This window comes from Cetorhinus maximus, chromosome 4 (assembly GCF_964194155.1).
Source record: "Cetorhinus maximus chromosome 4, sCetMax3.hap1.1, whole genome shotgun sequence".
Classification (NCBI taxonomy): domain Eukaryota; kingdom Metazoa; phylum Chordata; class Chondrichthyes; order Lamniformes; family Cetorhinidae; genus Cetorhinus; species Cetorhinus maximus.
The window spans coordinates 62,236,991-62,381,169 of NC_135882.1; the positions used below are offsets into that span (position 1 = coordinate 62,236,991).

General features: G+C 44.4%; 1 long non-coding RNA gene across 1 annotated transcript; it reads right to left on the reverse strand.

Moving 5' to 3' along the window:
* Positions 1 to 108,451: 108,451 nt before the first annotated feature.
* LOC144679321 (uncharacterized) lies at positions 108,452 to 111,117 on the reverse strand. Its single transcript, XR_013576317.1, has 2 exons — positions 110,960 to 111,117; positions 108,452 to 109,097 (listed from the first exon to the last, which is right to left on the reverse strand). It is a non-coding gene; the product is annotated as an uncharacterized LOC144679321 (long non-coding RNA).
* Between the last annotated feature and the right edge of the window lie 33,062 nt (positions 111,118 to 144,179).

The following is a 144,179-nucleotide window of genomic DNA, read 5'->3' on the forward strand; positions in this document are numbered from 1 at the left end:
AGGAGGGGAGGAACAAATGTGTCAGGGGGTTGTGGTTGGGAGGGGGGAACGAAGGTGTCAGAGGGGTCAGGTTGGGAGCAGGAAGGTGCAGGGAGTAAGGAGGGAAGGAGTCTGGGTGGGAAGGAGTCCGGGAGGGGAAGGAGTACGGGGGGAAGCAATTCCTAGGGGGGAAGGGATTCCAAGCAGGGAAGGAGTTCCGAGGGGGGAAGGAGCCGGTGGGGTGAAGGGGTCTGTGGAGTCGATGACTGCCTCCTGAGGGTCAGGTGTTAGGAAGGAATGGTGAGAATGAGGAAGGGCAGAGCGAGGTGGTAGGATGGGAGGGTGAGGGCACAACAGTAGCGGTAGAAGGGACGGTGCGGGTGGTTGGTGGGGACTCGGAGACAGACATGGACCCTGGGAGTGGGAAGGAGGAGATCAAGGAGGTTAATGTGGATGGGGCTGGGATTGTCAGGAAGGTAGGGAACGTGCACGTTTACCTGGACGTCCCCAAAAAAAAAGGGTTGTGGCTGGTAGGTGATGGTGGGGAGGTGGAAGATGGTGGCGGGGAGGTCGACAGTGACAGGTGAAAGGACATGGGCAACTGGGGAATGGGAAAGGATGGGGGAGCTAAAGAAGAATGTTACACACGCTATGCTTCTAAATCCAAAAATGAAAGGAGACTCCTGGTGAGCGGGAACAGATGCTGCATGGGAGTGTGATCATACAAAACATAGGCCTGAAATTTTAGTTCGCCGGGTGGGCACGATCGGTGGGCCTGGGTTCGGCTGGGAAACAGACCACCGGCCGCAATTGGCCCCTGACCGCGATTTCATGTTGGCTGGCCAGTTAACGGCCAGCCAGCATGAAACGCATGCTGAAAAGCTCAGCACTGGCGGGTTGGGGGCGGGAAGAGGGCGGGTGATGACGTCAACACAGGCACGGGTGAGCGCTGAGAGAAATCTCCCTGAAGGCAGAGAGCTGCCTCAGGGAGTTGCAGACCTGAAAACCATCAAATAAAGTTTCAAATAACCGGGAAAAATGTGCAAGCTTCAGAATCAGGCACCTGAAAAGAATGGATGATAAAAATGCTGCTCACAGATTTTTATTTTTATTTTATTTCATAACGGAAACCTCATCCTGCCCTTGGACGTGATTTAATTAAAAATGGCCGATTCAGCCGTCCGCCAACCGTAAAGTTGGACGGACCAGGAAAAATTGGAGTCAATTACTCTGTTATAGGCTTAATTGCCCTCTTAATTGTCGGCGGGTGAGCGCATAAGTTGGAATTGCGCCCGCTGACCGAAATATTGTGCGAGCGTGGGATGACGTCGGGATGCTCGCCCGGCGTCATCTCACACAATTTCATGTCTGATGGGGTTGGGCATGACCCTGCCTGATCAGCGTAAAATTCTGCCCATAGAAACATAGAAAAATAGAAGCAAGAGTAGGTCATTTGGCCCCTCGAGCCTGCTCTGTCATTCAATATGATCATGGCTGATCCTCTATCTCAATGCCATACTCCCACTCTCTCCCCATACCCCTTGATGCCTTTAGAGTCTAGAAATCTATCTCTTTCCTTCTTAAATATATTCAGTGGCTTGGCCTCCACAGCCTTCTGTGGTAGAGAATTCCACAGATTCACCACCCTCTGAGTGAAGAAGTTTCTACTCATCTCAGTCCTAAATGGCCTACCCCATATCCTGAGATTGTGACCCCTTGTTCTAGACCCTGCCAGCCAGAGGAAACATTATCCCTGCATCCAGTCTGTCCAGCCCTGTCAAATTTATGTACATTTCAAAGAGATCCCCTCTCATTCTTCTAAACTCCAGTGAACACAGGCCTAGTCAGTCCACTCTCTCCTCATATGACAATCCTGCCATCCCAGGAATCAGTCTGGTGAACCTTCGCTGCACTCTCTCTATGGCAAGTATATCCTTTCTTAGGTAAGGAGACTAAATCTGCACACAATACTCCAGGTGTGGCCTCACCAAGGCCCTGTACAGCTGCAGTAAGACATCCTTGCTCCTGCACTCAAGTCTTCTCGCAATGAAGGCCAACATACCATTTTCCTTCTTAACCTCTTGCTACACCTGCATGCTTGCTTTCAGTGATTGTTGTACAAGGACACCCAGGTCCCTTTGTGCATCAACATTTCCCAATCTATCACCAGTTAAATAATACTCTGCCATTCAGTTTTTCCTACCTAAGTGGATAACTTCACACTTAACCACGTTATACTGCATCTGCCATGTATTTGCCCACTCACTCAACCGGTCTAAATCGTCTTGAAGCCTCCTCACTACTCACATTTTATGTTGTCAGCAAACTTAGAAATATTACATTTGGTTTCCTCATCCAAATCATTGATAGATATTGTGAATAGCTGGGGCCCAAGCACTGATCCCTGCGGTACCCCACTAGTCACCGCCTGCCATTCTGAAAAAGACCCATTCATTCCTACTTTCTGTTTCCTGTCTGTTAACCAATTCTCAATCCATGCCAATATATTACCCCCAATCTCTTGTGCTTTAATTTTGCATGGGATTTTATCAAAAATTTTCTGAAAATCCAAATACACCACATCCACTGGTTCTCCCTTATCTATTCTGCTAGTTACACCCTCATAAAACTCCAGGAGGTTTGTCAGACATGATTTCCTTTTCACAAATCCATGCTGACTTTATCCATTTCTGTTGATATTTTCTAAGTGTCCTGTTATCACATCTTTTATAATAGACTTGAGCATTTTTCCTACCATTGATGTTAGGCTAACTGGTCTGTAATTCCCTGTTTTCTCCCTCCTCCCTTTTTAAATAATGGGGTTACATTTGCCACATTCCAATCTGCTGGGACTGTTCCAGAATCTACAGAATTTTGGAAGATGACAACCAACACATGCACTATTTCCATGGCCACCTCCTTTAGTAACCAGGGATGTAGATTATCAGGCCCTGTGGGCAGGTGGAGATGTAGGTCAGCTCAGATGGACAAAGGAAAGAGAACCTCAGCAGGCAGCATTGAAAATGCTCAGAACATTGAGATGAGTGTGATGGAGGAAGGATTAGCGTGCGAGGGAGAATGCTTGCATGAGGCTCCAAAAGGCCCTGTCATACACACACTTCTACCTCCAGTATCACTTGTGGGCTGGCTGTGTGCAGCTGAACTGCAAGTGGAGGTGAGGGGGTGATGGTGGGGGAATGCAGTGGGAGGACTTGCGAAGCCTGTAAATGAAGCTGAAAGATACCATTACATATTATTCAGTGAAAGTGAATATATTTTCAGTTGATAAAGTGGCAAAATGTGTTCACGCTTGCAACCAATTGTGATCAGAATTTCTTAACTTTTCTAGGCCTAACACCTCTAGCTGCTGCACTGACATCCGCAGCAGGAGTGGAGACAGCCAATGCAATGATTAGCTTTGTTGTCTCTGATAACTTTGACATGGATCCTCAGGAAAGCTGAGGCCTTAGGGGCCCAGACTTGCTTTAGCTGTACTCCTGTGGGCCAACTGCTCCCCCTGCAGTGACAGAGGGTGAGGTTGAGGGGGGTCAAAGGCAAAGGGGACTCGGAGGGAATGGACTCTGGGATTCCTGAGTGGATGACCCAGGGGTATCCAACTGCCGCTCCTCCTATCTTCAGGTGCCTGAGTGCCCCGGCCTGACTCCTTACGGAGAAGGAGCTCCTGGAGGGACGTCGAGGTGCCCCGTTTCCCTCTCGTGTTGCCACCGCAGGAACCTCACCCGAGGCTACCGTGATGGAGTGCAGGTCTGCACGCATCTCCGCATTCTGCTGGACCAGGGTCTCCATAGTGTCCGCAATCCTTCCCATGGAGACCTCCATACACGCATGTGTGGGCACCACTTCATCGGACAGCAGGTGAATGCATTCTTCCGACTTGCGTGCCACTCTGTTGAGGGTTTCCATCAGCTCTGATGTTCCCCACCTTCTGCTGACTCTCCACAATGAGTTGGAAGGCCGAATCCAGAGGCCCACCATCTGATTCGGACCTCACAGATGCCTTTTCCCCAGCAGTCCTCCAAGTGCCAGGGAGCTCGGCTGAACCTGCCTCCTCCTGCTGCCATGTCCGTGCGGTGACCACCAGTTTGTGAACCCAAGCCTGCTCTATATGTAGATCCCACTGATATGTGTGTCTCTGCGCTGGTGGAGGGTTTAGGTGAGCACTGTGACAGTCTTCCAGGCTGCTTATTTCCAGCTCTTCAACAGAGGGGGTGTCCTCTTGGCTTGAGGTGAGGACCTGGATGGAGCTGAGGGACTGGCTGGCTAAGGGTGTCAGTCACTTGGCAGAGCTCCCTGTGAAACAAAGTATAGATAATTAGTGCATGGCAGCAGAGTCAAAAGCAGGAGAGAGAGCACTCAGTTACGCTGAAAGAGGGATGATGTGGTGCAGGATCCTCATGTGGGTGTTCACCATCGGACTTATCATCGGTGCAGGCACGGTCCATGTCCTCACCAGCCAGCACGATGGCACGCTCCTCAAAGTGAGTGAGGAGCCTAATGTCGGCCACTCCATCCCTGCTCTGGGACCCATCCCTCCTCTTGTGAGGAAGCTTCTCTTGCTTGAAAACAGAAAGAGTGTGAGCTAGATGCATGCCATTGCGTGGAATGTTTCTGTGGTGAGCAGAGACATGGATGGATGAAGATGCGAGCTCCAGAGGATATGAGTCTGATGGAGATGTGAGGGTGTGTGTGAGAGTTAGTGAATTAGTGATGTTGCCCCTTGAGGTGTGAGATCCCTGTGGATGTGTGATGAGTTTGGGAGTGTGTGAGTTGAGAGTGATGAGAAGAGTGACTTACCCTGGCTGAACAAATGCGACCATTCATCCTCTTGTGGCACTGGGTGGCTGTCCTCCTTTGCAAGGCATTGGCACTGACCACCACTGCCATTGCCTCCCCTGCTGGAATGGTGACCTTGCTTGCTGACCTTTGCCTAGAGCGGGGGTAGAGGACATTGTGGCAGGCTTCCACTGTGTCCAGAAGCATTCCAGGGATGCGTCACTCTGATGGCTCGCTCTGTACAGGGCATGCAAAGGACACTTGACCTCTTCAACACCTCGTATAAGAGGCTTGGCCTTTCCTTAAACATGTCCAAAACGAAAGTCCTTCACCAACCTTCCCGGGGCCAGTTGAGCATTCCCCACCCAATTCACATAGATGGGGTGGCTCTGGAGTATGTGCAGCATTTCCCTTATCTCAACAACCACCTCTCCTAAGGGGCTACCATCGATGAGGAATCCAACACCGAGTCAACTGTGCCAATGCTGCCTTCTTCAAGCTGCACCAACGTGTCTTTGAAAACAGGGACCTTTGGAAGTCAACAAATGTTCTGGTTTTTAGGTCTGTTTTGTTGACCAACCTCCTCTACTGCAGCGAAACATGGACGGTCTACCGACACCACATTAAGATCCTTGAGAGCTTCCATCAGCGGTGCTTGCATCGAATCCTGGGGATCAAATGGGAAGACTGCAAACATCATCCATAAAGCTGCATCTACCAGCACTGAAGCCCTGCTCCTGCAGAACCAACTCTGTTGGATAGGCCATTGCGTCCGGATGCCCGAAAACCACCTCCCTCAACAGGTTCCCATCTCACAGCTCTCCATTGGCCAACACTCAAAGAACGGCCAAAGGATAAGGTATGACGGAATATTTAAGGTTGCCCAAAGACACAGAGGTATTAACACCACTAACTGGGAGGAGAATGCAGCTGACCGCTCGGCAAGGAACCACCTGGTCCATCAAGGTGCAAGCCACTTCGAGGCTCAGCGGCTCGACAGTGAGGTGGAACATCGGCGGCAGAGGAAGGAGAAAGAAGCTAACCTGGGGCTGCGATTTCCACTCCCCTGTGCAACGACGTGCCCTCACTGCAGAAGAACATGTGGATCTTGAATTGGGCTCCTCAGCCAGCTGAAATCTCACCAAGCCTGACGGACGTCATCCTCAATTCCAAGAGACCGCCACCACTGCCGACAACTGAGTGGTGTCCTCTTTTGCAGGACATTGTTGCTGACCACCACTGCCACTGTCCCCCCCTTCCCCATGCTGGATTGTTGACCTTGCTCGCTACTCTTCGCCCAGAGCAGGGTGGACAGGCCTCCATCCTAAAGACGTTCCAGGGATGCGTCACTGAATTGGGGGGCTGCAGCCTCCTTGCCTTTCGGGTCTATGCCTTCTGTCCAGCAGTCCTGGGCTGGAAGCACTGAGGGGTTGTGCGCGGCTACACTTTAAATATGGCACCCAACAAGAGGAAGCGGCAAGGTGATGGGATTGCAGGTGAATTGGAGGCCACCCGCCATCAAAACGGCGTGATTCCCCAGGAATGCCTGATTAATGAGGCGGATTGAAACGATACGACATGAAAAGCTGCCATTGTGGCTAATGGGCAAAACGTTCTTTTTCCTACCCACTACCGCACTTAGTGCAAATCTGGGACGATTCTGCCCTCTGTTAAAAATAATGGCCCAGAACTTCCAAACTCTGGGGTTTCATACCTGGGAGGTACCCCAGAAGATGCTCCGGGGCATCCCCCAGAAGTCCCCATGCAAGGGTTGCATGGGAATTGCCCAGGAAGTTAGAACTTCTGATGGGCAATTACCCAGCACTGGATAATTTAAATCAGAGACTTCGGATGTTTCTAACTTTTTAGCAGAATAGTTACCCAGGACACATTTGAAGAAATAAAACCACTTCTAACTTGTGGGTAACTATAGTACTAACCCCCACCCCCGACCCCCTACTGGACACCTGACTATTCCCCCCACCGACTACCCCCTCCACCCCCTCGACTCGCCCCTCCAGCACCCCCCTGACTACCCTCCCGACCCCCTGACTCCACAGAAGTTCTTTCTTTATCCCTTGAATAATTTTTGCTGGCCTGCTGTGAAGAGCTTGAGCCACCAGGGGCACAGAATTGATTTCCTGTTTATGATCTGTTCTAGCCAGGGTTTCTCCACTGTGGACAGGATGTGCTGAATAACTTTCCACAGAGCCATGACTCAGAAAACCAACATGTCTGGACATTAATGACCTTGCCATTAAAGGCATTGCTCATTGTGAAACTGAGTCACGCAGATCAGGAAAATGCAAGGTTTGATCCCTGATCTGCACTGAATGAACTAATCTCAACCAGGGTGGGATTAGAAGTTTTACAATTACCTCAGTGCTCCCGACTGGGTATGGGCAAAATCAATGAGGGTCTCTACTCCTGGTCACTATTCAGTTACCTGTAGTATAAAATATATGTGTGAACATCAAACCTGGCTGTGCTGCCACTCTCACTACCAACCCTGAGACCCCCTCCCCTGCCATTGCTCCCATCATTCCCATGGCTAACACTTTAGCACTAAATTTCTATCGGTGTTGTCTCTCTGGAATCTTACACAATGGAGACAACAGTGATAGCGCTATAATAAAATAATGGGTGCTCCTAGAATAATCTGCATGATTACATTGCTGTGATCAGAAATCATCTGAACATTTAAGAAGCGGTATCTCTTTGTGTTCATGTATGTATTTGGGTTGACATGTGGAGGCTTGTTGGCCCCCTCTATAATGCTTTGTCCTCTTGTGAAGCCTGCCAGGCAATAAATGTTATGTGCCCTCTCCACTTGTGTCTTTTTTCACTGGGATAAAGGTGTTTCCTCTGGCAAGTAAGCTGGCAGTAACTTGCTCTATACAGATATGATCTGCAGATTGCTTTGTTTGGCAGAGGCAGCCTGGAAAGAGTGTTACACAGAGACTTAAAGCTATAGTATTCTTTACAGCTACTGGGAGAACTGTTCCAGTCATTGAGATTATTTACAATTCAACCTGCAAGAGGTGACTTTGGTCACACTTTGACAGTGAAGCAGAGACAAAAAGATAGGACTCCTCTCACATAACAAGGTATTTCTGATATAGGTTCTAAATGCGTTTGGACAGGAATGTACATCTGGCCTGAGGTGTCATTGGATCTGAAGATAATGCCCCCCTTCCAATTCATACAGTAGAATAAAAACTGTCAAAGGAACTCCCATTCTCCCAACTTTAGTTGCTGGAACTTCTAACACAGCACCAATGACTTTTTTGTTACTGTTTCTTCACACACACATTTTTCCCCTTTGGGGAATGGTGAGGAGATGGTGGAAAGATTCCCAGGCTGATTAGCAGCCCATTGAACAACATCATTCCATGGCAAACAAATCCTGGCATGGGAGTTAAACCCAGAGCTTCCGGCCCAGAAATAGGGATGCTACTACTACACCACAACACCTCCTATCACCAATGGCTGAGGCTGCTGGAATGTTTTTACTTAGGAAACTGAATGAGCAAAAAATATAAATCCAATACAAGGGAGTTAAAAAAAAAACTGCAATTGAACAATCCAGGACCACACAACTTATATGTGGCCATTTTACATGAACAAGCTGTGCACTGAGGACGGTCTCTCATTTGACCGTGTGCAATTTAGCATGTGACCTTATTAATAGGCGTACTCCGTTCACTTGAGGCTCACATATAACTATAGTGCAATGTTCATCAGCCCCCATGAATCACATATCACAAAATGCAGAACACAAGGGGCAGAATTTTATGCTGATCAGGCGGGCGCATGCCCAACCTGATTGGATGTGAAATCGCACGACATCTGTTGGTGGGTGCGTGGAAAAGTCGGAAGCGCGCCCACTGACAACTAAGAGGTCAATTAAGGTTATTAAAGGTGCAATTTTCTCTGATTTTTCATGGTCTGTCCAACCTTACAGTTGGAGGACAGGCAAATCGGCCAGGCAGACTTTGCGTTTTTCATGAAACCTCATCCATAGGTGGGATGAGATTTCCGTTAGTAAATGAACGAAAAGTAAAAATCTATGGACAGCATTTCTATCATGTATATGTTGAAGTGACTGATTGTGATGCTTGGACACTTTTTTCTCCTGATTTTAAAGACTTTATTTAATGCTTTTCAGATCTTCAGCTCCCTGAGGCAGCTCTCTGCCTTCAGGGAGACTTCTGTCAGCACTCGCCCCCGCCTGCAATGACGTCAGTGCCCACCCTCCTCCCACCCCTACCCCGGCAGCGCTGAGCTTCTCAGCGGGTGCTTCACGCTGGCTGGCCGTTAATTGGCCAGCAAATGTGAAATCATAGTTGGGGGGGGGCCAGTTGCTTTCAGCGGTCTGTTCCCCGGCCGATCCCAGCCCACCCGCCAACCTAGAAATTCTGCCCAAGGTTTTTTTGGCATCACAAAGTGGTGCTTTTCTTCGGCAACATTTATAAAATTTACATCCACCAGGAGGCACTGTAACACTGCTATCAAAGGAACCAAAAGTTCACAATACATGAGAGTACAAATCAATAAACCATCTGGCGAATTTCTTCATACATCAAACACACACAGCCGTGCACACAAATGGTTCAATCAAGGGATTGTTCTTAAAAGTGCAAATGTTTGAATTAATATCTGAGGAGTTCTGGGCTTTTATACCTAAAAATGGATTTCAAAGAAAGCATGGCTTGCATTGTTTTATCAAGGCACCTGAACTGTAGTCAGTGTAAACCAGCTGAATAGCTCTTTGTTATTTTGTTGCACAGTCAGGACAAAAGGGGAAAAAGCTTAAAAAATATACAGACTGAAACATTTCCGTTGGATGGATATCACTATTGTAAATAGTTACCTATTGTTTTTGAAATTTGTCACATGTAACTATGTTGATTTAGGGTGGAAGGTGAAGGGCTGAACAAGTTTGATAAAGTGCGTAGAAATCCTGAGACAATGTTCTTAGCTAAGCAATAAACAAGAAAGCACAGAACAATTAATACTGGGCGAGTCCTAGGTGTGAGGCTTTTGGTTTTGAGTTGGCTATATACCTGAGGCATTGTCTTGCACCAGAAGCATAAAAACAAATGAAATATTCCCAGAAGGAGTGGCATGTCTGCTTTAATCAGGATTTGCTGTCCAGTTACTACTAATGCAGTCACTCAAAATGACTGATTTTCTTCAGTTATTAGAGCAACCAAATCATATCTGGTAACTAGGGAAAGAAGCAGGCTGGCAGTGGGAGGCTGGTAAGCGGGGCTAAATGTATGCTTGTAAGTATGCATGGATTTCTGCTTTACGCAACTTATAAACCATGAAAGCCAGTCATGAAAATGTAATTTGGGTTTGCAATGCTGAGAAAATAGTCCAAGTTCACTTCAATTAAAAGGAGTATTGTGTAGAGTGTAAAACAGGTTGCTATTACCAAAGAAGGTGACGGTAGTGTAGTGATTGTGTTACTGGCTTGGCCAGCCGGAGGCCTGGACTAACATGCTAGAGACATGATTTAAAATCCTACTATAGCATAAGAACATAAGAACATAAGAAATAGGAACAGGAGTAGACCATTTGGCTCCTCGAGCAGATCATGGCTGATCTTCTTGTTTTTCGATTTCCACATTCCCATCTAACCCCAATAACCTTTGATTCCCTTGCCTAACAAGAATCTATCTACCTCTGCCATAAAAATATTCAGTGACCCCCACCTCCACCACCTTCTGAGGCAGAGAGCTCCAAAGTCGCACAACCCTCTGAGAGAAAAAAATTCTCCTCATCTCTGTCTTAAAAGGGTGACCCCAAATTTTAATACAGTGACTCTTAGTTCTGGGCTACAAGAGGAAACATCCTTTCGACGTCCACCTTGTCAAGGCTTTTCAGGATCTTGTATACTTCAATCAAATCACCCTTCACTCTTCTAAACTCCAGTGGAAACAAGCCCAGTCTGTCCAACCTGAGTAATCTAAATTAAATTAATTAAATAAATCTGGAATAAAAAACTAGTAATAGTGGCCATGAAACTACCAGATAGATGTAAAAACCCACCTGGTTCACTATTGTCCTTTAAAAAAAACTTGCATTTATATAGTGCTTTTCACAACCACTCGATGTCTCAAAGTGCTTTGCAGCCAATAGTGGCATGACAATACTGGATTTCTCAAACGCCTTTGAAAAATTCCTCATGAAAAGCTCTTCTTCAAGCTTCGTTACTATGGAATCAGGGAGACATTATTAAATTGGATCTGGCACTTCCTAACCAACAGAAGACAAAGAGTGGTGTGTGGTGAGTACTCACCCTCTGCTAGAGAAGTCCTCTCAGAGTGCCCCAGGGAACTGTGTTGGAATCTTTACTCTCCTTGACATACATAAATTAACTTCCCAACAAATTTAAAAAAAGGGTGCGACCATTTGCAGATAACTGCGTGGTCCAAGCACTGGGGAAAATTTGAGATCATATCAGTTCATTGCAAGATGATCTTCTGGAATTGCAAAAATGGCATGACCAATGGGAGATGACATTCAACGCCAAAAACTGCCAAATCATGTGCATTATCAACAAAAAGGATCCCCCCAACAGATAGCTTTAATCAAAGCTGTAATCAAATTCTCCAACAGCTAGATACACAACCATCCTGGGTGTTCCTCTTAAAATAATCTTCAACGAGGATTCCACATTCAACAGATCACATCCAAAGCAAACAGGGTTCTTGGACTTTTGAGGAGGAATCTTTGGCATCACAACAAAAATATTAGAGTTACAGTTTATAAAGCACTTATTCATCCAATCTTGGTGAATGCAAGTTGTGTGTGGGATCCTTATATGGTGAGAGATATAAATAAGATTGAAGTGATCTAAAGGCATGCTGTACAATTCTGCCTGAATCAATGTGCAAAATGCAATAGTGTTACATCCTTGATCAAAGATTTGGAATGAGAATCACTGCAGCAAAGGAGGGAGAAAAGTAGACTGACCATGTTTTATAAAATATGGAATGGACTGATGGAAATTGACAAATACGAGTACCTGGTGCCCTCTGGCAATGGCAAAACATGAGGTAGCCATCCACACAAACTACATAGACCATTTGTTTCCAAGGCCATGTATCAACAATCTTTCTTTCCAAGAGCATCCCACAGTGGAACAAGATTTCAAAGGAAATAGTCACAGTCCCATCAATTTAAATCAAGACCCATCTTTCGATCATCATTTATACATTTTTCATTATCATGAATATCATATCAGCAGGTCATCTCTGGTTCAGCTAGCGCTAACCACATTCATAAATGTTGGTGGAATATGGCTGTTAATCTATGATGCTGACGCAACCAAAGCAGAAGCAACGAGCTATCTTTGAATTGTACTCACTGTTGTAATGTTGGAAATGTGACACCAACATGCGCAAAACAAACTCCCACAAACAGCAATGTGATAATGATCAGATAATCTGTTTTTTTGTGTGTTGTTGATGGGGGGATAAATATTGGTCAGGACAGCAGGGGTAATTCCCATGTTCTTCATCAAAATAATGCCATGAAATCTTTTACGTCCACCCAAAAAACCAGATGGGGCCAAAAGACAGAATCTCTGACATCACAGCACTTCCTTAATACTACACTGGGGCATCAACCTTGATTTTTATGCATAAGTGGGATTTGAACCCCAAACCTTGTGAGCTGCAGCTGACATTTCAGGGAAGAAAATCTGCAGCCCCTACTCAGTCTGACCTACATGTGACCCAAGCCCACAGCAATATAGTTGGCTCTGAACTGCTCTCTGAAATGATCAGGCAAGGCTCTCAGTTGTAACAAACTGCTATGACAACGTCTACTAAGGTTTAGTTTAGCTGGACCACCCAGCATCATCCCATGCACCCAATACAACAAAGGCAGACCCTTCCCAGTCGACCCTGCAAAATGTCATCATGACCATCTGAGGACTTGTGCCAAAATTTGGAGATCTGTCCCAAAGATTAGTCAAGCAACAGTTCAGTTCTGAGGTCACCCTGTAAATCTTTCTTGCATCTTCTCCAGTGCCTCTATGGTTTTTTATAATGCGCCAACCAGAACTGCACACAATGAGGGATATTTAATGGAGGTGATGGGGGTCTCGCCCCCCAGCTAGAGAGCCGGCCCGAGGCCTCCGTCTCCTCCTTTCAGGAAAGCCCGCCAAATGAAATGCCAATTAGGCACGTAAGTGGTCAGTGGCGGGCCTTTCCTGGGATCAAGGACCCAGGGTCAGAAATCCCATCCCTGGAGAGATGTCATGGCAGGCCAAGCCAATGGGGGAATGGTGGTAGCTGCCGACAATGCATCCACCCTAGGCCCAGCATCGCTGAGGGACCCAGGCCACAGGTGAGTGATACAAGGATGGGGGTCATGGGGAAGGGAAGGGAGGGATGCAGCAAGGACAGGGGGTAGATCTCAGCAGTGCCCACTTCCCAATACTGGGTCTCTGGAACAGGAGGGACCCCCCTCACCCCAAGAAGTCTGTGAGCAACCCGAACAGGGTTTGCTTTCAGGCTTCCCGCAAGGTGAGTCCCCCACCCATGATGGGTAAATACCAGCAGCAGTGGAATGAGGCCCTTAGGTGGACTTACAGGCCTCAGTTGGTGGTGGGGTGGAAAGGCTGTCCATGATCCTTCCCCTCCACTCGACCCCAGACATAATTGGGGCAGAAGCAGGAGGGCGGAGGGGTCCTCACCTGTCACCTGCCCAATTAAATGCTCCGGCCATCAAACTCGCCTTAGGGGAAATCATTAAATTCCACCCAATAATTCAAGTGTGGTCTAATTGAGTGTCAATACAAGTTTAGCATAACTTTGCTCATTTTCAATTCTTTCCCTCTAGAAACAACACCTGCCCCTTTACTTTCCCTCTCCTCACCGTCCAAGGGCCAAAACACTCCTTTCAAGTGAAGCAGCATTTCACTTGCACTTCCCTCAATTTAGTCTACTGCATTCGTTGCTCCCAATGCAGTTTCCTCTACATTGGAGAGATCAAACGCAGACTGGGTGACCGCTTTGCAGAACACCTTCGGTCTGTCCACAAGCATGACCCAGACCTCCCTGTCGCTTGCCATTTCAACACTCCACCCTGCTCTCATGCCCACATGTCCATCCTTGGCTGCTGCAATGTTCCAGTGAAGCTCAACGCAAACTGGAGGAACAGCATCTCATCTTCCAACTAGGCACTTTACAGCCTTCCGGACTGAATATTGAGTTCAACAATTTTAGATCTTGAACTCTCTCCTCCATCCCCACCCCCTTTCCGATCCCCCCCTTTTTTTCCCAATAATTTATATGGATTTTTCTTTTCCCACCTATTTCCATTATTTTTAAATGTATTTCCATCCATTGTTTTATCTCTACCTTTTAGCCTATTTCAATCCCTTCCCTTCACCCCACCCCACCCCCACTAGGGCTATCTGTACCTGTTCTGTTGAAGGGTCATGAGGACTCGAAACGTCAGCTCTTTTCTTCTCCACCGATGCTGCCAGACCTGCTGAGTTTTTCCAGGTAATTCTGTTTTTGTTTTGGATTTCCAGCATCCGCAGTAGCTTTTAGCTTTTTGTTTCTACCTGTACCTTGCTTGTCCTGCTTTCTACCCTTAATTAGCACATTCCTTAGATAATATCACCACCTTCAACACCTCTTTGTCCTTTTGTCTATGACATCTTTTGGCTATCAACACCTATCACTGGCCCTCTATCTCCCCCTCCACCCCCTTAAACCAGCTTATATTTCACCTCTTTTCTATTTTTCCTTAGTTCTGTTGAAGAGTCATACGGACTCGAAATGTTAACTGTGTTCCTCGCTGCAGATGCTGCCAGACCTGCTGAGTTTTTCCAGGTATTTTTATTTTTGTTTTGGATTTCCAGCATCCGCAGTTTTTTGTTTTTATCTTAGTAGTAGGTTTGCTTTTGTCATGGTCTTTTGGTTAACCTGCTTCACAACTTTTAGTGATTTGTATATTTTTACTCCCAGGTCCCTCTGCTCCTCCACCCCAGTTGATCTTTATTTTTCAAGTAATATGTGACCTTCCTTATTATTTTCTTATCAAAGTGCAATACTTTACACTTATCTATATTGAAATTCATTTACCAATTATATGCCCATTCAAAAAAGCTATGTCATAAATTTGGCAGTGGCATTAATGCCTGTGGAGATTGGACACAGGCATCGCACTGCTAAATTGGTATGTTTTGTGACCATTGTACATCTGAAAAGCAGAAATGCATGTTAATTTCTACCCCTAAAACTCTCAAATATTTTAACTTCATTTTTGGCTATCTCAACAACATCATGGAATATGTATGTCATCCATTTTCCTGTTCTACATGTTTTAATTTAAAATAAAATCCCCAATTCTAAAAAGGCAGGTAAGATTTAGGAGGAGTGCAGAAGTATATATTTCTCATTCAAGTGTTAATTGAACACAAATGCAATTTACCACAAGCCAATCCTGCTCTGTGCTTAGAGAATGATAAAAGCAAAGTTGAAAACAATAGTGCAAATGAAAATTAATGTAATCTATATTAGCTCCTCCATTAAAGGGGCAATTTTAAACCAACAAAATTGGTGGTTTTGAGTCAGATGGGATGTCAAACTGTTAAAAGAAATTAAATCCCGGCCCCCATTTGCCCCCAATCCACCCACTTCCCATTTTAATGGAGTTGGGACGAGGGGTGGGCAACCAACTTGTTCTCAGTAGTGGGTTGTTTATTTGAATATTCTGATGATACTGCGTGACTCATATTTAACCACCATTTTAAAGTTTAACTTGTCTGACTTAGTTTTCTGGGCCCCAGGAAATCCAATAGCGAAAGCCTTTTCACTCACCTACTGGATCCAGTTTAGCTGCTTCATCCAGCCCCCAACATTCGAACACCCCCATCCTCCCCACTCACCATTCTGATTTCCACAGCTTTTCAAATCTCTTGCCGACTCTCCCAATCACAACCCCACCCCCTCCCCCCAAACTGTTTTGATTTCCTCCAAAAGGCCTCTGATCCCCTGACCCTGGCCTCTGCTCCAGCTGCACCAATTTTCCCTCTGGTTTACAGTCACACCCTGCTGCAGCCCCCAGTCTTGCCTCTGGCCCCCTGCCTGCCCTCTGACCTCAGAGCTGCCTTTAGGCTGCTAATCTTCCCATCACCGCCTCCACCACCTCCCCCCGACCCCACCCCCGTTTCCCCACTCTACCCTCCCCTCGCCATGCCACGCCACTCCAGGCCCTGATCTTTCCTTCAGCCTCCAATCCCCAGGTAATAAAGGTATACTCACCCGACAGCCAGCCTACCTCTCAATCTGGCTGCCTGGGACCGGGAAATAGATACAATTGCAAACCAGGCCCTGCCATTAAATTGGGCAGAACCTAATGGAAGTCTGGTCTCAAAGCAGCCCTCCCGCTCCCTCCCCACTTCTCAGTTAATATCCAGCCTTAAGAGACTGAGCTAAATCAAAATGCATTCTGAATATATTGCTCTAGTTTTATTTAAATAACAGTGGGTTAAAATAATATGAGTGGGAAGACAACAGTCACTGGTAAGGGGCAAATCTCCCTCGAAGAAAAGAACTTTCAGTGAAAAATTCACAGATAAATACCTATCATACTCGTGCTACATGCCTGTAATTAAAGGACCTTTAGATATTTTACCGTAATACCAGTGAACCCATTGATTTAATGTTCAAATTCTAAAGGGTGGGAAATGATGCAGTCGTACAATGCAGTTATGAGAAAAATCTGAATTTTTATTTACCCATTTCTGATTATTATTAAAGCACGACTTCAAGTGTAAACAGGCTAAATAAACAACAAAATACAAAAAAAGCTTTAGAGTGACAAAGTTCCAATACCTCTATTATTGCATATTGTATTAATTTTAACATCAAAAATCAGACCGGGCATAATTTTATATTTTATTATGCCGCATTTTACCTGATGCACCTTGTTTGCTCAGATTCACAATCTCTAGTCAAGGTTTCAATGACCAACGAAAGATGGATCTATCTCAAACTCCCTTTCAGGGAACGGCTGTGGTTAAATAAATGAACTGTGCAGGTTTTAATATAAGAAGCAACATGGTGATAACCTTGACATTACATACAATACACATTTCCTTTCTTTTATAAAGAAGGGGAAATTTGTATTCATATCGACTCTTTTGGGCGGAATTTTCTGTGCCCGCTGGCTGTGCTTGGTGTTGTGAGCGGGCAATATGAAGGCCAGAAATCGGTTTCACGACATTGCGAAACCAGTTTGCGATTGTCCACTCAGCCCGTCGATGGCAGACCCTGTTTCCCACCATCGAACATCGGGAACCTCTTGTAATACACCTGCATATCATTATTAGGCCAGTCCGCCGGAATCGTCCCCCTGGCTGGATCATCTGCCCAAGGCGTGATTGCACGCCAATGTGTTTCACAACAGCATGTATAAGGCATGTACTTGGCGGGCTGCACTTTCAGGGGAACCTGAAGGTGAGTGCACAGTAAGGCTGCGTAGCGCTCGCTTGGGTCACCTGTTGGACTTCAAGGTTGAGGTGCGTTGGAGGGGGGGGAGTCGACAAGGGCTGCCTTTGGTTGAGGCAACTTGGGGATGGGGGAAAGGGCTACACTGCATTTAAAGGTAGTGCACAAGCACATGCGGGCTGGGGGCAAGGAAAGCGGCCACGCATTAGGGAAACCTTGTATAAAGTGATCATTCCTCTGCAACTGAGAAAGTTCAAATGCAGCCACATTGACATGCGTGGAGTCAGGCCTCTAGCTTATCTGCCCACTCAAGCAACGGAGAGGCATGAAAGTGCCACCAAGTGCTCCAGAGCTTTTCACCCCTCGGGCACAGACTGCAAACTAATGAGCATTTTAGTGGACTGCAGAACAGTTGGACGACTGGGCACATTGTACAATCTCCTTGCTAAAGCTGGCCACGGAGCAGTCACTGGTGGAGGCGCTCACAGCCCCTTGCAATGTCATCATCCCAGTCTGGACCAGTCTGCCATGGTTCAAGCTAACAGTGCTGCCTAGCAGTGTGGGTTAGGATAATGCCTGCACCTAAGCTGAGAGCACAACGTGCACTCCAATGGGCAAAGCAGCTGCCAATTGGTGAGGTGCAGTGGGGCGGAGGTGGTTGGGGTTTCGGGCAGCCATGTGGCGCACTAATCTCTGGCCATCCAAGTGCTGGCCAGGACTCACCATGATGCATTAAAGCCTTCAGGCTTAGCCAAGAGAGGTGCTTAATATACCCAAGCTAACCCACGGCTGTCTCTCTTTCATCCTACAGGAGGAGTACATCAGGAGCATGTAGCCTGGTGAACTTGCTGTATGCCTCGTGGCATACAGATAACAGAGATAACAGAAAATAGAGCGATGAAGGTGCCTGTTTGCTCAGATGGAGGAGCAGCAACCTCAGGAAGAAGGGATGGCTGAGACTCCCGCACACATCGCCGAAGAGCCACAGTGAGCTGTCATTGGTCAGTGCCTAGCTAAACCCAGGATCCATAGGCGCCGCCTTTCATTCCTGCAGATGACCGAAAACCAGTGTCACTGGTGACCATGCGTGTCTAGAAAACTGGTCTGCCAGCTACTGCAGGATTTGGCGCTATGTGGACATGGAGGGCATCCACTGCCAGTGGCCATGAAAGTGAGCATGGCATTCAATTTTTACGCCAATGGCTCCTTTTAGGGCTCCATAGTTGACCTCTGTGGGATATCACAAACCTCCACCCACAAATGCATCAATGAGGTCACGGATGCTATCTTTGCGAGGGCACACAACTTTGTGCATTTTGCCCTGGACCAAGGGAGCCAGGATGCAATAGCAATTGGATTTGCCCAGATCTCGGGTTTCCCACAGGTGCAGGATGTGACTGACTGCACTCACATGGCGCTCAGGTCTCCGTCTCAACAAGGGGACCAACCATGTTAATCGCAAGGGCTTCCATTCGCTGAATGTGCAGCTGATGTGCGACTACCACAAAAGCACGGTCTCCAGGGAGTGTCCACGACTCCTACGTTCTCAGATGGTCAAAGATCTCTGGTGCCTTCCAGGATCCACAGAGGCTGCAGGATTGGCTTCTGGGGGACAAGGGCTACCCACAGAGGACGCGGCTAATGATACCCATGCAGTGGCCTCAGACTGCAGCAGAGCGACGGTACAACGAGGCTCATGCTGCAACTCGCACCTTGGTGGAGCAAACCATCGGGATGCTGAAAATGAGGTTCCAGTGCCAGGGCCAGTCTGGTGTAGCCCTGCAATATAGTCCACAGAGTGTTCATGCATTGTTGTTGCCTGCTGCGCCCTTTACAAATGCTGCAACAGGGATACGAGCTGGCTGAAGAGGAGATGGAGGAGCTGGAGGTTTTCTTTGATGAGGAGGAATCGATGGTGATGAGGGTGAGGAGGTCCTCAAAGATGATGATGACAGCAATGAGGCCCTCGCACTGGCCATTGGAGCCACATGCGCTCGGGAGGTCCTCATAGCTGCTAGATTTGTGGTGGATGATGACGACATGCAGTGAGGAGACACCATAGTTCCTCACATTGCATCTGTGAATGTTTGACTCCAGTCTGGCTTATGGCAGCGAACATACCTTCTGTGAGAATGCTCCTGTCATGGAGACGCAGTGGAGGCTCTAATAGTTGCTAGATTCCAGGAGGATGATGGCGACATGCAGTGAAGACACTCCATAGATCTTCACATAGCCTCTGAGAATGTCTGACTCCTGTTTGGCTGAGGGCAGCTCACTTGCGCTCTGTGATCAGGGTCATAGAGATGTAGCCGTGAAAATTTCAAAGCACCTGATCCTTTGTGCACCATCAGCACCCGACCCCATTAGGAGCACAGCGTCACTGGTCACAGATGCTGACGAGATGGGGGCCAACTCCAGTTTCTCTTTAAGGGGCTGCCTTTTACTTTGTCCCTTGATTTGTTAATTTAGTTTATTTGTTTTGTAACAAAAGAGTTACATCTTCTGCCCTGAACCCTCCCTCAGGAGCCGGTGCCCTGCAACCTGAGTCGCCTGGCGGAAATGCCCTCCCTGCCCTTTAGCACGGTGTGGAGGGGTTTCCTGTATGGGCTGCTGCTGCACAGCCTTCACTTCCTTGCCTTTGCCCACTGCCCGGGCACGCCCTGGCGTGCCTTGTTGCTACCCAGCAACGGAGTTCCCCAGTGGGGGGCCCTCTACGTGGGTGCCCTCCCACTTTCCATTGGAGGCCTGGGGTGGAGGGTGTACAATCGTAAGCTGTGTCGGTTCACGGACTCCCAAGATGCCTTCATCTTTTGCGGCCTTGTGGAGTCCATGGACCATGTTTATATAAGCCATGTTGTTGGCTGCACCCCCTTTTCAGTTATTTTAAAAACCTTTTACTGTTGTCTTGTTTGCACTTCAGCCCCATGCTCCTGATCTATGGGCACCCGGTGCGGAGGGGGGTCAGGAAGGAGGAGGACCTCCTCGTGAACCTGCTCCTGGGCCTGGCCAAGTTGGCCATTAACAGGTCCAGGCAGCGGGTGATCAACAGGGTCGTCCAACCCAACTGTCTGCCCCTTTTCCTCAGCGATGTTCGTGGTCGGGTGTCCCTGGAGACGTAGCATGTGGTGCCTGCTGGCACTGTCGAGGCCTTCCATGCTCGATGGGCACCGCGGGGACTGGGATGTTTTATTGACTCTCTTAATCAGATTTTGGTTAAATGTTTGTAAGTTTCTTTTAAATTTTGTATTTGTCTTTGCAGTTTCCCTTTAAGGAGCTGCATTTTAATTTGTCCCCAGTTTTGTTAATTTAATTTATTTGGTTGACTCGAAAGAGCTACATCTTCTACCCGAACCCACACTCGGGAGCCAGTGCCCCGCAACCTGAGTCGCCTCGCGGAAATGCCCTCCGCGCCCTTTACCACAGCACGGAGGGATTTCCTGCATGGGCTGATGCTGCACACCCTTCACTTCCTTGCCCTCGCCCACTGCTCAGGCACGCCCTGGTGTGCCTTGTTGCCATCCGGCAATCTGAGGAGTGCAGCGGACATCCCTTTCTGATCCTTAAGGCTGCCTTTACAGCTCCAGCAACTGTGACATGACCGAGTCTAAAGGCTCATCTACTGATTCAGACTCAGCAAATTACTGGCCTCCAGCAGTCCTCCGGGTGCCAGGGACCCGGGAAGTCCCTGCCACCGCCTGCTGTGGAGCAGACTGTGCGATGTGTTCACCAGACTGTGATCCCAAGGCTACTCTAAAGCTAGGGCCCACTGAGGTGTGTGTCCCTGCACTGGTGGAGGGTATGAGTGAGCCCTGTGCCAGGTCTACAGGGAGGGTTTCAGCGGATTCCTCTTCTCAGCTTCCCTCGGAGCTTGCTTGGAGGCCCTAGGTCATGGACTCCCTTGGCTCTTTCCCAGGTGTGCCTGTGATAGCAAGGAGAGATAATTAGTGCATGGCAGTGGCCTGTGAAACAGGACACATCACTCACATGACAGTTGTCTGATGGATCTCACACTACTGGATCCTTCCTTGGTAGAGCACCGCCGACCTCCCCGTCAGCAAAGGAATGGTTCAGATCCTCGCCGGCAAGCTGAATGGCTCTGTTTTCAAAATCCGTGAAGACCTTGATTTCAGGCATTCCTCCACTCGTAAGCGGCCTCTCCTTGTTGTTGTGTGCCAGCTTGTCCTACAAGAATAGAGATGGAGAGAGTATAAGTGGGATGCCTGCCAGGCCAGATGATAAGTATGCCTGGCCTGTGTGGATGGTGAGTGGTCCCATGGATGGGATGAGGACAATGATCATGTGTGTGAAAGAGTGAATGGTGATGTCCCTTGAACTGGCAGTGAGTGAGGGCGCTGTGGATGTGTGATGGGTTTGTGAGTGTGTGAGTTGAGGGTGATGAGAAGAGTGACTTACCCTGGTGGAATGGAGGAGATCATTCATCGTCTTTCTGCACTGGGTGACTTTTGCAGGGCATTGGCACTGACCACCTTTGCCACCACATCCCAAGCCGGATTGGTGATGCCACTGCCCTCCCTGCGGTCAGCGCGGGGGTAGAGGACATCATGGTGGGTCTCTACAATGCCCAAAGGGGACTCAAGAGACGCGTCACTAAACCCGGAAGGCCACAGCTCTTTTACCTTTCAGGGCCATCCTGTCTTCTGTGGGGCCATCTTGGGCTGGAAGCACTGAGAGCTGTGCGCGTGGCTGCACTTTAAATGTGGCGCTCAGTGTGATGAAGCGGCGAGGTGATGGTGTGGCAGGCGAAGGAGAGCCATGGAAATGCCATGTTTCCCAGGAATGCATAATGAATGCGGCAGGTTTGGGAGTGAGAAGCCACCATTGTGGCCAATGGGTAAGACGTCGTTTTTGCCACCCACTACCACACTTAGTGAAAATCTAGGACAATCCCACCCTTTGTGTCTGCGAGATCTTCCAAAGCATGGCACAGTCAATGAATGACTCCTGAAGTGCAGTTCGTGTTGATTAATAGGCTGATGCATCAGCTAGTTTGTGCACAGCAATTAAATGAATAACCGTTAATCTATTTCAGTGGTTAATTGAGGGAGGGCTGTTCGCCTCAACAACTGGGGGAATTTCCACCTTGTCCTGAATAGCACCACAGAATGTTTTGTGTCCATCTGAACAGGCAAGTTGGGACCTTGATTGAAAGTCTCCTGTGAGAGACAGTGGGCAGAATTTTAACTGCTAAGGGGTAGTCAGTAGCGCGTTCAGTTGTGGGCGCTGGATTAAAGTGCCAAAACATGTCGGCGAGCTGGAAGACAAGCACCCATTTCCAGGTTTTACTGGGGTACATGGAGCTGTCAGGTCAGTCATTTAAATATTTAAATAATCAAATGATTTAAGTCTTTAACCATGAATTCTGGCTTTGGCAACCAACTCACGGAGTTGTGTGGAACTTGCCAGGGTCAAGAAGACGAGAGCACAGCTGGAAGTCATTGTTCAAAGAAACTGGCAGGCTTGAAAGCCTTTAAACAGTAAAACTTCATAGTTCCTGCCCTGTCTCTGGGAAAGGGCTTGTGCCCACAGCACTTGCTCTGAAAGCCAGATTTCACTGCTTTGAAAGTGATTTTCAATTTTTTGGAAGCCATTTCACCTACCTTGGACTTTACTCACCTTGATCTAATCTCCCTTTCTGTTAGTCTTCACTGCAGCAAGGGAGCAACTTTTGCAATTTCAAACCCCACTTAGGACTTGAGCACAAAAGTCAAGGCTGACACTCCATTGCAGTACTGAGGGAATGCTGCACTGTCAGAGGTGCAGTCTTGCAGATGAGTTGTTAAACTGAGGCCCTATCTGCCCTTTCAGTTGGGGGTAAAAGATCCCATGGCACTGTTTCAAAGAAGAGCAGGAGAGTTATGCACAGTGTCCTCTCCAATATTTATTCCTCAATCACCATCACATTATCACATTGCTGTTTGTGGGATCTTGCTTTGGGCAAATTGGCTGCTGTGTTTCCTACTAAGCAATGGCGACTATAATTCAAAGTATTTCATTGGCTGCAAAGTGCTTTGAGAGGTCTGGCGGTTGGGAAAAGCACTATATAAATGCCAGTTTTTTAACGCCAACAGTACCAGCAGCACCAGGAGCAGCAGCAACAACAATAGCAGCTGCTTTCTCTGTAGCCACATGCTGCTCCACAGGACAAAGGGGATGGGTACAGATCTCCAGCCCAAGTACAGGGTATCAGCTTCCTTAACGTGACAGAAGAACAGTATCTTCTGGTGGCAGATCATTGCTGACATCTGCAGCCGCAGGAACCAGACCTCCTTCCAAGAGGGCCAGATGGGCACGCATTGCCAGTGGCCATCAAGGTCACCACAGACCTGAATTTCTTCATCTCCGGCTCCATCCAGGGACCTGCTGGTGTCATCTGCAGGATTTTACAAACAGCTGCCCACAAGTGTTTCTCTAAGATGATGCGTTTGCCAAGGCCGCCACTCATGTCCGCTTTAATGTTGCTGATGCCAGTCAGAATTAGAGGGGTCTCACATTTGCTGCAGTGCCTGTAAGTACAGGGAGTCATAGACTGCATACATCTTGCAACCAAGGCATCAACAGGTCATCCTGTGATTCATCAGAAGGGATTCCACTCGCTTATTGTTCAGCTTACATGTAACCACTGGAAAATTTTCTTGTATATCTGTGCAAGATAACCCGGCAGCTGCCGTGATTCCTTCATTCTGCAATATTCACATCTTTCACAGGTTTTTGCACTGCCATGCAGAGTAAGTGGGTGGCTCCTTGGAGATAAGGGCTCCCTCTGAGGACCTGGACCTGTCTCATGACAGCTGTTTGGAGTCCCACCACTGAATCAGAGGGGGGGCACAAGCATCACATGACCACAAGAGCACTCATTTAAGCCAAGGGTTTGCTGAAGATGTGATTCAGATGTCTGAACAGCCTTGGGGGCACCCATCAGTATGTACCAGCAAGAGTCTCCAGAATGATTGCAGCCTGCTATGCCCTTCACAACACTGTGTTGCAGAAAGGAGAGGAGCTGCAGGAAGAAGAAGCTGCAGAACCCTTGGCAATCTCTGAGGAGGTGGAGGAGGAAGAGGTAAAGCCAGACATGGCCATAGTGTCTGCAGCCACTCACCTAGCTGCCAGAAAAATTCACAACAGCCTCATACAAGCATGCTTCAGCTAATTTGATGGTGTGAGGCCATATGGCATTGCAATCAAAAATCTTCTGGCACTCCACCCACCCATCTATCCCTCACATCCCCAGACTTCCTACCCCCACAACCACCCCATCCCTCCCCCATTATCCCAAAACAAATCATCCACATTGTCAAAAATCCAACCATCACATTCAAACCCTTCTCTCTCATCTCCCAACCTGGGCATACCATTCGCCTGAAGGCTATTGTCCATCTGGAATTCAGGTTGCAACAATGTAAAGGCAGGAGAATGAAGAGTTCAAATAAAGGGTTTGACGCATTGCAATAAAAAATATACATAATGACATTAACATCATTATACACACTGAATTTCTTTGTATAGCTAATAAGTCTTTCTCATCCACTTCCTATTACTCCACGTGGTTCAACCTGTGTGACTTCAGCAGAGCTGGGGGCAAGCTGTTTGTTCCCTGCTCTGACAGATGAGATGCCCGTTGCAGATGGCTCTGCTGAGCTGTGTTTGGAGTGTCCTGCACCCACTCCACTGCTGCCCCTGTCTTCATCACTTGTTCCTGCTCACATGTGATGCGAACCTCACCACGTACCAACCTAGCTATCTCTATTCCAGTCCACTGAGGTGTTTATATCTGTGCTGGTGGATGGGGTACATGAGTCATGTAACAGTGGATCGTCAGAGTGCTTGCCCTCCTCTGAGGACTCCTCAACTTCCTACCGCTGCTGCTCCTCTGTCACCCATGAAAGATCCATGGGAGATAAAAGACATCAATTATTGCTGACATGGGAAAATGTTCAAAATCTACGTTGTGCGTACTGTGACATTTCAGTTAGAGGTGACATCAATTCAGCCTGAGTGACTGTTATGTGCCAAGTGATAGTGTGATATCTACTGCTGTCACTAGGTATGTGAGAGACACACATCTCTCTCCATTGCCAGTGCCCATGGACTGTGCCATCCTGCCAATGTCTAAAGCTTGTTCCTTTGCAGTGGTCAATGTGGCTATGACCACAGGTCCAGCCCTGGTTCTATGCCACTTCCTGAAGTTGTTTTCTCTCTTCTCCTGTGAGGGGAGAAAGCAGAGAGTTAAGAGTGTGAGAAATGGAATGTGTGGAGAGAAGGAAATAACATCAACTGTGGTGGCTGTGAGGCAGGAGTGTGAGATGGAAATAAAGTGAGGATGAGTGTGAATGTTGGCTGTTCAGTTGGGGATTTGAGGAGGTGCCTCAGGAGACGAATGAGTGGAGCTGCAAGGTGTGTTGACCTGAGGAGTGTTGTCCAGGAGAATGCTTGAGAATTAGAGCGTGGTCGTTGGTACCTGAAAGTGTTATGCCACTCACCTTTCCTGCCCCATTAGGTCATTGAACCTCTTTGGCATTGTATCCTGGCTGGAACTCTTGCTGCTCAATCCTCAGTCACTTGCATCCATGCCTGCTTAGTTTGAGAGGCTGCCCTCTTCCCCCTGTCTGCAGCAGACAGCACTTCACTATAGTCCCTCAGATACTACAGCAGGATCTCCAGGAAAGAGTCAGAGACCTGAGAGCAACCTTTCTGTGTCTCCTTTCTAATTCTGCAGTTGCTGAAGTCCCAGGAAGTAATGTAGAATTCAGCTCCTGTGACCCTGTCAGGATCTTTTTAACTAGAAACTCTTCCTTTGACAGATGCAGATCATCTTTGTGTCTGCACAGGGTGATTGACAAGGAAATCTGGAAGCAGGATGCTAAAGTCGTGGCTGGGTTAAGGAGCCACGGCAACGCTCGATTCTCTTACCAAGGGGTTCCAGAGCAGCAGCTGGCCCCGCCTCAATCAGACAGGCTGTTTTAATAAAATTTTGACCAATGGCAATGCTGCATTTCCTCAGTACCTGCTGCAGTTGTGTGCTCTGTCCTGGAATGGGGCTTCAATCTATGATCCTCTAACCTGACTCATTAATGTGGCAGTATGAGAGTGACAGGACAAACCTTATTCTTTCCAAAATGAGCAGAGACTGTCCCTGTCAGATGTTCAGGAGTTGGTTGATCTAAATAAAACGAGAAGTTCAAGAGTGAAAGTTCCATCATCAGATGGAGGCAGATGCCCCAAGGGCTGGAGTATTCAAGAAGGGCTGCATGCAATTAAAGGATTGAGTTGGATTTTGGAAGCAGGACTAGAAATGGTTCACAGGTCAGAAAAGGTGAGCATCTAACCCCTCTGAGGCTGACATAAAAGTGGTACTGTTTCAAGTTAAGGAAAGGAGGAATGTAATTGAGAATCAGGGAAGAAGCCATGCAGTAGCTCTCCTACATGCTAGTGCACTAAAGCCTTGAAAGCTCCCTTCCACCTACTGTTACTGCCACCCGTTCCATGAATCCTGACTGATTGTGGCTGCAGGATCTGGAGACAGCAGCAACCAATTAACTTCCTCCAGTAGGAGAAGACAGCACAAAATGCCAGGAAACGACAAACCTCTTGAAACGGACGTGTCAACATCCGGCATTTAACAACTCATGAAGGGGAAACAATGGCCATAATTGGCTTTAACTCTGGCCTGGCAGTTGGAAAATGTATGTGCCTTCATTGTGTTCTTGAATATGTTTCTATGCATTCAACCTTTTCACCAGCTACCACTATCCTCATGATAGTTCACAAAGTAGCTGATTAAAATAGGATACTGATGTAACACGCCAAATTATTAATACTGTTTTCTCCACCAAAGGCTCCAAGTCAGGGTATAGAGAAGGTTGTTGAAGAGCAAAATCTTGCAGTCCCCTCTTCTGACGCCTAGCATCAGACCTTTCCTGATTTCAAAGTTGTGAAGCGCATAACATCCTGCCACAATTAAATAACGCAGTGTTGGGCACAAACCATGGATTGTTTTTGGATCATCATAATCCATAATTCTCAGTGTCACAACAAGTGTTGCGTACACTTCTTGAAGCATCAGGGGACCTCTGCTGCAAAATTTTCAACCTTAATGTGATGCCCCTTATGTGTGTTATAGCATTTGCAGTGAGTTTGAAAAGCTGAAGTATTTCAATAAGAGAAAGTAGATTCTAAAATGTCAGCTGTTCAGAAACAAACAGCTATCTATAAAATATATATATTTTTAAAATTCAACCCTACCCCAAATCTGGATCCAGCAGCGAATTTAGTTTATTATGTTTCACAGCCAATATCTTGATCTTTGGATAATGGATTGCAGGGATTGATAAGTAGCTGATAAGTATAGAGCTTGTAAGTATTATCCACTTGACTTTTCAGATAAAAGCATTGATCTTTCCAGTTTTCTAGATACTGTAAATAATATACTTTAAATTGAATGCAAAAATATGTGCAGCTGCATGTATTTTGATTATCACTGTCATTGATGGCTTGTGAATAAAATTTGATTTAGATTAACCAAATAAAATAAGTTAAGTTAAATTAGTATATTTTTAATACATCAATTCCTTTCATATGCAGCAAATGCAAAAAACATTGCAAGTACCCAGCATGTTAATCAATATTTGAAAGAGAAAGTTGTAATTTTATGGAAGTACTGGGTGGAGCAGCAGCACGTCCACAGGTAAACTTTACCCTATTTTTGTTCAGCCACAAGTTTTGGTGATTTCCTAATCTTCCTCCTCTTCATCCTCCCGTTACTGCCCGGATGTTGTTGAAGGTTAACCAACCTCTTGGTTGCTGCAAGGGCATTACACCAGCCAGCATGATAGAGAACTTCTGGATCTCTTCCACCAAAATGTGAAGGTCCTGGTCAGAAAAGCGTGGGGCAGCTGGACCCATCCCTTTCCTGTGTCTCATCTTTGTGACATTCTATGAATAAAGATGTAAGGCGAAAAGGGTTGTGAGCTAGATTACAATACTCTCAATCACTTTTGTGTGTTTATACACGCTAACCATTTTCAATATATCATTAATGATTGCTGATAAGGTTTGGTGGAGAAACTGGCTCTGTGCAAATGTTTGGTGTCATGTATGTTGCGGCTGTGGCTCCAAGGTAGCATGCTGTGCTCTGCGACCACTGACCCTGCTGAATTCCTTCCTCTTAGTCACACTGTTATGCCCCAATAGTGTGCAGTTGTGAGGCACCTGGTCAAGGGTCAACAGTGCAGGCGCATCCTGATAGATGGGTGGCAAAAGGACAAGTGGGTGGGATAATGCCATGGCAATGTTCATCATTCATCGATCCACTGAGTCTTGGCAGCTGACTGCATAATATCTGTACCAGGTAGTGGTGGCAAAACTATGCCATCCCACTGGCTGTGTCTTGAGAATTTAATCCATGCTTTCAGCGGTTCAGTAGAGTAAGCTTTGATTAGGCAGCAACAATGAAAATTCTCTCATAGGGAAAGCCCATGATGGGGCATCCATTCCAGGATCAGCTAACGGTTGGACAACATTTACAGCTTGGACACTCAACTGACAAGGCAAAGACATCCCCTTTAAGGCACAAGGACTTCACCATTGATGACCTTTTTATTTGCGTCCGAGTTGGCCGACTCATGCCGGGCCAGCCCTGACCGCTACTAATTTCTGTTGAGTAAAAGGTTAACATCAGGAGCACCTGATACGAATGTAACTACCGATGTAACTATGATGTAATGTCACATGATTAAGTAACTGAGATCTGGTGGGAAGCAGAAGTGCAACCTGGTGTAGAGCTACTGAGAAGCACATAGATCTGTAAATGGACAAGAATAGTTTTTATGAATAACAGTCTGTGGTAGCATTCTTAGAGTAACAGACAAACCCTAAAGAAACCCCAGCTAGACCCAGAACTCAAGTCAAAACACTGCTGGTGCTGCCCATGCCAATTCCTATTCTAGCCTGTCCCTACTGGACTGAAAATCGGAAATTTGTGCAAATGTTTTTAGAGGTTGGGTTTGCGGAGCCAGGAATTCTCTCATTTTTGTTCACTTGATCCGGAAGTGAAAACCTGGGCCATGGTTTTGTGAATGGAAATCGGGTTTGACAAATTCATTAGATTTCTTTGAGCACTCTGGGTGTACCTACACCACATGAACTGCAGCGGTTCAAGAAGACAGCTCACCACCACCTTCTCAAGGCAACTCCCACATCCAGTAAACAAATAAATTTTAAAAAAGATGTAACGAGCAGGCTGGATAAAGGGGAGCCAGTAGATGCAGTGCATTTGGATTTTCAATTGGCATTCAACAAGATAAGAGCTTGTAGTGTTGTGGGGTAACATATTAGAATGCGTAGAGGACTGGCTAACTAACAGGAAACAGAAACTTGGGATAAATGGGTCATTTTCAGGATAGCAAACTGTAACTTGGGAGACTTATAGAGAAGGCAAATGCACGTGGGATAAAGCGTAATTTGATAAGGTGGATTCAAAATTGGCTTAGTTGTAGGAGACAGAGGGTGATGACAGAAGGCTGCTATAGTGACTGGAAGCCAGTGTCCAGTGGCATACCACAGGGGTCTGTGCTGGGTCCCCTATTATTCAGCATTTATATAAACAAAATAGATGACTATGTGGGGGGTAGGATTAGTAAGTTTGTGGATGACACAAAGATTGGCCAGGCGGTTAACAGTGATGTTGAGTGTCTTGGGCTACAGGAAGAAAGAGACGGGATGGTCAGATGGGCAGATAAGTGGCCGATGGAATTTAACCCTGAAAATTGTGAGGTGATACACATTGGAAGGAGTAATTTGACAAGGAAGTATTTAATGAACGGCATGACACTAGGAAGTTCTGAGGAACAAAGGGACCTTGGCGTGTGTGTCCATAGATCTCTGAAGGCAGAGGGGCATGTTAGTTGGGTGGTGAAAAGGCATATGGGACTTGCCTTTATCAATCGAGGCATAGATTACAAAAATAGGGAGATCATGTTGGAGTTGTATAGAACCTTGGTGAGGCCACAGCTGGAGTACTGTGTGCAGTTCTGGTTGCCACATTATAGGAAGGATGTGATTGCACCGGAAGGGGTGCAGAGGAGATTCACCAGGATGTTGCCTGGGATGAAAACTTAATGTTATGAAGAGAGGTTGGATAGACTTGGGTTGTTTTCGTTAGAGCAGAGAAGACTGAGGGGCGACCTGACCGAGGTGTACAAGATTATGAGGGGCATGGACAGGGTGGATAGGGAACAGCTGTTCCCCTTAGTTGAAGGGTCAGTCACGAGGGGACACAAGTTCAAGGTGAGGGGCAGGAGGTTTAGGGGGGATGTGAGGAAAAACTTTTTTACCCAGAGGGTGGTGATGGTCTGGAATGCGTTGCCTGGGAGGTGGAGGAGGCGGGTTGCCTCACATCCTTTAAAAAGTACCTGGATGAGCACTTGGCACGTCATAACATTCAAGGCTATGGGCCAAGTGCTGGTAAATGGGATTAGATAGGTAGGTCAGGTGTTTCTCACGTGTCGGTGCAGACTCGATGGGCTGAAGGGCCTCTTCTGGATTCTGTGATTCTGTGAGTGCCACAGGGATTATTTTTGGGGCATCAACAATCTATATTAATGACTTGGATGAAGACACCGACTATATTATAGCCAACTTTGCTGATGATATGAAGATAGGTAGGAAAGCAAGTTGTGAGAAGGATGTAAAGAGCCTGTAAAGGGATATAAACAGATTAGATGAATGGGCTAAAATTTGGCAGATGGAGTATAATGTGTCCAGTTTGGCAGGAAGAATAGGAAGGCAGAATATTATTAAATGGAGAGAGATTGTAGAATGCTGTGGTATAGAGGGACCTAGATGTCTTTGTACAAGAATCACAAAATGTCAGCATGCAGGTACAGCAAGTAAGTAGGAAGGCAAATAGAATGTTTTTGGTCTTTGTTGCAAGAGGGATGGAATATAAAAGTAGGGAAATCTTGCTACAACTGTCCAGGGATTTGGTGGGACCACACCTGGAGTACTGTGTACAGTTTTGGTCACCTTACTTAAGGAGGAACATAATTGCATTAGAAGCAGTGCAGAGAAGGTTCACTAGGCTGATTCCTGGGATGAAGGGGTTGTCTTATCAGGAAAGATTGAGCAGGTCGGGCCTATACTCATCAGAGTTTAGAAGAATGAGAGGTGATACTATTGAAACATATGAGATTTTGAGAGGGCGTGACAGGTTAAATGCTGTGAGGATAGTTCCCCTCATAGGGAACCTAGAACTAGGGGCATGGTTTCAAAATAAGGAGGAATTACTTCTCTCAGAGGGTCATTAGTGTTTGGAATTCTCTTCCACAGAGAGCAGTGGAGGCTAGGTCATTGAATACATTCAAGTTTGAGTTGGACAGATTTTTGATTCTCAAGGGAATCAAGAGTTCTGAGGGAAGGCAGGAAGGTGGAGTTAAGGCCACAATCAGATCAGCCATCATCCTCCCATTACTGCCCGGATGTTGTTGAAGGTTAACCAACCTCTTGGTTGCTGCAAGGGCATTACACCAGCCAGCATGATAGAGGACTTCTGGACCTCTTCCACCAAAATGTGAAGGTCCTGTTCAGAAAAGCATGGGGCAGCTGGACCCATCCCTTTCCCGTGTCTCGTCTGGGTGACATTCTATGAATAAAGATGTAAGGTGAAAAGGTTGTGAGCCAGATTACAATACTCTCAATCACTTTTGTGTGTTTACACACACTAACCATTTTCAATATATCATTAATGATTGCTGATAAGGTTTGGTGCAGAAACTGGCTCTGTGCAAATGTTTGGTTTCATGTATGTTGCAGCTGTGACTCCAAGGTAGCATGCTGTGCTCTCCGCCCAATGACCCTACTGAATTCCTTCCTCTTAGTCACACTGTTATGCCCTGATAGTGTGCAGTTGTGAGGCACCTGGTCAAGGGTCAACAGTGCACCGTGGTAGATGGGTGGAATGATCTTATTGAATAGCAGGCCAGACTTGAAAGGCTGAATGGCCTACACATACTCCTAACTTCTTATGTCCTTATAACATTTCCTCCAGTGTTGTCACTTGCCATGGCCTCCCTTTTTATACAAGAGGAGAGAAGGTGTGTGTGGGTTCAGCCTCCAGTGGGAAATTCCTATTTGGAGTTTGTTTTCAACATTGCCCTGCAAGAAAGAAGGCAGGAGAAGGATGCAGAATAAAGTGTGCTGTAGTAAATGTAGGAGAGTGAGATGAATTAAGGGGGGGAGGTATTAAAAATACTGAGATTGGAGGTAGCAGAGGGATGCACAGTGAGCAAGAGAGCAGAATTGTTCCCTTGGCACCTCTGGTAAGGTCAGTCAATGTCTTGTGGCATTGAGGCAGGGTGACCAAATCTGGGCCAAGAAAATAAGGGACACTTCACCATGGGATTGTTGGCAAGACCATGGGAGTAGGGGGTGAAGTGCTGGCAATATTGTGGGAGAGCAGGTGGCGGAGGGAATGGAGGGAAATGCTGGTGAGACCCTGGCAGCTCAGACCACACCCCCAGGACACCCATTGGATAGCCCCAAACACAAGCCACCAGCCTGCTGTGGCTAATGCATGCACAGAGATACAAAGCCTACACAGATGGAAGAAAACCGGGACAAAACACATCCTGGGAAGGCCCGACCCAGGGTGCGGGACAAAAAGCAAAATTACGGGATAGTCCCAGAAAATCCAGGATGGGTGGTCACCCATGATTCATGATTGAAGCCATGTTCTTGGAGCTAAGCTCCCTGACATTGACCTCCTCAATGACATCCTCCCAATTGTAAAGCAGTTGTTGCTTGGAAAGCTTTCTGGCCCCTGCGAAGAAAAGGATCTCCTTCCTCCTGTCCACTATCAGCACCAGGGCCTCCAAAGTAGCATCAGAGAACCATCGTGCCCTCTCAATATTTACTGCAGGCATTCCTCTGGTCAGAAGTTTGGATGCAGAGTGCGCCTTCTCTTTAAGAGCTTCTGACTGCTTTGAAGTGACATTAGAGATATCTGGTCCCCATAACAGGTGTGCAGCTAATGAAAACCATGGACTCTTCATGGATGGCTGAGACATGATAATTGGCAGCTTGAATACTATGTGCTGCCTGGGACAACACTAACAGTTGAGCTGTGCTCCATTTTTGGGTGCAATCAAAGCTCTAGGCATGCTATATATTCTCCCTGAGGCAAAGCGCTGCCTCAGGGAGATTAACTGATTTGGAAAAAAAAACTAAAGATTTGATAAATGTTATGTCCATGTCACATGAGCAGGGGCATGTTATTTGTGAAAAATTAAAGTCTTTATTTAATTTTTATTTGCTTTTGGAAACCTCATCCCGCCCGTGGATGAGGTTTCAAAAAAGTGCAAAGGCCACTTGGTCTTTTTGCCTGCCCACCAAACGTAAAGTTGGATGGGTGGCGAAAATTTTACTTAATTACCTTATAAATGGCCTTAATAGGCCTTTTAATTGTTGGCGGTTGCGCTGCCAACTATGGCGTGTGCCTGCCGACTGAAATATCGCCAGACTGCGCAATGACGTTCGGATGCACACCCGACATCATCGTGCATCATTTTACGCTCGGTCAGGTCGGGTGTGCGCCCACCTGCCAATCTAAAAATCCTGCCCCAAGTCTCCATTTGCCTGCTCAGGTGTTCTGTAAAAGATTCCATGGCATGATTTGGAGAAAAAAAAGGAGGTAATTGGAGCTGAGGTACAGGTCAGTGAAGATCTAATATAAGGTGAACAGGCATGAGGGGCTGAATGGTCTGCCTCTATTCCTGTCTTCTTTCATGGTGTCATGACAAACACTTAACTCTCCATCAACACCATTTAAAACAGGTCACCTTGTTGCTTTTTGAGGGACCTCGCTGTGCAAAATGTCTGTTGCGTTTGCCTACAAACAAAGTTAATTTTTAAAAATTCATTCATGGGATGTGGGCATCGCTGGTTAGGCCATCATTTATTGCCCATTCCTAATTGCCCTTGAGAAGGTGGTGGTGAGTTGCCTTCTTGAACCGCTGCAGTCCATGTTGCATAGGTACACCCACTGTGCTGTTAGGGAGGGGTTCCAGGATTTTGACCCAACAACAGTGAAGGAATGGTGACATAGTCAGGATGGAGTGTGGCTTGGAGGGGAACTTAGTGGTGGTGTTCCTATGTTTCTGCTGCCCTTGTTCTTCTAGATGGTAGCAGTCCTGGGTTTGGAAGGTGTTGTCTAAGGAGCCTTGGTGAGTTCATGTATTGCATCTTGTAGATGTACACACTGCTGCCGCTGTGCATCAGTGATGGAGGGAGTGAATGTTTGTGTATGGGGTGCCAATCAAGCAGACTGCTTTGTCCTGGGTGGTGTCAAGCTTCTTGAGTGTTGTTGCAGCTGCACTCATCCAAACAAGTGGACAGTATTCCATCATACTACTGACTTGTGACTTGTAGATGGTGGACAGGCTTTGGGGAGTCAGGAGGTGAGTTACTCACCGCAGAATTCCTAGCCTCTGACCTGCTCTAGTAACCACAGTGCTTATATGGCTAGTCCAGCTCAGCTTCTGGTCAATGGTAACCCCCAGGATTTTGATAGTGGGGGAATTAAGTGATGGCAATGCCATTGAATGTCAAGGGGCGATGATTAGATTCTCCCTTGTTGGAGATGGCCATTGTCTGGCACTTGTGTGGCATGAATATCACTTGCCACTTGTCAGGCCAAATCTGGATATTGTCCAGATCTTGCTGAATTTGGACATGGACTGCTTCAGTATCTGAGGATTCATGAATGGTGCTGAATGTTGTGCAATCATCATCCCCACTTCTGATCTTATGATGCAGGGAAGGTCATTGATGAAGCAGCTGAAGATGGTTGGGCCGAGGACACTACCCTGAGGAACTCCTGCAGTGACGTCCTGGAATTGAGGTGATTGACCTCCAACAACCACAACCATCTTCCTTTGTGCTAGGTATGACTCCAACCAGTGGAGAATTTTCCCCCAATTCCCATTGACTCCAGTTTTGCTGGGGCTCCTTGATGCCACACTCAGTCAAATGCTGTCTTGACGTCAAGGGCAGTCGCTCTCACCTCACTTCGGGAGTTCAGCTCTTTGGTTCATGTTTGAACCCAGGCTGCAATGAAGCCAGGAGCTGAGTGATCCTGACGGAACAGGTTATTGCTCAGCAAGTGCCATTTGATAGCACTGTTGATGACCCCTTCCATCATTTTACTGATAATCGAGGGTAGACTGATGGAGCGGTAATTGGCCAGGTTGGATTTGTCTGTGAGTACATCTGGGATATGAAAGGTGCTGTATAAATCTTTTTCACTGCATTCACTGTGATTTCCTCAAATACTTCAATTAGTCAAGCTGGGCCAACCTTTCATAAATCCATGTTGATTGCCCATGATTAGCTCATGCCTTTCTAAGTGTCTGCTAATTTCACCCATATTATTGGCTTGACGATACTTTAAAAAAAAATCAATTTGTGTTGAATATTAGGAATTCAGGTGCTCAACCTTCCTGATTGCTTGCCTGTAGAATGAATTGATCACCAATCATGAGACACGTGTCCCTGAGTTCGTGGTCTATGCTTTCATTTGGACTGTAATATATTCAATCATTAAGCACCAGAAGTAAACAATCATTTGACTCCAGATAGTGGGAAGTATCAAATTACACCATTTATGCCCAATTTGTTTTCATTCAGGAATTTTTAAGGATGTAATATTCATTAGTATATAATTATCCAAACAAATGAAATTGACGAGGATGGTGGCTGAGCCGCACAAGTCTTACTTTGAAGAAGCAAACTGAATAACCTTGTGGGGTATATTGTATTCGATTCATACTAAGGCTTTGAATTTGCTTTATTTGGGGTTTTTTTAAAAAGCCTACCACTTGTAGAACCTGTTGAAAGACTGCTGTGTAATAGCCATCCAATGTTCAGTAATCCTCCAACCATTAATTATTTGGCAAGTTGAGAATTTCCTGCTTAAAGAATTAGGGAAAATAAATTCAAAAGGAAATTTAGTACACTATGGTTTGAAATTACAATGACTTAAAGGCAGTTTAATTTATGATTTGGTGTATGCTTGTTTCCCTTTCTGTTTTTATTTTCACAGTGACTGATTGATGTAACAGACTGAGCATAATAATAATCAGCTCTCTTTCACAGCTTCCTTCTCATTACATATTCAACGGACAGAACACAGAAGGTTCAAATATGCCAATGTAAAAAAAATTGTAAAATCCCCAAACACATCATAACATTTTCTATTGTAAACATTTATGAACGTGTTTGTATTTTAATCTCTTCTGTTGCATTGACAGAGCCAGTGCTGGAACTGTGAGCAGCAACTGAGGGTGAGGGCAAACCACAAAGAACAACAATGTAGAAGAGGAACTGGAGGTCTTTTCTCATGTTTTATCTCTCCTGGGCATCAGTGCCGAGAGTGAAGTAGCTTAAACATTCATTTCTCCCAAGAAAGAGTACTATTTCCTCTCTTTGTGAAGAATTTCCTATGAGTATAGGTACTGGGCATAACTGTGTATGGAACGTAGCAATGTGCAGCATTCTGTGCACTCAGCTGGGGATTGTGGCAGTTGTGTAGTTTAACAAATGGCACTTTCATTTAATATTTTATCTTATTTTTAATATAAAACTTACTTGTCCCTAGCTATCAAGTTTTTAAAAATCAAAACATTTGACCTTTGCTGTGATATTTAACTTAAAAGTTATAACCCTGAAATTACTTTTCATAGGATCAGCAGATAACAAACACTGAAAGTACATATATAAAATTAAACTGGAACTATTTTAGCAGGAGTGTTCCCATCCCCACCATCCCCCACCTCCCATGTTTCTCGTGACACTTCTGTTCCCAAGCAATCCGCTCCCACCAACATTCACGATTAACTAGTTAGTGGAATAATTTCTTTAAAATCAACGTTGAACAGATCCAGCGCAGCAGGTGAGTTAATTCCTCCTTTGTCATTTCAATCTCCCCCAGCTTAAAGCTGATGCATCTTTCTCTAAAAACAAACTAAGGGGTCTCAATAAGCGACCGCAGACTCGTCAAACAAATATTTTATTCTTAATTCCATTCCGTTTTTTAGTAGGAAGAAAACATTTTACCGACTCTACCTTCTGAACTCTAGGGAATACAATTGAAGTTTATGTAAATTGACCTCATAACTTAACCTTTTCATTAGGATTAAATCAGCACTGTACTCCCTCTAATGCCAATATATTTTTCCTGAGTTTTGGTGCCTTAAACTGAACACAGGAATCCAGATGAGGTTCTTGTGATATTGTGAATATTCATATTTCAGAATTCAGTATCACTGGTGTCCTGTAAGCCTAGTAGAAAAACAAGGTAAATATTCTACATTATCCACACAGCCACCTTGAGGGTAAGATTATTGTTAATATATTGCAAATATATGTGCCAAAATGTAAACGACTTGTGGGCCCATATTAGAAATAGATTGGCACACACAAAATCGAGTTCATAGAAGAAATTTATGCTTGGTACCGAGAGGTGATTTTCATCCCACCATTCTGACCCAGATTTGAACTCAGAAACCAGCCAGTTCTCCGGAATATCCCACTAACAAACATTTGCAGCAAGTTTCAGCAAAAATTAAGAAATGTTTTTTCAAAAGTCTTAGGGCAGAATTTTGCCCTTGGTGGGCGTGCGGGCCCCACCGGCTCGGCGGCGGGCGGACAGCCAACCCCCGCCGCTGAAATGGGGCCCGCCGCCATTTTGAGTGGGTGGGCCAATTAAGGCCCGTCCAGCGGCCTGCCCGACAGGAAGCGCTGTGCGGTGGGGTGGGGGGAGGGAATCCCCAGCTGTCAAAGTGCGCTCTTCCGCGCATGCGTACAAAAGAGCGCACTGCTCCCTGAGATTAAGTGCTGTCTCAGCGAGATTAGTGACAGTGTACAAAACTTAAAATATAGAAAAATAAAAATATTATTAACATGTCCCCCTCATGTGACAATGTCACACGAGATGGGACATGTTAATAAATATAACATTACATTTATTAAAGTTTTTAAAAAGGAGCATGAAACCTCATCCCGCCAGTGAATGAGGTTTCATGTATTATCAGAAGCCTGCTGGGGCTCCTGGCCTGCCTACCAGCCTAAAGGTTGGATGTGCAGGGCCTTTAATTACTTTGATTACCCTGTCAATGGCCTTAATTGGCCATAAACAGGTCAGCGGGCGGACAGCTGATTTCGCTGTCTGCCCACCTTCCTGAAAATTTAAAGGGACCGGGATGATGTCAGGGGTTCCTCCCGACGTCATCCCGCGTCATTTTCCCGTCGGCGAGCGGCCCCGCCCTAAATCGTCGACGGGAAAATTCTGGCCTTCGTTGTATAATGCTTTGTACAGAATAATGAAGCTTTTATAACAGAACTGTCACAACTTATTAAAATTATGGTTTGATACATTGCCTTATTGACGGTGAGCAATATAGCTGGAGAATCTAGTATAGTGGCTGGAATATTTTTCGCTTGTTTATTTGGCTTTGTAACAAACAAACGTACTATTGAACCATAAGTTAGTGACACAAAGTTTATTCCCCTATCTTAATTTCCCTCTTACATTTTTGCTATTTAAGTAAACACTTGGCCTGATATACAGATACCAATTTTTTTTGAGTTTTATATTAGTTAGGATAACATCAATGTAGTCGCAGACAACTGTAACAAGGATTTGAAATAGTCTAGAAGGTACAAAGAGGAGAACCCCAGATATCTGTGCATTTTACCTCACAGTTTATGTCATGACAAGGCAATTCCAGAACAACAAGCTAATTGGACAAACCCCTGCTTCCAATGAATAAGAAAGACGAAAGACAAAAGAAAATACTTTATATATATTACACCTCCATTTACCTCATAATATTTGTTGGCTTTACAGTCAATTGGGTACTTTTGAATGTAATAACTTTGTATTGTGAGGAAATGTGGCAGCTTATTTTACACAAGCTTCCTCAGATAGCAATGCAATAATGACCAGATAATCTGTTTTCCTGCTGTTGGTTGAAGAATAAATATTGTTCAGGTCACGCAGGAAAACTGCCCTGATATTTCAAGGATCTTTTATGTTCATCAGAAGGGAGGGCAGGACCTGGGTTTAGCATCTCACCAAAAGGATGGCAGCAACACTCTTCACTACCACACTGAAGTGTCAGCCTAGATAGCATGCTAAAGTTTCTGAACTGAAGCTTGAAGCCACAATCTTCTGACTCAGAGGCAAGGATGCCAATGCTGACACTTAATGATATATGCCCAGAGCCTATTCCACAACTGCAACTGACTGGATTTCATTCTAATGGTATATTTGCACTGATTCTCAGATCTTATTCCAGGACAGTGATTTTAATGGGCCGAAGCCTTGCTTTTTGGAAGTAGGGAGTCAGTCTTGACCACTATTGGACTCCACAATGTAATATGGAGATCTAAAGTGCTAGCATGGAAACTGTCTTCCTGCTTTTCCATTAATCTGCCAAACATTCACAAAGTCAGATTTTAGCGGATCTATGATCTCAACAACTGTTATACAATGCAGTTAAATAAATGAAGGGGTACTTTACATTTGAAATTGAGTATTACAAATATATTTGAAACATATATATCAAGAAAAGCCATCCAGTGCCATTTTCTTCTTTTTAATTCTTTTTCATTATCTTATTATTTTTACTTTCCACTTGTTCATTTACTATCACCCAATGAGATAATGAATGAGAGGTTTGCTTCCATTCTTATACTCCTGTCACCCTTGACAGGAGTAAGGGTGAGATAGGTGAGATAGGTTTTAGTCCTCGCTTCCACTAGGAAGCACCTAGCTTCTACTCATTATTTCTCATTATACTCCAACAATATGATAGGATGGCCAATTGTGGGCACAAAATCTTCTTGTATCATTCTGTGGCAAAGTGTGATGCCTCGATGCATTTTTAAAAAGTAAACTTTAGCAGGTAGCTAGCTAAATGATAAAAAACATTTTTTGGATAAGTATTAAATCCCTTTATCAGATGTTTGAGCATTATCAGCTGTCATTTCAATAATTGCCTTTTTGTTGTCAACTACAAACCCATAGTAGTACATAGAACAAGAAAGCGTTGTGAACTTTCACCACATTTACATTAGTTACAACTTGAAGCAAATCAATGCAAATCCTTCTGGATGGAAGTAAAATCAATGACACAGAACCCTTCTGACTAGTGCTATTGTATATAGACACAGACTTTTCAAATAAAGAAGAAAAGGAGGCACTGTGATTATAGTACTTTTCACATAGTCGTTACAATGTTTTGACATAATTTACTTGATGGTAAACAATCATCACTTTCGCTTAGACATGAGCCAGTCTGTTCAGAGAACTTGCAAATGTTAACTCCAATTAATCTGCTGAAGATGTTTACATTTAAAAAGATGAAGTACCCAAGATGCACTTATCTGAAGTGCTCATTAAAACACTTATCTCACAGATCTGAAGAGCTGGCTCTATTCTGTCCATTTTCACTTTACAATATCACAGAGGACCATGTTCTGTATATGTATGCAACAGGGTGGCTGAATTAATGCAAAAAAAGCATTTGGTGGGAAGATAAAGTATTTTTCCCTTTAGTGGGGCAATGTCATCTCAATGGCAAATAAACACATGTTTTTACTGCATAACTAATGTGCATAAATTTATTCATACAACTTTATGTGATCATTTGGCACTATTTTTCAATTTATCTAATCTCCTACATTTCCCAATCTTGCTGGTGTCCTGGATGTTGGACTTTGGTTCATCACCTTAATTTTTAAAAACTAGTAAAATCAAGTCTTGGAATTGATGCAGGACTTAATTCTTCCATTTATTTGCCAAACACTGAAGTTTAAAAGGAACACATATTATTAACATTTTACTTTGTGTTATAATGCACAATAGCTGAATCAGAATTCTGACTGCAGAAACCTACAACGTCCATTCAGGAGTATTGGCTTGATGTAGATGAATGGTCTGATTACATGATGAAGTAGATTCACTCAAGCCAAAAAAATCAGGCTGCAACCGCATTTGGGCAAACACCGGGGTGGGGGGAATTTTTGCCCCCTGGCCATGACATCATGGCGACCTGATGTTCTTCAGATATTCATCCTTAGGAATTTCAATATTTCTAGCAAAACATGAAGAGCCTGATGGTGAAGGAAACTCCAAATTTGAGCTGTTTCTAATGTCGCAGATAAGCGTTGTAAGGATTGCAGCCTGGCTTTGGCTTGGTCTCAGGGCCTATGTCAAATGGATTGGGCCTGGGGTTGAAATATGAATCTGGGGGCATGGACACTGGGGCTCTGGAGTGGCAGAAATTGAGAAGGTGGTTAAATATGTGTTTGGGAGGAGTAAGAGTGCTTACATTAGTGTATGTTACTTATCTTTGTTGCAGGTAATCGCTTGTGGATGTTTCCCTGAGTGCACCCCACAAACACTGATTGCCCCAGAGCAAACTAATCTTGGATAAGCCATAATCAGGCCTTAGGCCCCCCCATTTTCAAAGGACTTAAAGCCTACACCAAGTAGTGGTAAAGGATGCAACTTGTTTGCCTTTACCTAATACGGCAGGAGGTGTAATTCCAGCTGGAAACATGCACATGCACACCAAGGGGCCTTAGTAGTCTGAGTAGTGCCTGAAAATGAGTGCTGTACAGCAACTCCTAGATCTTAATCTTTGCCTCAAAATACACCCTAAGAATTTTGTGGTGAATGTTGCTAATAGGAGGTTAGCAGTCATCATGCACATTAAAGTGTGTCGCAGTGTTCATGTTTTCTTTTCTACAGAAAGAAAAACTACATTTTGTGATCTCAGGACATCAGTCATTACAATGTTCCTAGCATTGTGTATGTCTGATAGAGTTTCTAGTGTTTGCAGAAGAGCCGGCCAAACCCTTCCCGTGGTGAACCACACAACACTCCCTTTCTATTCATAATCAAACTAAAGTGAATCACTCTGTTGTTAGAGCCAAGCACAGGCTGACACAAAGCTTGATACATGTTCCAAAACCTGCCAAATGTTTATGAGAAGTTAGCTTTCAAAAAGGTATCTTGACAGCAACTGCACTGCCTCATATTTTTAATGGGATCTCACAAAGGAACTTATACCGTGCCCCAAGTGCCTCTGTGTTAGATGGACAAGTTATGTTTGTATTTACAATTTACAATTTTTGAAAGAGTGTTAAATGTATAGTTGTTTTATTTTATGTTGCTGAGAAAATAATGTAGTTAGGCTTCTTTTATAAAACTGACTTAAGTACTGTGTGGCGGTGTGACAGTGGAACACCTTGACATGGTAGCGCACTGTACAATTGTGACTGTTTATTAATGCTGTCTGTCCAAGTTGCTCAGTAGAAGTGGGGTGTTTTCCCCACTGAGAGTAAGGGGGGACTTAGTGAATCAACCACTGCCATGTGTCCAGGCAGTGACTCAAGAGGGCGGGGAGGGGGGAACCTGAACAAATTTAGGACACACATAAAAGGAGAATAAAAAGTAAAATAAAAAGGACAGAAAGTGAATAAAATGCTATAGCAGGTAATTCAATTTTAAGTCACAGATATGTGTAATTTTATATAATTATGCTCAAATCTGAAGTGTTACTAGGTTATATTCATGTGATTATAAGCAGTTTATTTTCCAACGTTATGGATCAGGTTTACTTAGAGAGGGAATAAGTGAATTACTTTTGCCTAAAACTATATACAGCTAGACTAACATCCTCTGAAGTGCTCTCGAGAGCCATTCATTTAACTTGTGTTAATACAGGTAAATAGATCAGTGATATAAGCCTATAAAAAACACCTCCATTTACATAGCGCTTTTCACGCCCACCAGGTGTCTCAAAGCACTTTACTGTCAATGAAGTACTTTTAGAAGTGTAGTCTCTGTTGTCCCAAAATTTGCACTCAGCAAACTCCCACAAACATCAAAGTGACAATAACCCATTGATCCGTTTATTGTGATGTTGAGGGATAAATATTGGCCAGGATACGGGGCATAACTCCCCTGCTCTTCTACGAAATAATACCATGGGCAGGATTTTTCAGTTGACGTGCGGGGGCGGGCCTGACATGCTGACATGTAAAATGATACGCTATGACGTGGGGTGTGCGTCCCGACGTCATCACGCTGTCTCCTGATGTTTCAATCGGCGCACGCGCGTCGGAGTCAGCTGCGCGCCCGCCGATATGTAAACGGCCTATTAAAGCCATTAAGGAACTGATTACAGTAATTGTCAACGCTGCCTGTCCAACCTTAAGGTTGGCGGGCAGGCGAAAAGGCCAAGCAGCCTTCACGTTTTTTAGAAAACCTCATCCACAAGCGGGATGAGGTTTCCTAAAGCTTTTATTAATTAAATTTTAAAAATTTCATACATATAAAAGCATGTCCCTTCTCATGTGACACAGTCACATGAGAGGGGACATGTTTAAATAAATCTGTAAACCTTTTATTCATTATTTACAATAGCGATTCAATCTCCCTGAGGCAGCTCCGTGCCTCAGGGAGATTGAAGCACTCTTTCACACGCATGCACAAAAGATTGCTGGCCCCGACTCTCTCTCCTCCCCCTGCCCACACAGAAGTGCTACTGCTCGCGTATTAAGCTGGACCGGCCTTAATTGGCCCACTTGCTTAAAATGGCAGCGCGGAGCCAATCACAGGCAGCGATCGGCTCCACAACTGCCCCCGCCCACTCCCACCGAGCCTGCCCGCTGCCTGAAAAATTCAGGCCCATGAGATCTTTGGTTTAAGGTCTCATCCAAAAGACGACACTTTCAACAGTGCAGCGCTCCTGAGTGCTGCATTGTTGTGTCAGCCTTGATTTTTGAGCTCAAGACCTGAAGCAAGACTTGAACCCAGAGCTTTGTGATTCAGAAGTGAATGTATCACCAAGTGAACTATGGCTGGCACTCTAAAAGCACACTAGAGGCAAAATTGGCAAAATGTTTATCATTGGTTTTCAAGAGAATTTAATATGATGCCTGAGAAACATATTTTAGGCAGTTTTTTTAATAATTTGATTTTCCATTCATCATTTCTTTTGTGAATATTTCTAAGCATCATAATTACTTTTCTATACTGTTTGAACATATGAATCTAAGCATAATATTGAATAACAAAGTCCCATCAATTTTCCCAACAAATCTTCCTTAGGTCTTTTTGACTGTTGTTAGTTAAACTTAAAGAATGAAGCACGTTAAATGGAAAAACAGCACTACAAATGACAAATGCTTATCTGCAGAACAGCTCCATGGTTTTATTTTTACCAAAAGCTATACTTTTTGAATGCTGGTATTTTACTAAATGCCCAATGAAACAAAAAAGGCTTAAGATAGAATAGTACAGCGGTAGTGAAGGAATCTTGGGAAGGAGGTAGCACATCTCAGGGGAGTTTTCCACACAGGGACCAGAGATTACCAGTGAAATCAAGGCTTACTGAGTTTGCACCAGATTCTCACTTCATCCTAAATTCCAATGGGACAGGGAGGCAGACAAGTTTTCTGCCTGCTCCACTTATGTCTGGCAGAGTCTTTGCTTGTGTAATTGGGATTATTCTTGGACTACTCAAAAAATTTCACCCAATATGCCATCTGCTAGGCCCAGTGGAACTGAGCCTTGAGTCCTGTACAGGCCCAATGAATATTGGCAAGGAAGGCAGTCAATTCATTTTACGACTGATTACCTTTCAGGAGCTACTCCCTTTGGAACATTAAAAAATACTCCCTTTGGCTCTTTCCAGGCTTCAGTGTTAGACTGATAAAATGCTATCCTGGTTAGGGCCTGCTTATGCTACCACTTATTCACTATCACACTGTTTTGTGTGACTGTCCAAGATGAATTTCACCTCCGTTGACATCAAAAGTAGAGCTGATCAATTATAGAAACACTTCCCCTTCTTCATCATTTACAGTATTTTTACCCATGCCAAACTTTAGATAACTAAAGTTATCTATCATCATAGCCCTGTTATTTGTACATTTCTTTAATATATCCAGATACTTCATCCTCTGTCTCATTTCTACTATTTGATGGTTTGCATTAAACTCCCCATAGAGTAACAATTCCCTTCTCATTCTTCACTCCGACCAAATTAATGGAGCTTTGCACCATTCCATACATTCCAGTGTTGTAAAGCAACATTTTATTCCTCATTTTATTCCTACTATTACATACCCATTGAGACCCATAACTTTTTAAAATAAAGGAATCCACATAACACAAATGGAAAGAAAACCGATGGAGAAGATTTCACGTTTTAAAACCTTTATTGTAACAAGCCAACTAAAGTCAACATAATTCAAACTTAAATGCTGGGATTTACAGCCCCTCCCGCCCGACGGGATATTACAGTCCTGTGCTCCTGAATGGAGATTTAAATGGCTCGCCGCATCCGCCGGGAGGATACACGCTGCGGCAGGGCCAACTCAACCTCCGCTATGTAGGATTTCTCACTACCTACTCAATTGTTTTGACTCTTCAGTCGCAGACGTATTTCAACCGAAGTCCCTGGACAAGGTTAACATTAACAAGACACACATCTATAAACCCTCTCTCACTTGGACCATTACTGTCCTGATGGCGTAGCTACACAGAATTCCTCTTTAGCAGAACAACCATCACACATCAGTTCATGGTCCAGTTCTCTGCTACAAACACTCAGCTTGCTCACACATTGCCTTACCAAGAGATGCTCCGAGTTGTAATTCATTATTATTGCCAAATGGAAAACTGGTTTATTCATAGGGACCTTGACTTGCACCCCTCACACCAATTCTGTATTCTAAACTGCCTGCCATATAGAGGCTGAAACTTGACACCACTACAATTAGCTTCCTATTTACAGCTTGCTTCAACTTTCATCCATATTGCAACCTCAGGTCACATGGATATTTCTTAGAACCTAATGGTGTCATAACCAGGAAACCAATTAACCCCCTCTCAGAATACCCCTCCTCCACAGTTTTACTTTGGTCTTTAAGGGGGCATCACACAAAAAATTGCCCATAAAATTTCCTGGGTGGTCCCACTGCCCTCCTGCCCCTGATCTGTCCACAATTTTAGGGGTGGGGTGGGGAGGTGGAGGCAAGGCTTAGAATAAACAAATTAACTGCAACTCTTAAGCTTCATTGTGCCCAAAGGAAATTCAAAAATGTTAAAAAACCTTAATGTATTAAGTTATTACTCTGAAAAGCATCCCGTAATTAAATAGTAAAAGGCGTCTGTGGAGATACACAAGAATGCAGGTCCGTGAAAGTGCAATTTAAAAATCTGCAGCTGTTCCAACATACTCCTGCTGTAAGTTTGTTGTGAGTGCAGTAGATGGATCAGAAATTAGACCAACAGCTGGCTGTGCTGGGCTGCACTCTTTCTCATCAGTTTTCATACAGCCTGGAAAAGGTATTTCTGAGCTAGGCCAGGGCTTTTCTTGTCTTCAGTTTGGTAATCTGTTGGCAAGCTGGTGTGCCTCATCTGAGGAGGTGTCCCAGCAGACATGTAACTCACCTAGAATCTAAGCCTGGCATCCATAAGCTTTGTAAAAATCTTCAAGATGTTTTTCAGTCACACATGAATCATCCTCCTCCCCAAATGGCAGCTGTCCATGATGTACCAGCTTTGTTTTGATGAGGGAATTTTCTACCGACTCCAGAAAGTCTCATCGAGTCAAGGACCTCGGCAAACCAATCCCAGCACTCAGGTCAAGATAAAAGGCTGGAAATTTTCATGGTTATTATCCCCATACTTTTTTTCTGTGGTTTAAACAGTACTAAAGCAGATGAGTAGGGTCAGCCAAATTTGTAATTTTAACAATTTTCCCTGCATTGACACTTTTCTTGATGGTGTCACTAACAGTAATTTGGATTGACACTATTGTATTCTTCCTCAAAACAGAATGATTTACTTCTTATCACTGCTCACCTACAAACCTATGAGAAGACAAGTAAAGAATTTTGGGGGAGAATTTTCCCCCCACTGGGGGGGTTGTGCAGGGGCGGGCAGGGGCGGGCGCGAACCCGATCAGGCCATTTTACGTGGGTGGGCCAATTAAGGCCCACGCGTGTCACATGAGCTGGGACATGTCAATTTACTTTAATGAAAAACTTAATTTAATTTATAAACCCTTCATGAAACCTGATCCCACCCGTGGATGGGGTACCATAAAAAATGCAAAGATCGCCTGCGCTCTTCGCCTGCCCGCCAACCTTAAGGTTGGATGGGCAGCTTTCTCAATAGGTTTAATTATTTAATTAAAGGCCTTAACAGGCCTTTGACAGTTCGGTGGGCGCACAGCAAACTCGGCTGCGCACCCGCCGAACTGATAATCTAAATGACGCGCAGGACGTACGCCCGACGTCACCCTGTGTCATTTTACGCCTCAGCAAGCGGGAACGGGCCGCGCTCGCCGTGCCAAAAATTCTCCCCTTGGAGTTTGTAATATTCAGTACTAGTTAGCACTGACAATCCTTGCTGTAAAATCATCCTCATGTTTCTCTCCGCCATCAGCCTTCAGTGCATAATCTAAACTGATACCTCAGTGTCCTGATTGCCTGTTCACGTAGATAGAAAAGACCCCATGGAAGAAGAGCAGGGAGCTTCCCTTCGTGTCCTAACCAATTATTCACTCCTCAACCATTATCAGCAAAATAAATTAACTGGTCATTTATCTTATTTCACGGATTGTGGACCTTGCTGGTTATAAACCGGCTGCTGCATTTACACAAAAAAAGGTTCTTCAAAAATTCATTAATTTGCCATTAAAGACTTTAGGTCATTCTAAGGGTAGAAGATACTGTGTAAAAGCAAGAACTTTTCTTTGTTTGGCCCACTTTCTATCCAGGAAGTTTTCTATTTGGTTCATCAAGTACATTCACTTTCTTAACAACAGACCCAAAATTTCCTACAAAGTTTTTAGTGCTAAGCACAGTGGGTGGTCTTAAATCTATATAGGCCTGCACATGACTACTTAATCTTGTCCTGCTCCTGTTTCAGATACCTGTAGTTTCACTCAGTTCGCATCAATTTTTGCCTTTTTAGGGAATTGGTTGTAACATCTCAGGCATATATGGTAACTATCAGGTGCCTAACCTAATATTTGATAATTGCCAATCACAATCTTTCTGGTTAAAGCCTATTTTCTGCTGAGGGGGTGAAAAATGTTTTACTAATGTTTACCCCTTTCAATGTCATAGGAGACATTAGTCACCAAAGTGAGTTACCAACACAGAAAGACTTAAAATATAAATTATCCTCTTAAAGTTTGCATCCTAACATAAATAGATTAGGTACAACTTCTGTCATTTCTTAATATTTGTATTCTTGCCCTTGGTAAGCTAGATATCTTACTATTTAAGATTGCATGAGCCAGGCAATAATTAAATTGCTCGTATTTTTACCCCCTCAATTGTTCCTTTTTTTTCTGAGGGATCAGTCTGACCTATTTTCTAAGCTGCTTCAATATAATCAGCTGCTCCTAATATTTTTTACAGGTCGTGAGGAAAAGAAGCAACCACTGCTATGTGTGTCTGCTTGGCTCATCTCTACGGGTGTCAGGAAGCAAAGAAGCCATTTTGTGCACAATTAGATTCCACAAACAGTTGTGAGATGAATGAGCATTTCAGCAGTGAACTCTCACTTCTGAAGGTTGCACAATAGTCAAGGCAGACATTTCAGTGCAATATTGAGGGAGGAATGCATTGTTGGAGATACCATCATGAAATTCGGTTCTGTAGCTCCCTGTTTCTCAGCACTACGAATGCCACTTTTCTTCCAAAATGGCTTTGTCATGCGCGTGCACCCTTTTGGTGCTAGTCGCATCAGCGGAAGTATAGCTGAGGGCACTGTCGCACATGCAGGGAGTATTTGCTGGAAATATGTAGAGCATGCAGATTTTGACATTAGTTGCATGTAATACTGATTTGAAACCAGTGGTGCTATTTTGGAGCTCAATGCGCTAGCTAATCCCTTTCCCTTACCTTGCACGGACGAAGGTGCATTCGGGAGCAGGGAGGACCTGTCAAAGGTGCGATTTAAAGGAATATCAGCGTTCATCCAATTCTGACCTCTTGAGCATCCCTAATTTTAATTGCTCCTCTATTGGTGGCCATGCCTTCAGCTTGCCTGGGCCTTAGGATCTGGAATTCCCTCCCGAAACTCCTCTGCTTCTCGACTTCATTTCCTCCTTTAAGACACTCCTTAAAACCTGCCTCTTTGAGCAATCTTTCGGCACCTTCCCATTATATTGCCTTATATGACTCAGTGACAAAAGTTCCTTTATAACACTCCTGTGAAGCCCTTTAGGATGTTTTATTATGTTATAAGTTCTATAGAAACACAAGTTGCTGTTGAATCATCAAATGCTTTCAGTTTTGTTACTGATTGATTTCTATTGGTTCTTGCTGTGGTTGGAAAAGTACTTGGTAGCTTCCAGCATTGTTTGAAGTTGCTGAAATCACCAGGGACATGGTGTGGACTTGCTGAAGGGCTTTGTCCTGACTTCTAGGATTCTATGCAAATTACTTGACCCCTGATATGGGCACAATAGTTAACATCCCTTTTGGTCTGCAGCATGACAGGGAGAATTGAGCAAAGGTGACAGAGAACAGGACAAGCTGCTGGAAGATGGAGGAGGAAGGGGAGAAGGGATCTCAGCAGGAGGCCATATCTGCCCAGGGTGTTTAGGGAGCAAACCGCCTATCTGACCCAAGGAACAATATGTTTCCACTTCACTAAAGAAGTTCTCACTGAAATCTGCCACTTGTTGCAGCCGCAATTGCAACTGCAGAGCACAGAGAGAGCACAGCATTGCCAGTGGATGTGAAAGTGACCATGGTCATAGAGTTTTATGCATCTGGCTCCCTTCAGCTGGAGCTGGCAATATTTGAAGCACGCTCAGTTTGCCTTTCACTGTTGCATGAGAGAGGTTTGGAAGATCAGAATTTCAAGAGTGCTTTCTTTTGCCAGAAAGAAGGAGGCATAGTAAGCACACAGCTTTGTGAGGATTGCAGGCTTCCCCATGGTGCAGGATTCCATTGTCTGCATCACTCTGCGATCACTGCATGTCCACACTGTGATGTATCACAACTGAAAGGGATTCCACACCCTAAATGTCCAATTGGCGTACAACCACCTTCAGCGTCTCATGCAGGCCAATGCTTAAAATCCTGGCAGCAGTCATGAAGACTTCAGTCGGTGGCAGTCCAATGTGCCATCTGCTTTTGAGCCACCACAGCAAACCAGGGGATGGTTACTGGATGACGAGGGCAATCCACTGACCACCTAGAGCATGCATCCCATGCTCAACCCATGTGTATGTGGGCAGTGTGAAAATATTGAAATCCATGCTGCCATACTAAATGTGATAGAGAAGACCATTGAGTACTTAAACAATGATTCCACGTACTGGAGGAGACATGCAGTACTTGTTAAGTTTGTGGTGGTCTGTTGCAATCTCACTGTCATGAGGGAATAGCCCTTTCAACAACCAAATGACCATCTCCACCTCCTGCATCAAGGCTTCCAATGTGGTGTTGGTAAATCTTGTTGCAGACTGTCTGTCATGTTGAGCTACTCTTATGCCTTTCTCAGATCTCAATCACTTTTAGAATGACTTCTAGCATTTACTCCTGCCAAAATGCACCTCCCCTTTAAGACATACATACTGCCTTTAAGTAGTACAGGCCAGCTCGAACTCAGACTAGCCTCCCACAATTTTCCCCTGCCTACTGGCTGCACACTATAATCATCTGAATTGGCAGGCAGCACAAAGTTTGCTTGCCAAGAATCACCTGCAATGGCTTCTCTTCCTGTACCCAAACTGTAACATTTGCAGTTCCCCAAGGATCTATGCTTGGCTCTTCCCATTTCTCCTGTTTCTTTCATTCGTTCAGTCGATGTGAGCATCGCTGATAAAGCCAGCATTGTTACCCATCCTTAATTGCTCTTGCTGCCACTCAAAAATATCATCCAAAAATATATCAGAATCCATAGATACCGATGACACCCAGTTCTACTTCACCACCGTCTCTCTCAAGCCGTCCACTGGCCCAGATTTTCATCCCCGGATCGGGTGCACAGAGTTGGGAATTTCTCAGCTCGGCGAACACGACCTTTAAAAATGTCCACCATAGCTCAGATTTTCGGGTCGGGAGAGGGGGAGGGGCTGAAATAGGAGTCGGGGTGGGCAACCGTGCAATGAGTGTGGAAGATGCTGAGTGCAGAGGCAGGTAGAGCACACGGCCTGCTTCTGTGCTCCAGAACTGTGTTTAAATACATTTTTTAAAAAGAAAAGAAAAAACATCACTCCAGTCCTCACACCACAACCCCCCCCAACAACACAATCCCTAAGCCCCATCTTTGCCAGCCTGTGACAATCCATTCCCCCACCTGCCCCACATGGCCCTGGACATTCCCATGCCACCCATAACCCCCAATCACATCCCATGCTCCCTCACAGCCCGTGCCAACCCGTACCCCCCATCCACCACCCCTACCCTCTCCATGCCAACTCACCCTGTATCCTTGGACACTTCCTAGACAGCTTTGACAGTTCCTTGATAGCTGACAGTTTCATCACAGCTGGACAGTCCCGTGACAGCTTGACAGTTCCAATGAATTGTACATAAAATGGACATAATTGTGTTTAATTCTAACAATCCCAAAGGGTGCCTTATCTCTCCCAAAGGTGTCCCAGGAACCTATGCAAAGGGGTGCCTTACCTCCAAAGTAGTACCCTGGCATTCCAAAGCATCCACTAGTTTCAGATGTCCTTTCACCTGGTCTGCGCTATGCGCCCCGGGATTCATGCAGCTACAGTTAAAAAGTGGAAATCAGTGGAGGCAGCTGGTGATTTAAATGGCCAACTGCCCACATAGTTCATGCGTGCCTCAGTCCCGCCTCCACAAAGATGGGAAATGTCAGGTTTGGGGACAGGGCTTAGAAATTTTGGCCATTTCTGGGATTTTTGCCAAGATGGAGAGCCTCTCCATCGTGGGGAAAACCTGGGCCACTGTCTCTGATTGGGCCACTGTCTCTGATTGTCACACTGCTTGCCCAACATGCAGTACTGGATAAGGAGAAGCTTCCTCCAATACCTTCTTACTTGCCACTAACTCTGTTCCCTAGCCACTGATTCCATCCCTCTCTCTGCCTGAGATTGAACCAGACTTTGCAACTTTGGTGATGAATTTTGACTATGAAATTAGCTTCCAAACACATATCCGTGCTATCACCAATGCTGCTCACTTCCACCAACATAACATCACCTGTCTCTGCCCCAACTACAGCTGATCTGCTGCTGAAACCCTCAACCATGCCTTTGTTACCTGTAGACTTCACAGGCAATGTTTCATGAGGCCTGTAAGAGTGGGAAATGAGGCGGTTAGGGGGACACCATTAGGCGGGAGCCTAAATCTCAGTTTCGTGATGCCAGGTTGAGTGTGAAAAAATCAGTTGGTGGTGCATCAGTTGGCGGCAGAGCAACCATCACGCCACCTAGTGAAATAGGTAGGAACCTATTTACCAGGCATTTGCATACCGTGAATGCTCGTTAAATGGGTATTTCACCAAATTAAGCCCTACCTTCAACATTAGGTCAGTGACGCACAGGAAACTTGTGCCTCCTGTTTCCTGACAGCTTAAGTGTGGCATGGACGAGGTATGGATTGATCAATCTTTGGATCTGAGGTGAGGTTTTGTCTTTGTCTAGCTCCACAGCACAGGGGAGGGGAACAGGAGAAGCTGGGTAGTCCAGTAGAGGCAAGGAAGACGGGGAGAGGATGGTAGTGGTCAGGTCCTCAAACAGCAGTACAGTAAGGCACTGGCGTGTGTGGGGGCATGGAGGGGGAAGGAGGTGTCAGGAGGGAGGCAGTCTCCAGCCTATAGAGTGGGGTCCTTTGTTGCAGAAGCATGGTCATGTATGTCCAAGGGAGGCAGCTGTACCACACATGACAGGTCAACAGAAAATGGATATCGAACTTGAAGCAGGGCAGGTCCAGCTGGTGGGAGGGAAGGTCAATGGTCTCCGAGGGAGGGTCAAGGGATACAGAGGGCAAGTCAAAAATAATGGAAGGAGGCTCCAGGATGACACAGGGGTCAGGGTTGAGGGGGAGAAGGTCGATGGTGAGAGATGGAAGCTCGAGGGTTACTGGTTCTGGGTGAAGGCCTATGGTTGGAGGTTCCAGGATGATTGAGGGAAGGAGCAAGGTGATGTTGTGAGGGTAACGGAGATGGGAGGAAGCTCGAGGGTGACAGAGGAGGGTGGAGGTGGAAGGTCTGTAGTTGCAACTTCACAGTGAATGTGTCCATCAACATGACTGCTAAGAAAGTTTGAGCTGGCAGGAGATCAGGTTATTGTGGGAGGAGGTCACCGTGGGATGGGAGGAGTTCTGGGTGTGACTCATGGGAAGGCCATGCATTCGCATTGGTCAAGTGCAGCTGCTCTACGAATGAAGGCAATGTAAACAGAGGTGTTCATATCTTTGCCTGCATTCTTCACATAGTTCAATTTGTGGATTCACAGTGGATCTCATACACCCAATATTTTTGCAACCTCGGGCAGTGGAGGAGATGATTCTCTAGAAAAGGGCCTTGGTCACACAATAACATTGGCCTCAAGGCCATCAGCGGACGCCGGCCGAGGGGGAGGGAGGTCAGGAGGAAGGAAACCAGGGCAGTCATCGTTTCCAAAGAGAGTTGGCGCGCATCAGTGTATGTTCAGAATGCAAATCAACTCCCTTCAGATGGCTGAGAGGCAATGCCAGAGGTGACTAAGGCATTCCCAGGAGGCAGTTATTGAGCTGTGCATGTTCCTTCAACAAGATCTGCAGGCCTGTGACTTTGGAAGGAACCCTATGCCAGTTGCCATCAAAGGGACAGCAACTCTAAATTTCTACTCCAACAGCTCATTCCAGGGTTCCATAGGGGTCATGTATGGCATTTCCCAGGCTGCATTCGGGAGGTGACCAATGCCCTGTTCAGAAGGGCCAACAAATTCATTCAATTCACAACAGATGCTGATGGCCAGGCTGCAAGAGCAGTTGGCCTTGGGGGCATCGCGCAGTTCCTACAAGTACTGGGTGTAACTGACTTCACTCACATGGCCTGGAAACGGTCAGCTGCATTTGTCAATTGGAAGGAATTTCACTCCCTTGTTGTTCAAGTAGTCTGAGACTACTGGAAGAGATTTATACAGGTGTGTGCTCATTTCCAAGGGCGCTCTCATGACTCCAACATTTTTTGGATCTCCCTGCTGCCACAGCTATTTAAGGGCCCTGCCCAAGTGTAGGTTTGGATCCTAGGTGACAAGGGCTATTCCCTGAGGATTTGACTCATGGCACCAGTGCATCATCCCCATAACCCCGCCGAGGAGTGTTACAATTCAGCACACAGATCAACAAGGGCAATCATAGCGCAAACAACTGGCTTGCTGAAAATGCACTTCCAATGTCTTGACCACTCTGGTGGAGCATTGCAATACGCGCAGATGGTGCCCAGGATTTTCATAGCCTGCTGTCTATTGTACAATATTGCAATGCAAAGCAGAGAGGAATTGCCATTTGATGACATGGTGGAGCTACTAACCTTCTGAGGTGACAATGACAGAGAGGAATCTGAGGAAGAGGACAGAGATCCAAGGTGCTAGGGCCATGGAGAGATGTGCTAGGGCTGTCAGACAGAATTTCAACACCAATCATTTTTCCCAGGAATGAGGCACCTACATGGCCATCAGTAACTCATGTGCAAACCCTTGTCTTCTCTGAATGTGTGCCACCCTCTGCCAGCTTCCATCTGGAGCTACCTCACTACCCATGTCCTCTACCCCCTAGAATGCCAAGGGAAGGAGATCTTAATCACACAGGATGAAAAGAGATGACTGCCCCTGAGGATATACGCTTCACACTGATAGATAAGACACCGAAGCTACTATTAGTCACCTTGCCCACATTGACAGGGCCATGAGTGCACGAGCAGGACACCACTTCTCACATTCTAGGCCGATCTCCTTGGCATTTATTGGAAGGCACTTATTGTTGTATATTCAGCCATGATGCATTGCCTTGAGAATACAAATCATGCCTAAAGGCATTAACGCTTTGAGGTTGGCCACTCCTCCTCTGGTCTTGGCCATCTCCCTGGCATTGAAGGTCTACTTCTCTTGCATGACAAAGTGGTTCAGGGTTGGATTTTGGCTCTCCAGGCGGATAGCTTGAGTTGGGAAATATCCCGGCTTGCCGAACCTACCTTAGTAAAAAGGACTCTGAATCACGAGATTTTCACTGCTGGTGGGTGGATGCGGGATGGAGTCGGGCCTGCTGATCCTGGAGGAAGAGCATGAGAGGCATGGGGGTGGGTGAGTGCCAAGGCAGACTGGTTAGAAGGCCCACTTTGATTCTCTAGGACATCCAGCTCCCATGACACTTCATATCCATCATGCCAACTCAATGCCAACTCACCTAGTATCCACCATGGGCAGGCCTCAGGAGCCATGTGGAGATGAAAAAATAAGCTTCTAAAAATCTAATACAGCTCTCCTAATTTAGACTTGATAGTGAAAAAGCTCCCATTCGTAAAAGCTTTTAAAACTCCTCAAATAGTTAACCTCTTATAAAAACAAACTTCTGTTCACACCCCTATCCCTTTGATAGCTTCTTTAAGCTGTCAGTCAAAATGTAAACTCAGAACCTGATAATTGTAATTTTTGAAGTTCAGCCAAGCATTCATAATGATTTTAAAAATTATTTTGTGGGCATTGCTGGCAAGGCCAACATTTATTACCCATCCCTAATTGCCTTTGCTAGGCTATTTCAGAGGGCAATTAATAGTCAACAACTTTTCTGTGGGTCTGGAGTCACGTCCCGGTCAGACCACGTAAGGGTAACAAGTTTCCTTCCCTAAAGGGCATCAGTGAACCAGATGGGTTTTTATGACAATTGATGATAGTTTCATGGTGACCATTGCTAAGACTAGCTTTCAATTCCAGATTTTATTAGCTGAATTTAAATTCCACCAGCTACCATGGTGGAAATTGAACCCATGTCCCAAGGACATTAGCCTACTAAAGTACTAATTCAGTGACATTACCACTACACCACCATCTCTCCTAACTAGCCCTTAGTGAAATGTCAACAAGTAACTCTACTGTAACTGCCTGAAAAGATGCTACACCCAGCTGGTGTGCCAATCAAAGCAGTCCAGCAGAGCTTTTTTTAAAAATCACTGACAAATGCAACCATTTATTTTTACAGATTAAAGAGCAGGGTATTAAAAAATCCTTCATATCATGACAGTTAAACAGACCTTATCGGTCCTTCAAAAGTGTTATGTCTGCTCCATGAATTTGGACTCACGCCCTGCAGGTTAAGGCCCTTGGAACAGTCAAAATGCTGTCTGTTTGAACTCAGCACTAAGTTCAAATAGCCCTGCTGAGTTCAGGTTTCCCTCCTGTGTGATTCATATCCCACCCCCTTTCAACTACGGGTAAAAACAGGGGCAGGAGTGAGGTGCGATGTCAACTGCCGTTGACATCAAGGCAGCATTTGACTGAATGTGGCATCAAGGCACTGTAGCAAAATGAGTCAATTGGAATCAAGGGGAAAACTCTGCTGGTTGGAGTCAAACCTGGCTCAAAAGAAAATGGTTGTGGTTGTTGGAGATCAATCATCTCGGCTCCAGCACATCACTGCAGGAGTTCCTCAGGGTAGTGTCCTCGGCCCAACCATCTTCAGCTGCTTCATCAATGACCTTCCTTCCATCATAAGGTCAGAAGTGAGGATGTACGCTGATGATTGCACAATGTTCAGCACCATTCACGACTCCTCAGATACTGAAGCAGTCCATGTGCAAATGCAGCAAGATGTGGATGATATGCAGACTTGGGCTGACAAGTGGCAAGTAACATTCGTGCCACACAAGTGCCAGGCAATGACCATCTCCAACAAGAGAGAATCTAACCATCGACCCTTGACATTCAATAGCATTATCATCGCTGAATCTCCCACTATCAACATCCTAGGTATTTCCATTGACCAGAAACTGAACTGGACTAGCCATATAAATACGGTGGCTACAAGAGCAGGTAAGAGGCTGGGAACCCTGCGGTGAGTAACTCACCTCCTGACTCCACAAAGTCTGTCCACCATCTACAAGGCACAAGTCAGGAGTGTGATGGAATACTCCCCACTTGCCTGGATGAGTGCAGCTCCCACAACACTCAAGAAGCTTGACACCATCCAGGACAAAGCAGCTCACATCCACAAACATTCACTCCCTCCACCACCGACGCACAATGGCAACAGTGTGTAACATCTACAAGATGCACTGCAGGAACTCACCAAGGCTCCTTAGGCAGCACCTTCCAAACCCAGGACCACTACCATCTAAAAGGCCAAGGGCAGCACACGGGAACACCACCACGTAGAAGTTCCCCTCCAAGTCACTCACCATCCTGACTTGGAAATACATCGTCGTTCCTTCACTGTTGCTGGGTCAAAATCCTGGAACACCCTTCCTAACAGCACTGTGGATGTACCTACACCACATTGACTGCAGTGGTTCAAGAAGGCAGCTCACCACCACCTTCTCAAGAGCAATTAGGGATGGGCAATAATTGCTGGCCTAGCCAGTGATGCCCACATCCCATGAATGAATATTAAAAAATGAATCTCCACAGCCAGGTCCTGCCTGCCATTTTTAAGCATCTGTGGAGTCTTCCTGAATTGGCAAAAATCCAACCCTTAGCAGTATGTCAAGAGACAACTAGTTCCCTTGTCCCCCTGCCACATATTGGTCACACATTCTAACTTGTACCCAATCGCCATATCCAATACAAATGGAAAATGGTCTGACTTCTTTTGCCACGTGTTACTGATGATGATCATATCCCAGCCTGGCCTCTCTGCCCATTTGCAAAGTTCCATTGCTTGATACCCTCATGAGAGGCCCTTTGATGCAATGCCACATTGCCACTTACTCTGGCTGATCGGAGGAGGTCGTTCATCCTTTTGTCACACTACACCCAAGTTCGTTGCTGGACCACACGACTGCTCACCTCCTCTGTGATCTCCGTTCAGGCTGCTTTGGTCAAGCGGGAGGTTCTTCTATTGCCATGCCTGGGGAAAAGCACCTCCTGCTGTGCCCAGACGGCCTGGAGGAGAACCTGCAGGGAGCAATCACTGAGCAGTGGAGCCATGCCATATATCCTTATGCAGACATGTTGCTGAATGAGGGGGCAAGTGATGGCAGTCCAAGAGAGTGATTTGCCATATGAAAGGAGAAGGTGGAGTGATGGGGAATAATTGATGGAAGGCATCAAGGGGGAATGGAGGCTGTGAGTCACTACAAAAAAAAATGAAATAGCCCTGCAGAAGCAGGATCCGTGTTGAAACTTGGCACTGGTTCTCCGTGCCTGCAAAAACTAAATGCCTTCAGAGGTGAACATTTCACAGTCCACCCTGATCTGAAATCGGGTCAGCTGATGGCAGAGTGGACACTTCCTGCTGGCCCCCAGCATGTAATTGCGAGTGAGTCATGTTCCCACCACATGCACTTACGATTTACATTGTAACCGTGTGCATTGAAGCTACTGATGCATGGGGCTGAATTTTTAGCTCGGCGGGCAGGTGCGCGACCAACCTGACCGAGTGTAAAATGACGCACGATGATGTAAGGCGAGTGTCCCGATGTCATCGCGCACTTGCGCAATATTTCGGTCAGCGGGCGCACACCAGAGTTGCAGGGTGCCCACCGACAATTAAAAGGTCTGTTAAGGCCATTAAAGAGGTAATTAAAAGAAATTTTTCGCTGCCTGTCCAACCTGGTGAGCAGGCGAAAAGGCCAAGCGGCCTTTGCATTTTTTTGGAAACGTCATCCACGGGCGGGATGAGGTTCCCAGCATCAAATAAAAATAAAATTAAAATTTTAAAATTTATTTAATCACGTGTCCTATGACGGGGACATGTTTTATTACATTTTGAAGATCTTTATTTTTTATTTTGGAAACTGTTCATCCCCCTGAGGCAGCTCTGTGCCTCAGGGAGATTTTCAAACGCACACCCGCTCGCATGCGCAAAGTTCACGCTCGCCCTCCTCCCCCCTCCCCCACACAGGCAGCGCTGAGCGCTGCTGCTCGTGTTTCACACTGGGTGGGTCTTAATTGGCCCGCCTGCGTGAGATCACGGTGCGGCCCCAATTGCGGCGGTGGTCAGCTTCCCGACCGTCCCCGCCCACCCCCGCCAAGCCCACCTGACAAGGGCAAAATTCTGCCCCTGAGCAGAAGTGGCACTTACTTGTCGTCCCGCCATCAGAAGTCATTGATAAGATTCCACCCGACTTTTCTAATGTCCTCATGGCCAAGCTGCCATATTCTAACCCACATAAGCTAGCTCATCTAAAACTTTGGCGCCTTTATCCTAACTCATACTAAGTCCTGTTCACCTATCCCTCCTGTGTTTGCTGACCTACATTGGCTCCTAGTATGACAATACCTCAGTTTTAAAATTTTCATCCTTGTTTAGAAATGAGATCATGGCCTTGCCCCTCCCCGCCTCTGTAATCTCTGCCAAATGTCCTCACTCTTCCAGCTATACATACGCTGAGATCTCTGCACTCCTCCAATTCTGGTCCCTTGCACATCCTCGGTGGTATTCATTGGGGGCTGTGCCTCCAGCTCCCTAGGCTCTAAGCCCCAGAATTCCTTCCCTAAATCCTTCCACCCTTCTCCTTCTTGAAGATGCTTCTTAAACCTTTCTCCTATGATCAAGGTTTTGGTCAGCTGTGTTAATGTACACTATTAACTGTGGCTCAGTTGGTAGCACTCTCATTTTACAGTAAGAAAATTGTATATTCAAGTCTTCTTCCAGAGAGTTGAGCATTAAAATTTTGACTGACATTCCAGTGCTGCAGTGTCAGAGGTGTTGTCTTTCAGATGAGATATTAAACCGAGGTCCTGTCGCCTCTTTCAGGTGAATATGAAATGTCCCTTGACACAAGTTTGAAGAAGGGCAGGGGAGTTACCCCCAATGTTCTGGCCAATATTTTTCATCCATCAACATGACAAAAACAGATTATCTGGTCATTATGAAATTGCTGTTTATGGGAGCTTGCAGTGTGCAAATTGACTGAAGTAATCCCCATATTTCAACAGTGACTACACTTCAAAAGTGCTCCATTGGCTGTAAAGCATTTTGGGACATTCTGAGGTGATGAAAGGAATATAAACGCAATCTTTTTTTTCTCGTTTTTTTGTTTCTCTGTCAAATTTTTACTAGGTTAAAGGTGCTTTATAAATGCAAGTTATTGTTGTTCTATACAGCATTCTCTGAATTTCAAGAGTTCAATACCAGGCACAGTAGCCTAGTGGTTGTGGCACTGGACAAGCATCTCCAGAGGTCATGAGTTTAAATTGATCATAGAAGTAATGAAATTGAATTAGGTAAATCCACAATGTTTCTGTATTGTTGCAAAAACTCAAGTGCTTCAAAGAGGAGAATAACATCCCTATCCAATTGGGTGAGCTTGAGAGGCCTCATGAAGTATCCTGCCTTTAGGTCACACAAGGTCAAAGGAAAGGGTAGCCTAGTGATTATGGCACTGGACTCACAGTGCAGGAACTGTGTTCAAATCCCACAATAGCAAACTAAGAATTTAAATGTGGATGGGAACAGGAAGTCACAAAGGGACATAGATAGATTGTGCAAAGGAAAAGCTACAGCAAATAGAGTTCATGGTGAGGTCATCCACTGTGGATCTGAGAAAGACAAATTAGAATATATTCATTATGGTGAAAGACTGAAAGCAGTGGAGGAGCAAAGAAATTTAGGTGTCCATAAACACAAATTCCTTAATGTTTAATGCACAGGCACAAAAAATTTAAAAGCTAATGGAATGTTGACATTTATTTCAAGGGAGTTGGAATACAAAAGGGAGGAAGCTGTATAGAACCTTGGTCAAACCCTGGCTGGAGCAATATCGTCAGTTTTCAGCACTGAATCTGAGGAAAGATATATTGGCCTTGGAAGGGGTACAGTGTAGATTTACCAGAATGAGACCGTGGCACAGGATTAAGCTAAGAAGACAAGTTGCACAAACTTGGCTTGTATTCATTGGAATTGAGAAGGTTGAGGGTTGACTTAATCAAAACATTACAAATGATAAAGCACAGCATCCTTGGCAAAACTATCTTCAGTTACCGCAACAATAACCTTCCCTCTGTCATAAGGTCAGAAGTGAGGCTGCTCACTGAAGCTTCTACAGCTCTATTCACAGTTCCTCAAATACTGAAACAGTGCATAGCAGCCAGCAACAGGACTGGGACAATATACATGGCTGGGTTGACAACTAGCAGGTAACATGCAAACCACATATGTGCCAGGCATTGACCATCTCCTCATCACCGTCCACAACTTGCATTTATATAGCTAATTCATTAACTTTGGGCAGAATCTTACGGGACTCCCAGAAGGCAGGCTGAGAGGAAAGAGGGCCTGTATAATAGTGGGGAGCCAGTTCGGGATGGATCCCTGACACAGTCCCATCACTGGGGCATTTCCCCAGTGGCAACAGGACAGGATGTGAAGCAGCTGCCTGGTCCAAGGAGTTGAGTTGCCGATTTGCATACTTAAAGGCCCTATTAAGGACCATTTTACATAGCTGCCAGCTTAATGGCTCCCTCTGGCAACCTGGGGGTTGGGGGGGCGGGGGAGGGAGGCATTGGAGTCAGAGGGTCCATGAACCAAAGAGGGGACCGCAGACAGAAACAGCAGTCCCTCTGCTTCCAACCATCTCTCTGGAGGTGTTTCCCCTCCTTTCCTTGGCTTCTGAATTTTTTTTTTAACTTACCTGTCAGAGGCTCGAGGTCTCCTGTCTGCCTCAGGTAGTGCTGATTTCTCCAGGTGGCGCTGCAGAGACTTCAAAGCTTCCAGCCTTTGATTGGGCCAGCACCATCTGGAGCCTGCCCATTATCTCTAATTGGACGGTGGGTCCCTAAGCAATCCATGGAGGCTGACCATGCTAAAATTGCAGAGCCAATCCTGCTGCCAGCAAGTGTGGGCTCAGAATCTGCTTTTCACCTGATGTTGGGGTCCCAAAGCCCATGGTCAAATTTAGGTCTTTGTTTCTTCTCTCCATAGGTGATGACTGAACTGCTGTGTGTTGCCTCTTTTTTGGTTTACAATCCTTCAAACACATGCAGAAAGGAAAGCAAGTAAGGTGCCTGTCACTCATAGTCATTTGTTATGAACAGTTTCCTTCACTGTGTCCTCCTTCTTAAAGGCAAATTCTTCCCTCTAATAGTGTGCCCCTATTAGCAGCAAAATAACTTGCAGTACTTTCACCAATTCAGACCTATTAACCAATGGCAAAGTACAAACCTGGTGACACTGTCAATCATCCCCTTTTCTCAATATGGTACTTAATAACCAATGAAAATAGCTTTTCATAAATATTCATTGCAAATTGCCTATTATTGCCTAAAATCAAATCTTATTGTGCTCAAGATTAAAGTGCTTCAGGATCAGGATGGGCATGGCTGGGGGAAGAAGCAGCGCAGCTGGATAAAGGTGCACATGACCTATCCTACCCTGTTTGGGTTTTTACGAGGTTGGGGCATTGTTTCTGTATGGTTGTTAACCAACAGTGATATTCTGTCATAGTATAACAGAATTCACCCTCTTCAGAGGTCCATTGTGGGTATTGTGAGGTGGGTGGGGGCTTGATTTGTGAGTATTTGAAAAGGAGGCCCAGGTTGCTTGATATTTTCTCAACACTGGGCAGAGGCTATGCATCATATACATTCACTGGTATGTGTCCAAATGTTGTTCAGTCCTCAATGTTTGTATCTGGTGGGGTGGAGTTACCTACCACTGCGAGCAGCTGATCCATGTGTCTGAGGTGGACCTGGGAACAGAGCCAACAAGCAGAGACCATGGGATATTCAATCCTGACATGTTTTTGTGGCATCCCTGATTGTTTCCTAAAATGTTGATTTGGGAGCAGAATCGGGAGGTGGAGTCAGAACATGTCAATCTAAGCACATCCTCTCCAGCATATGCCTGGCAAGGTGGGTCTGTGCAGTTTATGTGGATTTTGGTACTTCTGCTATGATAGTTTGAGTTGAGCTTTTTGCACTTTTTTAATTCATTCATGGGATGTGGGCATCACTGGCTAGGCCAGCATTTATTGCTCATCCCTAATTGCCCTTGAGAAGGTGGTGGTGAGCCACCTCCTTAAACCGCTGTAGTCCATGTGGTGTAAGTACACCCACAGTGCTGTTAGGAAGGGAGTTCCAGGAATTTGACCCAGCAACAGTGAACAACGATGATATATTTCCAAGTCAGGATAGTGAGTGACTTGGAGGGGAACTTCCAGGTGGTGGTGTTCCCTTCTGTCTGCTGCCCTTGTCCTTCTAGGTGGTGGAGGTTGCGGAATTGGATGGTGCTGTCGAAGGAACCTTGGTGAGTTGCTGCAGTGCATCTTGTAGATGGTACACACTGCTGCCACAGTGTGTCAGTAGTGGAGGGAGTGAATGTTTAGGATGGTGGATGGGATGCCAATCAAGCGGGTTGCTTTGTCCTGGACGGCGTCAAGCTTCTTGAGGGTTGTTGGAGCTGCACTCATCCAGGCAAGTGGAGAGTATTCCATCACACTCCTGACTTATGCATTGTTGATGGTGGACAGGCTTCGGGGAGTCAGAAGGTGAGTTACTTGCTGCAGAATTTCCAGCCTGTGACCTGCTCGTGCAGCCACAGCATTTATATGGCTAGTCCAGTTCAGATTCTGGTCGATTGTGACCCCAGGATATTGATAGTGAACATAAGAAATGAAGACAGAAATAAAAATACCTGGAAAATCTCAGCAGGTCTGGCAGCATCTGCGGAGAGGTACACAGTTAACGTTTCGAGTCCGTATGACTCTTCAACAGAACTAAGTAAAAATAGAAAAGAGGTGAAATATAAGCTGGTTTAAGGGTGGGGGGGTGGGGGGCGGTAGAGCTGGATAGAGGGCCAGTGATAGGTGGGATAACTAAAAGATGTCATAGACAAAAGGACAAAGAGGTGTTGAAGGTGGTGATATTATCTAAGGAATGTGCTAATTAAGGGTAGAAAGCAGGACAAGCAAGGTACAGATAGCTCTAGTGGGGGTGGGGTGGGGTGAAGGAATCGAAATGGGCTAAAAGGTAGAGATAAAACAATGGATGGAAATACATTTAAAAATAATGGAAATAGGTGGGAAAAGAAAAATCAAATTATTGGGGAAAAAAAGCGGGGGGAATCGGAAAGGGGGTGGGGATGGAGGAGAGAGTTCATGATCTAAAATTGTTGAACTCAATATTCAGTCCGGAAGGCTGTAAAGTGCCTAGTCAGAAGATGAGGTGCTGTTCCTCCAGTTTTTTTTTCCAATAATTTGATTATTCTTTTCCCACCTATTTCCATTATTTTTAAATGTATTTCCATCCATTGTTTTCTCTCAACTTTTAGCCTATTTCGATCCCTTCCCTTCACCCCACCCCACCCCCACTAGGGCTATCTGTACCTTGCTTGTCCTGCTTTCTACCCTTAATTAGCACATTCCTTAGATAATATCATCACCTTCAACACCTCTTTGTCCTTTTGTCTATGACATCTTTTGGCTATCTCCACCTATCACTGGCCCTCTATCCAGCTCTACCTCCCCCCCTCCCCCCCACCCCACTTAAACCAGCTTATATTTCACCTCCTTTCTATTTTAACTTAGTTCTGTTGAAGAGTCATACGGACTCGAAGCGTTAACTGTGTTCCTCTCCGCAGATGCTGCCACACCTGCTGAGTTTGTCCAGGTATTTTTATTTTTGTTTTGGATTTCCAGCATCCGCAGTTTTTTGCTTTTATAAGAAAACAAGAAATAGGAGTAGGAGTAGACCACACAAGCCTTTGAGCTTGGTCCACCATTCAATACAATATAATAAAAGTGGGGGATTCAGCAATGGCAATGCCATTGAATGTCAAGGCCAGATGGTTAGATTTTCTCTTGTTGAAGATGGCCTGGCACTTGTGTGGCACGAATGCAACTTGCCACTTATCAACCCAAGCCTGAATGTTGTCCAGGTCTTGCTGCATATGGACACAGACTGTTTCTGTATCTGAGGAATCAGAATGGTGCTGAACATTTTACTGTAATTGATCAACGTGTGGATCTGTAACATGATTTTCTTTTACTTTTTTCCTGCTATGTGGTGATGTAGATCTCCCTGCCAAGCTCCTTTCTACTTCCTGTGGTTTCTGCCTACATGGAGGTGAGTACTGTACAGATGTTACAGTGCTGCACAGCCATGTTCAACATTAGGCCTCTTTTGAATAGAATGGCACAGGTGCCAAATGAATCATTCAAATGCCACTCCTTCCTTTCTGGCTCCACAGAAATATAACTTCAAAAAAATTTTGAGGTTAATTTTTGAGCAGCCTGCTGTGGCCCTTTTAAGGACTATTGGTTAGGCCACTCAAGAACCTGGTACCACTGTACCTAAAATTTGCATTTGTGTTGGACTCCAATTTGCATCATGTGGCAGTTTGTTAGTTGGCTCTGCAAGCATTTATTGACTTGTTTGAATATGACATCAGGTGCAAAAATGGATGCCCCTGAGTCGAATTTCTCCTCATTGCCCACTCTGTCCCTAATTTCTGCAAACTCATACATTTTACTGCCCTAGAGAGCAGAGAACCAGAGTTCTGACCTCTTAATACTGTGCTGACATTCAACAGAGTACTTACACCCCTTACGATTGGAGTGACAACCCTTCCTGCCCCCACCAATCACATCTAGCTAGTTCTCCTTGTAGGGAATTGTGCATCAGGCTAATGACTTGTCCACCTAAAAGGGGACTTTGTAACAGAAACAACCCAGAGGACAAACTGCTTGATGTAAAGCAGTAGAAGAATTTGGTTACTTTATGGCACAGAGGAGAAGAATGTATTTACATTGTTGTTAAATCACAATGTATACCATTTTTTTAATGCAGTGCTGATGCTTTTTTTTGGAAAGAGTACTTCTCTCAAAAACTTTATCTGATTTTCTGTCAAAAAGATTGTTCACTTTGTGGCCCTTTGCAGAGTATACTTTGAAACGATCAGCATAAAAGACCTTAGAAATAACTATAAAACTGCTGAGCATCTGAAATCCTGTATGATAAAACTTATTAAAGCTCTTTCTGAGTGTTATCATGCATCACAAGACATGGACAATTGTACTACTGGAAACATGAAATAGAATTTCTACTTAACTAGTACACATCAATATTTAAACTGTTTATTTTAATAAGATAATTTTGAATACCTGATTATTAAAGCAATATCTTTAAAAGTAGCATGTTTAAACTACAAATACTTGTATAAAATTAACTAAGGCATAATGGAGGTGGCAAGTCTTAGCCTCTATAGTTTAATTTAGTTTGTGAGCATGTTTTTGTAAATAACGTAATATTCTATAGCGCAACGTTTTATTGAGCTTGTTTGTCTAAAGATGAATTTCAGTTTCATGACATTTGCAAACCTTATTTTGGTTCACCTGTTTTCCTAAAGATTTTGGGATAGTCAGTAAAGTAACTGCCAAATGAAACAGGCCCTTCCCAGCCCACCCACATGCCTGGCTTGCCACATCAAACAGTATGTCAACTATATGATCAACGATTTCAGTCAAATTACTGTTTAAACTGCCATTTACACCATAGTAGCATAGGGTCAAAGATGAATTCACTTTGCTCTGGGAAGAGTGTGCAGACCTGCAGCAGATTAAATCTATTTTTTTTTCGAATAGACTCCTTGTGACTTTGGTGTTGTATACACTGCAGATGTAAGGTCAGAACTCAGGGCAGATGTTCCAACTATAGCTATACATACCTGTAAGAATAACCTATTGCTGTTCTAGGAGGGGGGGAAATTCATCAGGTTTGATGACAAGCCACATTGATGTAGACATTTCAATATAAACTGCACTAAACATACACCACTTCTGGATATAGTTTTGTACAAGGTTGTCCCCATTAACTGCAAATCAGATTCATTGTATAGAGAGAAAAATTTAAAAAATCAACTTAATGAAAGTTATTTACATTTATCTCTGAACAGAAATTAAAATTATGTCCATTAAGTTCAGTCGAAAAGAAAGCCAGGCCAGGCATAAAACAGAGCATAGATTCACTATCACCCATTCTTTTTACCAGCAATCAAAGTTAAAATAACCCACTTGCTTATAATTTGTTAAGTCCCTGAGCATGACAACATAGGAATAAGAGGAGACAAAATGAGCCAATGAGCCTGCTGCACTATTCTGTTACCCATGGCTGCTTTGTGCCTCGTGCAGTTAGTCATGATTCATGAATGATGTCCCTTTGCTTATTCTAATTTCATCATACCCCAAAGACAGTTCTAATATCGATAAATTTAATTTGAGAATGAAAGAAAACTAAACAAAATACAGAATAGAAGGGAGGGTAAGTATCATATCGGCATATATTCAAGCATTAACAACATGTCATGCAGAGAATTGCTATGTGAACACTGTTTGAAGGGTGGAGGGGCTTGTCAGCTTCATTCACGCTCCAAGTTCTGAACCCTGCTGACTTACTTTTCATACTGGAAAAACCTTTCTGCAGGTCAGAACTAGTACCACTTAAGAAGCATTACTATTTAAAATGCCATTTTTGCCATGGTGGCACAGACTCAGAGAGGAATTCACTGTGCTCTGTGACAATAGTATAGGCCAACAAAGGATGAAATCCAATTTATAAAGTAGGGCTGTCCAAGCTTTTGTCTCCTGGGTTATATAGGTATGTACCATGGAGCTTTTGGGCCACACAGAAATTGAAATCAGGTATGCATTAATTTGATATATATATCAAGTTTCTGTCGTTACAGGTCTTGTTGTTCTGATTCAGGAGTGTGGCAACAGAGCTTAGAACAGCCCTTTCCAAATGCCATGCCCACAAAATGCAAGATGAACCAACAAAGTGAAATTTAATAGCAAATAGAAATGATTTGCTTGGCCTTGCGTGGGCCAGATTACCAGGGTTTGGAAATCACACATGACTATGGGGAGGATTTTCCCCTTGTCGGGCGGACGTGGCGGACGGACCTGGGAGCGGCCGTGCAACAGTCCACCGCCCGCAATCGGGCCCCGACCGTGATTTCACGCTGGATGGCCAGCCAGCATGAAACGCTTGGTAAGAGCCTCAGCGCTGCCGGGGTGGGGGCGGGAGGAGTGGGAGCTGCCTCAGGGAGCTGAAGGATTTAAAAATTAAAAATAAAGATTAGAAAAATAAGGGAAACATGGCCCCACATGTGACTCTGTCACATGAACAGGAACATGTTAAAAATTAGTTTAAAACATTTTTACTGCTTTTTTATTCACAGTTGGAAACCTCATCCCGCCCATGGATGAAGTTTCGCAAAAAACGCAAAGGTCGCCTGGCCTATTCACCCGCCCACCAACCAATAAGGTTGGACGGGCAGCGAAAAATTCAAATTAATCAATTGATTAATGGGCTTAATAGCCCTCTTAATTGTCGGTGGGCACGCTGCTGACTCTTGTGCACGCCCGCCAACTGAAATATTGCGCGAGTGCGCAATGACGTCAGGACGCTCGCCTGATGTCATCGTATGCTATTTCATGCTCAGGCATGCCGAGCTGAAAATCCTGCCCTATAAGGACACCCCCACTTTAACCTAATAGCAGAAACTAGAATTTATTTTTATAAATCTTACTGTCTCATTACCTTGATCCTTACAAAATTACATTGTACATGAAACTGCATTGAAGTTCCAACATGGAACCAGGCCATTCAGCCCAACAAGTACATGTTGGTGTGTATCCTCTAAATGAGCAGTAGTCCTAATCCCATGTGCTTGTCCTGCTCCCTATCCATTCATTCCCTTTTCCTTCAACCGCCTATCTAACCTATTCTTAAAGGTTTGCATGGTCTCCGGTTTACAAGAGCTCAAGATATTGAACATTTAACTCTCAGCCAGAAGTCTGAACTCTCTCTCAGCCTTACTCCCCCACCTAAACTAGTTGAATGTAATCAGTTTTTGTCTGGGTTCTTATATGTAGCACCCCACAAGATGATTCAGGCTTCCATTGAAAAGAAGGTAAGAATTAATATTACCTAGCTACTCTACAGAATTCTGTGTCCTGCTAACTGACCATGTAATTTTATTCATGCAGTCTATGGAATAGTCCATAATCAGCAAGGCAGGATGATCATTTGTTTTGGTTAGAAGCAAATGTACAATACAGCCCATCTTCCCTTACCATGTAGCCTTCAACCGACTTGCTGCTCCATGTTTTGCTGGGCCTCCATTCAGGACTTAGTGATGGACTGTTGCTCTATCTGACAATTTGTCAGTGTTTTTTCCACTAATTTTCAGCCAAAGAAGGCAAGACAATGCTATTGGAAAGAGGGCTGACCCAGCCGCCAGCCAGGGCCCTTATAAAGTGACACTATTGGTTCAGGTTTTTTTTATTCATTCATGGGATGTGGGTTTTGCTGGCTGGGCCAGCATTTATTGCCCATCCCTAGTTGTCCTTGAGAAAGTGGTGGCCATTTACATCTTCTTGTGGGGAAATGTTTGATCTCCAGCAGGTTATTGTGGCATGTTTGAAATCAGGAGCTGATGGTCAGGGAATCATAAGAGCAGAATCACATTCCAACACATGGGAATTATTGGGCTTAAATTAGATAGGCCTGAAAATGGGCATGGAGATCACAATGTGCAACTACCCAGCATCATTGGGCAGAATTTTGTTTTTGCGGTGGGGAACCCGATGAGGAGCCAAACAACCAGGGCATTGCTGCCTTGGCAGGTTGCAGAGGCCCTGGTCACATTTTACCTCTGTCAGACAAATAAATTAGTTATTGTCAGGGCTGGTGTCCATTTAAAGGTTGGTCACTCACCCTCAGGAGCTGTTGACCAATTGGAAGGCCAGTAACCCAGTAGTCTCAGCTATGTCACCAGGACTACCCAGAAGAAGAGGAGGCCATGGAAGCAGGCCCCCCCCCACCCCTCCTAATCAGGTAAGTGGGGTCTTGAAGCAGTGGGGCCGGTCAGGCAGACCCTGGCAGAGGGATAGGAATTGGTGTGGGCAGAGGGGGTGGTTGCTGCGAGGGGGTGGGGGGGCACGCTGCTGTCCAGGATCTCTCCATGAGCCACAGAGTATCCAAATAGGAAGGTGTTCCTCCTACCGACGCAAGATGGCTGGCAAAACCAATTTGCGTGTCCGCACCTGCCCACGCATAAACCAGTGGCGTAATTTCCAACTGAAATCTGTCCTGAACTGAAACTCAGCAACAGCTGCGCCCAATCCAGGGAGCCCGATTTAGGAGTGACCGCCTCCCTACCACCCCACCCCCACCACCCACCGCCTCCGCTACAAGGCCCACAGAGAGGCCGTCAGTTTTCACCAGGCAGCCTCCCACATGGCAGAGGCCCACCTGCTGCTGGTAAAATGCCTGTGTCATTGGGAACAGGCCCTTAATTGGCCCATGAAGTGACTCGGTTGATTTCTGGGCAGAAGAGCTGTTCTCCACCTCCCCTGCTGCTGATAAAATGCTATGGCAGCAGGAAGAGGACAGATACTCTACCTTCCCCCCCCAACCCGCCGCCCATCTTTGTTCACCATTTTATGGGCCCTCCCAGCTTCTAGCCCATCCCCAGGAGCTGGTAAAATCCAGCCTATCCTCAGTAATACAGGCAGCATGCTAACTTCATGTCGCCTGCTCATTATAATCATTTTGGACGCAATCAGTGGTAATCATGCTAATTCATTGCTGCATGCACCAGCAGGGGGCCAACATTGTTATTTCCTAACACAACATAGTGCAGCTTTCAGTGTTTAAAACTAGCCTGCACCTCTTAAGTAAAGGTGCATTCTGGCTGTTAAGCTATTGATAATAATGTGCTTCCCTGTCTCCTTTCCACCTTCCCCTCTAAATTCAGCATTATTAAGCTCAATCTCATCCTGAGACAGCGTTTCAACAATAACTCTGCAGGTCTGATGCCTGTTGTTGTATGAGGAGTAGTCCTTTCATGGAAAAGAAAGCATGCTAGTTTCGTTGCCAAGGAATTGCCAGTTAGCTTTCTCATGCCTGCCTTGAATGTTTGAACCGCCCTTTTGGCCAGTCCGTTTGGGGAAGGGTGGTACGGTGCAGTTTTCACATGAGTGATACCGTTGAGGCTGATAAACTATTGAAACTCAGCACTTGTAAATGTCGTGCTGTTATCAGAAATGACTACTTCTGGTAGTCCATGAATGGCAAAACTCTGATGTAATTTCTCAATTGTAGTGGCTGATGTTGGTGACTTCATCTCATATACGTCCAACCATTTTGAATGGGGATTGACAATGAGCCCATTGTTCCCAGGAAACGTCCAACTTAGTCAATGTGTAACCGCACCCAGGATCTACCTGACTATTCCCATGGGTGTAATGGAGCTGTCACTGGCAACTTTTGCAGTTGCTGACATTGCACACAGCGCTTTAATAAACTCTCAATTTCGTCATCCATCCCAGGCCACCATAAATAGCTGGTCTTCATTTGGGAAATTCCTGGATGGGTACTGTATATTTCAATTAAAAGTGGCTCCCTTCCCTTTGGAGGAACTATCACTCATGGTCCCCACAATAAGATGCCATCCTGGCTGGTTATTTCATGTCTTCTGTTGATGTACAGTTTCATTTAATCAGATACAGGCTCCTGTGACCAACCAGCTGTTGTCATACTTGATATAGGACTGGGTCCCGACTTCTCCACCCTGATCTGTCGAGCATATACCGGCGAGGAATCTAAGAAATTTAATAGTAAAACAAGTCCCTGTGTTCATCATTTTCTCGTAAAGGCAAACGACTAAGGGCGTCGGCGTTTGCGATTTGATTGCCAGGCCTACGTACGAAAGTGTATTTGTATGCTGCCAGCATTAAGGCCCTTCGCTGTATCCTTGCTGAGGCTATGGGTGGTATAGCCTTGTCCTCACTAAACAATCCTAGCAATGGTTTGTGGTCTGGAATGATTGTAAAATGGTGGCTGTGTACGTACTGGTGAAATTTCTTGACACTAAAGATGATGGACAGGCCTTCTTTTTCTATCTGCGAGTATCCCTTTTCCGCTGTGGTGAGCGTTCTTGATACATAACCTATTGGCCATTTTGTGCCATCGTCCATTCGATGAGAGAGCACTGCTCCCACTCCGTAGGGAGATGCATTACATGTCAGCACCAATTCTTTCTTTTGGTTATAATGCACTAATGGATTGGGCGAGTGCAACAATTGCTTCACCTTTATGAAAGCTTCTTTCTGGGGTGCCTCCCAAGACCAATTTGGTTCTTTTTGAGTAGAGAATGCAGGGGGGCCAGCACTGTAGACAAATTGGGTAAGAACCACCCATAATAGTTGATCATTCCTAGGAATGATTTGAGCTCTGAGACGTTCTTTGGCGCAGGTGCCTCTCTTAAGGCTCTAACTTTCTCCTCAACCGGGTGGAGGTCCTGTGAATCTACCCAGTTACCCAAATAGATTACCTCCCTCATTTGGAACGTGCACTTTTCTTTATTTAAACGTGCTCCAGCTTGCAAGAAACATTTTAAGAATTCTTCTAAGTTTTCCAAATGCTCTTTTTCAGTGAATCCTGTCACCAATACATCATCTAAATAGACTACAACCTGGCCAGCCTTGCAGTAAACTTTCCAATGTTCTCTGAAAGATGGCACTAGCTGAGGAGACACTGATGGCAATTGTGTATATTGGTACAACCCTTTGTGGGTGTTAATCGTGACAAATTCCCTGGAGGCAATATCCAACTCTAGTTGTTGATAAGCATGACTCATTGTGTACATTGCCCCTCCTGCCAGCTTGGCATACAGGTCTTATGCCTGATTTTTGGAATAGGCTGCCTGTCTAGCTTGGGTACTTTATTAACCATCAGTTTGTTGTCTCCATAAATGTGGACGCTTTGGTCGGGTTTAAGGATGGGGACTATGGGTGCCGCCCATTCTGAGAACTGAACAGGTTGTATAATGCCCAGTTTCTCTAGCCTGTTCAGTTCAATGTCAACTTTTCCTCGCAGTGCGTATGGCACCAGTCTCACTGTCATGAAGCGAGGGGTTGTTTCTGGATCTACATGAATCTCGGCCTGCAGGCCCTGGATTTTCCCCAGTTCGTCCTTGAAGACGGTGGTGTACTTTCTAAGTAGCTCTTATAGCCCACTGGCTCTCAACTGGAAAATTTCAACCCGTTCTAACTTAACCTCCTTTAACCAATTTCACCACAGGAGGCTTAGCCCTCCACCTGCTACCACCATCAAGGGTAGCTTTGTCGATTTGCTTCCATAATGGACAATTACTCTGTTTATGCCTTTTACTTAAATGTCTTCACCTGTATATGTTTTTAACTTGGCAGCTGTTTCTTCTAAACTTCAACAAATGTTTGAATGCAAACCTTTGCATTTGACATAGTTGACCACATGTTGCGATGGAGATCTGGGCGCCACGTGAGTGCAGTCGATGACACCTGTAGCTGTGGGAAACCTTAAATCTGGGCAAGACCAATCTCTCTTGCATCCTGGCTTTCTTGGTCCCAGGCGAAATGCACAAAGTTGTATGCCCTCACGAAGATGGCATCCGTGACCTCATAGATGCATTTGTGGGTGGAGGCTTGCGGTATCCCACAGAAGTCACCTGTGGAGTCCTGAAAGGAGCCACTGGCTCAGAAATTGAGCGCCGTGGTCACTTTCACATGCCCATGTCCCCGTCGTGCCAAATCCTGCAGCTGCTGGCAGATGTGACCAACCAGTTCCCTAGACATACATACACTGGTTCTCGATAAACCACAGGAATAAAAGGGGGCATACAAAGACCCTGGGTCTAGCTAGGTGCCGACCAGTGACAACTCACTGTGGCACTTCAGCAGCATGTGCAGGAGCCCCAGCTGCTCCTTCTTCCTGAGGGTGCTGCTCCTCCCTCTGGGCAGCCAGGAGCCTCCGTCACCCTCTTCTCCTTCATCTCGACTCTCCGTATGCCACGAGGCATACAGCTAGTTCACCAGGCTCCATGTTCCTGATGTACACCTCCTGCAGGATGAAAGAGAGAGATGCATAGGTTAGCATGGGTGTACTAAGGAGCTCTCTTGGTTAAGTCTGAAGACCCCTTAACACATTCCAGAGAGTGCTGGCCAACACTTGGATGGCAAGAGTTTAGTGCGCTGCATGGCTGCCCGAAACCCCATCCACCTCCGCCCCACTCCACCTGACCCATTGGCAGTAGGTTTGCCCATTGGACTGCATGCTGCGCTCTCAGCTCAGCACACTACAAGGCTGCACTGTTAGCTTGAATTGTGGGGGAGACTGGCCCAAACCAGAATGATGACATTACAAGGGGCTGTGAGCGCCTCCACCAGTGACTGCTCCATGGCCAGCTTTCGCAAGGAGATTGTACAACGTGTGCAGTCATCCAACTGTTCTGCATTCCACTAAAATGCTCATTAGTTTGCAGCCTGTGCCCAAGGGGTGAAAAGGTCAGGAGCGTTTGGTGGCACTTTCATGCCTCTGAGTTGCTTGAGTGGGCAGATAAGCTAGAGGCCGACTCCACGCATGTCACTGTGGCTGTGCCTGAACTGTCTCAGCTGTGGAGGAATGGTCACTTTATACAAAGTTTCCCTAATGTGTGGTCGATTCCCCCCGCCAACCCTGCATGTGCTTGTGCACTACCATCAACCATAGGGCAGCCCTTGCCCCTGCCCCCACCAACAAGTCACCTCAGCCACAGTACAGCCCTTGCCCCGACACCGCACTGTCAGCCAGCTGGGAAAAAGCGACTTGCCTGTGCCCTCACCTGAATATGTGGTGCCTCAACCTTGAAGACGACCCTCGCGAGTGCTGTGCAATGTTACTGTGCACTCACCTCCAAGTTCCCCTTGAAGTGCAGCCCGCCAAGTGCACTCCTCATATGTGCTGTTGTGGGACACATCGGCGTGCAATCAGACCAATGTGCTTGGGTGATCCAGCGTGGGGGAATGATTCTGGCGGGCTGGGCTTAAAATGATATGCAGATGTATTACAGTGAGGTTCCTGACGTCTTACGGTGGGAAACGTGGCCCGTCATTGATGGGCAGAGCGGACGATTGTAAACTGGTTTCACGGCATTGTGAAACTAATTTTTGGCCTTCTCGCCATATTGTCCACTCACTCCACCAAACACGCCCGATGCCAGCGGGCACAGAAAATTCCACCCATTGTCTGTTTTAGACCATTGCCAAAAGTTACATCCCCAAAGAAACCAATGTAATCTTTTGTAATTTACAGACAGAAATGAATTGCAACCTTCATCCATTTTCCCACCATAAAGTTTGACCTATCTTTGCATGTTGACGGGTATTTCTTTTACATTCAAACAGTGGATAAAATATTTGCTTCAATGTCAGTTACAGTGATCCCATGTTTGTAACTGAATGTACAGATTTGGGTCATTTTGTTTACACTTTAACTGCTGCTCCAGAGCAAGCTGATTTCACAATTCGGCAAAATTGTATTTGGAAGGGATTCACTCCCCATTTACAAAGAAGAGAGAAAGAATTTCCATTTCTTTTCTAAGGAATAACTGATTTGTCTGTTGAATGTACTAATTTGGAGATTGCCATCAACAGACAATATAATGCACATTTGATTTATGGAAGTGATTTCACTGCAGCATCCACTTCCAGAAGATCAAAAAAGGAGTGTTTTAAACTGTCCTTTCAGGAAGGAAGTGTGCTGTCCATACCTGGTCTGACCTATATGTAACTCCAGACACACAGAAATGTGGTTGACTCTTAAATGCCCTCTGATATGGCCTTACAAGCCACTCACTTATGCCAAGCTACCACAGAAAAATCAAAAAGGAATGAAACCAGACAGACCATGTGGCATCGACCTGGGCACCAGAAATGACAACAGCACATCCAGTCTTGTTGACCCATCAAAGTCGCTAGGTCAAAATCTTGGAACTCCCTTCCTAACAGCACTGTGGGTGTACCTATACCACAAGGACTGCAACGGCTCAAGAAGGCAGCTCACCACCACCTTCTCAAGGGCAGCTAGGGATGGGCAATAAATGCTGGCCCAGCCAGCGAAGCCCACATCCCGTGAATGAATAAAAAAAAGTCCTTATTACTGACATCTGGAGGCTTGTACCAAATTTGAGAGAGCTGTCCCATGGACTAGTCAAGCAACAGCTTGACATAGTCATACTCACTGATTCATACCTTACAATATCCCAAATGCCACCATCACCACCCCTGGGTATGTCCTGTCCCATTGGCAGGTCAGACCCACCAGAGGTGGTGGCACAGTGGTATACAGGCAGGTGGGAGTTGCCCTGGGAGTCCTCACCATCAACTCTGGACCCCATGAAGTCACATAGCATCAAGTTAAACATGAGCAAGAAAACATATTGCTGATTGGCACCTACTGATCTCCACCCCCAAACCTAGTTGATGAATCAATACTCCTCCATGTTGAACACCAATTGAAATAAGTGATGAGGGTGGCAAGGACAGGGGATATACTCTGGGTGGGGAACTACAATTTTAACCACCAAGAGTGGCTCAGTAGCACTACTACTGACCAAGCTGGCCAAGTCCTAAGGGATATAGCTGTTAGACTGGGTCTGCGGCAGGTGGTGAGGGATCCAACAAGAGGGAAAAACCTACTTGACCTCATCCTCACCAATGTACCTGTCGCAGATGCATCTGTCCATGACAGTATTGGTAGGAGTGACCAATGCACAGTCTTTGTGTAAATGAAATCCCATCTTCACATTGAGGATACTCTCCATTGAGTGGTGTGGCACCACCACCATGATAAATGGAATAGATTTAGAACAGGTCTGGCAAATCAAAACTGGGCATCCATGGGGTGCTGTTGGACAACAGCAGCAGCAGAATTGTATTCTGTAACTTCATGGCCTGGCATATCTCTGCTCTACCATTGTCATCGAGCCAGGGGATCAACCCTGGTTTGATGAAGAGTGCAGGAGGGCATGTCAGGAACAGGACCTGGCATATCTAAAAATGAGGTGTCACCCTACAATGTAGGACCACTTGTATACCAAATAGCAGAAATAGCAAGCAATAGACAGAGCCAAGTGATCCCACGACCAATGGATTTAAGCTCTGCAATCCTGCCCCGTCCAGTTGTGAATGATGGTGGGCAGTCAAACAACTAATCGGAGGAGGATGCTCCACAAACATCCCTGATGATGTGGGAGCCCAGCACATCAGTGCAAAAGATAAGGCTGAAGCATTAGCAACCATTGTCAGCAATAAATGTTGAGCGAATGATCCATCTTGTCTTCCTCCAGAGGTCAGCAGAATCACAGATGCCAGTCTTCAGCCAATTCAGTTCGCCTCATGTGATATCAAGCAACAGTTGAAGGCACTGGATACTGCAAAGGCTATGGGCCCTAACAACATTCCAGCAGTAGTACTGAAGACTTGTGTTCCAGAACAGGCTGCATCCCTAGCCAAGTTGTTCAGTATAGCTACAACACTGGCATCTACCCAGCAATGTGGAGAGTTGCCCAGGTATGTCCTCTTCACAAAAAGCAGGACAATTTCAATTACTGTCCCGTACGTCTAATCATGATCATTAGCAAAGTGATGGAAGGTGTCATCAACAGTATTATCAAGTGGCATTTACACAGCAGTAACCTGCTCACTGACGCTCAGTTTGGGTTCCACGAGAGCTACTCAAGCTCCTGACCTCATTACAGCTTTGGTCCAAACGTGGACAAATGAGTTGAATTCCAAAGGTTAGATGAGAGTAACTGCCTTGAGATCAAGGCAGCATTTGGCCGAGTGTGGCAGCCCAGCAAAATTTAAGTCAATGGGAAACAGAGGGAAAAATCTTTAATGGTTGGAGTCATACCTAGCAAAGGAAGGATGGTTGTGGTTGTTGGAGGCTAATCATTTTAGTCCCAGGACATGACTGCAGGAATTCGTCAGGGTAGTGTCATAAGCCCAACATTTGTGCCAGACAAGTGCCAGGCAATGACCATCTCAATCAAGAGAAAATCTAACCATCTCCCCTTGATGTCCAATGGCATTACCTTCACTGAAACCCCCACCATCAACATCTTGGGAGTTAACATTGATCAGAAACTGAACTGGACTAGCCATATAAATACTATGACTACAAGAGCAAGTCAGAGGATGGGAATTCTGCGACAAGTAACTCACCTCCTGACTCCCCAAAGCCTATCCACCATCAACAAGGCCCAAATCTAGAGTGTGAGGGAATACTCTCCACCTTGCCTGGATGAGTGCAGCTCCAACAACACACAAGAAGTTTGACACCATCCAGGAAAAAGTAGTCCACTTGCTTGGCACCCCGTCCACCCCCACCTTAAACATTCACTCCTTCCACTGCCAATGCACAGTGACAGCAATGTGTACCATCTACAAGATGCACTGCAGCAACTCATCCAGACTCTTTCAACAGTACCTTCCAGAATTGAGACCTCTACCATCTAGAAGGACAAGGGCAGCAGATGCCTGGGAACACAGCCACCTGCAAGCTCCCCTCCCAGCCACACAACATCCTGACTTGGAACCAAATCGCCTCACTGTTCCTTCACTGTCGCTGGGTCAAAATCCTGGAACTCCCTCCCTAACAGCACTGTGGGTGTACCTACACCACATGGACTGTAGCAATTCAAGAAGGCGGCTCACCACCACTTTCTCAAGGGCAATTAGGGATGAGTAATAAACGCTGGCCTAGCCAGCAACACCCAAATTCTGTGAAAGAATAAACAAAACAAAAATCACCTGCTGTCCCACAGCTGTTCTGACAGTATAATATTTAACTTGTTTTCTTCATATTTAGTTCAGTTCTTTTCTCATTTGTTTCTACCAGTTTTTGCTTACTGTCACTCCACAGTTTGGCACTACACCCACACCAAGAAATCTCCTTGATACAGGCAAAATATAAAATCGAAGTTACCTTAAAATTAGCTTCTTCAAAAACATATATATTTTCAAATTTGAATTATAACAGAACACGCATTTTGAGAGTAGGGTTTAAAACAAAACATTAATTATTCATATGACCGTGTGGCCTTCCCGAGTTATGTAGCTTTGGCATTTCCTTCCTTTTTTATATAAATTATTGGCCCTTGAGCTCTATAATATTCTCATACAATGAAAATAGAATACCTTTGGAGCAACCTAATATCTTATTGGAACAATGGCCATTGCTGCCTTTATATTGTTCTATAGCCCTAGATAGTGATGTGAGATCCTAACATATGGGTCTTTTGCAGAGAGCCTAAGCAAACGGCAACATGTTTACTGTCAGGTTTGCTATAGACCTGTATATTGGAAACAAACACTGTGCACAGGCCTTGGCACAATATGAAAACAGCAATTGTAGCTATATATTAGGTTCAACCCTGTAGAAGTGGATATCCAAATTGTAAGCTAACATTTAAGAAAAAAACAGTAATTTGCATCGCCTGAAAGGGTGGTGGAAGCAGATTACATGGTAACTTTCAAAATGGAATCAGATGTCTACTTGCAGGGAACAAAATTGCAGGACTATGTGTAAAGAGCAGGAGACTGGGACTTATTGAGTCGTTCTTTCTAAGGCCCAAAAAGGCACAAGGAATCGAATGGCCCTCGTGCTCTATGATTCTATGAAATTTTTAAAAATGCTATTTTATCCTTTTCTTATTTCTTCCTCCTATCCCCTACCCTCCACCCCCATCCCTGAACATGCTGACTCTTTGCTAGGATACAGGTCCACAGGCTCTACATATACAATGGTACTGCTGCATGCTATTCAGCCTTGGGGGTTTCACAGTTGAGCCAAAACCTGTCTCAACTGACCGCAGTGTGCAAGCTTTCAAACCGAGGTCACTGCCGGGTGATGAGCAATGAGAATCTTGATTGTTTTCTGCTCTCTCTAGCTCAGGGATGTTGAGACCGGCTGTAACATTTCTAACATTATCCCAGCTCACTCAGCACAAAGTAACTGTGAATTCAATTGGGGCTTTCATGGTTTACATGGCTTAATGTTACAATGAGCAGTGAACTAAACCACCACCAGGGGAGACAGAATGCCATTTTTGATCATTCTTAAAACTTTTATTTGACAAAGTGGAAGGCTGAAGGAGATCAAAAGGATTTTTTCCCCACTGCTAGTTATTCTGACTGCACATAACATTTTTGCAACGTCACCTCACCTTTGTTCTACTGAATTGTATCAAACAAGTATCAAACCTCCTCCTCTCCCCATCCTTTCCCCCTCCTCCACTCCACGCTAGTGTTTGCATAATGTTTAGAGATTTTCGACGTGTCATTATTTGCTTTAAACGGACATTGTCTACTAATTATATTTCCAAACCTATATTTTAGAAAAGGGCATTTATATGTTGTTATTTTCAACTGAACAGAACATTCGGTTTATTTTCAAGGTTGCATGACATTTTTAATTTTTTTTGAACATTTCAGAAACATTTGTTTGCCAATGTCCAAGGTTTACAGAGAATATGAGAAGCACATTCCCAAAACTGGGCACACAGCCAATTCATTCCTTTAATAAATAGACTGCATGGTGGGTTTGCAAATTGAGTTTCATTTGCCAGCAGTGATCGAATTCACAATGCTAAGTCTAATACAACTAAATAAACCTTCAAGCTATTAGCAGTGAGGGGAGGATAAGAACGAATCTGAAGGTAACATATAGTTATAAACTTTTATTGTCAGCACAACCTGGGTGCAAAGGGAAGCGGTAGTCGCCAGTACATGTAAACAGAATCCATCATTGCTTGTGCACATATCACAGGGTCAATGTTTTACAGGAGCGTAGCTCAGTGTACCTGGCACCTGTTGGTGTAGGGAGCTTGGCCAGCACCAATAACCTCCACATCAACCCACAATCAACCTTGATGACTACCTCTAAGTACAGACTGCAAATAATAAAAGTATTTCTTCAGGCTCCTGAGACTGGGAAAGGTGGGTGAGGGCAAACAGAATGAATTACGACAGACGTGTATCACAAACAGGTGGTGACATGCTCTTGTACAATTATTTTGTTTAGCATATGCAAATGATGAGTTAAAGCATTTGCGCTTAAGGTAATCTCACAGTTCACCCACCTGCATGGTCATATCAGTCTACAGGGATAGGCTGCAGATATGGGCTGAGGAAAATGAGGTGATAATAATGTCAAATAGTAGTCATTTTTGAATAAGGATTCGCAGAGTTTTCAGCTGCTTTGTAACATTATAGAAATCTTTTTTTTGCTCATTTTGCAAGCTTGATGCAGAAAAAATAAGCTATCCTGCACGACAATGATTATCCTGATCAGATCACTGTTCGCCGTGTATCACGCAAAATTGCAAATGGGCCAAAGACCACCACTTTTGTACCTGAAAAATGCGTGGCCTATTTCAAATTATCCTGGAAAGGAGAAACATTTCAAAAACTTGAACAAGTTAAGAAAGCCTTTTCACACTGCTACTATGCTATGCAGTGACAACATGAGTATTATTTTCCAATAATGCCATGCTGCCATCAGTCCAAAAAGACATTCTGCCTACCATGCAATTGAGCAACATTGTGTTTAAGTCTCAGTGACAGTGCGATGCCAGGTATGTAGGCCGTAAGTCCCAACGATTGACTGACTGAATCAAACAACATGCTCTTCCAGTTGTTTGTAATAGGCAGAGTGCAGACCGTATTCAACCAGCCCACATTTACAAAGCCCAAAACAAAATGTCCACTGTTAGATGTGATTCTGCAACTGGGCAGCACTTGCTGAACAATCCTGATTGTGCTAATAGTTACACTAACAACCAATTTAAGATAATCAGTCAAGCTCATAACATGGCTCGTTTATGCTTGTTAGAAGTGACATATGTTCATGCGTAGGGACCTGTTCTCTGCCAAAAAAAAGAAATATGTTTAAATCTTGTGCTGTTTTTGAATTACCCAGAAGCTTGCAGAACCTATAGTTTCCTTTGCTTTCTTCATGCCAATGCCCCAGGCCAATCAGAGTCAAATTGCCAACCAATCAGCACCCCTTTTCTCCTGTGGTATAAATTGTTGTGATTGCTTGAAATTTGACATTCTTTAATTTGTCTTGATGACAAGACCAAAGACTTTGGCAACACATCTCTCTTTTCAGCAATATTCTTTTATTTTTTTCCCTTGAGTTTTCTCTCCTCCTTTCTGAAACTGCAAACTCACCTTGGCCTCCTTCAGTTGTGGCAGACTAGTGGTAATTGACCTTTTCTCATGTAAGCCTAGATAATGAGTTTCAGTAGGCTATTCAACTGTCGGAAGCATCCCAGCAGAAATCTAATCTGGCCTAAACCATTTCCACACTTGCGTATGAGATAACTGGACAGCAATCAGGAGTGGGAAACATAGTTGCTTTGCAGGAGCACATGGATGCTGAGGCCAGTTATAGCATCCCTCCCATCATCCATACTGAATTCAACTATCTTAACAAAGCTCAGTTTCAAACTGAACAGGGCCTTAATCAACTGAACCATTGCCAGGATCATGGATTTTAAGTAATGATACACAAAACAGAAGTTTGTATTATATTAGAAAGCTGCAGCATCTCTTCTCAACTGGAGCTGTGTCCATAAAAAAGCTTTGTATCTTGTGAAATATCACAATAATTTGAGCTGCGCATGGTTGGCCAACAGGACTGTTCTTGAGACTTCAAAAAGCCTTTCCTCACTCAATTCCATCCAATATTCTCATGCCTTAATTTGTGAAGTATTGCAGTTACAGTTGAGAAGTGATTCTGCAGCTTTTATTATTCTACAAAACTTAATGCACTGCTCAGTTATATGGAAAAGTTTTGCATCCAGCACGTGTTCATCATTCTCAACAGGTCACATTCTGGCAGTGTCTGCAGCACATGCAAAGTATCCATTGGGTTAAAGAATCTTGACTGGATCAAACAAATAAAGCAATAAAATACTGTTTAGTGACTATCTGCAATATGGTTACACAGGTAGAAAAACTATCAATGAACAACCACGTAGCAAGCAATGAAAAGGGACCAAGTTACATAGAATTATGTAGAACTTACAGCACAGAAACAGGCCAATCATTCCATCTGGTCTGTGCCAATTTTGAAGCTCCACATAAGCCTGTAGCCACTTTACATCATCTAACCCTATCAGCTTATCTTTTAAAAGTAGAATGCAATGAAAGCGACTAATTAAATAGTTGAAAAGATTTTTTCAAACTGTTGTGTCGACCTTTGACCTGGAAGCTGTACTGTAAGGAAAACTTGTAATTTCTTTAAAATGTCTTTGGAATCTGTAACTTTTAAAAAATGTTTGGAAAGAGTTTTAAGAGTTTGCATCAATTGTAAAGGGATCAATTGCAATTTTCTTATACAATAATAAATACTGGTCCATGTGCCCTAGAGACCTTTGACCTGGAAGCAGTTTCAACGGGAAAGGAGTTAAGAGGGTAGCTGTGTAAAGAGACCTGTTGATAATGGAGAGCTGCGTCAGAGGGCAGAACAGAAAAAGCACATTTACAAGGAGCTATGTGTGTGTAATACCGTTAAACAGGACAGAAAGCTGAGGGCAGGGATTGTGAATTGGACAGTTTTACTGCTGCTGCTTCAGTTTTGCTAGAGCTGGCTAGACTGTTTAATGGGGTACAAGAGGATAGATAAAGTAGTATCTGAGGAATCCGTGCCATCAAGACTCTAATGAAGCTAGCTAAGGAGGTTCTGCAGGAGTATGCCCTTTGGGTTATGACTGTCTTTGGGGACCTAGGATGGAATTTGGCTGCTGGTGAGAGCCTACATACCAGAGGCCAACTTAGAGAACTTTGGAACTGCATGTGGTGCCACATGAATGAGTGGAGTGATGCAGGTGTTTGAGGTTTTGTAAGATGCATCTTTGTTTCAAATGTACCCTTTTATTTGAAGTATCAATTGCCTGTTTAATTTATGTTGATTCTGATGTCCAGGTAAAAATTACAAAAAGTGAAATCTTGTTGATAATTCCTTCATTTGGCAGGTCATTTGGTAAGTTTGGTTATTTTGGTTTATGGTTCCCCCATTGGGATTGTAACACTTTTCAATAATTATTTTGGCTTCTCACTGAGTATAGGGTATATAGCTAAAAATTAAATTCATATGACAACAGGTACATGAAGAATGACATCCTGCACCAACAAGTGCTGTCTTGAGCCAACTTCTCACAATAACATGAGATGTTTGAGATTGTATATAATGGATTTTGTACTGTACAATTAATTGATACTCCAGTTCAGTTCCATTCTATTGTCTTATTGTTGAGAAAAATGCAGTTTGCAGCCTTTGGAATGAACCCTCAGAAATATAGAAATATTTTTTAATTATGAAATTCAACACAAGCAAAATCCAATTTACCATGAGTTGAAGTGAGAGATAAATACTGAGTAGGCCTCATTGGTGGGAAAGGATCCCTCGAAGATCACAGATGAAAGCTTGTCCATCGCTTTCCTTAATCACTTCCAATCCAAGTAAACAATTTGTACACAAATTACCAATAAAAGTTATATTAAACAAGATTGCTGTCTATCAGCTCCAATTGGTTAAGTGGATGTTAAAGATCCCTTAGAAATATTCAGTCTCCTCATTTACAGCCTTGTCTGTTCCAGTATCTCCCCCTCTTCCTCTACTTTAAAAAATAAAATGGCGTGCTAATAAGTAATGAAATGCTTTCAACATCACCAATGGGATTTCTCCCTAAATGGATGTTTAGAACCTATTAAACATCTTCAAAGTTTAAGCTTGAATCTTGCTCCAACATGATTGTGATGCTGCTGTTTATTCACTGTGCCCTGCGCCTTCTGATTTGGCAGGCTGTAGCACAGACGTAGTTAGGGGCAGGATGCTGGGAAATGTGAAGGGTGATGTCATTCCATTATCATTGCCCCCTTTGTATGGTCTGCACCACGTGTCTGGCAAACCCATGCTGTGCTTCTGTCAGGATGGGGAACAGAAATGCCAACAGAACAGAGCACAAGCCCCCCACCTCAGCTTCTGACCATGCTTGTGACACTCAATATTTTTTTCTGACAGACAAGGATCGGAATTTAAATTGAATAACTACAAGAAATTCCATGTTGAAATTACACTATGGTGTATTTGCAACAAACATGTTCAAATCTATCTGTCCACTCTTTTGATGAATATATTAAATAGGTAAATACCTTCATGAAAATAACTGGCACAGGAATTTCATGTGTGTTACTGTGTTCAATGTCACTATTGCACAGTGTGATTTAGCCCTTACCTGGGTGAAACACAGGCTGAGAATCAACCTTGGCGTCTCTGCTCTGTTTGGCTTTAATGCTACAAATGCTGGATCTTCGGGGAAGATAATTTTTTTCTCTTAATGCAATTGAGAGTGAATGTGAAACTTCAAGCATAAGGTGTGTGTGTGGCACGTTGGCACTGATTTTCCATGGGTTCTACCAGTCTCTCAGCCTACCTCTAGCAAGAAATGGCATAAATGGCTGAAAGCAACTGTTGGTGTCATTTCCCTCAGGGTTGTGCGAGTCAGCTTTTGGAATTATTGACACAACCAAAGGTATTTATTAGATTGATGCAGCAGGCTGCTGTTTTGTTTCAATGCTTGAACTATCTTAGAAATGCGATTTCACCAGATCAAATCTTAAGTTCTGAAGTTTAGTCGCACTCTGCTATACGGTGTAGTAATTACAGTCTGGCACTCTTAACCATGTGAATAGATTATACCTCATAACAATGTTCTCTTTTTATATATAATTCTGTCTTGTGGTAATTATTGTTATTTATATAAGTGAACAAAATTGCTATTTAGTACCAATTATTGTTGAAAGATGATCAGGTTTGTGCTGTGGACCTGCAACCAATATGAACTGGATTAAAACTGCCCCGGCTTAATTTCACTTAGAACTTCTAATGCTATAAGAAAGGAAATCTTTATCCAAATAGTTTGGGCTGGATTCAATTGGAGTATATTTTTCCAAGCATATTTCAAAACATCCTTTCGATGAATCATTAATCCAGGGTCTCATCTGCCTGTTCTAATGACTCAGATCAACATTAAAGATTCAGTGATACTATTTGAAGAATAGCAGAGAGTTCTCTGGTGTTCTGGTTAGTATTATACCCCCAATACCACCAAAAATAGATTAATTGGTCATTCATCTCATTGTTGTTGTGCAGTTGCAGCCACATTTACCTGATCTTCAATGCATGTGTAACACGTTAAGATGTCACTGAACTAAGTGACAAGGCTCCATATACATGCAAACCTTTGAAGGCTAATTTCGATAACCGCCGCAGTTAGACACAGGAGTCACAATGCCTGATTACCTTGCAGGCATTCAAAGTAATGCATGCAGAAATGCAAACTTCCTCCTGCCTGCTAATTATAATGATTGTGACGTGCAGCCCAGCACTGCAGTGTTCAATTGGTCAATTGTTCATTGTTTGATTGTGTGTCTCTGGTATCTGCTCTCTGTTGTCTGTGTGTGATACTTAAACCTGGGTGTGGTGCCTGATAAAGGGAACGAAACTGTAGGCAAGCAACTGTAAGCATGAGAGGATGTAGAAAGTCAAATTTGTAAGAAAATTGCAAAAATTTTTAGAGTAGTTATAATGAAGTTATATTAATTATCTGAATATAGACTTGGATAGTAGTGTAAAGGGAAGAGAGGGCTAAGAGATCCTAGAGTGTGTTCAGGAGAATTTTCTACAGCAGTGTGTTTGCAGTCCAACATGAAAGGAGGCAATGCTAGACCTGGAGCGGGATTTTTCAGTCGGTGTGCGGGGGCGGGCCCGACACGGCGACGCGATGACATCGGGCGTGCATCCCAATGTCATTGCGCAGTCCTGTGATGTTTTGTTCGGCGGGCACGCGCTGGAGCCAGCTGTACACCTGCCGATATGTAAACGGCCTATTATGACCATTAAGGAGCTGATTACAGTCATTGTTAACGCTGCCCGTCCAACCTTAAGGTTGACGGGCAGGCGAAAAGGTCAAGCGGCCTTCGCGTTTTTTAGAAAACCTCATCCATGAGCGGGATGTGGTTTCCTAAAGCTTTTATTAATTAAATTTTAAAATTTGCATAAATATAACAACATGTCACATGAGGGGACATGTTTGCATAAATTTTTAAGTGTTTTATTCGCTATTTACAATAGCGATTCAACCTCCCTGAGGCAGCTCCGTGCCTCAGGGAGATTGAAGCGCTCTCGCGCACATGCGCGAAAAAGTGCTGGCCCCCACTCTCCCTCTTCCCTCTGCCCACACAGGTAACACTGAGCGCTACAGCTCGCATATTATGCTGGGCGGGTCTTAATTGGCCCGCCCACATAAAATGGTGGTGCGGAGCTGATTGTGGGCAGCGATCAGCTCCCCAACCGCCCCTGCCCACTCTCGCCGAGCCTGCCCGCCGCCTAAAAAATTCAGGCCTTGGTTCTTGGGAATGAAGTGGGCCAAGTGGCTCAAGTGTCAGCAGGAGAACAATTAGGGGACAGTGATCATTTATCATAAGGGTTGGGCTGACTATGGAAAAGAACAAAAAACATTCCGGATTAAGAATAATTAACTGGGCGAAAGTCAACTTCAATGGAATAAGAACTGATTTGCCAAATAAATTGGAAACAAAGGTTGGCAGGAAAAATGGTACCTGAATATTGGGCTGCCTTTAAAGAAGAGAGTTCGGGCACAGTCAAGCTATATTTCCTCGAAAGGGAAAGCAAAGGCAAACAAATCCAGATCTCCCAGGATGATAAAAGAGATAGAGCTTAAGATAAAGAAGAAAATATGTGCTTATGACAGATGTCAAGTGGATAATACAACTGAGAACCAGGCTGAATAGAGAAGGCTCAGAGACGTGGTGAAAAAGCAAATAAGAGAAGCAAAAAAGGGTATATGAATGGAGACCGACAACTAACATAAAAGGGAATTCTAAAGCCTTCTCTCGTCATATAAATAGTAAGAGGGTGGTAAATTAGAGGAGCATGTTCAATTAGGGACCAAAAAGGGGATTTACACATAGAGACAGAGGGCATAGCTGAGGTATTAAATTAATATTTTGCATTTATTTTTACCAAGGAAGGAGATGCTACCCAGGTCATGGCGTAAAAGGAGGTAATCCAGACACTATCCTTTAAAATATTTAAAATTAGTATGGAGGAGGTACTGAATAGGCTGCCTGCACTTAAAGTTGATAAGGCACCAGGACCGGATGAGGTGCATTCAAGGATACTGAGGGAAGTGAGAGTGGAAATTGCGGAGGCACTTGCCAAAATCTTTAAGACTTCCTTAGACTCAGGTTGTGTCAGAGGACTAGAAAATTGCAAATGTTACACCATTGTTCAAAAAAGGGTGTAAATATAAGCACAGCAACTACAGGCCCATCAACCTAACTTCGGTGGTGGGGAAACTTCTAGAATCAGTAATCTGGTACAAAATTAATAGTCACATGGGCAAATGCAGGTTAGTTAAGGAAAGCCAGCATGGATTTCTTAAGGGAGAATCATGTTTAGCAAACATGCTAGAGGTTTTTGAATAGATAACAAAGAGAGCAGTGCCTTTGATATGGTGCTCATGGACTTCCAAAAGGCATTTGATACAGTGCCATGCAACAGACCTGTAAGCAAAGTTATAGCTCATGAATAAAAGGGACAGAGGGATACAAAATTGGCTGAGTGACAGGAAACAGAAGAGTGGTTAATGGATGTTTATCGTGCTAGAGGAAGGCTTGCAGTGGAGTTCCCCGGGGGTTAGTGTTGGGACCCTTGCCCTTCCTGATATATATTAATGACCTAGTTCTTGGTGTACAGGGCACAACTTCAAAATTTGCTGATGACACAAAACTTGGAAGTATTGTGAACTGTGAGGAGGATAGTGATAAAATTCAAAAGGATATAGACAGGTTGGTGGAATGGGTGGACAAGTGGCAAATGAAATTTAATGCAGAGAAGCGTGAAGTGATTCATTTTGGTAGAAAGAAGGAAGAGGGGCAATGTAAAGAACAAAGACAAAGAACAAAGAAAAGTACAGTACAGGAACAAGTCCTTCGGCCCTCCAAGCCTGCGCCGATCATATTGCCCGTCAACTAAAACATTTTGCACTTCCGGGGTCCGTATCCCTCTATTCCCACCCTATTCATGTATTTGTCAAGCTGCCTCTTAAACACCACTATCGTACCTGCTTCCACCACCTCCTCTGGCAGCGAATTCCAGACACTCACTACCCTCTGTGTAAAAAACTTGCCCCGCACATCTCCTCTATAGTTTTCTCCTCTCACCTTAAATCTATGTCCCCTAGTAATTGACTCTTCCACCCTGGGAAAAAGCTTCTGACTATCTACTCTGTCCATGCCACTCATAATTTTGTAAACTTCTATCAAGTCGCCCCTCAATCTCCGTCGCTCTAGTGAGAACAATCCAAGTTTCTCCAACCTCTCCTCATAGCTAATAACCTCCAGACCAGGCAGCATCCTGGTAAACCTCCTTTGCACCCTCTCCAATGCCTCCATATTCTTCTGGTAATGTGGTGACCAGAATTGCACGCAATATTCCAAGTGTGGCCTAACCAAGGTTCTATACAGCTGCAGCATGACTTCCCAGCTTTTATACTCAATGCCCCTGCTGATGAAGGCAAGCATGCCATATGCCTTCCTGACTACCTTATCGATCTGCGTTGCCACTTTCAGTGACCTGTGGACCTGTACACCCAGATCCCTCTGCCCGTCAATGCACTTAAGGGTTCTGCCATTTACTGTATAATTCCTGCCTGTATTAGACCTTCCAAAATGCATTACCTTGCATTTGTCCGGATTAAACTCCATCTGCCATTTCTCCACCCAAGTCTCCAACCGACCTATATCCCACTGTATCCTTTGACAATCCTCTTCATTATCTGGAACTCCTCCAACCTTAGTGTCATCTGCAAACTTACTAATTAGCCCAGTTACATTTTCCTCCAAATCATTTACGTACACTACAAACAGCAAAGGTCCCAGCACTGATCCCTGCGGAACTCCATTAGTCACAGCTCTCCATTCAGATAAGCACCCTTCCACTGCTACCCTCTGTCTTCTATGACCAAGCCAATTCTGTATCCATCTTGCCAGCTCACCTCTGATCCTGTGCAACTTTACCTTCTGTACCAGTCTGCCATGAGGGACCTTGTCAAAGGCCTTACTGAAATCCATGTATATAACATTCACTGCCCTTCCATCATCGATCATCTTTGTCACTTCCTCGAAAAACTCGATCAAGTTAGTGAGACACGACCTCCCCTTCACAAAACTATGCTGCCTGTCACTAATACGCCCATTTGCTTCCAAATGGTAGTAAATCCTGTCACGAAGAATCTTCTCCAATGATTTCCCTACCACTGACATAAGGATCACCGGCCTGTAATTTCCTGGATTATCCCTGCTACCCTTCTTAAACAATGGAACAACATTGGCCATTCTCCAGTCCTCTGGGACCTCACCCGTAGCCAGTGAGGATACAAAGATTTCTGTCAAGGCCCCAGCAATCTCCTCCCTTGCCTGCCTCAGTACTCTGGGGTAGATCCCATCTGGCCCTGGGGACTTATCCACCTTAATATTCTTCAAGACGCCTAACACCTCATCTTTTTTGATCTCAACATGATCCAGGCTATCTACACACTCTTCCCTAGACAAATTGACTGTTAAGACCTTCTCTTTGGTGAATACTGATGAGAAGTATTCATTTAGTATCTCTCCCATTTCTTCTGGCTCCACACACAGATTCCCACCTCTGTCCCTGAGTGGGCCTACCTTTTCCCTGGCTACCCTCTTGCTTTTAACATATGTATAAAAGGCCTTGGGATTTTCCTTAATCCTGGTTGCCAGTGACTTTTCATGACCCCTTTTAGCCCTCCGGACTCCTTGCTTAAGTTTCTTCCTACTTTCTTTATATTCTCCATGGGGTTCATCTGTTCCCAGCCTTCTAGCCCTTACGAATGCTTCCCTTTTCTTTTTGACTAATCTTACAATATCCTTCGTTATCCAAGGTTCCTGAAACTTGCCATACTTATCCTTCATCCTAGCAGGAACATGCTGGTCCTGAATTTTTATCAACTGACGTTTGAAAGCCCCCCACATTTCAGTTGTTGATTTGCCCTCAAACATCCGCCTCCAGTATAGATTCCTCAGTTCCTGTAAAATAAAGGTTTTAATTCTAAAGTGGGCAGAAGTGGGAATTAGGGGAATATGTATGCAAATCATTGAAGGTGGCAGGGCAGGTCGAGGTTCTCTCTGTTTAAGAAGATAACGGAGTCCCCTCTCCTGGCGTACAAAGCCTCTGTCATCTCCCAGAGGCAGCAATAGATGGAACTGTGAGACGTTTGCCCACCGATTCCATCCTGGAAAGATTCGCTCACAAAAACATTCAGGGTCATGGTCGCCTTCACAGCCACTGGCAGCACCATCCTCACCCTGCTCTGTTGCTACAGGTCTAATTCCAATAGGTGGCACAGTTCTGTGACCAACACCTTGGTGAACTGCAGCCTCCGAACACACTGCCTCTGGCTTAGGTGCAGATCAGAGAAGTGTCCCCTGGAGACCCTAGATGGATAAGGCCTCCGGCTGAGGACTCTTTCTCTACCCTCCCTTTCCGAGCATCTTGTCCTTTGTTGCCTCTGCTCCATCTCCCTCTGAGGCTGCAGTACAAAGGGGTCTGCTACAAACGCTCCCAGGACTGGGAGCAAGTGGTGTACTCTGAAACCTTGCAGTAGCAACCAACACCTTCCTAATATCCAGCACCACTTCCTGCAGAATTTGCCAATGTTTCTGAGCTCCTTCAAACACCCGGCACCTAAAAAAAATCAGCCAGGTGTCAGTAGAAAATAATAAACAATTAAGTTGAAAGTTGGATGATAATGCCTTTAAATAGTACTGGTGAGGTCTCTTGTGTTGCTGAATGCCTGTTTAGATATATGTGTTTAAGAAAGGGAATTACGGCAAGATTGAAACAGTAGATTGGTTGTCAAATCAGCATTAGATGCTGACTGACGTCACACTCTGCCTACACTGCGTACTTCCACACATGCACATAACACTTGCTCTGACGTTCTCTTATGCCCACGTTAACGCCCTCAAAAATATGGCGTTTAGCATGGGCTGTGCTGGAAGTCGGCGGGAGCGGTGCAGACATCATTTTTCACCTAAACTGGCACCTGAAGTATCAAAACCCGTGGCGCTAAGGAGCCAAATTTTCTTGTCCTGCTTTCTGACTCATATGGGCATTAACATTTTAATGATGTTTTGTTGCCATTTGTTACCATGTTAAATAGTTTATAAATGAATAAGGGAGTATCTCCATCACGCCTTTAGTTTTGCTGTTAAAGTGTTTTATTTGTGTTTGAGATATGAAAGCATGTTAGGTCATTTCATTCACCCAGTTGTTTAAATCCTGAAATTATTGCTTGAATCAATAAAAGTGTAATATTGATATGAGACATTGTTGTCCATGACCTTTTTATGAATGCCAGTTTCCACAATCTTTAGTCCTTAAAACACTGAGGAGGTCAGTTGTGTCATGGCCAAGTCCGAGAGCTGTACCAGCAATAATCAGTCCGGCAAGCGGCATGGAAGGGGAATCAAAAAGCTGAAATCTTAGCAACTTGAACCCCTGAAAGAGGTTGATCCCAAGTTCCTGAGGAACATACTGTTTGCCAAGAAGCACAATGGAAAATGGAGCTGGGAAGGTTGAAGGCAAAATATAAAGTGGCAATTACTTAGAAAAGAACCAGCAGTCTTGACGAGCGAACATCTACTGTCCTTGAGGATTCCAATTATATGATATATTGCATTCCAAATTATTTATTTTGAATAAAACCCAAATAATTGGGGCTTCAAAAAATACAAGACATTAGCATGGAAACAACTTGGTAATGCATTACTGAGGATAAATTATCCAAAGGCTGCTGTGTATTGCATCAGTCTGTCGAATGACCTACATACATGTCAATCATGTATTTTACCATCATTATGGTAAAGTACAACCCTCTGTCTAAACTTTTGTTTTCAATGATTTACTAAAATACGAGAACCAGTATCCTTCTACATAGTCAAATGTGCACCACGCTCTCGATTTTGAAAGGAAAAATACACTGCAATGTAAAAACATAATAGAGCAATATTGGGCCCTGACATGCCCAGTTTTGGCTGCAATTTTTGCTTAGAAGGGGACCAATTTCTGATTGCATTTAATCCCATTCTGGAAGTGCCCAGGGCACCAAGCAAAACAGACATTAGGTCTGTTGAGCATGTAGATCTGGAGTCAAGCACCAGTTTTAGGACCAAAAATTTAACAGAAACTGTGCTCCACTCAGCTTTTTCAGGTTACCAGCTCTTAACGGGACAGCTGGAAGCCACTGAAGAAAAGGGAAGTTTTCTTTTGCATTGTCCTTAATGTGAAGCCAGGAGGAGCAAGAGTGTTTCTATTGGCTTCACAAGAACTAGTGTGATATGTTGCTGACCTGCTCACCCCTGTTCCTTTGCCTCTCCTACCCCTCATTGGACTTACTGGGGCCAGTTTGGCATCTGAACCAGTCATTTTTGAGAAGATCTTGATTAGCAAGCTTCACTGGGAAACCCAATTGACATCCACAGATCGTTGGGCATTTAGAATACCGATGCCCAATTTCAGTGAGCCTCAGGCCTCCCTCTTTGGGTGCACATCCTAGACACGCTACCCACTTCACAGAATCACAGAATCACAGTGCAGAAGAAGCCCTTCGGCCCATCGAGTCTGCACCGACACGTGAGAAACACCTGACCTACCTACCTAATCCCATTTACCAGCACTTGGCCCATAGCCTTGAATGTTATGACATGCCAAGTGCTCATCCAGGTACTTTTTAAAGGATGTGAGGCAACCCGCCTCCACCACCCTCCCAGGCAGTGCATTCCAGACCGTCACCACCCTCTGGGTAAAAAAGCTTTTCCTCACATCTCCCCTAAACCTCCTGCCCCTCACCTTGAACTTATGCCCCCTTGTGACTGACCCTTCAACTAAGGGGAACAGTTGCTCCCTATCCATCCTGTCCATGCCCCTCATAATCTTGTACACCTCGATCAGGTCGCCCCTCAGTCTTCTCTGCTCCAACAAAACAACCCAAGTCTATCCAACCTCTCTTCATAACTTAAATGTTTCATCCCAGGCAACATCCTGGTGAATCTTCATACTAGTTTTCAGCACAAGACCAACTTCCTGGCTGCTGTTTCACTTGACTGAGGAATATGAACCAAAGCAGGTAATTGGGTTTAAGATACTGAACAGCCATGGTCTAATTGAATGGCAGAACATGTTTGATGGACTGAATGGGCCTAATCCTGTTCTATATTTTTATGTTCCTTCCTGTGTTCCTATTTTGTGACTGTTGTTAAAGTTTATTGGAAAAATAAACTTTTAAGTAGCAGTCTATAATTGAATAAAACAAAAAAGATGTCCAGCACTTGATCACAATATGTTTTAACTTTATTCTTTAAAAATGGTCTTGATAGGTTCCCTTAGATTGTTGTGACTGAGATTGTTGTTTATTCTCTGCCAACTTTTCTAAAAAGTGAAGGGAATATTTTATGTGCAAAATTCTTTTTGCTGACCACAGTGCCTTTAGTGTACACACAATAAATAGGATTCTGGTTTTCTTCCTCCCTGTCAGCCCCTAGACTAAAGAATCATCTGTCAGTCTGGAATATATCTCACAAGGAGAAGTGCTGCATTCGTGATTTTTAAAAAACTTATTTTAAAGCAACAGTTGAAAAACTGCAATGCATTTAAGTGTTAAAAATTCAGCTCTTATACCATCACTGGTGCTGGTAACATAGAAGCTCAAACTCAAAGTGTCAGCTGGAATGTTTCGGTCCATTGTGGTGAAGCCTATGCTGTGCTTCCTGACTAATGAGGTGTAACTTCAGGCACCGTGCATGTGCTGGAAATATGCAGAGTGAGTGGATTGCGATGTCAAACAGCCTCTAATGCTGATTTGGTGCACAATCTGCCAATTTGGACTGCACAGGTCCAGTTAACAGCCTCTCTTAAACACTCCCAGCTGAATGTGTGTCCGGCTGCACAAGGGAACCAGCCACGAGTATTATTTAAAGGGGTAACCTTCCATCTTCCAGGTGAGGTGCTTTTGAGTTATTTTTCTGGTGCAGAGTTAGTGTCAGTCCTATGTTTAGTGTTATTGGAGGAGTTTTGTAAACATTTTGCATTTTCAAGGGAGCGGTGCTGGACCTTGACAAGGAGGCCAGAGGAACTTTCTGCTTCAGTTATGGGGCTATCATTGCAATTCCTCTTGGGCTGCAGGAAGATTGGGAAATGAAGCACAGGCAGCAGAGAAGGGAAGCTGTGTACAGTGTTAGGAGGAGGGGGTCTCCCAATAGAAGGCCTTGTCCACCAAGCATATTTGGGAAGCACCCCTCCTACCTTCACCTCAGCCAGGATTAGTGTGTGAGGCGCCTGTATTTCACTAAGGAAGTCATCATAAAACCTCCCCTACAACCCAACTTGCAATCGCACAGCAGGTCGAGGACGGTCTGCCAGTGGCCATCAAGGTCAGCGTCTCCCTAAAGTGATATCAGCAACATCTCACAGTTCACTATCCATCGTTACATCAGGGAGGTGACAGAGGCCCAATATAGAAGGGGAGAGGACTTCAACATCTTTTTACTGACCAGAGAAAAGCAGCAGGAGAGAGCATGTAGGTTTTCCAGGCTGACAGGATTTCCAATGGTGCCGGGTCCAATTGACTGCATGCGTGTGGCTCTGCGGGGCCCACATGCTAATGGAGAGATGTCCCATAACCGCAAGGTCTACCACTCTATCAATGCCCAGATGGTGTGCGACCATGACCAGAAGATCCTGTCCGTGAATAGCCATTGTCCTGGCAGCTGCCACAATTCATTCATCATGTGCCAATCAGTTGTACCCGCTTTCTTTGGTTCACCACACAGAACCAGGCTGGCTGCTGGGTGACAAGGAATACCATCTCCACACCTGGCTAATGACTCCTCTCCATCATCTGGCCATGTGAGGACAGTGCACCTATAATGAGAGCCATGCAATAACCAGCAGCACTGTGTTGCAAACCACTGGTGGCCTGAAGCAATAGATCAACTGCCAAGACTGCTCAGGGGCAGCCATCCAGTACTCAGCAGAGCATGTATCCAAGTTCATCATGGTCTCCGTAAACTTGCTATCATGAGGGAACGCCCAATACCAACAGAGGCCCCCTCAGGAGGGGAGGGAAGCAGAAAGAGAAGAAGAGGAAAAAAAAGAGGAAGGGAGGAGGCATCAGGACCCCTCACTCTGCACAGGACATCTGTGAGCGACGCTCAGAATCTGGTGGCCCTAAAATATCATCCCCACATCACAGTTGTTGTACTATTTCCCATTGGTTCGATCCATCTGCTACATATCATCCTCTTCACCAAAATTCTGAAATAAAAGCTACCAATAAAAAAAAAACATTCTATTACAGCCTTATTCAACCAAACTTCCAGTAGAACATACAAAAATTCATGCATTTCCATTGTGCCTCGATTACAAGTGCCTTTGCCTGACCTAGTACCCTGCACAGTTCTACCCTAGTGGCTGCAGAAGGCTGTAGAAGGCTGCTGACTTTCAGTTTTGGATACTGTAAATAATGTTGCAGGATGACCGTGAGCGACTCTGGACCTTGAGGGCCTGACTTCAGACTGCCTCATCTCGGAATGGGTGGCAGCAGTCTAGGCTGGATGGGTGAGAGGCAATAGGAAGGCCACTGGCAGGTTGGCAGTGCTGGGAGCACGAATTCTGTCATCCTGAGAAGGAACAGAAGATTCATGCTCTACAGAGCTTCTGGCAACTCCCTCGGGGCAGTGCCTCAGCAATCCTAGTCTTCTATTGGAGGGCAGGTTGCTGAACCTGCTGTGAGGTCCTGCGTGCTCTTTTGAACACTCCTAATTGCAGCCATGGTAGCAGCAGTCTGAGCCTGAATGACACCAAGATGGATTCGTGACTTCAGTCTGAGCTTATACTGCAGCTCTCAGATGTCCTGTGGCTTCTGCCTGTGAAGCAATGAACTCACACATCGGCCGTCAGATGTTGCATCATAGTTGAGCCTGCAAGTGTTCTCGTGGAGTTAGCCACCACTTCCACACTGGAAAGGATGGGCTCAAAGCTCTGTGCTAAGCCTAGTGCAAAGTTGGAGCTGCATTCTTCCCTGACAGTGACAAGAGGCTCTGTGACCGGTTAGCATCTTCCAGTGCATGCCCAACAGATTCTCTTATAAGTCCCCTATCAAAGTCCTCATTTGAGGCCATTTGCAGTCGACCTTGTCTGCAACTCCACTTTCTGATGTGGTCTGTTCTTTCCCCCTGGACAGATGACTCACCACTTTCAGATCACAGCTCTCTAAAGCTCATGCAGGGTCAATACCTGATCGCGTGGCTGCGAGTGTGAGATCAAGTGATGGTGTTTCTTCATCTGAGATCTGGTGTAGCTCTCGCTCTTCATGCAGCATTCCTTGGGTATCTGAAAGTAAAAATTTAGAAGGGAAGGATTTGGGTGAGGGAAGGATCGCAAGAGCCTATGGTCGTACTACATGCTAGCTAGCAGAATGAGGGCGAGGTGGAAATTGAGAATAGGCTTAATGCGGAAAGACACCACTATCCTGAATGTTCGGAGCGACACGAGATGCATGGGCTTTAGTAGCAGCCAGTTCCATGATGCAGAACACCTTCTCCTTGAAGGGTTTCATTGATGTAGGAGGCTTTTTCCCTTAACGGATCTTTGCTGCTCCGTGCAGTTACAGGCAACCTTGCCCTGCGTGAATGAGGCAAGAACATCCGTGAGTGCATGGAAGTGCATTTGGGTGATGCACCTCTCACAGCTGAAAGGTTGGAGGAATGTGAAAGCAATGAGAGGTGGGTGTTAGGCTGGCAGCATGATACATGTGTGAGGATGAGGTGGAGGATCTGAATGTTAGGTATGTTCACTGATTTGCAGAAGAGTGAGTCATGGGGGCTGTGGTATTGAGCAGAACAAGATGTTAGTGGTGCAGTGTATAGGGGATGCCATGTGAAGATGCATTCATTGACCTTGACCACGCCCTTGTGAGGTCATTGAACTTTTGTTGGCAGTGCAGACAGGTCTCAGGGTCAGACTCTGGGAATTGCCCTTCCTGATCACCTGCTCCCATTTCCTCATTGGTTCAGTCTCGAGTGCCTCCTGAACCCCTATGGGAACATGGCATATTTCCACCTTTCCACCTCCATCACTATTGCCTGCAGTGCTGCATCAGAAAACCAGAGAGTCCTCTTTTTTTTTTTGCTTGTTGCTCCATTTGCTGTGTTTTTTCTGCCAGCAAAGCCTTGCAGAAATAGTTATAGAAACTCCTGTTGCACAAGTGCAATTTCCCTTTAAGAGGTCCAAGCTAGAGGTGCGTTATGCTAGTTATGTATGCTGCGCCCCTTGCTGAGTGCAGCCAGTCAACAGCAAGTTCTGCTTGGGCTGCATGCTGAAATCATGTAAATAAGCAGGCAGTATGTAGTGTGTGTGCTGCCTGCTTCAAAGGGACCAGACGCTGTATGTTGGGACTTAAGAATCCCAGTTGCATGTATGTTGTGGAATGGCTGAGTTGGTGCTATAGATAGAGTTGGTCAGCAGACACTTCTTAGGTGGAACACATTCTGTTTGTTTACGAAGGTACTCATCAGCTACACGTGTGCATTCACATCAAACCCTATCTCCCTTCTTTTGACTACAGAGGTAGTCTGCGCTACTCTTCTATTGGTTACATAAGATCATGTGACCTTCCTTTATAACATTCTTCTTAAAAGTATACTACACATTTAGGTAAAACTATAATTGCCACATCCCTCTCCCTTTTACTAGGAAATACATTTCACATTTACAATTACAATTTTCTCAAAATAGCCAATTATTTACATAGATAAGTAATTTACAAGTTCTGTCTTTCTGGGGGTTTCCTTTGGCGTGTTGAACGTCTCAGCTCCACAACTTCAGATTCTTTGTCAGGAACCTCCTGTTCTGGAGTTGTCTGAACATCAGGTTCTTCGGTGGGCACCTGCAAATCTGTTTCCTCAACTCTTGCAGGTAGAACAGGAACATCAGACACATCTGTACTATGTTGAGTAATCTCAGCAGGGAACATTGACTCGGTTGTGAACACTGGTGGAATCATTTCTTGGTGATTTGCTTCTCTCTTCCTTAGATGATCCACATGTCTCCATATGACTCAGCCTTCCATCTTCATGTGGTAGGATAGAGGTCCAGTCACTGCACTTATTTCACCCAGTAACCACTTTGGCCCTTCTCCAAAGTTCTTCACGTATACCGTCTCTCCCATGGTAAATTTCCTCTCACGACTATGCCAGTCGTGTCTAGTTTTCTTGCTTTCCTGACTCCTTTCAACCTTACCCCCTAAATTTGGCATTACTAAGCTCAATCTTGTCCTGAGACAGCGTTTCATCAATAATTCTGCAGATGTGACACCTGTTGTTGTGTGAAGAGTGGTCCTATAATGAAAAAGAAAGCGTACTAGCTTGGTTGCCAAGGAATCACCAGTTAACTTTATTCATGCCTGCCTTCACTATTTGAACCACCCTTTCGGCCAGTTCATTTGAGGAAGAGTGTTACGGTGAAGTTTTTACGAGTGATACCGTTGAGGCTAATAAACCCCTGAAACTCAGCATTCGTAAAGGCCGTGCCATTATCAGAAATGACCACTTCTGGTAGTCCATTAATGGCAAAACTTTGATGTAGCTTCTCAATTGTAGCAGAAGACGTTGGTGACTTCATCTCAAATATGTCCATCCATTTTGAGTGGGCATCAACAATGAGCAGAAACATTGTTCCATGAAAGATTCCACATAGTCAATGTGTAACCGCACCCATGGCCTTCCTGGCCACTCCCATGGGTGTAACGGGGCTGTTGAAGATAACTTTTGCAATTGCTGACACTGCACACAATTCTTCACTAAGCTCTCTATTTCTCCAACAAAAACAGAAAATGCTGGAAAAACTCAGCAGATCTAACAGCATCTGTGGAGAGAAAAATAGAGTTAACGTTTCGAGTCCATATGACTCTTCTTCAGTCATACGGACTTGAATCTTTAACTCTGTTCTTCTCTCCACAGATGCTGTTAGATCTGCTGAGTTTTTCCAGCATTTTCTGTTTTTGTTTCCGATTTCCAGCATCCACAGTATTTTGCTTTTATCTCTATTTCTCCATCCATCCCAGGCCACCATAGATAGCTGCATGCTATGGTCTTCATTCGAGAAATTCCTCGATGTGCACTATGTAGATTAATTAACAATGGCTTTCTTCCCTTTGGAGAAACTATCACTCGTGCTCCCCACAATAAGATACCATCCTGGCTGGTTATTTCATGCCTTCTGTTGAAGTACAGTTTCATTTAGTCAGATACGGGCTCTTGTGACCAGCCATGAAGCACATGTTCTCATACTTGAGGTAGGACTGGGCCCCGACTTGTCTTGTCTCTGATCTGCCTAGCACATACCAGCGCTGAATCTAAGAAATTTAACAATAAAACAAGTTCTTGTGGAACTAGGACATCTTCATCATTTTCTTGTAAAGGCAAATGGCCAAGTGCACTGGCGTTTGCAATTTGATTTCCAGGCCTATGTATAAAAGTATACTCGTATGCTGCCAGGATTAAAGCTCTATTAGTGATTCTGTATCTTCTTTTGATGGGCTTTCTTCTTTCTAGCGCAGACTTTAACCTCGGCCTTCTTTTCGACTTCAATGTTGGCCGGACCACTCTCAGATGTAAGCTCGACTTGAGTGAACTCAGTGGTTGAGTCTCCCAGAATTTCATCATCTGTCTGCTTCTTAGAAATTTCTGCAACTTATGCCTCAAAAACCTCTTTGGCTTCATGTAGCTCATTCTTCGGCTCTTCCAAATTTTTTTTTCCTTTTTTGCATTTGTTTGCTGCCTCCTGGAAAATTGGGCATTGTTGTGTCTTCTCTGCCAACTCATCCTTCAGTTTACTCAAAGAAGTGCTGAATTTTCTGTTTCTTTTCATACTTTTCTAGAGCTACAAACTTAGACCTGAGGGAATCTTGCAGTGTGCGAGGGTCTTTCAGCAGATTTTCTTTTTCCTTTTGAAGATTGTTCACCTTGTCATCAAGCATGGTCTCTTCCAGTTCCTTTTGCTGTTCTACCATGTTTTGACTTAAGATAACCTTCTTTTCTATGGGGTGCTGAGTACTTACACACTCCTTTTCCAAAACAGGAATGTTTCCAGCTTCCTGTTGGAATCTCAGTGGCCAGTCAAGGTTGATTTCCCTCAGCTAGTTACGCCCTGGAAGACTTGGTGCTCTGCCTCTCGATACCAACACTGGCAGCTTTGCTGATTGGCTTCCATAATGGACAGTAACTCTGCTTATGCCTTTGACGTGGATATCTTCACCTGTGTATGTTTTTAATTTGGTTTCTTTTAATTTTAATTTGGCTTCTTCCAAATTTAATTGATGTTCCTCATAATTTAGATGTTTGAAGGTGTATTCACCAATTACTGTAGTGGAAGCTTCTGTGTCCACTTCCATTCTAATAGGTCTGCCATTTACCTTTACCGTTACATATATTGGTTCTGTTTTTCCAACCTTTAAATTAAAAAACAAGTAAATATCTGAATTTGTTGCTTCAGGCTCTTCTACACTGTAGATCTCATGGGTTTTTTCTTTTGTTTGAAAGTCTGCCTGATTCTTTTCTTGCACTGTCTCATTATGTGTCTGTTTTGATGACAATAAAAACGTTTGATTTTTTTAAACTGCCAATCATTATAAGATTGCTTGTTTCCACCTCTATTGCAATTATTCCTTGTTTTCATTGCTAAGTCATTTCTTTTTTAATTTTCTGCTAGTGGTGGCTGTTTCTTGCTTCTCGGCAGAGTCTTACATTTTCACGCCCATTTTGGCTGGGGCTTCCTGCCCAAAGTGGAAGACATTTTGTGCTCCCTGTATGGCTTTGAATCCCTTACTTTGTTTTCCATGGCCAGTGCTATCTCTAGTGCCTTCTTAAAATCCAAATTTGTTTCGGACAGTAATCTCTTCCGGACCGTGTCCTCATTCATAACGCACACTAAACGATCTCTGAGCACGTCGTTTAAAGATGTACTAAACTCGCAATGTTCTATTAACTGCTTCAAATTTATCACACAACAAGCAACCATCTCCCCTGGGTCTCTACTTCACAAGTTAAACTTGAAACATTGCATTGTTACCGAGGGTTTTGGCTGGTAATGACCCTTCACAAGGTCTACCAGTTCATCAAAATTTTTCGAATCTGGGGCATTGGGTGCCATCAAACTTCAAATTAAGCTGTAGACTTTATTCCCACATGTAGATTAGAGGATTGCTCACTTCTTCTCACCCCCATAATCTTTTTTTCACTCGGGAAAAAAAGTGAGGCGTTCAACATAATGAGGCCAATCATCCATGGCTGGATCGAAAGGATCAATCCTTCCAAATTGTGACATTCTATGAGGGGATTGCTTCAACAATTTGAATGGAGCTTCTACTTACAATTACTGTGCGAGGAGCAGCCCGATTTAATTTCTCTTGACTCTTTTTTTTTGTTGACTTATTTTTCTCTCGTCACCAGTTTGTTATATCTTCACTTTATCCTCGCTTTATGCTTGTTTTATCCTCGTCGCCAGTTTGTTAGGATTTGTGAATCCCAGTTGCACGCTTGTTGCGGGATAGCCGAGTTGGTGCTGTAGATAGTCGATCAGCAGACACTTCTTAGGTGGAATACGTTCTGTTTATTTACAAAGATACTTAGCAGCTACACGTGTGCTTTCACATCAAACCCTATCTCCCTTCTTCTGACTACTGGCTACAGAGGTAGCCCACGTTACTCTTCTGTTGGTTACACAAGATCATGTGATCTTCCTTTATATCATTCTTCTCAAAGGTATACTACACATTTAGATACAACCATAATTACCACACCGTGTAATCATGCATCATGGTTCCTGCACCCAAAAATGGGCCTTATCCTATTCTTCCTTTTTAATTTCACAAAATGTGCACAATAGAGTTTGATAAATGATCATTTCCATTTTTTGTGTAGTGTAGTCTAAGAGGTCTGAATGTCGAATATCTGTGATTTAGTATTGTGTGTATGTTACTGTAAATTGATTTACATACAATAGATATAATTGACTTTTGTAAAGGCACAAATCTTTGCTGTATCTTTGAACCATTTTACACAGGGCAGAGCTAGGTCACTATATGATCAAAATTTAGAAGCTTGCCATCATAGCAGCCAAGTAGATCAGCATGTTTCAACCCATCACTAGCTTTCTTCAAGGCTGAAAGGTGAGAGGGCTGAGAAGTGACAGTCAGAAGTAAAGAGATCCCAATATGTCAGCCCGAATAAGCAAGCAAGTAATGGAACAATTCAGCACTCAATCTCATGTTTGTTGGTGGCTACAGTGGTGGTGCAGGAAGCGGTTGCATGTAGATCTTCCTTGTTCACCACTCCACGGCATTATCTTATAAGTCAGCACTGTTCCATGTATGCAAGAAGATGGAGGCAGGCATGAGGGCACGGCTGACCATTACTGTCAGTGGGACTGCCAGGCCAAGGATACATGTGATCAGCAGGTATCCTGGCAGCAGGTGGTCAGCTGTTGTCCTTATCTGGTTTCTGTGAAGACAGATTCCCACAGTTATTACCAGGTAGGTTCAACAATGCATGTGAATACGGTAAGACCATGCCTAAGAGTATTATGCACAGTTCTGGTCTCCATATTACAAAAAGAATATAGAATGGCTGGAGAAAGTACAAAATTAATTTACAAGAATGTACCAGAACAAAGAAGTTAAAACTATCAGAAAACACTGAACAGTCTTTGGAAAAGAGAAGTCTGAGAGGTGGCCAGATTGAGACCTTCAAAATTATGAAAGAGTTCGATAGGGTAAACATAACATCACATCAGAACTAGGGGCAGGAGTAGGCAATTTGGCCCCTTGAGTCTGCCCCGCCATTCAAGGTATGTGGTGCCAATCAAGCGGACTGCTTTGTCCTGGACGGTGTCCAGCTTCTTCAGTGTTGTGGGAGCTGCACTCATCAGGTAAGTGGGGAGTATTCCATCACATTCCTGACTTGTGCCTTGTAGATGGTGGACAGGCTTTGGGGAGTCAGGAGGTGAGTTACTCATTGCACGATTCCTAGCCTCTGACCTGCTCTTGTAGCCACAGTATTTATATGGCTAGTCCAGTTTAATTTCTGGTCAATGGTAACCCCCAGGATGATGATAGTGTGGGATTCAGTGACGGTAATGCCATTGAACGTCAAGGGGCGATGGTTAGATTCTCTCTTGTTGGAGATGGTCATTGTCTGACACTTACTAATGTTGTTTAGGGAGGAAACCTGCCTTCCATACCCTATCTGGCCTAAATATGACTACAGACTCACAGCAATGTGGTTGGCTCTTAACTGCCCTCTGAAATGGCAAGCAAGCCACTCGGCTGCACCAAAACAGTTTAGAAAAGTCAAGAAGAAATAAAACCATGCTCAATCGTTCCTGCATTGTGCCATTTGCAGAAATACTTAGACAACATTCAGACTTGGGCTGATAAGTGGCAAGTAACATTCCCACCACACAAGTGCCACGCAAAGACGATATCCAACAAAAGGAATTTAACCATCTCCCATTGACAGTCAATGGCATTATCATCTTTGAATCCTTCACTATCAACATCCTGGGAATTATCATTGACCAGAAACTTAATTGGACTAGCCATATAAATAGCTACAAGAGCAGGTCAGAGGTTGGGAATTCTGCAGTGAGTAACTCACCTCTTGACTGCCCAAGATCAGTCCATCTACAAGGCACAGGTCAGGAGTGTGATGGAATACTCCCCACTTGCCAGGATAAATATGGCTCTTATAACACTCAAGAAGCTTAACACCATCCAGACAAAGTAGCCTGCTTGATTGGCACCCCGTCCACCACCTTAAACATTCACTCCCTCCAACACTGGCACCCAGTGGCAGCAGTGTGTTACATCTACAAGTTGCACTGCAGCAATTCACCAAGGTTCTTTCAACAGCACCTTCCAAATCTGCATCCTCTACCACCTAGAAGGACAAGGGCAAAGATACATGGGAACACCACCACCTGCAAGTTCCCCTCCAAGTCACACAGCATCCTGACTTGGAAATATATCACCGTTCTTTCACTGTCGCTGGGTCAAAATCTTGGAGCTCCCTTCCTAACAGCACTGTGGGTGTACCAACATCACATGGACTGCAGTGGTTCAAGGAGGTGGCTCATCACCACCTGCTCAATGGCAATTAGGGATGAGCAAAAAATGCTGACCTTTCCAGCAATGCACACACGCCATGAATGAATACAAAAAAGGACTTGTTTCTGTGCTGTCAAATTCTATGTAATTTTATGTTGTTGATGTCATCCTGGTGGATGAAACCTATCTGGTAACGTTAGTTGTTGTCACTACAAAATGCTTTCTTTAGAGGCTGGTTAACTCAGTTGGCTAGATGACTAATGTGCGGTTCAGTATAAACCCCAAGAGCATAGGTTTGATTCCCTGTCCAGCTGAGGTACAGTGCCCTGCCCCTGAGAGTGGAAGGCAATGGTAAACCACTGCTTGAAAAAAAAGCCAAGGAAATGGCTCAGGATGAAGCATTAATGAGCCAAGGACCTGTCTCTGGGCAGAGCACACATGAATGAGTGTTTCTTTAATGCAGGTGCACCTTAAAGTATGACACATTGAGATTAGGGTGTGTCTGCAAAAGCATTCACCTCTTTTTATCTCAGTTATAAAGTCTGGTGTCATTAGCCTCTGTTAGGAATAGAATGTATGTACTGATCTCCTGCCAAAGTATCTCTGTCTGCAGATGGAAATATGCCGATGAGCACAACATACCTCATAGTGTGCTTAACATCCATTGCTCTTCCTTTTCTTCTGCCAAACAGCTGAGATGGCTAACTCTCATTAGCATTAATGGTGCTGGTGGGGAAGAAAAGACTCCACTGAAGAATTAATATAAAGGCTCATGCAGAGCAACAGAAGAAAAATAACAAAAATTGATTCAGAATTTCTCTAGAAACACCTAATATTGTACAGCTGTGCCCTTTAAATGAACTCCCCAATCCCTATTGTAGGGTAAAGGGTTAATGCTAATGATGGTGACTGAGAATGTGTGTGAGGAGCTATGGTACGGTGATGTCACTCACTGAGAGAAGGTGACTGGGAAGCATCTCAGAGAGTAGCTCCGGCTAGGTCTTGGTCTCACTTAACCTTTGTAATAGTTAGCATGTAAATAAATGTGTTTTCAACAAAAGGCTGTTGCCTCCAGCAAGATCTCTTCTAGAAAAGAAGCTAACGAATCCTGAGATAAAATGACAAAACAGACCTTTAAATCTTGGAGACCTAACAGAAACAAGTGTTATTTACACTAAAGTCTGATTTAACTGGTGCAGGGGCCAACAGGTGGCAATCCTTCTGGACTGAGCGGCCCATGAGATTTTAAATCACAGACCTCATTTCCATGTCCTGACATCAACTCCTGCATGAAGATGACAGGAATGACATCAAGGCAGCTGGCTGGAATGGAATTTTGTAGAAAAGTTTGGATAGGATGTTTATAGTCAATTTCAGAGAATTTAAACTTGTTTGGTGTGATAAATATATCGATGTGGACATAGTCACAATATATGTATTTTTCAGTTTACAAATTTCCAGAATAGTTTCTGCCATTGAAAGGTATTTTTATTATACATTTCACTTTGTAATGTCAGCTTGGCTCAGTTGGTAATGCACTCACCTCTAATTCAGAAGGTTATGATTCAAAACCTCAACCCTGGTCTGAACACATAATGGGTGCTGTCACTGTAGTGCATGACTGATATTGTCAGCCTTTCAAATTAGACATTAAACTGAGGCTAGCGTAGGCTGTTCCACTGGTTCGTTTAGATATAAAAGATTGCGTTATGTTTGAAGAAAAGCAGATACTTCTCCTGGTGTCCTGGCCAACATTTCTGTCTCAACCAACACTACCAAATAAAACTACAATTAACTTGTTATTCAACTAATGTACTGTTTGTTGGACCTTGTGCAGATTAGTTCCTTTTTGCCTATGTAGCAACAGTGACTGCATTTTAAAAGTAATTCAATGACTGTGAAGAGCTTTGGGTTGCTGTGAAGGTGTGGCAGATGCTATATAAATGCAAGAGTTTGCTTTACTTTTACATGGTAGACTACAGTGGAGGTGTAGAAACAAAAAGGATACATTCCTAAATTTGTCATGGGCTACATGTGTCCTTCTCACCAATTTTCTCAGCTAAAATTTTCTTTGCTCTCCCTTTCCCTTCTGAAAGTCTTGGCTTCATATTGCATTACAGTTTCACAGGCAGTCGTCACACTTAGTACCTCACTCAAGTGATTTCTTCATGTGTGAACTTTGACAATGAACCTTGATACACTATTCCATCATGGAGGCTTCACAAGACCCCAATCCTGTCCTTACTAATGCCCACACTTGTACACTTCCATCAGGTCTTGTTGGGTAGTGATCCAGAGTGGGAATTATAGTTGTTATTTCCCTCCTTAAACAAGGAACATTGAGGTTGCTTGTTGTCCCTTGACAATTACCCCAGCTAACCCAGGACAGATTGAGAACAAAACTGTTCATATGACTCAAGTTGGTGGCAGCCTCCCATCTCGTGAGACATTGGTTTGCACCACGGTGCATTAAGCATCGCCTGGTGTGCCTCAGGAGCCACATTCTGGCATGGTAATCTCTGCTACATTTGCTGCGGAGGAAGAGAGTGGGCTGAGAAGGTGTACCATTCACTGGCCTCTGTTTTATCTGAGCCCTCTTCTTGGCCAGCTGAGCTTTTCATTTCTGCTCACCTCTTCCAATGTCCTTCCGTACTGTCAGCCTCCAGAAGTTATGGCCATCAGTGACTCTCTCCCAGTTATCAATAATGTCCATCAATTTCATATCTCACTTGCAAGTGTTCTTGTAGCAGAGGTATGGATGCCCAGGAGATCATAACCCAGTGGCCAGTTCACCATACGGAAGGTCTTTGGTTATTCTGTTGTCATCCATCCGATGAACATGGCCAAGCCAGCACAGACATCATTGGCTTAGCTGATGGAATTGGCATGTGCCAGGACCTCTGAGTTGGTGACATTTTCCTGTCTAAGACAGCAAAGGTGGAAACTGTTTTTCTCCTGTCTAGCATATATGTTGTCCAGGGCCAGGTCGCACCACTGTAGAGGAGTGCGCTGAGGACACAGGCTTGGTAGACTCGCAGTTTGGTGTTCTCAGTCAGGTTGCTGTTGTTCCACATCCTCTTACTTAACTTGGACATAACAGTTGCAGCTTTTGCGACGAGTGGGTTGATTTCAGCATCAAGTTGGGTAATTATGGAGCCTAGATATGTGAAGCTACCAACAAACTTCAGTGCCACATTATCAATGCTGATAGATGGCAGGATGGCAACAACCTGGACCATGTCATTTGTCTACCAGATGATCAAACCAAGCTCTTTGCAGGTATGAGAGCATCTGCTCATTTGCTGCTGAAGGTGTACCTCATTATGGAATGCTAGTGCAGCAGTGTCATCATAGAGCAACGCTCTGAAGAGGACTTGATGCACCTTTGTTTTGGATCTCAGGCGAGCGAGGCTGAACAGCTTTCCGTTAGTTCTGCTATGTAAGCAGACACTCTCTGTGGATGACCTGAAGACATATGAAAACAACAAAGAGAAAAATAATGTCAGAACTCAACACATTTTGACCCCATGATAAAAACAAAATACTGCGGCTGCTGGAAATCTGAAACTAAAACAGAAAATGCTGGAAAAACTCAGCAGGTCTAACAGCATTTGTGGAGCGAGAAACATTGTTAATGTTTCAAGTCCATGTGACTCTTCGTCAGAGTTTTGAAGAAGAGTCATTTGGACTCGAAACGTTATTTCATTTGATTTCATTTTGACGCCACTGTGGATATCAAAGGGTTCCAATGTTGCCCCATCATTGCTGACCTTGCCTATCATGTTGTCATGGAAAGAGGAGATCACATTGTGCAGCTTCTATGGGCAGTCAATTTTCTCCGACAGCTTAAATAGACTGCCTCTGCTCACATGGTCAAATGCCTTGGTGTGATTGCTGAAGGCAGATATCGTGGCCTCCTTTGTTCATAGCATTTCTCTTGCAGATGCTGCACTGAGAAGATCATGTCAATTGCAAACATTCCAGTTCTGATTACACACTGGGATTCAGAGTAGATGCATTCAGCTGGGACCTGCACTCTGACAAGGGCAACATGGGTTTCCCACTTGTTCAGCAGGGAGATGCCTCAATAGTTGTTGCAACTGCTATGGTTGCCCTTGTTCTTGTTTCGGGTTACAATCTTTGCATCATGCATATCCTGGAACACTGCCCCCTCCCTCCAGCAGAGGCAGAGAAGTTTGTGCAAATGCTGCAGGAGTGCCAGTTTCCCATGTTTGATAAGTTCAGGTCATATGGTATCAGCATCTGGAGCTTTGCCGATGGCAAGCGAGTCAATAACTTTGCTAAGCTCCTCCACTGTGGGTTCAATGTGCAGCTCTGCAGGCTTTCTGTGGTGTCCAGAGCTTACTCAGTGACAATGTTCTCCTTAGAGTACAATTCAAGGTAGTGTTCCACCCATCTCTCCAGCTGCAGTTGGTGATGGCCTCCCTTGCCTTTGTATTCAATGAAGGCATTTTCTTTGCTGATGGACTTGTTCCCTTTTTGATCCCTTCATACCTGCACCTAGTATTCCCTGTGTTGAAGAGCATCTGGATATTCTGGCAAAGTTGTAAACAGTAGTGGCTTGAGCACACACTGAAAAAACATACTGAGACATCGGGAGAGGCAATTTTAAAATGATTTCTTTGACTGCTTATTTTGTGCATCATAAGTAACAGAGCCAAAATTAGACTGGCATTAGCAGCTCTCATGCTAACTCAAAATCTGTTCCAAGTATCCTTGAGGACACCAACAGTGTAACATTGAGAAATGTTGACAGAGATGTTGATCACATTGGATTCCGAGAATAAAATCTTCACCATCAAGGATATTAAAAAGAATAAGGTCAATAATCAGAAAATGAATTGTAAGAATGAAAAATTATAGCAGTAGATTTGAAAGGTTTATGTTAAGCTCCACATGAATAAAATATTGTTCCATCTGATCTGGAAATAATGGGTGAGGAATTGGTTTGGGATTTGTTTAGGGTTTATGGATTATATGGTAGTGCAGCCTTGCTTCTCTTTGAATGCTGAACTAGAATGTATTACTGAAGTCATAAGAGCCTTCTAGTAGTTCCTGCAGCATGTTGATACTTCTCTAGCGTTTTCAATTTTAGATTTTGAATATAACCCCTGCTGACCTACAGTAGTTTGGAGAAATTTACACATTCATCCTTTAGGAGATCTAAAAAAGCATTTTTCTTTTGTTTTCAAGATAATAAATGCTATTGTTTTCACACAAAATACAAACCTTGTCCAGCAAAGGAAGAGATATCCATTAGTGTGTCTACAGAGGAAACATACCAACAGAACCAGGAAGTGGTTTACCTCTTAATTCTTCAACTAGCAACAGCCATCCTTGGGTCACAGACCTACATCCCTCCGTACTTTGCAGCCTACCATTCCCTAACTTGTTCCATGCTGCCTTCCATTCCACTATAAAAGCAATGTCAATGCCTGTTAAAATACAGAAGGAACAAGTTTACCCTATCCTTCCCATTGCTTGGTTGTCAATGTGCCACACATTTCCAGCTGAATAGTTTTACCTCTCTAGCTGTTTGGATTTTTTTTTTCATACAGGTCACATTGTCATTAAAATGATAAACTACATGTTGTTGGTCCTCAGCAAACTTTCAAACTGTCACAACTATTGATTGAATAGTACTGAGTAAAGGTTTAATAAATAAAAGATCGTGGAGATGGCCAGGTATTACAGGCTGTAATGTTCAAGACTCCCAATGCGTAACTGAGTTTTAAGCTCCTGGGTTGCCTGTTTTCTTGAGCTACCCTAATGCTGTTGCAGTCATGCATGACTAATTTGATGCTTGGCTATTTTATGAATAGGTTCCCGGGATAGCTGTTCTGTCTTTGTTGGAGGGGAGAGGATGATGGAAAAATAGGCAAAGTCACTTCTAGCATCCCTCATTTCTGCTTATTTTGGAGCAGAATTAATAGCAGTCATGGATGTCTTCCAATAAATCAGCTGAAGAAACCTGTGTATTAGTGAGCATTTTATTTTTTTTTATAATGTTACTCAGTTAATTTATTGCTGACAACCAAAAACCGAATAAAGCTGGTGTGAGCAATGACACCCTCCCAAGTCTCACAATGGGCAATAGCACTTCGATACATTAAGTCCCCACTTAAGGTTATAGCTGTGTTCCTGAAAATTGCAACTTTAAATTAAACGACTTTAAGCTAATCACATTTTCCCATTAAAACCAATATAAAAGCTGTAGTTAGGTTCTGTAGGACTTTCCTCATCAGCAAAAATACATTAAAACATTATATCTCATACGTTGAAATACTTTACGTAGCTAAATTCCTATATTGTTGAATGAAATAACTCCTAAAATAAAATAAATTTTAAAATGTAAAAAAAAATGGTAACTTTCTACTTACCTCCTGCTCGCTGCTGAATCTGCTCACCAACGATCCTGCTTCTCGAACTTCTGTTCACCATACATCCTGTTCCTGGTCAAAGCCGACCTTTCCTCTCACCTACTCTCCGACTTTGAGGCTTCACCCACTTCCTAACCTACCCTCTTGCTGCAGACCCTCTGACTTGCAACCTCTGCCAATCCCTGACTCACCATCTCACCGAACCTCCTGCTTCCCGAATCTCCCGTTCACTGCTTCCCTCTCCTGAACCTGCATTCCCGTTCAAGGAAGGCCTTAGATCCAGATTCAATTTGAAGCCAGATGTCCGGGATTGTGAAAGAGTGGCCCCCGAATGTGCAGAAGTGCCGATCTTGGACTCTTATAATCCATTTAAATCCTCTTAAATTCTCCTGCTTGCCACTTCCCTATCCTGAACCCTTGCTGTGAGCAAGGGCTCTGGAGATGAGCGGCAAGAAGCAGAAAGAACATCTTCGACTCGACTTAAATAATTTAAGAAAAATACGAACTCCATGGCGTATTTAGCCTTGGATATCAAAAGGAGGAAAATGGTTTGCACAGGACTAGCAGGTTTTCAAGATGTGATCCTGGAAATAAGTAACTGCGGTGGTGCTAGGACTTGGGAGAACAACTGCAGTTAGGACTGGTGCAAATGTGAGCAACAAACTTTGATATGGAGCGAAAGTAAACTCATTCTTTGTTTCATATACTATTGTATGCATTTCAATAATAATATCAACTATAACAGCCCCAGCTTGGCACTTCTGCCCCAATCTGCACATTCACAGCCACAGATCTTCGGGGCTCCAGATCGAATCTGGATCTAGGACCTTCTTTGAATGGAACACAGGTTCAGGAGAGGGAAGTGGTGAGCAAGAGAGTCAGAGAGAAGGAGATTCGGCAAGAGGGTGAATCAGGGAATGGCAGAGGCTGGAAGTCAGAGAATTGGCAGCAAGAGGGTGAGTTAGGGAGCAGCAGAGGCCACTCAAAAATGGTGTTGATGGGGTCACGCGGCGATATGTCAGACCAGCGGGAATCATAAGAACATAAGAACTAGGAGCAGGAGTAGGCAATTCAGCCCCTCGAGCCTGCCCCGCCATTCAATACAATCGTGGCTGATCTCATTTCAGCCTCAACTCCAATTTCCCGCCCTCTCCCCATAACCTTTCAACCCATTGCTAATTAAAAATCTGTCTATCTCCTCCTTAAATTTATTCAGCGTCCCGGCATCCACTGCACTCTGAGGTAGTGAATTCCACAGATTCACGACCCTTTGAGAAAGGTAATTCCTCCTCATCTCTGTTTTACATCTACCACCCCTTAGCCTAAAACTATGGCTTCTCATTCTAGAATGCCTCACAAGGGGTAACATCCGCTCCACGTCTACTTTGTCTATCCCCTTTAGCATCTTATATACCTCAATTAGATCTCCTCTCATCCTTCTAAACTCTAGCGAGTATAGGCCTAAACTGCTCAATCTCTGCTCATAAGACAAGCCCCGCATCTCTGGAATCAATCTAGTGAACCTCCTCTGAACCGCCTCCAATGCAACTACATCCTTCCTCAAGTAAGGGGACCAAAACTGTGCACAGTACTCCAGGTGCGGTCTCACCAATGTCTTGTACAGTTGCAACAACACTTCCCTATTTTTATACTCTATTCTTTTAGCAATAAATGCTAATATTCCATTTGCCTTCCTTATTTAAGGAAGTATACCTGCATACTAGCTTTCAGCGATTCATGAACGAGGACACCCAGATCCTTCTGCACTGAAGCATTCTGAAGTTTCTCTCCATTTAAATAATAAGTCGCCTTTTTATTCTTTCGACCAAAATGGATAACCTCACACTTATCCGGGTTAAACTCCATCTGCCAAATTTTGGCCCATTCACCTAACCTGTCCATATTCATTTGTAAATGTCTTATTTCTTCATTGCAACTTACTTTCCCACCTATTTTGGTGTCATCTGCAAATTTAGCTATAGTACCTTCTATCCCTGGATCCAAGTCATTAATTTAGATTGTAAGTAGTTGGGGCCCAAGGACTGAACCCTGTGGTTACCCACTAGTTACAGCTTGCCATCCAGAAAAAGACCTATTTATCCCGACTGTCTGCTTTCTGTTGGTTAGCCAATCCTCTATCCAAGCTAATATATTACCCCTAACTCCGTGTGATCTTATTTTGTGTATTAATCTTTTGTGTGGCACCTTACCAAAGGCCTTCTGGAAGTCCAGATATACTACATCTACAGGGTCCCCATTATCCACTTTGCTTGTCACATCTTCAAAGAACTCTAGCAATTAGTCAAACACGATTTGCTCTTCATAACACCATGCTGACTCTGATGGATTGCATTTTGACTTTCCAAATGCCCCATTACTACTTCCTTAATAATGGATTCCAACAATTTCCCAATGAGAGACGTTAAACTAACTGGTTTATGGTTTCCTACTTTCTGCCTCCCCCCGCTTTTGAAAAAGGGCATTATATTAGCATTTTTCCAATCCACTGGAACCTTTCCAGAATCCTGGAAATTTTGGAATATTATAGCCAATGCATCCACTATCTCTGCTGCCACTTCCTTTAAGACCATGGGATGTAGGCCATCGGGTCCTGGGGACTTGTCACCCTTTAACCCCAATAGTTTGCTCAATACTTTTTCTCTAGTGATGGTGATTGTTCTAATTTCCTCCTTCTCTATACCCTCTGCACTACCTGTTGGGGTGATAATAGTGTCCTCCACCGTGAAAACTGAGGCAAAATATTGATTAAGCGTCTCTGCCATTTCTGTGTTCCCCACTATTAACTCCCCAGTCTCATCCTCCAAGGGACCAACATTCACTTTAGCTACTCTCTTTCCTTTTATATACTTGTAGAAGCTTTTGCTATCAGTTTTTACATTTTGCACTAGTTTTCTTTCATAATTTACCTTTGCTCTTTTTATTTTTTTTTAGTAACCCTTTGTTGATCTTTAAAAGTTTCCCAATCTTCCAGCCTGGCACTGACCTTTGCAATTTGGTATGCCTTAGTTTTTGCCTTTATGTTATCTTTTAAGTTCCTTGCTTAGCCATGGATGCTTTTTCCCCCTCTTACCATCTTTCTTCCTCTTTGGAATATATTTTACTTGGGAGGAATTGAATATCTCCTTAAATACCTACCTTGTGGTCTTCCTGCCCAGTCCACTAGGGCTAAATCTGCCCTCATGCCTATGTAGTTACCTTTGTTTAACTCCAGAACACTAGTGTGGGACTCAGGTTTCTGGCTATTAAACGGAATTTGAAATTCTAGCATGCTATGATCACTCTTCCCTAGAGGATCCACTCTGGAGTGACTCGCCTTTCCATTATCTCTGTTTTTTTAAGAAACAAAAGATAAACTCAGAAACTACTACGGCTTTTTAAAATTAAAATTGAATAACTTATGGATAAGCAGACATTATGAGTCTATCTTGCGTGAATGGATTTTTTTTACACTGGATACATATGTGTTCCTATGAGATCATTAATTAACCCCATCTCATTACACAAAACCAAATCCAGAATAGCCTGCTCCCTGGTTGGTTCCACAACATATTGCTCCAAGAAACAATCTCTAATACATTCTATGAACTCTCCCTTGAGGCTACCCTTGCCAATTTGATTAGTCCAGTCTATATGCATATTAAAATCATCCAAAAAAGGCTGTGCCTTTCTTACATGCTCCCAGTATTTCCTGGTTTACACTAAGCCTACTGAACTACTCTTTGGGGACCTATAGATTACTCCCGTCAGGGACTTCTTTCTCTTGCTATTTCTTATTTCTACCTTAAACATTAAAATAACTCTTGTGACACTAAAGAAGAATATAGGTCCCATTAACTGATTGATGTTAAAGTGAAACAATGTTAAATGGGGCAATGGTAAACAAAGACTTACTGGATGTGATGATAGCGAGTAAACAATACATATGTAATTAAAATGAAGAATTCAGATTAATGGAATTTCAAGAGCAAAAGGAATGAATGTTTTCAATAAAATGTAATGGTTCTGAGATTTTTAATGATTAATCTTTTCTGCTACATTAGATTCCCTACCCATGGCCCAAATGTTCCCTAATCAAGAGGATGATGTGAGCAACTTTCTCAAAGGATTGTGCCAGTACTGGTCTGTAACTGGCTGCAGGAGGAATGTGTGAGATCACTCTGGAGTGACTCGCCTTTCCATTATCTCTGCTTTTTTAAGAAACAAAAGATGAACTCAGAAACTACTACAGCTTTTTAAAATTAAAATTGAATGACTTATGGATAAGCAGACATTATGAGTCTATCTTGCGTGTTTTATCATTAACCCAGAATGGATTTTTTTTACACTGGATACATATGTGTTACAGACAAATAGCGTTTCAACCATATACTTTAAGTAGCTAAGTTTGAAACCTGCTCAACCACTTTTAATGAGAAAAAATAGTTCCACAATTTGTGCTTCAGGTTTGTGTGGTCAGATAGAAGTTTGTTCTACTTTCATTGTCAGTGATTGGGTTTATGACTTCACCACTGGGGAGCAGGAGCCAACAGGATAAAGAACATTCCTGATGTGCATCAAATTGTGTTGGTGTTAATCTATTTTAAATCCACAATCACACAGGCTGTTCCCACTCCTATGGCAATTGATTTTATGGCATAGTAATGGTAATATGTCACCAGTTTCCTGGTGTGGTAGTGCAGTGTGTTGGAACATCAACAGACTAAACCACAGAATGGTGAGCCATGAGTCCAGTTCTGCCGGGGTGCCCGGCCTCGGCTGCATCACTGTGCTGAGTTACCAAGTAAAAACCACACACCACAGGAAAGAAGAAAAGTTATCACCAGGTCATCTTGTATACTTCCTGCCAGTCAGCTGAAGAATGATATAGGTGGAGGTCTGGTTGGATTTGTTTACTCTCTCAGTTGCAGGTGGTGTGTGGCTCAATGCAACCTGAAAAAGGAGCAAAATTAAATCATAATGAACCTCAAAAATATATTTGTTGTTATATTAACCAATGGTTTAACTCGGTTCTTTCAGCATCAAGTCCATTGCATAATATACCTATAATTAATTTCTTCCCTTTCTTTTGTTCTCTATCATAGTCCACGGTATAAAATCAAGCACTGAGGATATAATCGGAATGAATAATAAACTAATCGAATAAGGATAACACTCAAAATGTTGAGACAGAGCATTGTGTGAGAGTGAGCAGTTGTAATTTAAAAAGGTAGAATTTGAAGATTTGAGTGCAAATACCAAAATATTAGTGGTTGCATTGGAGCATAAATATGTCGAAACAGGATGAAAGCTGTTGTACTCACCAAGTTAATTTCTTTTTGAGAGATCTATCATTTATTTTTAATTTGTCACCATATCCCTCAATCACTTCTTCAGGAACACATGATTGTCTCTTGATCTTATTGATATTGCCCATTTTAATAGTATTGTGCTCAATTAACCTTGGCATGACACAAGCTTTCTTTTCTTTCTCCAGTCCAGCTCGTGCTACCTGCCAGCACCACACCAATAAAATGCTTGAACTAATTTCATAATCTTGAAAATATCAATTACAACAACTTCAGATGAACTTGAAGTGCCTTTCTTCCCAAAGAACATAACCTCAACTTTCCTCACAACTTAGATTGAATCACTAGTATTACACACATCTATCTAAGTAATACTATCAAGCCTAAAAACAACGGTATAGACAGTGGAGAGCTGATATGCACTTCTAATGCTGCCTGGTTTGCTAAGAATTTTGAGAATTTTTTGTGCTTTTTGGGTAGTTGACTTCAGTTGTATGGTATTTCTTTATATTATTCCAAACTCCCCTTTCCTTGGAAATTTGCACTGTTATTTTACCAGAGCCATTGATCCATTTAAAATAAACAGGTTTGCACCTGGATAAAAATAGTGAACGCAGGTTGTTATGACCAGGTAAGAAGGGTGAACTGGCTCCCCTCTATTCAATCTCCTCGGTTGGTCACAACAAAGGTTTAAGTTTCTTTTTTCACGAGGATAGGCCTTTTCCAAATCAGAATGTATTTAACTGTTCAAGCTGTGAGCAATAACGAGCCAAACAAGGTTTTCTTGAGTAAAAGAAAGAAAAAATTTATTGACCACTAAACTCAAGAAAAACAATAAAAACACAACGCCAAGAATTCAGCCCTCATGCAGCCATTAGGGCTCACACACACACACACATATGTATCAGAAATAAGGGGGAGTTAGAGTTTAAATAAAAAAAGGGTAAAAGAATACACAGTGAAGTGCCCTTTGATTGTCCTTGAGATGTCAACCTGATGAAGCTATAACACAGGACAAATTGTGTGCCAAACATAAGCAGCAAGTGATAGACAGGGCTAAGCGATCCCACTACCAATGGATCAGACCTAGGCTCTGCAGTCCTGCCACATCCAGTCGTGAATGATGGTGGGCAATTAAACAACTCACTGGAGGGGGAGGCTTCACAAATATCCCCATCCTCAATGATGGAGGAGCTCAGCACATAAGTGCAAAAGATAAGGCTGAAGCATTTGCCACAATCTTCAGCCAGAAGTGCCGAGTGGATGATTCATCTCGGCCTCCTCCGGAGGACCCCAGCATCATAGATGCCAGTCTTCAGCCAATTCGATTCATTCCACATGATATCAAAAAATGGCTGAAGGCACTGAAAACTGCAAAGGCAATGGGCCCTGACAATATTCTGGCAATAGTACTGAAGACTTGTGCTCCAGAACTTGCTGCACCCCTGGCCAACTGTTCCAGTACAGCTACAACACTGGCATCTACCCGGCTATGTGGAAAATTGTCCAGGTATGTCCTGTACAGAAAAAGCAGGACAAATCCAACCCAGTCAATTACTGCTCCATCAGTCTCGATCATCAGTAACGTAATGGAAGGGGTCACTGACAGTGCTATCAAGCGGCACTTGCTTAGCAATAACCTGTTCACTGATACCCAGTTAGGGTTCCGTCAGGGCCACTCAGCTCCTGACCTCATTATAGCCTTGGTTCAAACATGGACAAAAGAGCTGAACTCCCAAGGTGAGGTGAGAGTGACTGCCCTTGACATCAAGGCAGCATTTGACAGAGTTTGGCATCAAGGAGCCCTAGCAAAAGTGGAGTCAATGGAAATCAGGAGGAAAACTTTCCGCTGGTTGGAGTCATACCTAGCACAAAGGAAAATGGTTTTGGTTGTTGAAAGTCAGTCATCTCAGCTCCAGGGCGGTTAGATTCAAGGTTGTTTTGAAAAAGGACAAGGATGGGCCAGAAATCAGAGTTCTAAATTGGGGGAAGGCCGATTTTAATAAGATCAGATATGATTTGGCCAGAGTGGACTGGGAGCAGCTACTTTTAGGTAAATCTGCATCAAAGCAGTGGGACTCATTCAAGAAGGAAATAGGGAGGGTACAGGGCCAACATATTCCAGTTATGACAAAGGGTGGGATCAACGAATCCAGGGAACCCGAGGGATATACAGGATTGGATAAAGAGATAAAGGAAGGCTTATGGCAGATACCGAGGGCTCAAAACAGCAGAAGCCCTGGAGGAGTATAAAATGTGTAGGGGGGAACTTAAAAGGGAAATTAGGAGAGCAATAAGGGGGCATGAGAAAACATTGGCAGGTAAAATAAAGGAAAATCAAAAGTTATTTTACAAGTACATTAAGAGTAAGAGGATAACAAGGGAAATAGTAGGGCCCATTAAGGACCATAGTGGTAATTTGTGTGTGGAGCTGGAAGATGTAGGTAGGGTTCTAAATGAATACTTTGTGTCGGGGTTCACAAGTGAGAGAGACGATGTGGGTATGGAAATCAGGCAGAAGGACTGTGATATAATTAAAGAAATTAGCATAGAAAGGGAGGAGGTTCTAAGTGGTCTGGCAGGCTTAAAAGTAGATAAATTTCCAGGCCCGGATGAAATGTATCCTAAATTGTTGAGTGAGGCAAGGGAAGAGATAGCAGGGGAGCTGGCAATAATTTTCAATACCTCTCTAGCCACAGGAGAGGTGCCAGAGGACTGGAGGACAGCCAATGTGATACTGTTATTCAAGAAGGGAGGAAGGGATAAACCAGGGAACTACAGGCCAGTCAGTCTAACCTCAGTGGTGGGGAAACTATTAGAAGCAATTCTGAGGGACAGAATTAATCTACACTTGGAGAGGTAGGGATTAATCAAGGACAGTCAGCATGGTTTTGTTAAGGGGAGGTCATGTCTGACCAATTTTATTGAATTTTTCAAAGAGGTAACCAGGTGTGCAGATGAGGGCACTGCATTTGATGTAGTCTACTTGGACTTCAGCAAGGTTTTTGATAAGGTCCCGCATGGGAGACTGATAAAGAAGGTAAGAGCCCATGGGATCCAAGACAATTTGGCAAATTGGATCCAGAATTGGCTGAATGGCGGGAAGCAGAGGGCGATGGTTGAGGGGAGTTTTTGTGACTGGATGCCTGTGTCCAGTGGGGTTCCACAGGGATCAGTGTTGGGTCCCTTGCTGTTTGTGGTATATATAAACGATTTAGACTTGAATGTAGGAGGGTTGATCATTAAGTTCGCGGATGACACGAAAATTGGTGGGGTGGCAACTAGTGAGGAGGAGGATAGCCTTAGATCACAGGAGGATATAGACGGGCTGGTCAGATGGGCTGATCAGTGGCAAATGGAATTTAATCTGGATAAGTGTGAAGTGATGCTTTTGGGCAGGACAAACAAGGCACGGGAATACACGATGAACGGTAAGACCCTGGGAAGTACCGAAGATCAGAGGGACCCTGGTGTGCATGTCCATTGGTCCCTTAAGGTAGTGGGACAGGTAGATAAGGCGGTTAAGAAGGCATATGGGATACTTGCCTTTATTAGCCGAGGCATAGAATATAAGAGCAGGGAGGTTATGCTGGAACTGTATAAAATGCTGGTTAGGCCACAGCTAGAGTATTGTGTGCAGTTCTGAAATCCACGTTATAGGAAGGAAGTGATTGCACTAGAGAGGGTGCAGAGGAGATTTACCAGGATGTTGCCTGGGTTGGAGAGTTTTAGTTATGAGGAGAGATTGGATAGACTGGGGTTATGTTCCCTGGAACAGAGGAGATTGAGCGGGGCCATGATTAAGGCATATAAAATTATGAGGGGCATAGATAGGGTAGACAGGAAGGAGCTATTCCCCTTGGTGGAGGGATCAATAACCAGGGGGCATAGATTTAAGGTAAGGGGCAGGAGGTTTAGAGGGGATGTGGGGAAGAATTTTTTCACCCAGAGGGTAGTGGGAATCTGGAACTCACTGCCAGAAAGGGTGGTAGAGGCAGATACCCTCATAACATTTAAGAAGCATTTGGATGTGCAGTTGTGATGCCATGGCAATGGGCCTAGTGCTGGAAAATGGGATTAGAATAGTTAGGTACTTGTTTGACCGGTGCAGACTCGATGAGCCAAAGGGCCTTTTTCCATGCTGTCGCCCTCTATGACCCTATGACTCTATGACATCATTGCAAGAGTTCCTCATGGTAGTATCCGAGGCCCAACCATCTTCAGCTTCATCAATGACCCTCCTTCCATCATAAGGTCAGAAGTGGGGAGGTGCACTGATGATTGCACAATGTTCAGCACCATTCGTGACTCCTCAGAGACTGAAGCAGTCCATGTCCAAATGCAGAAAGACCTGACAATATCCAGGCTTGGGCTGACAAATGGCAAGTAACATTCGCATCGCACAAGTGTCAGGCAATGACCATCTCCAACAAGAGAGAACCTAACCATCGCCCCTTAATATTCAATGGCATTACCGTCACTGAATCCCCCACTATCAACATCCTGGGGGTTACCATTGACCAGAAACTGAAATGGACTAGATTTTATAAATTCAAGAGCAGGTCAGAGACTAGGAATAGTGTGATGAGTAACCCACCTCTTGACTCGCCAAAGCCTGTCCACCATCTACAAGGCACAAGTCAGGAGTGTGATGGAATACTCCCCACTTGCCTGGATAGTGCAGCTCCCACAATACTCAAGAAGCTTGACTCCATCCAGGTCAAAGCAGCCCACTTGATTGGCACCCTATCCACAAACATTCACTCCCTCCACCACCGATGCACAGTAGCAGCAGTGTGTACCATCTCCAAGATGCACTACAGGAATTCACCAAGGCTCCTTTGACAGTGCCTTCCAAACCCATGATCACTACCATCTAGAAGGATAAGGGCAGCAGATAGATGGGAACACCACCACCTAGAAGTTCCCCTCCAAGTCACTCACCACCCTGACTTGGAAATATATCGCCGTCCCTTCACTGTCGCTGGGTCAAAATCCTGGAACTCCCTTCCTAACAGCATTGTGGGTGTACCTATGCCACATGGACTGCAGCAGTTCAAGAAGGCAGTTCACCACCAGCTTCTCATGGGCAACCAGGGATTGGCAATAAATGCTGGCCCAGCCAGCGAAGCCCACACCCCATGAATGAATTAAAATAAAGATTTTAAACATTGCGGCCAATTTAGGTTAGCTGGTTTCTTGGGTGCAGTCAGATGTAGAAGATGTTGCAATTATTAGGGGATCTCAGTTCACTGGTAGGTTCAGGATGGAGTTGGCTTCTCGAACCAGGCAATGCGCTTATTCCAAAAGTGAGAGAGGGAGAAAGCAAAAGCCCTCAGCTTGTTTCCTCTGCTGAAGACTCTTGACACTACTTGTGTTACTTACAATCTCTCTCTAGTGGCTGGGCAGACTCGCCTTGAAATATTTTACCCATTGTGTATTTCCAAGAGGTTTTGGATGTGTCTGTCTGTGGTAGCCATTGTTTCAATATCCAGTACTTTGCATTTTTAATGTCTGTTAGACAGTTATGAGTTTTGATGGGTGTCTGGATTATAGGAAACGTCTCTCTCTTCATACTCCCCAGAATGTGATTTGTTTGTTTCTCACCTCCACCTTGGAATGTGACCTTGCACGTTTAAACAGTTTGCTCTGTCTCAGTTCAAATTGTAAAAGTTCCAATTAGTTGAAACTTGAAAAATCATATTTTCAAAAGAAAAAGGGTATAGCCTCATAGCAAGGTGCATTAAGCATTCTGCCTCTGATACCAATAATAAAAATTTCCAAGCAGTAATCTGCCATGTATCACTGTCGCTGTTAGGTAGAGTCCACTGCCTGAGGGAAAAGTAATGTTGGGTGGGATTTTCTGCCCTGGAGACCAATTCCGGTGGCGGGAGGGAAAAGTGGCGTGTTTCCCGCTGGCCAGAATGGTGGGTTTCGGCACCAAATTGTCCGCTTTTCAGATCATTTAATATGCATGAACAGGAAGCACAACAGGTCCCATAGCAGGCCAGATTACGATTCATTAACCACCCCACCGTGACCTCATTGGATCATCTTTCCAGGCACCATATTTAAACCACACCCACACACATCCTTCACTCTCTGCAGCCCAGGACTGGTCAAAGGTAGTGATGGCTCCCAAAGGGAAGAAGCTAAGTGCCTCCAAGTTCAGCGACAATGCGCAGACGTGACCTTTGGGCAATGGAGGCATACCATGATGCCCTTTACCCCAACCTCACCACTCCAGCTTGGGAGGAGGTGGCCAGCGCAGTCAGTGTCAACTCAGCACAGAAGAGGTCCACCATCCAGTGCAGAAAAGAGGTGAATGATCTCATCCGCACAGCCAGGGTAAGTCAACCTTCTCTTCACTCTCAACTCTCGTTCTCACAAGCCCATCAGGCATTCACAGGGTTACATTCCACAGTGAGCTTACACACCACCAGCACAAGGGACAGCACCACTGATTTTCTAACATACACTTTGACATCTTCATCCTGTGCACTTGCATCCTCAGCCCTTACACAGGCCCACTCAGCATACACAGAAGGCAGGCATCCTTATCATCTGCCTTGGCACCCATCCTGCTCATTGTCTGTCCAAGAAGCTTGCCCACAACAAAAGGGAGGGATCCTAGACGAGAGGGAGGTTCCTGAGCTCAGGGCCCTCACTCAGTTTGCAGAGCATGCGGCAGAGCTGTCCGGTGAGGACCGAGACCAGTGTCTCCCAAGCCAGCGAGGACCCATCACCAGCTCATTGTTCAACCAACAAAGCTGAGAGTGCTTTGTAATGTTGGTTACTATGCAGCAAATCACTAATTATCACTTCTCTCTTTGACAGGCCCACTGGCAGCCAGCCATTCCAGCCTGGACCACCTCGGATGAGCACCCTGAGGACCCACTAGATATAGATCCATCAAGCTTTCACCCGCACCCTCCATCAGTGCAGAGACACATACCTCGGTGGGACCTAGTGCTATAGCAGGGTCAGGGTCACAACATGGCGAGCACAGCACATATTCTGGCCCACAGCAGGTGGAGGCAGGGACATCCAAGGTTTCTGACACTCAGAGGACTGCTAGAGGCCAGGATTCTGCTGCATCCAAGTCAGACAATGAGCCTCTGGACTCAGCCCTAACATAGACATTGGAGTCACAATGACAGACACAGGAATATCAGCCAGGGTTGTCAGATTGTAACGGACATTGGAGGAGTCCATCTGCATTCAGTCTGAGGTCATAGCACTGATGTGCTAGCGCACCAAGGTCTACATTGGTAGGATGGTGACCACCATGGAGACCTTGGTCCAGGACATAGGACCCGATGCGCGCCAGGATTTGCACTTTTTTGCTGCAGGCACAGGTGGGATCCATCAGTGGCTAAGCGAGAGGCGGGGCAGGGAACCTTGACCTCACTCCAGATGCACCTTCTCCTCAGGAAGTCAGCCAGGGGCTCTCGGCACATATAGGGATGAGGACCAGTAGCTAAACATCCTGGGGGCATCCACCCAGCTGGCTCCGAGATTGTCTAGCTGATCCCAATCCCCTCCGCCTGTGACCCCATCAGCTCCAGCTCCACCAGCCAATGAGGGTGCACCTGCCCCACAGCAACTCCATTTCATTCATGGGAGTGGCCTGGTAGACCCTGGGTGCGGCTGTGCATTGACTACGTCGGTCCTTACCTTGGAACCATGTTTCTATTGATTATAGATGCTCATTCCAAGTGGTTAGATGTTTATGAGATAAAGTCGCCAACGTCAGGTGCTACTATAGAGAAACTACACCAAAGCTTCATCATTGATGAATTGCCAGAAGTAATTGTCTCAGATAATGGTACTGCGTTTACGAGTGCTGAGTTTCAGCGATTTGTCAGCCTCAATGGTATAAACCACGTGAAGACTGCACAGTACCATTGGCATCAAACGGACTGGCAGAAAGGGCAGTACAAACTGTCAAGGTGGGAATGAAAATGTTAACAGGTCAAAATCTTTGGAGACCAAACTTGCTGGTTTCCTATTTCACGCCAAACAACCTCTCACACTACAACAGGTGCAACACCTGCAGAATTACTGATGGGGCACCATTTTCGAACAAGACTAAGCCTGATACTTCCCAATTTGGAGGGGAAGGTGGAGAAAAGTCAAGGGAACCAAAAAGTGACTCGTGATTTGCATAGTCATGAGACAATTTACTGTTGGAGAAGCAGTATATGTAAGGAATTTCAGTGGAGGACTGAAGTGGTTACTGATAAAGTAAGTTCTGTGACCAGACCATTGTCATACCACGTGGAAGTGGAGGGCCAGGTCACCCGTAAAAAGAAGAGAGATACCCCAACAAAATGATGCTCCCCCTGTAACCAGTACTGAACCAGTGGTTCCTATTGAAGTTGCTCAACCAAGGACAGGTATGCCCGATGTCTCTGTCAGAGCGGAAGATACTGAGCTGCATGTGCCGAACGAAGTACCTGATGTTAATGCGGTTCCAGAGAATGTGTTTCCTACAAAAGAACCTGAAGTCCACACGGATCAGGAAACCAGCTGAAAGACGGAACATGTAATTTCCTGACCTGTGTAAATATTGTAGTGTCATGAGATAAATATCCTTGTATATATAAAATGTACAGAAAAGTTAAAGAGGGCGGAATGTAGTAATTATAGTTTTGGGAAATGTAGGACTGTAGCTTTAAGAATAATCCTGTGTTGTAAGATCACATGATCTGTGTAAACCAATGAGTTAACAGTGCAGGGAACCTCAACTAGAGTTCTTCTTTAGTTATGGAGTTTGATGTACATGTGTAGTTGCTGTTGCTGTCTTGTAAATAAAGTTAAATGTTTCCACTAAAAAAAGCTGTTTGAAGATAAACTCTATCACAGGCTCCAATCAGGATTCCACTCTCACATGAAAGCACTCTAAGAGTTAAAATGCCACATTGCCTAAATTGGCATTTAACTGCTCCTAACAAGTCTCAGCTGTGCCTTCCTCTCCATTAGGAAAATCGGAAATTAGTACAGTGCCCCTTCACCCGGTCCACAATTGCAGTGATCGACTGCTCCCACAAGCCCTGAGAGTCCTCCCCTGGAAATTTTTTTCATACATTCTTTTCCAACTGCATCATTGATTCAGCTTGGATAGTGATGGTGCTGAGGTTCTGCTACCAGACCAGCTTCGACCCTCCCCCTGTGACTGTGAAAATCCCTTTCATCATGCTGAAGGAGCATTGTGTGCTGGTTTCCCTGCCTCCAATCATTCTGCTTCCTCCCCCTCTGATCTTTGATCCCATCGTGATTGTGCTTGTTATCCCTGTACTTCCCTCCCGAACCATTTGATGTTGATGTCTCAATGCCCCATGTAGACCTGACCCCCCCCAATCTTGAGACCTAATGCACTATGACCTACAGAGACTCCCCCACCATGAGACCTTGAGTGCCCACCCCTACACTATCTCTTTCCCATGCCTCCCCTGACTGTGACTGTGCCACCTGCTGCCCAGTATGAAGCCAGGAACCCCAAGGATCGAGTTATATGAGGGACTGACCACACCCTGTGCAACACTATGCTGGACATGACTGACACAGGACTGACAGGCCTTCCCCTCCCTGGACTGGGACAAGGACAGTCATTCCAAGCACAGCCCTCCAAATTTTGGCACTGAACCACAGGACTGCGAATGCATTCTGGTCTCAAACACCCTTTGTGCTTTTGCCCAGGACTGTCTGTGCTTTTGGGCCCTGAATAGTCTCCCCCACTACCCTCCAGTCATGTGTCTGTGTTCACCCTTCCCCAGTCTTCCCCCCAAGTCAAGCCTTTGCCTTCCAGCAACTTCCCTTGTCTCTGTCTTGTCTCACTCCCCACCAACCCCCAGTCAAGCCGTTGCCCTCCAGCCCCTTCCACCACCCCCACCCCACCCCACCCCCACCCCACCCCACCCCACCCCACCCCCATCCCCCACCCCCACCCCACCCCACCTTCCTCTCCCCCCTCCCTCCTCCCCCCCTGCCCCCTCCCCCTCCCCCTCCCCCCCTCCCCCTCCCCCCCTCCCCCCCTCCCCCCCCTCCCCCCCTCCCCCCCCTCCCCCCCCTCCCCCCCCTCCCCCCCTCCCCCCTCCCCCCCCTCCCCCCCCTCCCCCCCCTCCCCCCCCCTCCCCCCTCCCCCCCTCCCCCCCCCCTCCCCCCTCCCCCCCTCCCCCCCTCCCCCCCTCCCCCCCTCCCCCCTCCCCCTCCCCCTCCCCCCTCCCCCCCTCCCCCCCTCTCCCCCTCCCTCCCCCCCCCTCCCCCCCTCTCCCCCTCCCCCCCCCCCCTCCCCCCCCTCCCCCCCCTCCCCCCCCTCCCCCCCCTCTCCCCCCCCCTCTCCCCCCCCCTCTCCCCCCCCCCTCCTTCTCCCCCCTCCCCCCCTCCCCCCCTCCCCCCCTCCCCCCTCCCCCCCTCCCCTCCCCCCCTCCCCCTCCCCCCCCTCCCTCCCCCCCTCCCCTCCCTCCCCCCCCTTCCCCCCTCCCTCCCCCCCCTTCCCCCCCTCCCTCCCCCCCCCTTCCCCCCCCTCCCCCCCCTCCCCCTCCCTCCCCCCCTCCCCCCCTTCCCCCCTCCTCCCCCCCCCTTCCCCCCTCCCTCCCCCCCCCTTCCCCCCCTCCCTCCCCCCCCTTCCCCCCCTCCCTCCCCCCCCTTCCCCCCCTCCCTCCCCCCCCTTCCCCCTCTCCCTCCCCCCCCTTCCCCCTCCCCTCCCCCCCCCTTCCCCCCTCCCCTCCCCCCCCCCTTCCCCCTCCCCTCCCCCCCTTCCCCCTCCCCTCCCCCCCCCCTTACCCCTCCCCTCCCCCCCCCCTTCCCCCTCCCCTCCCCCCCCTTCCCCCTCCCCTCCCCTCCCCTCCCCCCCCTTCCCCCTCCCCTCCCCCCCCCTTCCCCCTCCCCTCCCCCCCCCTTCCCCCTCCCCTCCCCCCCCCTTCCCCCTCCCCTCCCCCCCCCTTCCCCCTCCCCTCCCCCCCCTTCCCTGATAGTCTGCGATTAGGATTATTTGCACAGACTGATTGGGACAAATGATCAGTTTGTATGCTGCACCTTCTATGCATTCCATTGTCAACTAAAAAACGCAGGAGGGGCTTTGTGATCCAGTGCCGAGCAGCCCTCTACTTTCATGGTTGCAAGAATTAAGCTAATGACATTATCTGCAGGCAACACTTGTGTTCATACATTTAAAGGTTAACTTTTTGAGGCCCTTTGCAGCTGACAAGACCTCTTTATAGTTAGCGAATATAATATGGTTCTGGATTTTTCAATGAGTGCTGGCTGCTTGTAAGGTCTCATTTGAAGTGTAGGGTCCCACAAAATTTACCTTTATTCCTGAATGAGAATGCCTTTTTTCAAGAGAAAGGTAAAATGCAACTATGCCATAAAAATAGATTGAATGTCAAGAGATTTAGTCAATTTCAGCAATCCTCTGTGATTTACAGGTCTCATGCATATAAACATAACAAGACAATACTACCCTCCCTTTTTAATGATACTCGATAACACAAAGTTAACAGATACACATGATGTTAATGGTAATACATGTCTAAGGCACCCAGACATTGCTTGTCCAGTTCTCTTTCCCCAGGGCAGCTTGGGTTTTCTCCACTGTATGTGCCACGCGATGCATTTCTTTTCGATATCCAGTTGTTCAACATGTTCTTTTAGATTGCTTCAGGTCACTTTCTGAACCTTCCACTTCTTCAACTTAAAAGAACAGAACATGCATGTTGGAGGAATTTATTGAGACTCATTAAAACAGGAGAAGCACAGTGTTAGGTTGAGCACTACAATTTTCATATAATTAATGTTGAATTAGAGCATACAATAAAGTTAAACAAAAATGAAATTTGTCTCGATCTGTTTAATGAACTAAAACTTATTTCATTTTGATTGTAGAGAGCATAAGTTTACAAATATAAATGTTAGTCCTGATGAAGAGTCATACGGACTCGAAATGTTGACTCTGTTCCTCTCCGCAGATGCTTTCAGATCTGCTGAGTTTTTCCAGCTATTTTTGTTTTTGTTGTAAATATTGTCTTTGCTACTTTTTGTGTTCACAATACATTCTAAACTAGCATTAGGATAATTTTGAGATAATGTTTTCTTTAATACAATAGTAGGTGCAAACTCTTTTCTGTAGGTAAGTGGAAACTCCTTAAATTGTTAACTGTACCAAATGGCCACAGTAACGTAGACTGCAATCAAGGCCTTGGTATCCAAAATGATCATGGATGTGAGGCAGCTTAGCTATCAACCTAGTGATGTAGTCTTTGGTTGCACCAGATTCCTAGCTAAGGAAATAATTTGAAGTCGCTAAGTTCATTTTAACAGTTTGTGAACAAACTTCAGTGAACCTCTTGGGGACATAGGCATCTGACAGATTCCCTATAAGTGTGGTGTTTTCTTCCATATTTCCGGTTATTGGGATTCTTTCCATGAATATATTTAAGCCTTGTCCTGAATAAATGATTTCTCATTCCTTCTGATTTTAAAAAATGACAGGCAATTTTGTGCCACCCTGAAGGGTTCTGTAGATCCTATCAGACCTTTATCCCTATAGTTGACCTGGAACAGGATCTCCAAAATAAACTTTGTGGCACCTCATATTAAAAATCTGAAAGTATTTGATAGCTGAAATTAAATATATTCAAATCTAGATGATTGGATTCTGAACTGAAAAGCCATTCATATGCTGCATTAGTCAAATAATATACTCCCTGAACCAGTAGCAAGCCTACATTCAGAAATGTTGTGAGGTAAGTCCTGCAAAAGGAACATTGGTCCAGAACTTGCTGTAGCAGTCACTGAATGGCACCTGCTAATAATTAGACTTGCCCCTGCCCATTTAATCTCCATCACATTTTGCATTGCAGCTTGCTGGAAGTGGGGGATGGAAATGGTGTGGTGCCCTCTGGGGTCTGATTGAATTGGACAAGCAATTGTGCACCTCCTTAACCAATCCAATTGCAGGATTATGAAACTAACAGCATAAGGATTAAAAGGGAAGTGTAAATTAGAGAGGGTGAATTCAATGTCAAATCAGGCACAGAAAGAGAAATAAAGTGAGGGAAAGAACGATTGAATGAGAGAAAAAAAACAAAAGCAAGAAACTTTTTTTATATAATGCTCAACAAACCTTAAAATTTGAAGGACTGGTACTGCAGACATAATTAATTTTCAATGCCAGCACTCTACCCTCAGATCATTGTGTGGTAGCAAAACTATTTACTTTTATAGAGAGCTGATGATTCAACTGCTAAATCAGCTTCCTTTTACAGTTATTAACACCTATTCAGGCAATCACTTGCAGTTCTGTACCTTGCTTGTCCTGCTCTCCACTCTTAATTAGCACATTCCTTTAGATAATATCACCACCTTCAACACCTCTTTGATCTTTTGTCTGTGACATCTTTTGGGTATCTCCTCCTATTACTGGCTGCTTGTCCCAACAACACCCCCCCCCCACCCCTGTCCTTCCACCGCCCCCCCCCCCCCCCCCCACCCCCCCCCCCCCCCACCCCTCCCCTTAAACCAGCTTATAGTTCACCCCTTTCCTATTTTTACTTAGTTCTGTTGAAGGGTCATGAGGACTTGAAACGTCAACTGTGCCCTTCTCCACCGATGCTACCAGACCTGCTGAGTTTTTCCAGGTATTTCTGTTTCTGTTTTTGTTTTGGATTTCCAGCATCCGCAGTTTTTTGTTTTTAATCACTTGCAGTTGATTGAAAGGCAACTACCACTGCCAGGCAGTTTCTGTTAACCAGGTTTCTTAACTAGCTTGCAGTTTTAAAGTTCTAAACCAGTTCTAATTCAGTGTCTGGTGCTCTAAATTACAGCTTGGTGAATACTTCGCAGAGAGATTCCACCTGCACCAGATTCCCAAATTATGACTCTGTCCTTGGATCATTCTGTATTCCCTCATTCTACAAGCAGCAGAGTTAGGATGTGCTCAATTTTAAGGAGGATTGGAAGTTGGGAGTCTGGCCAGGAGAGTATTGAAAAAAAGTAGAAAATTGTCAGAGACAAATAAGTAAAAGCAAAAAGTATGATTAAGAAAAAATATTAAACAGAGCCCATCTGATGATGTTATTTTATAATAAGTGAGTGAAATCTTGATGTGCTCTAATGGGGTATTATTTTAAGTACATAGTACATTGAAAATGAACAGTTTTCCAAATAATTTAAATTCATATATGATATGATGATACTTCTTTCCTAAATTAACAATTGTTGTTTTAGGTAAGTAACATTTTGATCTACCATCTATCAATATATTAATCTGCAAATGTTTAATCAAGACAAAGTACAGGAACAGACATGTCAAAACCTAAAACAATAATTAGTAGAACAGTCATGTATGGTTTGAACCATGTGCTTCATATCACTTTGTTCATAGTCTCAAGACCTATTAGGTGATTGTCAAATCTGCCAGCTATAATGATACTTTCTTAGCTATGCCATTTGTTAGGTGCCCTGTTATGATATAGTATAACATTCTTAAGGGAAATCTCGTTTTGTCTGCTTTGCTCTGTGGAATGTGCATCTTGGAGAGCTAATGAGCAATAAGAAAATGTGCAGGATTTCAAGCCATGGAGCAATCCAAGATGCTTGTATATGCATATCCCGACAGCGGGTTATACAGAGAGGCGACTCAAAAGACAATGTGACAATGGAGAAGGGAATGAAGCAAATAAGCAAATAAAATCAACTAGTTTGCTCAACACTAAATACATATAAGCATATCTTCTGATATCTAATTTGATCAAATTTGCTGATATATGACTGGAAACAAGTAGTTCAACTGGAATCACTGTTAGCCCTGCATGAACTGTAGGCAGCAGATAAACATAGTCTGTGTGGAAACAATTCCATTTTTAAAAAAATGTTGTTTCTATTTTCTTTTCTTGGAATATGGACACCACTAGCAAGGCCAACATTTCTCTTTGAGGTGGTGGGTAAGCTGGTGAGTGCTCCCCCCTTGTTTTCTGCAGTCTAATTCAAGTGTACATGTTCATTTAATATCTATAAATATATCACAATTGCTTTTTGACATTTTGGGTTGGGAATAAGACTGCTTCAGGCAAGTAGCTTTATGTTCAACCCAGCCTAAGATCAGAACCGTTGGCCGTGATTCTCCAAAAGCACGTAATCACAGAGTTGTTTTGTAATTGTCAGGGAAACATTAAATGATCTGTTATTTTTGGTGATCTGTTCTTGATCTATTTTCAGACCATGTTTGTGGCTTTAAACGTTGAAGGATTTCCACAGTGCAAATCTGTAGAGATCTGTGACACATCTTTTCCTGAATTTTCTCGCTTTACCGAACTAACCTAAAGGTCATGCTGAATATTAGCCGCAGCAAACTCTGGATTTTTTTAAAAAGAGAGCAAGGCTGAGGTCATAACCAGAGGTGAAAGCAGCTTTATTTCTCAATGTTATTCAAAGATGATAATTAACCACTCAAGTCAAGACAGCACATTAAGACATAAAACTGCAGATAGCCTTATCAGTGAGTTTGTAAGGAACAGAGAAGATGATTGAGATCCTGCAGTAGAGCTCTCTCAGGGGTTGAAAGTGTCTAGGTCGAGGCCAGGTCCCATCCTATCATCGTATAGTCAAGAGCTGCTGCTCCCTAACTTCTGATTTACAACTAGCTATCGTCCCTTCACCCTCCTGACTCAAGCAACAGACTTAAGGAGACTCTTTCAGCTCTGAAGTTGCTTTGCTGAAATGAACCAAATTGCTTCTTCCCACTTCCAGTCACTGCATCTGAAAGATGTTACTATCAAGATGTCAATGAATGCGATACTAAATAGCTAAACAGTTCACAATGTTATCAAAAGAGGATTGTCAGAGCCCTGTTAATGTAGAACTGACTGAACAAAGCCAATGACAGACAGTGATGAGCCTGTTTTGAGGGGCTAACTTACCAGACTATTAAAGATATTCATGCTAAGTGGCCCTACATGGACAGGAAGATTTCTCTTAAACATATATGAAATATACATTTGACATTCCAGGTGTATAATACAGATAGTTTGCATCATACCAAAATGTAAATATTAAAATTCTTTTACTTGGTTTCTTTTGTATTCTTTCACAGAATATAGACATCACTGGCTAGGCCAGTATTTGTTGCCCATCCCTAACTGTCCTTGTGAAGGTGGTGGTGAGTCACTTTTATTGAACCTCTGCCATCCATCTATAGATACACAATTTCATTTATATGTTGCAAACACAAACAACTAAATCAAATAAACAAGCTTATTATAAATAAATACATTTTAAAAATGCTGTCAATATTTAGGTCAGGCAGCACCTGTGGAGACATTGGGTGGGGGGTTAGGGGTGGCGGTGGGTGGGGGACTGGGGGCGTTGGAACTTGCTGTGCCTAACCGGCTGCCACTTTTTGGACATTACAACAATGAATACACTTCACAAGTACTCCATTGGCTCTAAGAGCTTTGGGATGTCCTGATGTCATGAAAAGTGCCAGCAATTTCATGCTTTTCTTTAGTTTATGGTGTCTGACATCAAAAAGACAACAGGAAACTGCATAGTAAGCAAGGTGATCACTAGGAAATGTGAAAGGGTGGAATCTGTTGACTTGCCTTTTGATTTCCTTCATCCAAAGAAGCCAGATCTGAAAATCGTCTTGTGAGAAACACGGAGAACAGCCAGTCTATATATTGCAGCACAAAACAGAACTGTTGAAGTTCTGTTGAAGGGTCATGAGGACTCGAAACATCAACTTTGCTCTTCTCCGCCGATGCTGCCAGACCTGCTGAGTTTTTCCAGGTAATTCTGTTTCTGTTTTTGTTTTGGATTTCCAGCATCCGCAGTTTTTTGTTTTTATCTGTATATTGCAGCATGTTAGTACGCTTGCATATTGTTTCATGGAGGATCATCTGGCTAGTTATTATTCTTTAGTAATGAATTAGTTATTAACTGACAAAACAATATTTGTTTTCTGAGCAGCCATGTTAAAATAGAATGAAAAAGAAAATTCAAAAACTCAGTCTTTAGCAGTAGAGCTAACGAGCTGTCAGCCTTTTAGATATCCTTAACAGCCATTAGCAAGAGCTATCTGTGTCACGAACTGGAGCAAGGCCTCAGTATATTCTGTAGGACATAATTTCACAAGCAAGTGTGTGAAAGCAGAATCCTATTTACATTATAATATATTACTCGATGTGATGGAAAAGATTTACTTGCTGTACATGATTTTAAAAAATATTTCCAGTAATGAAAACTTTTTGATACACATTTGCTCCTGATGTTGCTCCACAAAACATGCCATAACAATAGTGTTTGTTCTTTTCACGATCCCAAGGATCACCAGAAAAACATTACTGACATGAGGTAAGATATATAAAATACTACAACACTGAAAAGCTACGTTCATCATCATAATAGTGCAGAGTGATCTAGAAAATCTAACCAAATAAAGGGACCTCAAATAAACAGAAAATGTTCTTGACTTTTCAGATATCATTATTTTTACTGTGGCAAATGTGGGTAAATTGTTTATTCCACACTACACTTTTGGCTTGGACAGTTGCATCTTTACATGGCTTTCTAGTCCAAACACATTTATATCTCTGGACAGATGATATGAGTTCATGTAAACATTTGTACAAGTAATTATTCAGGACTAACAAATCATTGGATTATTGTCAAGGAAATATATGCAGCAAAAGTGGAATTAAAACCCTTGTCAGATCTTCATAAATCACCAATAAATTCAAGATTAGTTGATTAGGGATTAAATGACAAATTATAATAATCTTTAAAGTAAAGCAGCTGCTGTTAAAGGAGAAATATATTGTGCTGATGTTTCAGAGAAGACTGTTATTTACACAACGTACAATCAATTACAACTGGAGGTGTTTTTAACTAACGTATTGATACTCTCAATGGAAATTCATTCAAGTGGCCACTTGGGACAAATTTAGATGGCTGGAAAACATAGATGACTCTGTTAGTTAACCTGATCAACATCAGATTTGGGATCTGCATGGCTCCGGCTGTTAATTCATATAGGGTGGGGGGGGGAAACAAATTATCAACAAACAGACCAATTTTTATTTTGTGCAACATTCATTAACAGACGTGAGAATGTTATTTTCCACTTGCCTACATTTTGAAATACTTTAGCACTACTTTCCTTATTGTTTTACTTTACTGTTAGGTAAGTAATATAGTTTATAGGAACTGTGCATTCTGTGCTCAATGTGTCTCCAGTCAGATATGAGGATAGGTGTATCCGAACATGTGCAAATAATTTTTTTCATTATAAGTTTTGGGCCATGTTAAAGTGCAGTTGCAAAGGTGGCAGAATATTAAGTAGACATTCTTCATATTTGGACATTGACAGTGTCAGCAAGCTATTTGACCACAGGAAGCATTCAGTCTGTCAGCTGTATTGGAATTGCCAATTATGTCTGTTGTATGTGCCACCAATGGTAACTACTTTGCTGTTTGTGCAATTTTTGATAGCTGTAATAGTTACCCAAGTCTTTAATTTAGTTGTTTTTTTTTCTTATTTGGCATAGCTGGCTCGGTAAAGTTGACATAAATAAAGCATAAGCCATGGCTGATATTGATACCTATACTATTCTATAAAGTTCAAGGTTAACAGGTTGGTATGTAGTAATAGGAAAAATTATGATGCAACTCGTTTCTGAGTAAGTGCAAATAATGGTCAAATGAAAGACCATTAGGCATGTAAAGCGTTATGTTCCGCCTTTTATAAGTTTGTGTGTAATAGCTTTGAATGACATAATTGGCATTACTGGACTGTGAGGGAAGTGCTTGAACAATAAGTGTGGATGGTGCAATTAACAAACACCCATTTGGCTATCCGGAATGACAAATATAGTACACAATTAATGTGATGTCAATCAGCAGAATTGCATGACTACTGCAGGTGAATGATGCAGAGGGTGGGTTGCATGATAGCTGCTAAATCGGTAATTGGACCAACTGCACTGACTGTTTAAGAAACACCCTAATCACACTAAAGTGCTTTGCAAACTTCTTTTATTCATATGCATAACCGATGATGCAACTCATGATGGAATCTGTTGTTAAATTGCACATGATGTTCATTTTATCTGTTCTTCCCTCCTGTCCTGAAGGGTTTGACTCTTGTCTAGGTACAGGTAGCTGCAGTTTTCCAGTACTTTATTACTGTAGCTACACTTCACTTTTGGGCCTAGAAAGTTGGGCCAGTTTTTAACTCCCCCCGCCCCACCCAGCATAAATGGGGTGAAAACAGCCTGCAAATCATGTCGGTTGCATTACCAGCCATTTACGCTGGCATTCCAGCTGTGGCCACCTGAATCTTGAGATGGGCGATGGGAGTGCCTGCTCCTTCCAGGCAGGAAGCACGTGTCAGATGCAAAAGGGGATCCCCTGATGTACATAGGACCCCAGTTGGAATTCTGTGGTACAAATGGAAAGCCTGCACTGCTCCACATATTTGTACTGAGCAATGAGCACCCTACCCAGCGATTCTTAAATGGACCACTGGAGGCCACTCACAAAATGCCCTGGGAAATGTTTATTTCCTTTTCGGTAGGGCCTGGAGGAGGAGGACTGTAACGTCCTGGGCCAAAAAGTAAAACTCTGGCCTACTGCCAGAACTTTGGGGATGTACCCCCACCTGAGATTACTTCATCTACTCTCAAACTCTGATGTGTTGGGCGACTTATCAAAAGAGCCACCTGATTTCCCACTCACCCAGAAGGATAAAGCAGTTCCGATCAGTACTCTTATTTCCCAGTTTTAGTGGTGTTCCATTTTAAGGTGTACAGGACCAGTTTGGACCAGTATTCTTATTTCCCAGTTTTTACTCATTTTTTTCTTCTGGGCAGCCACAACCAGCGAGCTGCCACAGGCCACCAACTGCCCACTGCCTTAATGTAAATGGGGCTTTGAAATGGCTCAGTCCTCACACCAGCAATAACAGAGATGGTGAGTATGCTCACCCATTCTCTGTCTGTAATTAAAATCAGCCCTAGTAAGCATCTGTGCACTCAGAATCACAGAATTTTAATGGCACAGAAGGAGGCCATTTGGCCCATCGTGTCTGCACCAGCTCTCCAACTGATCATTATGACCTAGTGCTATTGCCCCTGCCTTTTCCCCATACCCCTGCACATTGTTTCTATTCAAATAGTCATCTAATGCCCTCTTGAATGCCTCAATTGAACCTGCCTCCACCACACTTCCAGGCAGCGCATTCCAGACCCGAGCCACTCATTATGTGAAAAAGTTTTTTCACAAGTCACATTTGCTTGTTTTGCAAATCACTTTAAATCTGTGCCCTCTTGTTCTTGATCCTCTTTCAAGCGGGAACAGCTTCTCCCTATGTACCCTGTCCAGGCCTCTCATGATTTTTAACATCTCTATCAAATCTCCTCTTAGGCTTCTTCTCTCCCAACCTCTCCAATCTATCCTCATAGCTGCACTATTTGACTACAAGAGGCATTACAGTTCAGCCCAACTGATGTCCACATATATCTATTTTCTACGAGATGCTAATGACAAAGGAGTTTGAATCTGATTATTTTTACCCTTCTTTAACCTAGAGGCCAAGTGTACTTTGACAGCTTTGTTTATAAAACTAACATGTTGTCAGCCTTGGTACAAATTTGTTTACCCAGTACAAGAGCTCTATTCATGAGTTTCCAGACAAATTAGATTTTCATCATTTATATTGAATCTATTTTAGACCTTTGTAAAAACTATCAATGAGAGTCTGTCTTCATGAGGTCTGAAATATTAAACACTCTATCCTTTGTGTAAGGTTGTGAGTATTTATATGGTTATGTTCAAAATAATTGAGATGGTGTCAGAATTGAAATAGCAAATAAGCCAATTAGTGACTTTATACAACTTAATTTCAGCCCACGAGAGTACTTGAGAACTGTCTTTATTTGTAAAATCATAAGAATAAAGCAAAACAAAACATCATAAAACAAAGTAAAACAAACATGAACAGCACTCATGGCTATTGATATATCTGCAGTCCTGACCAATTTCGTTTGGTACAACTAGACAAACTTGTTGGTAGGAATTACACTGATCAGGTTCCAAATCCCACATAATATGCAATATTTATTGGGGGCAACGTGGATCTCGCTCCCTGGCTGGAGAGCTGGTGAGAGCCCCACATCACCTCCTTTGGGGAAGGTCCACTGTATTGGGTGCCAGTCATGTAAATGGCCAGCGTGGGCCTTCCCCAGAATCAAAGGCACTCAGGGCACAAACCCCTGCTGCCCCCCCCCCCCCCCCCCCCCAAGAACTGCCAGCCAATCAGAAGCCGGCAGCTGTCATTGCAGGCAGAGCCACCAGGGGGAGCAGTGGCTGCTGCCAGTAATGTGCCCATCCAAAGCCTAGGATCGCCAAGGGATCCAGGCCACAGGCGAATGAGGGCAGGATGAGGGTTGCGAGGTGGGTTTGCGGGGGAGGGAGGTCAGCAGCAAGGGAAGGGGGGTGGCTCTTAGTGCCCCTTCCCCTTCCCGTTGCTGGGTCCCTCGATCAGGCATTGAGCACCTTTGAAGTGCCTCAGGAGCACCTCCTGAGTCCCAACCCCAAGCCCACAAGAAACCCCAACAGCATTTGCTTTTCGGGCATCCTGCATGGCGAGTCCTCCTGCCTGCTGCTGGGTGAATACGAGTGGTGGCAGGTTAAGGCCCTTAAGTGGGCATAAAGTGACCATTTCAGGGCCTCAATTGGCAATGGTCTGGGAAGGCGATCCACAAGACTTAATCGAGGCAGAGACAGGAAGGCAGTGGAATTCCCACACGATGAAATGACCCATCATCAACAAATTCACCTCACAGAAGGGCATTAAATGCTGTTCAATGTATGCCCCATTGTTGGTTAATGTCGATGTACTGGGGCACTGTGCGCTTTATCTAAATAAAATGAAGGAATGAGCCAACAATTACTTCTGTGGCCAAAACTTATTTCTATGACCCCGAAATGGCAATCATCGTCAGATTGCCGTTCTGTTCGAACTTTTCCACACCTTGATACTGCTCCACATTTCTTGCCGGATCTTTTGAGCTTGGCTTCTCCAGAAATGCGGAGTGCAGCATCCCTCGGAGAACTCCATCACAGCGTTGTAGAGTCGGGGGGAAGGCAAGACATACCACCTTTTTACAGCACTCGCTGCCATATGGTAAGTTTAATCGACCAGTGTGAATGTTGATGAATGGGTGAATGCATGAATGTTAGTGAATGGCTGAGTGTGTGAATGAGTGAATGGGTAGGGTGGTAGGTGGGTTAGGTAAGTGGGTAGAGTGGGTGAGGTAAGTGGTTAGGGTGGCAGGTGGGTGAGGAGGCAGGTAAGTAAGGAGTTAGATGGGTCAGTGGGGGGTAGTTGTGGGATCATTGTGAGCGATTGGGGTGTCAGTTATACAGTTATCCAGGAGTTAGACTAGGACTTTTCTGTCTAATATTTCCTGGGTAACTACTCAGGTTAGTCCCACGGAACTATCCGAAGTTTCTGACTGTAGCTCAGAATCGTGGGGGGTTTCAGGAGCAGGGGAATTGCCCGTCAGAAGTTGAAACTTCCTGGGCAATTCCCATGAAAGTTATCACGTAAGGATTTCCGCAGGGTCCCTACATGCACCTTGGGTCATACGTCCTGCCTCTGATCCAGAGGCTGGAAGACCTCAGCCTATATATTTCTTTTCTTTGGTCTTTTACTAAGCAAGATAATATCATGCTGCCCACTGAACATGGCATGACTAATATTACATCAAATTATATCAAAATGACTTTTTTGTTTAAATTTCCACAATTGACCCATACACATGCAGTGTAGTTATTATTTCTCAATGCACAATATCTTAAACACAGCTTACCTATTATGTGCACTTTAAAAAAAATCCACCAACATAGGCAATAAACTCTGGCATTACTTCCAAGGAAATAATTTCACCTATTGCAAGGATAATGACTTTACTACTAGTTCCTCAATCCTGTTTATGTGCTCCCCAAGCATGTATATTAATTATCATTTTGCTGTAGAGTTAGTTTAGATTTTAACTCTGTAGATACATTTTTAAAGTTTACTATGGTGTATTCGCCAAATAGCTCTGGACTAAATGCACCACCTTTTGTGATAATGAGCCAGGAATGTGCCAGGTTCAATTTCTAGGGCAAGATTTTGTCTCTGGTGTGGGGGGAGCAGGAACTGAGGTGGGCAGGTGCAGAAGTCTCAAAGCCAGCTGGTGTACCAGTTTCCTGCCACAGTCTCTACTCCCAGGTAGATTGTTAAATCAATTGAGAGGCCGATAAAGGCCATTAATCAGAGGCAAATTTTCCAGTTGGCCCGCAGACCCCCCACAGCATCAGAAGCATGGTAGATGCCTGGAAGCAGCCTCCCAGTGACAGACTGAGAGGCCAGCGCTCCAGGATCACACTGAAGTCCTACCCACATCCAACAGCCTCCATATTTATCTTGTTACAGCTGCAGCCGCAGGCTGCCCTGTGGAAAGGTTCCCCCTTCACAATGGTGTTCTGGCTGGTGTGGCCATTTTTAATTTCAAATATATTAAAATAATGAGAGGGCACCTCAAGATGGAGGTGCCCTATCTTTCCTTACCTGAACTACAGGCTGTAGTTCCTTCAGTTCTGGAGGGTATCCTCTTGGCCCTCCAGCTTTGAGAACCCACCTGCCATCCTTAAATGGATGTCAAGTACAGCCTCTGGTCATTAATAGGCCAATCTTGCAAAAATCGCCATCGGCTTACTGCTCCCGGTAGAGTCCTCGATCAGGACCCACATTTGATCTCGAGGCCAGGATCCTGACCCAAAACAGAAAATCTTGTCCCTAGTCCATGCTGAATAAATTGATCCTCACAGATGAGGGCAGCACAATGTCTTTTGCTTTCCTACACTAGGTAAAATCAGCCAGGATTCAAAATGAATTGTGGAAATGATTCTTCCACCTTACTCTGCTTTCCCCTCTGTAAATAATTGGCATCACTCACTGCACCTATTAAGGTTGAAGTGGGAGTCAATTTAACTAAAACTTCTAACATTCAGTAATATTGAGTGAGTACTTAATTATTCAAAATAAACCTATTTTGTAGAATTGATATGCCATGAGCAATGATCGGACAATTTGCTTCTTTACATTTGGCTGTATTTCTTTGCTTTGGTGCATAAATTGGTGCATAATTCCCTCCTCTTTCTTTGAGGATTATTATTCTCTTACTGCATAAACTTGGGGAAGGACTGATAAGTAAGAACTGTTTTATTAAACATACAACAAGAATATTAACTTTTCTATTATAATTGTAAAATGATATACAGGAGACAAAAAATCCTTATTTGCGCTGTAAAAGTTAAGTTTAACAAAGGTCTATTTATACATAAACAAAAAAAACTTGGCAATAGTCATTTCAAAGAGCTTTCTTGATAAGAGATTCAAGGACAGACCAAAATCTACACCATGACCTTCATCTGCGTCAGTACTAAATAGTCTTTTGCAGCTGTCTGTAGTTCATAATGCACAGCCACATTTAACTGTTCAATTGCTAGATTATACAGCATCTGGATCCAAAAGTACAAATATTTTGGCATCATGAATGCACTTTGATGTGATTGCAAATGACACAAGGGGCAAAATAATGTCCTTTGGATTTTGATGAGCAAAAGTTTTACATTTGATTTAAAAAATACTTCAATATGAGAATTTTAAAAAAATCAATTTTCAATTATATATTGCAACATATGTTTCCCCTTGAAACCAATTCTAATAAAGCGATAAGTCTCATGTTTAATTCACTGTACTATTTTCCAAGCTTTTAAATATGTTTACGCCAGGCTCCTTCCTTCACTTTTTCTGGTTATATAACTGATTCATTTCATTTGCTACACTTTTACCAGGATTTTCTGTAAAAATGAACTGTGAATATAATATGAGCAGACTGACTAGCCTTTTTACATATTGTACATGGCACTTTTTCCAAATGCATGCTAGTTTAACTGAGGCAGAAACACATTTTTAAATAATAAAGTGATCTTGCAAGAGAAGTAGCAAGGTGCAAAGTTCAAGGTCCTTGTTGTAATAAGACACATTTCACATACACCTTTTATGGAGTGAATAAATGGAGGGAATATAAACTAGTATTTGTATGGACTTTGCAACTATTCTTGGTTTGGTATAACTAGTTTTCAACAGCATGCATAAAACTTAAAGCTATTAAAAATGGCAATGATGAAAGTAAGTATGTCTTGTCACTTAAGGCTTAAAATAGCACTATGCCAGTATTGCAATGAGGCTATGGCCCTTTATTTTTCAAAATATAATTTTTAAGCTTTCAACTGACTGGAAATTTTGCAATTTGAACAGAAGCAGGGCAAACTGCTCAAAAATGCAAGACCAAGTTCCAAGGTGAAGGTGTGAAACAAACAAATCATCCTCAGGGGAATGCCAAGAGAGAGACCTTTCCCATAATCCAGACACCCATCAAAATTCATAACTGTCTAAGGAGGAGGCATTAAAAATGCAAAGTACTGGATATTGGAACAATGGCTGCCACAGTCAAATGCCCCCAAAACCTCTTGGAAATACACAATGGATTAAGTCTTTCAAGGCAAGGCTGCCCAGCCTCTGGAAAGAGATTGCAAGTGACACAGGTGGTGTCAAGAAAGTCTTCAGCAGAAAAAACAGGCTGCTCTCTCTCCATCTCTCTTTTGGAACAAGTGTATCACCAGGTTCATGAAACCAACTCTACCAGAAACCTACAGAACCAAGATCTTGTCACAATTGCAACATCTCCTATACCTGACCACATCCAAGAAACCAGCTAACTCAAATCGGCCACAGCATTTAAAACCTACACTTGTAGGACCATCAAATGGCACTCAATCATATATTCTTTTACCTTGTTTTTTATTGGAGTCCAACTCCCCTTGTTTCTGATATCTGTTTGTTTGTGTGTGTCCGAATGACTGCATGAGGGCCGAATGCTTGATGTCGTGTTTTTATTATTTTTCTTGGGGTTAGTGGTTAATAAATGTCCTCTTTCTTTGACTCGAGAAAACCTTGTTTGATTGGCTCCTTATTGCTCGCAGCTTCAATAGTTAATACATTCTGGGCAGAATTTTCTGTTTGTTGGTCGGGCGGGCCCCACCGACTCGGCAGCAGGTGGGTGGCCTCTGACAGCCGGTTCCAATGGGGAAACGGCAGCCTGTATAAAGAGTGGGCAGGCAGCCTGCTTGAGGCAGTGCACCATGGCCACTCATGGAGAGAGGGAGGGAGGACCAATTGGACAGCAGCATGAGCAGGAGGAAGTGGGCAGGCTGCAGGAGAGGCCAGCGGGGGGGCCACTGCGCCCCCCGATTTTCTGATACATGCCATGCTGTCCTCCTCCAAGAGGTGTCTATCCGTCGGCACGTGCTGTATCCGGAGGATGGGAGGAGGAGGGACCCCATGTCACCAGCCAGGCGTGGGAGGAGGTGGGCAACGCTGTCAGTGCCCATGATGATGTGCGGCGCACTGGCACACAGTGCTGGAAACGATTCAATGATTTGCTGCGCTCTGGAAGGGTGAGTACCATGTCAGTCTTGGCCATTTGACCCAGAAGGCAGCCTTAACCTTTGAGCCCCCCGACCATGTCTTGCTGTTGTTACTGCAGAGGGCATCTGTTGCACGCTGGGTGGACAAATGGGTACTGACCATGCTTACATCAGCCTTAGTGGTTGAGGTGAAGAAGGGTTCTTCCCGCAGCATATGTTGGTGTTTGTGGCATTTGAGTAGTCTGGGGGCAACCTGCAGGGGAGGCAGCTAGACACATACTCAGAACTCCAACACATGT